The 143,392-nt window shown below is 48.0% G+C and overlaps 2 protein-coding genes across 2 annotated transcripts in view; one reads left to right on the top strand and one right to left on the bottom strand.

The window, feature by feature from the left end:
* The first annotated feature begins 39,614 nt into the window (after positions 1-39,614).
* PLCD1 (phospholipase C delta 1) lies at positions 39,615-120,232 on the top strand. Its single transcript, XM_060248038.1, has 15 exons — positions 39,615-39,804; positions 64,909-65,073; positions 80,456-80,684; positions 84,579-84,708; positions 88,252-88,483; positions 90,006-90,207; positions 92,079-92,223; positions 97,048-97,194; positions 101,398-101,526; positions 103,754-103,907; positions 106,018-106,134; positions 108,765-108,943; positions 112,299-112,431; positions 118,608-118,757; positions 119,753-120,232. Exons 1-15 carry the CDS (start codon positions 39,705-39,707, stop codon positions 119,839-119,841), a joined length of 2,301 nt encoding a protein of 766 aa, XP_060104021.1. The 5' UTR covers positions 39,615-39,704; the 3' UTR covers positions 119,842-120,232.
* An 11,925-nt stretch (positions 120,233-132,157) lies between these two features.
* The window catches only part of VILL (villin like), a 42,329-nt gene continuing 31,094 nt past the window's right edge, over positions 132,158-143,392 (bottom strand). The window contains exons 14-18 of the mRNA XM_060248073.1: positions 141,847-141,991; positions 140,744-140,932; positions 136,875-136,943; positions 134,446-134,709; positions 132,158-132,476 (exon numbers count right to left, since the gene is read on the bottom strand). Of these exons, the coding sequence (XP_060104056.1) occupies positions 132,363-132,476; positions 134,446-134,709; positions 136,875-136,943; positions 140,744-140,932; positions 141,847-141,991 (781 nt within the window). The 3' untranslated portion in view covers positions 132,158-132,362. The remainder of the gene's footprint in view (positions 132,477-134,445; positions 134,710-136,874; positions 136,944-140,743; positions 140,933-141,846; positions 141,992-143,392) is intronic.

Here is a 143,392-nt window from a genome sequence, read left to right as displayed (position 1 = left end):
TGGAAGAGTTTTAGGGTTCTTTTTCTTCTGGGCCGGTTCGGTGCTCCTTGAAAAGGCACATATTTATGCAAAACCATTTGTGCACAAATATGTGGCTATCCAGATGGCCATCTGAAGAGCCTGTGTTTGTGAGTTTCCTGCATTGCGCAGGGGGTTGGGCTAGATGACCCTTGAGGTCCCTTCCGACTCTATGATTCTAGGATTTGTTTGCAGGGCCATCGGTGTTGCTGAGCGATAGGTCATCCGGCAGTCGTTGTAGTCATCTCATGGGGGCGGGTGGGGGTGGAAATGGTTCCAGGGGTGGCCAAAGTGTGGCTCGGGAGCCACGTGTGGCTCTTTGGCACGTTTTGTGCGGCTCTCAAAGCCCCTCCCCCCCCGTCAGCCAACTTGGAGAAGGCATTTCTCTCTTTAAAGCACTTCCAAGCGAAGCCCAGCCAGCAGCTTGGAGAATGCATTTGAAGTTAAAGCTGCTTTCTTTCCACCTCCACTTTCTATTGCCCTCCCTCCCTCCCTGGCTCTCAAACATTTGATGCTCCTGTTTTGTGGCTCTCAAATATCTAATGTTTATTTCCATGTGGCTCTTATGTTGAGCAAGTTTGGCCACCCCTGGGTTCAACCAAGGGAACATTCCCCCCCCCCCCTTTTTTTGGCGGAGTCTCTTTTGGTTTATGCACTGGAAAAGCCTTTCCCAGGATGTTAAAGCAGTTTCCCTGGCAGCGTCTAGGAACTCTACGCTTTGTGGGTCAGATATGCAGAACGAATTGGTTTCTAATATTAGCACAAAGGCTGGCTGTTTGGCCCTATTTCGGTGGCGCAGAGAACTTTTAATTCTTTGGGGTTGCAGCCTGTTGCAATGGCTCTGCGAGATAGTATTGAATGCTGCTTTACTGACTTAGGAGTAGAACTGTGGTGATTGTGAAACCATGTACGTTTAGGAACCAAGGTTGTGTGGGAGGGAAAATATACCTTATAGGCTGTAGTGAGAGTGTTTGTATTTTAGAGAGCAAGAATCCATTAGCGCTATAAAGGACTAACAAAATTTGCAGCGGGGGATGAGTTTTCCTGAGTCAGTGCTCGCTTTCTACAAATTTTGTTACTCTGAAAGGGACCTCTGGACACTTGCTGTCTTCTTCCGCTACAGACTAACATTTTAACATAGCTAAAAACCCACCCACCCCCGATCCGTTTGCGTTGTGGAGCTCAGATTTTTTAAAAAGCATATTTGAAAGAGCCTGGTACGCTCTACAAGAGAAGTTGCTTGTTTGGTTTACTATCGAGTAAAAATAGTAATTTAGTGTTCAAAGTAAACAAATAACACCAGCACAGCTCCAGAAGACAGTATTGTCTGGAACAGCCGGAATTCAATAAAGATACATCTGCAGTTCCCCAGAACTTGGCCAGTTCTCAAACTGCGGAACTCCATTTACCCGTCAATATCTGACTGACAATCCATATTGTTATAAGAACATAAGAGAAGCCATAGTCTGTTGTGTCTGTTGTGGGGGAGAAGATATAGGACAAGGGGTGGCCAACGGTAGCTCTCCAGATGTTTTTTGCCTACAACTTCCCATCAGCCCCAGCCAGGATGGCCAATGGCTGCATCTGATAGGAGTTGTAGGAAAAAAACATCTGGAGAACTACCGCTGGCCACCCCTGATATAAGAGATTGTGAGCCGCTCTGAGATTAGGAGTGGAGGATGGGATATAAATCCAATATCATCATCTTCTTCAGAACTGATCTCCAGATAAGAGAGATCTGTTCTCCTGGTGAAAACTGGCCGCTTTGGAAGATGGACTCTGTGGCTTTATACCCCGTGGAAGTCCCCTCCCCTTTCCCCATACCATTCTCTCCTCAGGCTCCCCCCCCCCCAAAAAAGCTCCAGGTATTTCCCAACCTGGAGTTGGTAACCCTGTGTTAGTCTGCTGGAGCCAAAGCCACCAAGAGTTTTATATGCTCCATATGGTTGCCAACTCCAGGCTGGGAAATTCCTGTAGATGGAGCCTGGGGGAGCGGAGGCATCTGTGTGGGGTATAATGGCATAAAGCCCACCCTCCCAAAGCTGCCATTGAGGCTGGCCTTAGAGCAGGGCTTTTTTGGGCAGCAGGAACTCCTTGGCATAATGGGCCACACCCTCCTGATGTAGCCAATCCTCCAAGAGCTTACAGGGGCTCTTCGTACAGGGCCTACTGTAAGCTCTGGGAGGATTGGCTACATCAGGGGGGGGTGTCCTCATAGGCAAAGGAGGTCCTGCTAGAATTCCTTACAGGGCTCTTCGTACAGGGCCTGCTGTAAGCTCCAGAGGATTGGCTACATCAGGGGGTGTGGCCTAATATGCAAAGGAGGTCTTGCTAGAATTCCTTACAGGGCTCTTAGTACAGGGCCTGCTGTAAGCTCCAGGAGGACTGGCTACATCAGGGGTGTGTGGCCTAATATGCAAAGGAGGTCCTGCTAGAATTCCTTACAGGGCTCTTCGTACAGGGCCTACTGCAAGCTCCAGGAGGACTGGCTACATCAGGGGTGTGTGGCCTAATATGCAAAGGAGGTCCTGCTAGAATTCCTTACAGGGCTCTTCGTACAGGGCCTGCTGTAAGCTCCAGGAGGATTGGCTACATCAGGGGTGTGTGGCCTAATAGGCAAAAGCAGTTCCTGCTACAAAAAAAGCCCCTGCCTGAGAGTATGTGAGCGGCCCAAGGTCGTCCAGCGAACATCCAGACAGACTCCCATTTCCCCAGGTGGGGGTATGGAATCCCCTACCCCTAGGTCCTATTGCCCGCTGCATCTCCCAGCAGCACTGCCTGGCAACAATACTTCCACGGCAATTTGAACGTAGGTCTTCCAGATTCCATTCGGCACTCCAACCACAACATCGTACTGTCTCGTCTCCCCCAGCCGAAGTCCATCACTTTATCGGTGGAGAGTTTAGGAAGTCCTGGGTTTCTCCTGCCTCGCCAGGCCTCCAAGGTTTAGAGCTGCCGTCCTCCCTTCATTCCCGGTCTCTCAAATTACAAGGGTTCAGAACCTCGACTTCTTCTGTGCCCTTTTTATAGCCTCCAAAACTGCCGAGTCTGTCATTTGGGCACAGATCAGTTTGCCACGGCTGTTCTCTGTCATTTCATATATTTTTCACATATTTTCGTCCCCTGAAATTTGCAATGGAGGAGGGTCTTCCATTATCTCTTGCCAATTTTGACCTATTTCCCGAAAACCAAGCAAGAACCGAGCATGCTTCCAAAGGAGTGTAGGAATGTTTTGGAGAGGAAAAGGGGAGAGGAAGGAAGGAAGGAAGGAAGGAAGGAAGGAAGGAAGAAGGAAGGAAGGAAGAAGGAAGGAAGGAAGGAAGGAAGGAAGAAAGGAAGAAAGAAAGAAAGAAAGAAAGAAAGAAAGAAAGAAAGAAAGAAAGAAAGAAAAGAAGAAAGAAAGAAAGAAAGAAAGAAAGAAAGAAAGAAAGAAAGAAAGAAAGAATACCTCGGCATACCAGCTTCCAGTGGGACATAGCTTATCCCATGGAATGACAATGTATCTCCAGGCTACAAAGATCAGTTCCCCTGGAGATAGGGTTGACAGTGTTGGGTTGGGAAATATCTTGAGATTTGTAAGTGAAGCCTAGGGGAAGGTGAGGTTTGGGGATGGGAAGGACTTCGGCAGGACTGAAAGTGTGTTATTTTGCTTGCGTGGAAGCTGGATAGCCCAAGCGAGCCTGATGTCGTCAGATCTCAGAAGCTAAGCAAGGTCAACTGTGATTAGTATTTGGAACATAAGGACATAAGAGAAGCCATGTTGGATCAGGCCAGTGGCTCCTCGAGTCCAACACTCTGTGTCACATAAGAACATAAGAGAAACCATGTTGGGTCAGGCCAATGGCCCCTCCAGTCCAACACTCTGCGTCACATAAGAACATAAGAGAAGCCCTGTTGAATCAGGCCAATGGCCCATCCAGTCCAACACTCTGCGTCACATAAGAACATAAGAGAAGCCATGTTGGATCAGGCCAATGGCCCATCCAGTCCAACACTCTGTGTCACATAAGAACATAAGAGAAGCCATGTTGGATCAGGCCAATGGCCCAACCAGTCCAACGCTCATGTCACATAAGAACATAAGAGAAGCCATGTTGGATCAGGCCAATGGCCCATCCAGTCCAACGCTCCATGTCACATAAGAACATAGAGAAGCCATGTTGGATCAGGCCAATGGCCCATCCAGTCCAACACTCCGTGTCACATAAGAACATAAGAGAAGCCATGTTGGATCAGGCCAGTGGCCATCCAGTCCAACACTCTGCGTCACATAAGAAGGCGGCCAATGGCCCATCCAGTCCAACACTCTGTGTCACATAAGAACATAAGAGAAGCCATGTTAGATCAGGCCAATGGCCCCTTCAGTCCAACACTCTGTGTCACATAAGAACATAAGAGAAGCCATGTTGGATCAGGCCAATGGCCCCTTCAGTCCAACACTCTGTGTCACATAAGAACATAAGAGAAGCCATGTTGGATCAGGCCAATGGCCCATCCAGTCCAACACTCTGTGTCACATAAGAACATAAGAGAAGCCATGTTGGATCAGGCCAATGGCCCATCCAGTCCAACACTCCGTGTCACATAAGAACATAAGAGAAGCCATGTTGGATCAGGCCAGTGGCCCATCCAGTCCAACACTCTGCGTCACATAAGAACATAAGAGAAGCCATGTTGGATCAGGCCAATGGCCCCTTCAGTCCAACACTCTGTGCCACATAAGAACATAAGAGAAGCCATGTTGGATCAGGCCAATGGCCCATCCAGTCCAACACTCTGTGTCACATAAGAACATAAGAGAAGCCATGTTGGATCAGGCCAATGGCCCCTTCAGTCCAACACTCTGTGTCACATAAGAACATAAGAGAAGCCATGTTGGAATCAGGCCAATGGCCCATCCAGTCCAACACTCTGTGTCACATAAGAACATAAGAGAAGCCATGCTGGATCAGGCCAATGGCCCATCCAGTCCAACACTCTGTGTCACATAAGAACATAAGAGAAGCCATGTTAGATCAGGCCAATGGCCCCTTCAGTCCAACACTCTGTGTCACATAAGAACATAAGAGAAGCCATGTTAGATCAGGCCAGTGGCCCCTTCAGTCCAACACTCTGTGTCACATAAGAACATAAGAGAAGCCATGTTAGATCAGGCCAATGGCCCATCCAGTCCAACACTCTGCGTCACATAAGAACATAAGAGAAGCCATGTTGGATCAGGCCAATGGCCCATCCAGTCCAACACTCTGTGTCTCATAAGAACATAAGAGAAGCCCTGTTGGATCAGGCCCAATGGCCCATCCAGTCCAACACTCTGTGTCACATAAGGACATAAGAGAAGCCCTGTTGGATCAGGCCAATGGCCCATCCAGTCCAACACTCTGTGTCACATAAGAACAGAAGAGAAGCCATGTTGGATCAGGCCAATGCCCCTCCAGTCCAACACTCTGTGTCACATAAGAACATAAGAGAAGCCATGTTGGATCAGGCCAATGGCCCCTTCAGTCCAACACTCTGTGCCACATAAGAACATAAGAGAAGCCATGTTAGATCAGGCCAATGGCCCCTTCAGTCCAACACTCTGTGTCACATAAGAACATAAGAGAAGCCATGTTGGATCAGGCCAATGGCCCATCCAGTCCAACACTCTGTGTCACATAAGAACATAAGAGAAGCCATGTTGGATCAGGCCAATGGCCCATCCAGTCCAACACTCTGTGCCACATAAGAACATAAGAGAAGCCATGTTGGATCAGGCCAATGGCCCATCCAGTCCAACACTCTGTGTCACATAAGAACATAAGAGAAGCCCATGTTGGATCAGGCCAATGGCCCCTTCAGTCCAACACTCTGTGTCACATAAGAACATAAGAGAAGCCATGTTGGATCAGGCCAATGGCCCATCCAGTCCAACACTCTGTGTCACATAAGAACATAAGAGAAGCCATGCTGGATCAGGCCAATGGCCCATCCAGTCCAACACTCTGTGTCACATAAGAACATAAGAGAAGCCATGTTAGATCAGGCCAATGGCCCCTTCAGTCCAACACTCTGTGTCACATAAGAACATAAGAGAAGCCATGTTAGATCAGGCCAGTGGCCCCTTCAGTCCAACACTCTGTGTCACATAAGAACATAAGAGAAGCCATGTTAGATCAGGCCAATGGCCCATCCAGTCCAACACTCTGCGTCACATAAGAACATAAGAGAAGCCATGTTGGATCAGGCCAATGGCCCCTTCAGTCCAACACTCTGTGCCACATAAGAACATAAGAGAAGCCATGTTGGATCAGGCCAATGGCCCATCCAGTCCAACACTCTGTGTCACATAAGAACATAAGAGAAGCCATGTTGGATCAGGCCAATGGCCCCTTCAGTCCAACACTCTGTGTCACATAAGAACATAAGAGAAGCCATGTTGGATCAGGCCAATGGCCCATCCAGTCCAACACTCTGTGTCACATAAGAACATAAGAGAAGCCATGTTGGATCAGGCCAATGGCCCATCCAGTCCAACACTCTGTGTCACATAAGAACATAAGAGAAGCCATGTTAGATCAGGCCAATGGCCCCTTCAGTCCAACACTCTGTGTCACATAAGAACATAAGAGAAGCCATGTTAGATCAGGCCAGTGGCCCCTTCAGTCCAACACTCTGTGTCACATAAGAACATAAGAGAAGCCATGTTAGATCAGGCCAATGGCCCATCCAGTCCAACACTCTGTGTCACATCAGAACATAAGAGAAGCCATGTTGGATCAGGCCAATGGCCCCTTCAGTCCAACACTCTGTGTCACATAAGAACATAAGAGAAGCCATGTTGGATCAGGCCAATGGCCCATCCAGTCCAACACTCTGTGTCACATAAGAACATAAGAGAAGCCATGTTGGATCAGGCCAATGGCCCATCCAGTCCAACACTCTGTGTCACACAGTGGCCAAAAAAACCCAAGTGCCATCAGGAGGTCCACCAGTGGGGCCAGGACACTAGAAGCCCTCCCACTGTGCCCCCTCAAGCACCCAGAATACAGAGCATCACTTGCCCCAGACAGAGAGTTCCAACAATATGCTGTGGCTAATAGCCACTGATGGACCTCTGCTCCAGATGTTTATCCAGTCCCCTCTTGAAGCTGTCTATGCTTGTAGCCGCCAGCGCCTCCTGTGGCAGTGAAGAAGGACTTCCTTTTATCTGCTCAGCAATTTCATTGAATGTCCATGAGTTCTCATATTGTGAGAAAGGGAGAAAAGTACTTCTTTCTCCACCTTCTCTACTCCATGCATAATCTTGTAAACCTCTCTCATGTCACCCCTCAGTCGACGTTTCTCCAAGCTAAAGAGCCCCAAGCGTTTTAATCTTTCTTCATAGGGAAAGCGTTCCAACCCTTGAATCATTCTAATTGCCCTTTTCTGGGCTTTTTCCAATGCTATAATCTCTTTTTTGACGTGCGGTGACTAGAAGGAGACTGTCCTTGAAATACCCAGTCGGGGGGCCGAGGCAGGCTCTATTCAGCCACTTCTCTGAATATCCTCCAGGCCCCCAGTAGGGGTCAGTCACCAGAGGTCGACATGACGTCTGGGCGCAGATACACACGCACTCCACTCCACCATGAAATAAGTTCCGTTGTAACTGAGGTTGTCAGCTCTGAGTATGAAAATACCTGGAGATTTGGGTAGGGGAGAGACCTCAGCAGGATATAGTGCCATAGAGTCCCCCCTCCAAGGCTGCCGTTGGCTCCGGGAGAACCGGCGATCATTTGCCATGGTACATCTCCAGGCCCCACCTGCAGCCAGAGTCTCCTCACCCTAGGAAGACCTAAAGTGCTGAGGTCAAGCGAAGCTCCCCTCTGTGCTTCGCTCTGGACACCTCAATCCCTGTTCCCCTTTTTCCGGCTGCAATCACACTCACAAAATCATGCACTTTCAATCCGCTTTCAATGCACTTTCCAACTGGGTTTCCCTGTGCGAACTGGCAAGAGCCAGTGGGAAGGGGCACTGAAAGCGGATTGCAAGTGCATGATTTCGTGTGTATGGGATCTCAGCCATAACTTCGGGGTAAAGACCTGAAATGACATCATGGTGTTCTAGGGGTGTAGCCACACATGCTAAAGTTGAGAGCCAGTTTGGTGTAGTGGTTAAGTGTGCAGACTCTTATCTGGGAGAACCGGGTTTGATTCCCCACTCCTCCACTTGCACCTGCTGGCATGGCCTTGGGTCAGCCATAGCTCTAATAGAGAGCCAGTTTGGTGTACTGGTTAAGTGTGCGGACTCTTATCTGGGAGAACCGGGTTTGATTCCCCGCTCCTCCACTTGCAGCTGCTGGAATGGCCTTCGATCAGCCATTGCTTTTGCAAGAATTGTCCTTGAAAGGGCAGTTTCTGGGAGAGCTCTCTCAGCCCCACTCACCCCACAGGGTGTCTGTTGTGGGTTGGGGGAAGATAAAAGAAGATTATGCCTGCTCTGAGACTCTGAGATTCAGAGTATAGGGCAGGCTATAAATTCTTCTTCTTCTTCTTCTTCTTCTTCTTCTTCTTCTTCTTCTTCTTCTTCTTCTTCTTCTTCTTCTTCTTCTTCTTCTTCTTCTTCTTCTTCTTCTTCTTCTTCTTCTTCTTCTTCTTCTTCTTCTTCTTCTTCTTCTTCTTCTTCTTCTTCTTCTTCTTCTTCTTCTTCTTCTTCTTCTTCTTCGTTCTAAGCCACTTCAGAAATGATCTGAAAGTGAATTTTGCAGCAAAACCCCGTCGGAAAGCTCCTTGCAAGTGCGCGACGCGGGGCGTGTGACCGCACCCGCTGAGATTCCTGAAATATCTCTTGCAAACTTTTTCGCGCTGGCTCCAAGCCCTTGCACCGCCGAAAGTTTCGGGCCGGCGCCCAAATGACAGGCTTGTTGTGATGATGAACCGCTGGACGGAGGCCGCCAGCAAGGACGTCAGAGAGCACAGGAGGGCTTTTCTCCTCCTCCTCCTCCTCGCCTTCTTTTGCAAGCAGAGCCGAGTCACCCTCTCCCCTCCCGGCGCCGGGCGCTTTTTTTTGCAAAGCCCAGCCGCTCCACGCTGCAGAGAAAGAGCAACCCAGCAAACTGGCCTCGCCAACCCTTCTCCCGGGCCCTAGAAGAGGCGGCGGAGGAGGGAGGGACGGCCTTTCTCCCGCAGAGCCTGCTCTTCTTGGCTCGCCTGCACATCTGGCTGCACATCTGGGCCAGCCCCGGAGCGCCTTCCGCTCGCTCCCCTCGCCTGTCTCTCTCGGCCATGGAGCTCAACGGCGGGACCATAGACCACAACGGTGAGTCTGGAAGAGTTTTAGGGTTCTTTTTCTTCTGGGCCGGTTCGGTGCTCCTTGAAAAGGCACATATTTATGCAAAACCATTTGTGCACAAATATGTGGCTATCCAGATGGCCATCTGAAGAGCCTGTGTTTGTGAGTTTCCTGCATTGCGCAGGGGGTTGGGCTAGATGACCCTTGAGGTCCCTTCCGACTCTATGATTCTAGGATTTGTTTGCAGGGCCATCGGTGTTGCTGAGCGATAGGTCATCCGGCAGTCGTTGTAGTCATCTCATGGGGGCGGTGGGGGTGGAAATGGTTCCAGGGGTGGCCAAAGTGTGGCTCGGGAGCCACGTGTGGCTCTTTGGCACGTTTTGTGCGGCTCTCAAAGCCCCTCCCCCCCCGTCAGCCAACTTGGAGAAGGCATTTCTCTCTTTAAAGCACTTCCAAGCGAAGCCAGCCAGCAGCTTGGAGAATGCATTTGAAGTTAAAGCTGCTTTCTTTCCACCTCCACTTTCTATTGCCCTCCCTCCCTCCCTGGCTCTCAAACATTTGATGCTCCTGTTTTGTGGCTCTCAAATATCTAATGTTTATTTCCATGTGGCTCTTATGTTGAGCAAGTTTGGCCACCCCTGGGTTCAACCAAGGGAACATTCCCCCCCCCCTTTTTTTGGCGGAGTCTCTTTTGGTTTATGCACTGGAAAAGCCTTTCCCAGGATGTTAAAGCAGTTTCCCTGGCCGCGTCTAGGAACTCTACGCTTTGTGGGTCAGATATGCAGAACGAATTGGTTTCTAATATTAGCACAAAGGCTGGCTGTTTGGCCCTATTTCGGTGGCGGCAGAGAACTTTTAATTCTTTGGGGTTGCAGCCTGTTGCAATGGCTCTGCGAGATAGTATTGAATGCTGCTTTACTGACTTAGGAGTAGAACTGTGGTGATTGTGAAACCATGTACGTTTAGGAACCAAGTTGTGTGGGAGGGAAAATATACCTTATAGGCTGTAGTGAGAGTGTTTGTATTTTAGAGAGCAAGAATCCATTAGCGCTATAAAGACTAACAAAATTTGCAGCGGGGGATGAGTTTTCCTGAGTCAGTGCTCGCTTCTACAAATTTTGTTACTCTGAAAGGGACCTCTGGACACTTGCTGTCTTCTTCCGCTACAGACTAACATTTAACATAGCTAAACCCACCCACCCCCGATCCGTTTGCGTTGTGGAGCTCAGATTTTTTAAAAAGCATATTTGAAAGAGCCTGGTACGCTCTACAAGAGAAGTTGCTTGTTTGGTTTACTATCGAGTAAAAATAGTAATTTAGTGTTCAAAGTAACAAATAACACCAGCACAGCTCCAGAAGACAGTATTGTCTGGAACAGCCGGAATTCAATAAAGATACATCTGCAGTTCCCCAGAACTTGGCCAGTTCTCAAACTGCGGAACTCCATTTACCCGTCAATATCTGACTGACAATCCATATTGTTATAAGAACATAAGAGAAGCCATGTTGGATCAGGCCAATGGCCCATCCAGTCCAACACTCTGTGTCTCATAAGAACATAAGAGAAGCCCTGTTGGATCAGGCCAATGGCCCATCCAGTCCAACACTCTGTGTCACATAAGGACATAAGAGAAGCCCTGTTGGATCAGGCCAATGGCCCATCCAGTCCAACACTCTGTGTCACATAAGAACAGAAGAGAAGCCATGTTGGATCAGGCCAATGGCCCCTCCAGTCCAACACTCTGTGTCACATAAGAACATAAAAGAAGCCATGTTGGATCAGGCCAATGGCCCATCCAGTCCAACACTCTGTATCACACAGTGGCCAATACACACACACACACACACTGTGGCTAATAGCCACTGATGGACCTCTGCTCCATATTTTTATGGAGGGGGGAATATACCTTATATTGTTGTTGTTGTTATGTGTTCAAAGCATTTCCCCATGTGCTATTTTGTAATCTTTACAACATCCTTATTAGGTTGGCCCATTTGATTTCCCCCATATTGCCGTTTGGAGGCTGACGGAGTGGTTTTTCTAAAAAGGTCAACTAGTGAGGTCATGATTGTGGGAGGATTCGAACTAGGGTCTGTGCTGGTTTTCAGGAAGGCTCTTTATTCCTCCCTGCCAAGCTTTGGAAGCCCTGAATAAAAGTAGTTCAAAATTAACAAAGGCATGCAAAGATGTGAAACTGTTCCCTCCTCCCCCCCCCCCCAGAAAAAAGAAAATTCACCGAAAGACAAACGGAAAAATAAAACACGAGGAAAGACGCCCTTTGCCTGTGCTTGAAGAGACATTTTTCTGATTCTTGTTCCAAACGAAAATGGTTAAAGTGCCATGCATTGCATTAGCCTTCCTGATCTCCAAGGAGAGAAGACACCAAACAGGGCCTGTAAACCAGTAACACATAATCATGGGTTGTATTGACAAAGTACTAGGCTGGCTTTCAGAGTCCATGCAGTTCTTTTGGTCAGTCTGTAGTCCTGTAAAAGATATACCCAGGGCTGTCCTTCGGTACTTTCAAAACGGAACCTTGAAGCTGTAAATTGAGCCTCCTTGCCCCCTTTGGCCTTCAGCATGGGGGCTACTGCATGTGCCTGGTTCGTGTATAGCTCACTCATCACCCACTAAATGCCAGGACCTTCTTGGTGGGTGCCCCTTCCCACTGGAACCAGCTCCTTGAGGAGGTTTGTGCCCTGTGAGATATATTTTGGGTTCCCTAGAGTAGCGGTCCCCAACTTTTTTGGCACCAGCGACCACTTTTGTGGAAGACAGTTTTTCCACTGATTGGGGAGGGGGAGGGGGACAATGGTTTCTGGATGATACAACTATGCACTTTATTTTGGTGTGGAGATTAAGTGTGCGGGCTCTTATCTGGGAGAACCGGGTTTGATTCACCACTCCTCCACTTGCAGCTGCTGGAATGGCCTTGGGTCAGCCATAGCTCTTGCAGGGTGCATTCACACTATACTAACTAATGTGTTTTACATCCAGATTTTTGCTTTTCTTTCACAGTAAAAATCTGGATGTAAAACGCATTAGTTCGTGTAGTGTGAATGCACCCGCAAAGCTGTCCTTGAAAGGGCAGCTTCTGTGGAGAGTTCTCTCAGCCCCACCCACTTCACAAGGTGTCTTTTGTGGGGGAGGAAGATAAAGGAGATTTTCAGCCACTTTGAGATTCTGATTGGAGGGAAGGATATAAATCCAATGTCGTCGTCGTCTTCTTCTGGCTGAGAGAGCCAATTTGGTGCAGTGGTTAAGTGTGCGGACTCTTATCTGGGAGAACCGGGTTTGATTCCTCACTCCTTCACTTGCAGCTGCTGGAATGGCCTTGGGTCAGCCGTAGCTCTGGCAGAGGTTGTCCTTGAAAGGGCAGCTGCTGTGAGAGCCCTCTCCAGCCCCACCCACCTCACAGGTTGTCTATTGTGGGGGGGAGAAGATAGAAGACATTGTAAGCTGCTCTGAGTCTCTGATTCAGAGAGAAGAACGGGGCATAAATCTGCAGTCTTCTTCTTATTATTACATTGTAATATATAATGAAATAATTATACAACTCACTGCCCAGTTACTAACAGGCCACGGACTGGTACCAGTCCACGGCCAAGGGGGTCGACGACCACTGCCCTAGAGCATGCTGGGCTACCTCGTCTTGTGCAGCCTTTAATTAAGAGAAGGGGTAACCTGGCTGGTTGTCCAGATTTGTTCCAGAGCTGACGATTGGTTGAATTTCAGTTAGGATTCTGTTTTTATTATACTCATTTGAATCCACTGGGTTTATTATTCATTCAGGTTTAAATGCGATGTTTGCGGATGCTCCAAACTGCCCCAAGCCCTCTGTTCAGGAGAGGGTGCGCATTATAAATAGAATAGATCAGAGAAATAATCAAAGAACAAAACCAGTTGGGCCCCACCCCCAAGAAGGGGTCTCTCTCCTCATCTAAAGGCTTAACTACATCTTATACCTTTTCCAGATATATCCACAAGGCAGGGTGACAGATGTTTTACTGCCAACTCCCAGCTGAGAGAGCCATTTTGGTGCAGTGGTTAAGTGCGCGGACTCATCTACACTTTCCGCCCCCAGCAAGCTGGGTACTCATTTTATCGGCCTCAGAAGGATGGAAGGCTGAGTCAGCCTAGAGCCGGCTCCCTGAACCCAGCCTCCGCCGTGATCGAACTCAGGTTTTGAGCAGAAAGCTCGGACTGCAGTACGGCAGCTTTACCGCTCTGCGCCAAGAAGTAAATCCCATAAGGCCAGAGATTATGGTTTTTGATGGAGTTAAGCCTAAAAGCAACAGTTGGTGTACATACAGAAACATTTCTTTTTTGTTCCAAAAGAAATCCCTGCTCAAGCTGTTTTTTCAGGTTCACATTATCAAAAGCCACAAGCTCTGTTCAACCAGATGTGGTAGCAACAGGGGTGGAATTCTAGCAGGAGCTCCTTTACATATTAGGCCACACACCCCTGATGTAGCCAATCCTCCAAGAGCTTACAAAAAAGAGCCTTGTAAGCTCTTGGAGGATCGGCTACATCATGGGTGTGTGGCCTAATATGCAAAAGAGCTCCTTCTAGCAAGATGAGGGAACAAGATGAGGGAACAGTCTGTGGACAATGATGCTTCCCTTGTATTACATTCAGAGAATTCACAGTGTGATTTTAACAGTTGTTTCTCTATATCTTAAATTCCATGGGACTTATTTCTCTAAATTAAGTCTACAGTCCAATGCATTCTTAGCCATAGCTCGCTTTTGCAGGAGTTGTCCTTGAAAGGGCAGCTTGAAAGGACAGAGGTGGCGGGCCTAGCTTGCCTGGGAAATTATAAATGTTTGTATGCAAATGCTAGAAGTGTCCGAAGTAAAATTGGTGAATTGGAATGTTTAGTGTTGGGAGAAAACATAGACATTGTGGGAATTTCAGAAACTTGGTGGAATGAGGAGAATCAGTGGGACACGGTGATTCCTGGATATAAGTTATATCGGAAGGATAGGGAGGGAAGGGTTGGAGGTGGGGTGGCTCTGTATGTCAGAGAGGATATATGGTCCAGTAAGACTGAGGTCAGAGAATTAGATTCCCTTTTAGAAATGCTTTGGGTTGAAATAGAGGGCCCAAAAGGAAATTTAACTATGGGAGTTTGTTATCGCCCACCAAATCAAAAGAGAGAGGACGATTATAATATGATGGAAGGATTAAAGATAGCGGCTAAACATAAAAACTGTGTCGTAATAGGTGATTTTAACTACCCGCAGATTGATTGGGTCAATATGTGTTCTGGTCAAGAGAAAGAGATTGAGTTTCTTGATGCTCTCAATGACTGTGCTATGGAGCAGATGGTCTCAGAACCTACCAGAGGTGGGGCGATCCTGGATCTGGTCCTAAGTAATGCCCAAGACTTAGTGAGAGACGTAAAAGTGATTGCGCCGCTTGGGAACAGTGACCATAATGTTATTGATTTCACCGTTTGTATAAATAGGGAGTTGCCCAAAAAGACCGCCACAACCACATTTAACTTTAAAAGGGGTAAATTCTCTGAGATGAGGAGGCATGTGAGGAGGAAACTGAAAGGAAAGGTAAATACGGTCAAAACCCTTGGGGAAGCTTGGAGACTATTTAAAACTATAATCCTAGAAGCTCAGATAAAATACATACCACAAGTTAGGAAAGGCACAAACAGGTATAAGAAGAGGCCAGCATGGTTAACAAACAAAGTAATGGAAGCTGTAAAAGGTAAGAAGGACTCCTTTAAGCGGTGGAAAACCAGTCCAAGTGAGATTAATAAAAGGGAACACAGGCAGTGGCAAATCAAATGCAAGACTGTGATCAGGCAGGCAAAAAGGGACTATGAGGAGCATATTGCAAAAAACATAAAGACCAACAATAAAAATTTCTTCAAATATATTAGAAGTAGGAAACCAGCCAGGGAAGCAGTGGGGCCCTTGGATGACCATGGGGTAAAAGGATTACTGAAGGAGGATGGGGAAATGGCTGAGAAGCTGAATGCATTTTTTGCCTCCGTCTTCACCGTGGTAGATGAGAAGTGTTTGCCCGCCCCAGAACCACTAATATTGGAAGGGGTGTTGAAAGACCTGAGTCAGATTGAGGTGACAAAAGAGGAGGTCCTACAACTGATAGACAAATTAAAAACTAATAAGTCACCGGGTCCGGACGGCATACATCTGAGAGTTCTGAAAGAACTCAAAGTTGAACTTGTGGATCTTCTAACAAAAATCTGTAATCTTTCATTGAAATCTGCCTCTGTTCCTGAGGACTGGAAGGTAGCAAATGTCACCCCCATCTTTAAAAAGAGTTCCAGAGGAGATCCAGGAAATTACAGGCCAGTCAGTCTGACTTCAATACCGGGAAAGTTGGTAGAAACCATTATCAAGGACAGAATGAGTAGGCACATTGATGAACACAGGTTATTGAGGAAGACTCAGCATGGGTTCTGTAAGGGAAGATCTTGCCTCACTAACCTGTTTCATTTCTTTGAGGGGGTAAACAAACTTGTGGACAAAGGAGACCCGATAGATGTTGTTTACCTTGACTTCCAGAAAGCTTTTGATAAAGTTCCTCATCAAAGGCTCCTTAGAAAGCTTGAGAGTCATGGAGTAAAAGGACAGGTCCTCTTGTGGATCAAAAACTGGCTGAGTAATAGGAAGCAGAGAGTGAGTATAAATGGGCAGTCTTCGCAGTGGAGGACGGTAAGCAGTGGGGTGCCGCAGGGCTCGGTACTGGGTCCCATGCTCTTTAACTTGTTCATAAATGATTTAGAGTTGGGAGTGAGCAGTGAAGTGGCCAAATTTGCAGATGACACTAAATTGTTCAGGGTGGTGAGAACCAGAGAGGATTGTGAGGAACTCCAAAGGGATCTGTTGAGGCTGGGTGAGTGGGCGTCAACGTGGCAGATGCGGTTCAATGTGGCCAAGTGCAAAGTAATGCACATTGGGGCCAAGAATCCCAGCTACAAATACAAGTTGATGGGGTGTGAACTGGCAGAGACTGACCAAGAGAGAGATCTTGGGGTCATGGTAGATAATTCACTGAAAATGTCAAGGCAGTGTGCGTTTGCAATAAAAAAGGCCAACGCCATGCTGGGAATTATTAGGAAGGGAATTGAAAACAAATCAGCCAGTATCATAATGCCCCTGTATAAATCGATGGTGCGGTCTCATTTGGAGTACTGTGTGCAGTTCTGGTCGCCGCACCTCAAAAAGGATATTATAGCATTGGAGAAAGTTCAGAAAAGGGCAACTAGAATGATTAAAGGGCTGGAACACCTACCCTATGAAGAAAGGTTGAAACGCTTAGGGCTCTTTAGCTTGGAGAAACGTCGACTGAGGGGTGACATGATAGAGGTTTACAAGATAATGCATGGGATGGAGAAAGTAGAGAAAGAAGTACTTTTCTCCCTTTCTCACAATACGAGAACTCGTGGGCATTCGATGAAATTGCTGAGGAGACAGGTTAAAACGGATAAAAGGAAGTACTTCTTTACCCAAAGGGTGATTAACATGTGGAATTCACTGCCACAGGAGGTGGTGGCGGCCACAAGCATGGCCACCTTCAAGAGGGGGTTAGATAAAAATATGGAGCAGAGGTCCATCAGTGGCTATTAGCCACAGTGTGTATGTGTGTGTGTGTGTATATATATATATATTTGGCCGCTGTGTGACACAGAATGTTGGACTGGATGGGCCATTGGCCTGATCTAACATGGCTTCTCTTATGTTCTTATGCTGTGAGAGCCCTCTCAGCCCCATCTACCTCACAGGGTGTCTGTTGTGGGGGGAGAAGATACAGGAGATTGTAAGCCGCTCTGAGTCTCTGATTCAGAGAGAAGGGCGGGGTATAAATCTGCAGTCTTCTTCTTATGTGTGATTCTTTCATTTAAATATTTATACCCCGCTTTTATATCCAATGAAGACCAAAAGCAGCTTACGGCACATGTTCCTCTCCTTTGTTTTACCCTCACAACAACAACCCCTGTGAGGCAGGTTAGGTTGAGAACATGAACATAAGAGAAGCCATGTTGGATCCAGTCCAACACTGTGCCACACAGTGGCCAAAAAAACTCAGGCGGCATCAGGACATCCATCAGTGGGGCCAGGACACTAGAAGCCCTCCCACTGTTGCCCACCGCAAGCACCAATAATACAGAGCATTGCTGCCTCAGACATGCTCAGGGTCACTCAGTGAGCTTCCATGGTGGAGTGGGAATTCGAACCTGGGTCTCTCAGATCCTAGTCAGGCACTCTAACCACTATACTATGACGCTGGGATTCACGTTTGAGTAAACATCTCTGGGTGCACATGATTTTGTCCCTAAAATCAAGATGCTTTTCTAATGCAATGAAACCTTTCTATTTGTTCTGTCCCTAGCCTCTGATGTGCTGTTTTGCCTGCTATCTGCCACTAGGGTTGCCAAGTTTAATCCAAGAAATATCTGGGGACTTTGGGAGTGGAACCAGGACTCTTTGGGGATGGAGCTAGGAGCAAGGTTGTGACAAGCATAATTGGACTCCAGAGGGCGTTCTGGCCATCACGTTTAAAGGGACCGCACGCCTTTTACATGCCTTCCCTCCGTTGGAAACAATGAAGGATAGGGGCACCTTCTTCTGGGGCTCATAGAATTGGGCCGCCTGGTCCAATCCTTTTGAAACTTGGAGGGTGTTTTGAGGAGAGGCACCGGATGCTATGCTGAAGATTTGGTGCCTCTAACTCAAAAAACAGCTGCCCCAGATAACCCCGGATCAATTCTCCATTATACCCTGTGGGAATCAGTCTCCATAGGGAATAATGGAGTGTCCAGCAGACATTTCCCTCCCCTCCCCCGCTTTCTGATGACCCTGAAGTGGGGGGGGGGAGGGCCTCCAAAGCGGGGGATCCCCTGCCCCCACCTGGGGATTCACAACCCTATCTGCCAGAGATGAGATCCCTGCGTGGCCGATATGATCTGATTTAAGTCTCTTGGTTTGGGATCCCTCAGAGCTAGTTAGCGAGTTGTTTTCAAGCACATGATCCAGCACGCAACTCATTTCCCCCCTTAGGTGCTGCAGGCTGGGTGTGGAGGCTGCAGGAAACTGGGCTGCTTGAACAGGCTGGACTGGAAAAACTGACTCTGCTGGAAGGGATGATTTTAAAAGCTCAAGCGAGAAAACGTGGCAAGTGGGCAGAGAATGACCTGTTCGGTTACCGCAGGACCCAGGGTGAGAATAGGGTTGTTGCCAATCCCCAAGGTGGGGGCAAGGGATCCTCCGGTTTGGAGGCCTTCCCCTGCTGCAGGGTCATCAGAAAGCGGGGGGGGGGGGATGTCTGCTGGGGATTTATTATTCCCTGTGGAGACCGATTCCCATAGGGTATAATGGAGAATGATCTGCAGGTATCTGGGGTGGGGCTGTTTTTTTTAAGGTAGAGGCACCAAATTTTCAGCATAGCATCCAGTGCCTCTCCCCAAAATACCATCCAAGTTTCAAAAGGATTGGACCAGGGGGTCCAAGTCTATGAGCCTCGAAAGAAGTACTTGAAGGGCTGTCCTATAGAGGATGGGGTGGAATTGTTTTCTGCGGCCCCAGAAGGTAGGACCAGAACCAATGGGTTGAAATTAAATCAAAAGAGTTTCTGGCTCAACATTAGGAAGAACTTCCTGACCGTTAGAGCAATTCCTCAGTGGCTTTCTCGGGAGGTGGAGGGCTCTCCTTTTTTGGAGGTTTTTAAACAGAGGCTAGATGGCCATCTGACAGCAATGCTGATCCTGTGAATTTGGGGGGAGGTATTTGTGAGTTTCTAGCATTGTGCAGGGGGTTGGACTAGATGACCCTGGAGGTCCCTTCCAACTCTATGATTCTATGACTCTATGATTCTATGCCCCGTCCTTCATCGTTTCCAATGGAGGGAAGGCATTTAAATGGTGTTCGGTCCCTTTAAATGTGATGGCCAGAACTCCCTTTGGAGTTAAGTTATGCTTGTCACACTCTTGCTCCTGGCGTCACCCCCCATGTCTCCTTGCTCCACCCCCAAAGTCTCCTGGCTCCACCCCCAAAGTCCCCAGATATTTCTTGGCAACCCTAGATGAGAAACATCAGGTGAAGCTCGCAGAAATCCAGGTGATAAGAGTTTTCACATGCGCAAACCACAGGGCTTGTACATGGAGCATGCGGTGGAAAATCTGTTTTGATGGTACAAGGCGGTTAAAGGCCAGCTATATTGCCAATCTCCAGGTGGCAGCTGGAGATCTCCACCAGAGATCAATTCATGTGGTTAAAATGGCTGCTTTGGAAGGTGGACTCTGTGCATTAGAAGAAGAGTTAGTTTTATGCCCCTCTCTTCACTACCCGAAGGAGTCTTGGAACAGTTTACAATCTCCTTCCCTTCCTCCCCCAAAACAGACACCCCGTGAGGTGGGTGGAGCTGAGAGAGCTCTGACAGAAGCTGCCCTTTCAAGGACAACCTCTGCCAGAGCCATGGCTGACCCAAGGCCATTCCAGCAGGTGCATGGGGAGGAGTGGGGAATCAAACCCGGTTCTCCCAGATAAGAGTCTGCCCAGGCAGGCAGGAGTCCAAAGCCAGTCCAAGGTCAAAGTCCAGGAAGTCAAGCAGGAGCCAAGTCACCAATGCAGAATCACAAACCGGTATCAGAAGTCAATGTCCAAAAGCCAAAAGGTCAGGGTGCCAAGGAAATCAAGCAGGTCAGGATCAGGGATCAGGAAGGAGCATGGATGCAAGCCAGAGAATAGACTTATTGCTTCCACAAGGTTACCAGGTCCTGGGTGGGAGCTATATGGGAGTCTCAATCAGCCTGCTCCCTGGGTGGCAGTGACTCTGCTAGAACTCAGGGCTGAGAGATGTGAAGCATCGGCGTGCCTCATGTCTTTGCTCTGAAAGTTCTTTCCGGAGCCTGCTTCGAACTCTTGAGATGGGAGGAGAGCTGACACTGATGCCTGGAGAGTGATTGATGGGCCAGCTGCTGTTTGTTCAGCTGAGGAACTGGCTGGCAACTCTTCCAGGTCTGTTAACCCTTCCAGCTTCTCCTCATCAAGGCTCATGACAATTATACCCTATGAGAATTGATCTCCACATAGGGAATAATGAAGTGCCCAACAGACACCCCCCCCCCCGTTTCTGGCGACTCTGAAGCGAGGGATTGGCATCTCTACTCACGAGTTGCTGCCAACTTCTTCAAAGTAACACAGACACACCATCCCAAGAGGAAGCGTTTCAACTGGAGACTGAAGCCTTCGGAGGTGAAAAGTCACATGGTGGCCATGGGGGCGGGGCTTCCCCCCACCGACCATCTGACTGCGGGCGGGAAGGAGCCTGGGAAAGCGGGAAAAACCCCGCTGGGGCCTGGAGATTGGCAAGCCTATTCCACCCCCCAAAACCTCCAGGTAGCTGCCAACCTGGAGCAGGCAACTCTACCCCACCTCCTGAGGTAGCCATTTTGTGCAGCCATTTTGTGGCCAGGCCTACCGTGCTGTGTCAGAATTTACCCCCACGGACCCCGAAAGGTTGGGGACCCGGGTTTAACCACGCCGTGGTTTTTGCATTATGCCTAAACCTGCAACGCTGGCCCTTAGTTTTGAATAATGATTTTACACCGTGGAAATTCCAAAAAGTGGAAAGAAAAACAAGATTAAGAAAGCAAGGCTTTCCTCTGGGAGGGCCCCAAGAGATCGCCAGTGACCTTTTGCATGAGTTGTTGTTGTTGTTATCCAGCCCCTTGGAAAATAAAACCGAAGAGAGAGGATTGAAATTGTTCCCCGGGTGGCTACAACTTTTGCTCTTTTCCAGTGAAGACTCTGGGGGGGGGATAACGGTTGGTTAATTGTTAGTTGAGCCTGGAACACCCTTTGACATTTTCCCTCTCACTCTAAACGTAAACAAACTGGAATTGATATCGGACTGCCTTGAAAATCTCTCCTTAATTTTTTTTTAATTGGCAGGTTTCCTAAATGTAAAAGAAAAACATATACCTAGGGTTACCATATTGTGAAAAGCAAAAAAGAGGACATATTTCCTGAATGCCTACTTCAAACAAATGATGATCACTGTGACACAAGGTGCTTGCCTGCCTTCCTTCCTTCCCTTCTTCCTTCCTTCCCTCCCTCCCTCCCTCCTTCCTTTCCTCCTTCCTTCCAGTTTGGTGTAGTGGTTAAGTGTGCGGACTCTTATCTGGGAGAACCGGGTTTGATTCCCCACTCCTCCACTTGCACCTGCTAGAATGGCCTTGGGTCAGCCATAGCTCCAGCAGAGGTTGTCCTTGAAAGGGCAGCTGCTGTGAGAGTCCTCTAAGCCCCACCCACCTCACAGGGTGTCTGTTGTGGGGGAGGAAGGTAAAGGAGATTGTGAGCCGCTCTGAGACTCTTCAGAGTGGAGGGCGGGATATAAATCCAGTATCTTCATCTACCTCACAGGGTGTCTGTTGTGGGGGAGGAAGAGAAAGGAGATTGTGAGCCGCTCTGAGACTCTTCAGAGTGGAGGGCGGGATATAAATCCAGTATCTTCATCTACCTCACAGGGTGTCTGTTGTGGGGGAGGAAGAGAAAGGAGATTGTGAGCCGCTCTGAGACTCTTCAGAGTGGAGGGCGGGATATAAATCCAGTATCTTCATCTACCTCACAGGGTGTCTGTTGTGGGGGAGGAAGAGAAAGGAGATTGTGAGCCGCTCTGAGACTCTTCAGAGTGGAGGGCGGGATATAAATCCAGTATCTTCATCTACCTCACAGGGTGTCTGTTGTGGGGGAGGAAGAGAAAGGAGATTGTGAGCCGCTCTGAGACTCTTCAGAGTGGAGGGCGGGATATAAATCCAGTATCTTCATCTACCTCACAGGGTGTCTGTTGTGGAGGAGGAAGAGAAAGGAGATTGTGAGCCGCTCTGAGACTCTTCAGAGTGGAGGGCGGGATATAAATCCAGTATCTTCATCTACCTCACAGGGTGTCTGTTGTGGGGGAGGAAGAGAAAGGAGATTGTGAGCCGCTCTGAGACTCTTCAGAGTGGAGGGCGGGATATAAATCCAGTATCTTCATCTACCTCACAGGGTGTCTGTTGTGGGGGAGGAAGAGAAAGGAGATTGTGAGCCGCTCTGAGACTTCTTCAGAGTGGAGGGCGGGATATAAATCCAATATCTTCTTCTTCTTCTTCCTTCCCTCCTTCCTTCCCTCCTTTCTTCCCTCCTTCCCTCCCTCCTTCCCTCCCTCCTTCCTTCCTTCCCTCCTTCCTTCCTTCCCTCCCTCCTTCCTTCCCTCCTTCCTTCCTTCCCTCCTTCCTTCCCTCCCTCCTTCCTTCCTCCCTCCCTTCCTCAAACATCTGATGTTCATGTCTTGCAGCTCTCAAACATCTAACATTTATCCTTTACGGCTCTTACATTAAGCAAGTTCGGCCACCTCCCCCCCCCCCCCCCCCCCGCCAATGTGATTTATGCCATCACATGTTAGCAATGCCCTCCCATTCTCCATGCTGGAAAAACAAGCCAGTCATTTTGATGAAGAATTAATGACCATAAGTTTTGAGATTAGAAACCACAACATTCAAAACCCAGTGAGGGAACATTTGAGCCTCCTCAGGACATTCAGTTCCTGACCTAAGAGTAGCAATTCTCTTCCAAAGGAATTTCAGAGGGAGATTAGAATCTTTGCCAACAATGAAAAAACATCGAAGGCATTGTCTCTATTGCAGGGTGGTAATTTTCCTTACTGAGTTTGGATCAATTGATCCTGAAATTACTTTATGCAAGTGCCATTTTGTAGAAAAGGAGGTCCTGGAACTCATTAGCGGAACTCATTTACATTTGCCACACACCCCTGACATCACACTGGAAGGAGGACTAAATTATATCACCTCAGCATCTACCTTAAAATGCTTCTTGAATTAGGATTGTCATCATAAAAACTTACTCCCATCATACTTTTTAAATTACTTTCTCCTCGGTGGCCATAGTGGCATGAGGAAGATTTCCATCTGTCTGCTTTATAGGTTTTGGTTATTTCCCCCTTTTTTGTGTGTGCGGAAAAAATATTAGAAAACTTGTCGAATCTCAGAGTTCAACAAAATTCTCACAGGATGTTTGAACAGTAGAGCCCAGAAGCAGGTATTTTTTTTTTTGGGGGGGGGGGTAAGAAAGAAGGTGCACAGTAAAATTTAGATAGATCCAAGCGGGCTGCTGTGTTGGTCTGAAGCAGTTGAACAAAGCAGGAGACAAGTGGCACCTTTAAGACCAACCAATTTTTATTTAGAACGTAGGTCTACCAGCTATATATGGCTCTGCTCAGCTATGTATGGCTTTGTTCACTGTGCTGGATTCCTCATCTGACGAAGTGTGCTTAAGAGCACACGAAAGCTTACGTTCTAAATAAAAATTGGTTGGTCTTTAAGGTGCAACTTGACTCTTGCTTTGTTCAAGTAAGATTTAGAGGTTCTGGAGCTCCTCTCCTGTGAGCTCCTGCCCAAAATGAGGCCTGCACCTCAACATCTGCCTTAAAATGTTTCTTGAATTATAATTGTCATAATGAAACCTGACTCCCATCATGCTTTTAAAATTACTTTCTCCTCTGTGGCCGCAGTGGCAGCATGAAGATTTCCATCTGTCTACTTTCTATGTTTTTGTGTTTCCCCCCACAAAAACTGGGGAAATTATTATGATGCAGAAGGAAGCAATAAAGAGGGAGAAGGAAGCAGATGACAGCCAGTTGCTCGGGGGCCAGATAACAGCCCTCCTGGGGCCTGATTTGGCCCCCGGGCCACATTGTTTGACACCCCTGGTGTACACAATCATTTCTACCTTGATAGCATGTGTAAGACCATAACGGGATCATTCCAGCATCCTGGCCCATAACTGGATCAGTCCAGCATCCTGTCTCACCCAGTGACCAGCTAGTTCCTCTGGAGAGCCAGCAACAGGGCACGGAGGGCGAGGCCTTTCCCTGATAAGAACACAAGAAGAATTTTGCTGGATCAGACCAGTGAGGGTCCATCTAGTCAAGCATTCTGTCTCACACAGTGGCCAACCAGTTCCTCCAGTGGACCAACAACAGGGCAGAGAGGCTGAGGCCTTCCCCTGAGAAGAACATAAGAAGAGCCCTGCTGGATCAGATCAGTGGTTCATCCAGTCCAGCATCCTCTCTCATACAGTTCCTCTGGAGACTTTCCCCTAATGTTGCCTCTTGGCAGGGGGATCCAGAGGTTAACTGCCTCTGAATGTGGAAGTTCTCTTCCCTTCACCGTGGCTAGGAGCCCCTGATAAACTTCTCCTCCATGAATCTGTCTAATTCCCTTTTAAGGTTATGTGCCCGCAGCTATCACTACATTTCTCTGGCAGCAAATTCTTACAGGATATATATTGTTCAAATATATAAATACATTTCTCTTTTCTGTTACGATGGGTCAAAAAAGTTTTAAATGGAGAAGAATTCCACCTTCAACTTGAGTCTACTATTGGTAGGTGAATTTGGCATGGTGATATTCTGTCAGTTCTTCCAATGGCAATATGAAGATAGCTGTCCTAAGAACATAAGAAGAGCCATGTTGGATCAGGCCAGTGGCCCATCCAGTCCAACACGCTGTGTCACATAAGAACATAAGAGAAGCCATGTTGGATCAGGCCAATAGCTCATCCAGTCCAACACTCTGTGTCACATAAAAACATAAGAGAAGCCATGTTGGATCAGGCCAATGGCCCATCCAGTCCAACACTCTGTGTCACATAAGAACATAAGAGAAGCCATGTTGGATCAGGCCAATGGCCCATCCAGTCCAACACTCTGTGTCACATAAGAACGTAAGAGAAGCCATGTTGGATCAGGCCAGTGGCCCATCCAGTCCAACACTCTGAACATAAGAGAAGCCATGCTGGATCAGGCCAATGGCCCATCCAGTCCAACACTCTGTGTCCCATAAGAACATAAGAGAAGCCATGTTGGATCAGGCCAGTGGCCCATCCAGTCCAACACTCTGTATCACACAGTGGCCAAAAAACCCAGGTGCCATCAGGAGGCCCACCAGCGGAGCCATAAGAACATAAGAGAAGCCATGTTGGATCAGGCCAATGGCCCATCCAGTCCATCACTCTGTCACACAGTGGCCAAAAAAAAAACAGGCGCCATCAGGAGGTCTACCAGCAGGGCCAGGACTCTAGAAGCCCTCCCACTGTTGCTCCTCCCAAGCACAAGAATACAGAGCATCACTGCCCCAGACAGAGTCCCAACAGTAAGCTGTGACTAAGAGCCACGGATGGACCTCCTCCCCATATGTTTATCCAATCCCCTCTTGAAGCTGTCTATGCTTGCAGCCGCCACCTCCTGTGGCAATGAATATTGAATCCTGGCCTCCCTTAAAGGGCTGTTTTGAGGGGTCGCAAGATAATATTTGCCAAGTGCTTTGCCTGATCTAAAAGCACACTATAAGTACTGTTGCCAGCCCTGGGTTTAAAAATACCTGGAGATTTTTGGGGGTGGAGCCTGAGGAGGGTGCGGTTTTGGGAACGGAAGGACTTCAGTGGGGTACAATGCCATAGAGTCCACCCTCCAAAGCGGCCATTTTCTTCAGGGGAACGGATCTCTGTTGTCTGAAGAGCAACTGTGATAACGGGATATCTCCAGGCCCTACTTGAAAGTTACCGAAGTGAAACGCAGGTAAGGGTGGCAGAAACACAAAGCAACACTTCCGTGTATACATTAGTCTCAATCGTTCTTCTGAAAGCTCACACAAATCAAGTAACTCTAACACAGAAATATAATTGGCCTTATCAAAATATATTTATAATAAACGAAACATCAGCAGAAGAGTCAGATGCCTAATGATGTATGTATATTTTTTTAAAAAATCCAGAGGCAGTTTCCTTTTTCTTAAGTCATAGAAGGTGCAGCTTCAGTCTCCTGTGAAGCAAATAGAACCTCTCTGGAACTGTAAAAAACTGAAGCTGTGGATCTTAGGGAGAAGTGCCTTGTCATGATTGGAGCTTAGAGAAGCCTAAAAAGCGAAAACGGGTTCTGAATTTCCGGAGACCTCGTTTAGCTCTTATGCAGTAAAAATAGAAATTTTCTGCACATCTAAGAATCTACATTGACCAGCCGACATCCGCCTGTTCCCCTTGGCATTCTTAAGGTGGTCCGTTCTAGAAGAAGACTGCAGATTTATACCCCGCCCTTCTCTCTGAATCAGAGGCTCAGAGTGGCTTACAATCGCCTATATCTTCCTCCCCCACAACAGACACCCTGTGAGGTGGGTGGAACTGAGAGGGCTCGCACAGCAGCTGCCCTTTCAAGGACAACTCCTGTGAGAGCTATGGCTGACCCAAGACCATTCCAGCAGCTGCAAGTGGAGTGGGGAATCAAACCCAGTTCTCCCAGATAAGAGTCCGCACACTTAACCACTACACCAAACTGGCTCTCTATTTGGCTCTTCTCCTGCTGGTATTTCATTTGCTATAAATACATTTAGATAAGGCCAGTTATATTTTTGTGCTTAAAAAAGGTAAAGGTAGTCCCCTGTGCAAGCACCAGTCGTTTCCAACTCTGGGGTGACGTTGCATTCACATTTTCACGGCAGACTTTTTACGGGGTGGTTTGCCATTGCCTTCCCCAGTCATCTACATTTTCCCCCCAGCAAGCTGGGGACTCATTTTACCGACCTTGGAAGGATGGAAGGCTGAGTCAACTTCGAGACGGCAACCTGAACCCAGCTTCTGCCGAGATCGAACTCGTGTCGTGAGCAGAGCTTAGGACTGCAGTACTGCAGCTTTACCACTCTGCGCCACGGGGCTCTTTTTTTGTGCTAGAGTAACTTTATTTGTGTTAGCTTTCAGAAGCACAATTGAGACCAATTTATACACAGAAGCGTTGCTTTGTATCTCTGCTTACCTGAAGGTTTGCAACTCTAACTAGAAGTCTTAATTATTATTGTGAGGGAACGAACAAATCTGAAGATGCCAGCATTCAAATGAAACAACTGTGCAGACGCACACATTTGATTCCTGGAATCATCCGGGGAAAGCGAGGACCGTTCGAATCTCATCCTTTAAGAAACCTCAGCGGGGAAGAGAAAACAAAAGAGAATCTGCATTTTCCTTCTTATCAGCTAGTTACACTTCTTCTTTGGCGATGCCCGCAGTTATCTGAGCGGAAGAAAGTCCGAAGAGAGCTGAATTGTTCTTTCTGTCTCGGTCACGTTTGGAAGCAGTGGCGCAAAAATGAAAGCCTTTCTTTGTGCGCATGTAATTAAAACGGCCTTTTATTTCACTTCCCATCATCATCTGAGAGTGGCGGACAGATTCCAGGGCCTCTCAGTTTATGTAGTGTTGGGTGAACGATCCTTTGTTTGGTTCAATTAAAATAATGATGAACTTTAAAACAAAAATGAGGGATGTCATCCAGTGTGTATGTATTAGGGCTGCCAATCCCCAGGTGGGTTGTAAGAGAACCACAGGTTCCATGCTACCAGCCTCAGAAATTACAAAAACAGAACACATGAAAATGGTTTATAAACAATATGCTAAGCAAGCAATTAATATCACATAGTCAAATTCTTATGAAAAAAAACATATACCAAAGGACGACAATAGATGCAAGAACCCAGTAGACAGAATTCTCAGGCAATTCTAAAGGACTCAGTCCCATGTACAGGAGTCGACAGTGTGATGCGTTGGCTAAAAAAGGCAAGTGCAATTTTGGGCTGCATCAACAGAAGAATAGTGTCCAGATCACGTGATGTGATGGTATCGCTTGACTCTGCTCTGGTAAGACCTCACCTGAAGTATTGTGTTCAGTTTTGGGCACCACATTTTAAGAAGGATCTAGACAAGCTGGAACGGGTCCAGAGGAGGGCGACGAAGATGGTGAGGGGTCTGGAGACCAAGTCCTATGAGGAAAGGTTGAAGGAGATGGGGATGTTTAGCCTGGAGAGGAGATGGCTGAGAGGCGATATGATCACCATCTTCAAGTACTTGAAGGGCTGTCGTATAGAGGATGGTGCGGAATTGTTTTCTGCAGCCCCGGAAGGTAGGACCAGAACCAATGGATTGAAATTAAATCAAAAGAGTTTCCGGCTCAACATTAGGGAGAACTTCCTGACCGTTAGAGCGGTTCCTCAGTGGAACAAGCTTCCTCCTTGGGAGGTGGTGGGCTCTCCTTCCTTGGAGGTTTTTAAACAGAGGCTAGATGGCCATCTGACAGCGATGAAGATCCTGTGAATTTAGGGGGAGGTGTTTGTGAGTTCCCTGCATTGTGCAGGGGGTTGGACTAGATGACCCTGGAGGTCCCTTCCAATTCTATGATTCTATGTATTCAACATAGAAATAAAGAATGAAAGTCCTTCACAAAGTGCAGCCCTGGTTATACCCCAGTGAGGCCCGAAACCCTAGTCTCTCTAGGCTCCTCCCCCAATCTTCAGCTCAAATTTGGAAACCCCAGCCCCACAAGCTTGTTGTGTAGATAAAACTGAGGGGAGAAGAATGATGTAAGGTGTTGTGTGTCCTCATTGGAGAGGAATATGGGGTATAAATGAAGTAAATATAGCTAAGGCTAAGAAGGAGAGAAGAAAGCAGGGAAAGGGGAGAAACGTGGGGAGGGAGAATGTCAGGCAGAGAGAGAGAGAGGGAGGAAATGGTTTGTGGAAAGGGGATGGGGGAAATGAGGTGACTCCACAGAAGTCCTTGTGGTTTCCCTCCTTGCCGCTATTTAAAAGCCGAATTGTCTGATTGACCTTAAACAACATGCTCCCCCTAAATATCGTACTGAAAGGCTGTGGCTAGGAGAAATGGAAAGGGGCGTTCCATGCATGCATGCCGTTTCCAGTATGTAACAGAAGCCACCCAAGACAAATAAGAAAACACTGTATTTATTGAAAAGAATTGCATCTGACTTTCTACCAAGTGGGATACTACCAAGTCAGAATCTACATAAAAACATTATAAAAACACTTTGTACGTTCAAAAAGCACCAAAAGCCCCCCAAAGCAGAAAAAGCCGATGAAATATCAAGAGAGAGAAAAAAACAATGAAGAATAAAACCCACTATAAGTCATGACAGAGGATGGTGTGGAATTGTTTTCTGTAGCTCCGGAAGGTAGGACCAGAACCAATCGGTTGGAATTAAATCAAAAGAGTTTCCGGCTCAACATTAGGAAGAACTTCCTGACTGTTAGAGCGGTTCCTCAATGGAACAGGCTTCCACAGGAGGGGGTGAGCTCTCCTTCCTTGGAGGTTTTTAAACAGAGGCTAGATGGCCATCTGACACCAATGTGGATCCTGTGAATTTAGGAGGAGGTGTTTGTGAGTTTCCTGCATTGCGCAGGGGGCTGGACTAGATGAACCTGGAGGTCCACTCCAACTCAGGAGGTGGTGGGCTCTCCTTCTATGGAGGTTTCTAAACAGAGGCTAGATGGGCATCTGACAGCAATGAAGATCCTGTGAATTTAGGGGGAGGTGTTTGTGAGTTCCCTGCATTGTGCAGGGGGCTGGACTAGATGAACCTGGAGGTCCACTCCAACTCAGGAGGTGGTGGGCTCTCCTTCTATGGAGGTTTCTAAACAGAGGCTAGATGGGCATCTGACAGCAATGAAGATCCTGTGAATTTAGGGGGAGGTGTTTGTGAGTTCCCTGCATTGTGCAGGGGGTTGGACTAGATGACCCTGGACGTCACTTCCAACTCTGTGTTTCTGTGATTCCTGACTCTTAGAGCGGTTCCTCAGTGGAACAGGCTTCCTTGGGAGGTGGTGGGCTATCCTTCCTTGAAGGTTTCTAAACAGAGGCTAGATGGCCATCTGACAGCAATGAAGATCGTGTGAATTTAGGGGGAGGTATTTGTGAGTTTCCTGCATTGTGCAGGGGGTTGGACTAGATCACCCTGGACGTCGCTTCCAACTCTATGATTCTAGGATTCCATGACTCTAAGTCAAACCACAGAGTTGCTCAGTTTTCGGTGTTCAGATTATAAAATGTCAGCAAAAGGCAAGAACGTAATTACGAACCAGGGGAAGCAGCCAAAAAGATCGGTTGGATTTTCAAACGTTAGCAAGGATGTCTCCCATTCCCCCTCCTTTGGGGGTGGGAATCTGTCCATAAAATATAGAAATCTCCGAAGGGTGTGCTTTAAATGTGTGCAGGTGTGTGCTGACGCAAGAATGGAAAATCTACCTTGTTACCACTCAGTGTTGCCACAAGGTGGAACTTCATGTTTACGAGACAAGGCCAGGGAGCGTCAGGGAACGGCAGGACAACTGGGTTGCCCAAGTAAAGGTCAAGGTAGTCCCCCTGTGCAAGCACCAGTCGTTTCCGACTCTGGGGTGATGTCGCATCATGACGTTTTCGCGGCAAGTAGCATGACGCTAATTGGGACATTTGCTTTTCTCAAGAATGTGGCTTTCCCTGGAAATGCTGTGAAGTCTAGAATTTCGAAACAATCATGCACGGAAGAGCCAGCATACCGTTGTGGTGAAATTGTTGCATTGGGATAGGGGCCGCGATCTGGATTCCTTCCTTTTTCTTCCTCGGACATAACTCTCATTGGGTAAACTTGGGCCGGTCACGCCTTTTCAGCCTTGCCTACCTTGCAGGGCTGCTGGGATGATGAAATGGGGGGGGGGGAACCATCTAAGGTTGCCAACCTCCAGACTTTGGCGGTGTAACCAGGCTTGTCTCAGTAGCTCTGCAGAGTGATTAATTGAGTCTGGCAAACTTAATCACCCAGCAGAGCTATAGGGCCAAACTCCCTCATTGGCTGAGGCTGCTCCTCCCTCCTCCTCCCTTTGGGAAAAGGAAGTGGGGAGAGGGAAAAGCTGCTTTGCTGCTCTGGCTTATCCAGGGAGAAACACAAAATGGCGACCAAAAAAAGCGGGCAAGGGAAAATGAAGCAGAAGACAGCCAGTTGCTGGAGGGCCTGATTGGAGCCCTCTGAGGGCTTGATCTGGCCCACGGGCCGTATGTCTGACACCCTGCCATAGGGTATAAGGAGTGCCCAGCAGTGCAGGGGTGGCCAATGGTAGTTCTTCAGATTTTTTTTGCCTACAACTCCCATCAGCCCCAGCCACTGGCCACCCCTGTCATAGGGGGTCTTCTCAGTCACGGCGCTGAAACTTTGGAATTCTCTGGTTAGCTAGCTGTGGAGGTCTGCTGAGCTAGGGCCAGCTTCCCCATCTGGTCAGGGTCAGGCATCCTTTGCCCCAGGCCAAGAGTTTCATTGAGCATGTCGTAGCTGTTAGAAATAATTCCTTCCATCGTAGTTCCTAGAGAACCTGGCTAGCTTGTTAAATTTTATACCTCCTCATGGAACCATGCTGAGTCATAAACAAGAAGTGCGGGATTTGTAACCAAAGGCACAAATTATTCTTATTCTTATTAAAAAAAAAGAAGATATTGGATTTATATCCTGCCCTCTGCTCCGAATCTCGGAGTGCTTCACAATCTCCTTTATCTTCCACCCCTACACCCTGTGAGGTGGGTGGGGCTGAGAGAGCTCTCACAGCAACTCTCTCAGGACAAGGACAACTCCTGCGAGAGCTCTGGCTGACCCAAGGCCATTCCAGCAGGAGCAAGTGGAGGAGTGGGAAATCAAACCCGGTTCTCCCAGATAAGAGAGCCATGGCTGACCCAAGGCCATTCCAGCAGGAGCAAGTGGAGGAGTGGGAAATCAAACCCGGTTCTCCCAGATAAGAGAGCCATGGCTGACCCAAGGCCATTCCAGCAGGAGCAAGTGGAGGAGTGGGGAATCAAACCCGGTTCTCCCAGATAAGAGAGCCATGGCTGACCCAAGGCCATTCCAGCAGGAGCAAGTGGAGGAGTGGGGAATCAAACCCGGTTCTCCCAGATAAGAGAGCCATGGCTGACCCAAGGCCATTCCAGCAGGTGCAAGTGGAGGAGTGGGGAATCAAACCCGGTTCTCCCAGATAAGAGAGCCATGGCTGACCCAAGGCCATTCCAGCAGGAGCAAGTGGAGGAGTGGGGAATCAAACCCGGTTCTCCCAGATAAGAGAGCCATGGCTGACCCAAGGCCATTCCAGCAGGAGCAAGTGGAGGAGTGGGGAATCAAACCCGGTTCTCCCAGATAAGAGAGCCATGGCTGACCCAAGGCCATTCCAGCAGGAGCAAGTGGAGGAGTGGGGAATCAAACCCGGTTCTCCCAGATAAGAGAGGCATGGCTGACCCAAGGCCATTCCAGCAGGAGCAAGTGGAGGAGTGGGGAATCAAACCCGGTTCTCCCAGATAAGAGAGCCATGGCTGACCCAAGGCCATTCCAGCAGGTGCAAGTGGAGGAGTGGGGAATCAAACCCGGTTCTCCCAGATAAGAGTCTGCGCGCTACACCAAACTGGCTCTCTGACCAAATTGCATGAGAAGTAAGGCCTTTTCTTGACTAATGACCCTGCGGTCACTGACCCCTCAAGTCCACTGATTTATAAGAGTTTATTCACCAGGATCAAGCTCCTATGTAATGAGTAAAGAGATAAGTGCGCCCAGGGACATTGGATTCATCACCTCTCTGCATGCATGTGCCACATCATGTGATCATGAGGCAGCGTGAAATGTCACCCCAAAGCAGTGAGACATCAGGGCACACAGAATGTCACACATTCCCAACGAACACTGAGTCACAGAAAATAAGCGACCTAAACAGGTGACCTGAACTGACATAACCACTTTCCAACCGTGCCCCAGGCAGGACTCGCCACCCCAAAAGCCATTCACAAGCTTTGGTTCAACAGCCAAATGCTGCAGTTACAATGGATTCCTCTCTCCGATTTGGGGATCATTCTAGACCACCCAACAGACACCTTTCCTGGCAATGCCAAGTGTTTTTAGCAGGGCTTTTGGGGTAGCCCGAAGAGCCCCATGGCTCAGAGTGTTAAAGCTGCAGTACTGCCATCCTAAGCTCTGCTCACGACCTGAGTTCGATCCTTGGCCGAAGCTGGGTTTTCAGGTAGCCGGCTCGAGGTTGACTCAGCCTTCCATCCTTCTGAGGTCGGTAAAACGAGTATCCAGCTTGCTGAGGGGAAAGTGTAGATGACTGGGGAAGACCATGGCAAACCACCTCATAAAAGTCTACTGTGAAAGCAACATCACCCCAGAGTTGGAAACGATTGGTGCTTGCACAGGCAACCTTTCCTTTTTTTCCTTTTGGGATAGCAGGAACTTATTTGCATATTAGGCCGCCACCCCCCCCCAATGTAGTCAACCCTCCAAGAGCTTACAGTAGGCTCTTTAAGAAGAGCCCTGTAATTGGCTTCATCAAGGATTGGCTACATCAAGAGGGAGTGGCCTAATATGCAAAGGAGTTCCTGCTACAAAAAAAGCCCTGGTTTTTAGGAAACTTCTCAACGGATATTGGAGATTTGCTTGGCTAAGCAGATTTTTGAAAAAACAATGTTGCTTTGGCAGTAGCTGCCACCACAGCACCAAAATCTTCACTGTGCAACTAGAGTAAAGCTATGGCGATTGGTTTTTTTGGCGGGCTCCGCCTCCTGTGGCAGCCATTTTGTGTAGGGTTGCCAGCCTCCAGGTGGGGCCAGGAGATCTCCTGTTTTTACAATTGATCTCCAGCTGACCAAAATCAGCTCCCCTGGAGAAAATGGCTGCTTGGAAGGGTGGGTTCTCAGGCATTGTCCTGTGCTGAGGCCCCTCCCCTCCCCAAACCCCGCCCTCTCCTGGATCCACCCCCAAAGTCTCCAGGTATCCTGGCAACCCTAGGTAAGATTATAACACCCCCCCCCCTTACAGCTGCAGAGCGCGAGCAGCCGTATTATCCAATGGAAACCCTTAGGAACCGGGACAAGGAACAGATCAGCTAATGCCGTAATGGGATTTTAGGATTTATGAAGGTTATTTAAAGACTCCAGAACATCAGAGGGCCGCTTTTCGTTGTTTTCCCTGGTCTGAAAGGGTAGCACAGGTTCCGCCGTCATCTTCAGGACCTGTTGGGGCGAGGAGAGAGAGCCCTGGGAAAGCTGGCGTTATGGTGAACCTAGGAGAGAAACAAGGTCACCGTCTTTTAATATTAGTTTCGTGTGCTTCCCTTTGTGTAGAATTCGTGTACTCGTCGTCGTCGTCCCTTCATTAGAACTGCCGTCCAGATCTCCATTCCTTTTATCTTCTTTCCAACGGATATTTTCCTTTTCAATGAATTACGAGGCCATGGGGGGTGGGGGGGGAGGTACGGCGCTCTGTGCATATGGGGGTTTTGCTTCCCGTGAACTTGTGAAGCTGCCTTATAATCAGGGCTTTTTGTGTAGCAGGAACTCCTTTGCATATTAGGCCACACCTCCCTGATGTAGTCAATCCTTCAAGAGCTTACAGGGCTCTTCTTCCAGGGCCTACTGTAAGCTCTTGGAGGATTGGCTGCATCAGAGGGGGTGTGGCCTAGTATGCAAAGGAGCCCCTGCTACAAAAAAAGCCCTGCTTGCAATTAATCAGACCTTCCGTGCATCAAGGTCAGTATTGTCTACACCAGGGGTGTTGAACTCATTCGTTATGAGGGCCGGATCTGATTTAAATGAGACCTTGAGGGGCCGAGCCATGTCGGGTCGGGCCATGCGTTTACCTATTTAAGATTAAGTAGCAGAGATATAAATTTTTATAAAGAACACAGACAAACACAAGTATATATTTTAAAAAACTTAAAACATGCTTAAAATGTTAGCACTCATTGGTCTTAAGGATGCTTTTTTTGTATTTCTCCCATAGGATCCAGGGAACTGGACAAAGGAAGCTCTGGCTCTTTCCTTCCTTCCCCAGGAGACTGTGGGGGGAGGCGCCTCAGCCAATGGAGAAAACAGAGGTTTTGCTCTGTAGCTCCTGAGCAATTGAGCAAGCCTTGCAAAGCAAGCTGTTATGCAGAAGGTAGCAAGAGAGAGAGGGAGAAGGAAGCAGATGACAGCCAGTTGCTCTGGGGCCTGATAGGAGCCCTCTGGGGGCCTAATGCGGCCCCTGAACTACATGTTTGGCACCCCTGGTCTACTCAGACTAGCAGTGGCTCTCCAGAGTCTCGGCCTGAGGTCTTTCACATCACCTACTGTGGCATTTGCTCCCAGATGATATAGCAATGGTCACGGGCACAGGTGGCTTTAAAAGGGGATTAGGAAGGGTAGGTTTATCAGTGGCTACTAATTAGGGTTGCCAGCCTCCAGGTGGGGCCTAGAGAGCTCCTGCTTTGACAACTGATCTCCAGCAGGCAGAGATCAGTTCCCCTGGAGAACATGAAGCAAAAAAACATAAACAGAAGACAATTCAAAAGCAGTCTTTCCAATCACAAAGGAATGACAATAGTCATAAGAACATAATAGAAGCCATGTTGGATCAGGCCAATAGCCCCTCCAGTCCAACACTCTGTGTCACACATAAGAACATAAGAGAAGCCATGTTGGATCAGGCCAATGGCCCATCCAGTCCAACACTCTGTGTCACATAAGAACAGAAGAGAAGCCCTGTTGGATCAGGCCAATGGCACATCCAGTCCAACACTCTGTGTCACATAAGAAAATAAGAGAAGCCATGTTGGATCAGGCCAATGGCCCCTCCAGTCCAACACTCTGTGTCACACAAGAACAGAAGAGAAGCCCTGTTGAATCAGGCCAATGGCACATCCAGTCCAACACTCTGTGTCACACAGTGGCCAATATGTGTGTGTGTGTGTATACACACACACACACACACACACATATATACTGTGGCTAATAGCCACTGATGGATCTCTGCTCCATATTTTTATCCAATCCCCTCTTGAAGCTGGCTATGCTTGTAGCTGCCACCACCTCCTGTGGCAGTGAATTCCACATGTTAATCACCCTTTGGGTGAAGAAGTACTTCCTTTTATCCATTCTAACCCAACTGCTCAGCAATTTCATTGAATGCCCATGAGTTCTTGTATTGTGAGAAAGGGAGAAAAGGACTTCTTTCTCTACTTTCTCCATCCCATGCATAATCTTGTAAACCTCTATCATGTCACCCCGCAGTCGACGTTTCTCCAAGCTAAAGAGCCCCAAGCGTTTTAACCTTTCTTTATAGGGAAAGTGTTCCAAACCTTTAATCATTCTAGTTGCCCTTTTCTGGACTTTTTCCAATGCTATAATATCCTTTTTGAGGTGCAGTGACCAGAATTGTACACAGTATTCCAAGTGAGACCGCACCATCGATTTATACAGGGGCATTATACAGTCCAGTATTTAGTTCATGGAACTACAAGAAGCCCTTCCAAAGACGTCTGTTCTAGATATCAAGACGTTTCATCCGTCTTTCTTCAGTTTGGAGGTTTATTTATCACTGGATCCCAATCTTTACAATACATTACATTCACAGGAGACTAACAAGGTTCAGAACACGTACCTGTTAGATTTCCAGGTTACAGACATGTTCTGAACCTTGTTGGTCTCCTGTGAATGTATTGTAAAGATTGGGATCCAGTGATAAATAAACCTCCAAACTGAAGAAAGACGGATGAAACGTCTTGATATGTAGAACAGACATTTTTGGAAGGGCTTCTTGCAGTTCCGTGAACTGAATACTGGACTATTGACACTCCTTTGTGATTGGAAAGACTGCTTTTGAATTGTCTTCCGTTCATGTTCTTTTGCGACATGCTTTCTGTTTGAAGTTCTGTGTGCAAGTTTTGTCGGTACACCACTGACCTCTACATTACACTGTCTTGTTGTTTAAAATTCATGGTGTCTCTTAGCGGGTTTTTTTTATTTACACAGCTGTACGCTAAGATCCTATAGTTTCGCTATACCCCTGGAGAACATGACTGCTTTGAAGGGTAGACTCTAGGGCATTGTGCCATGCTGAGGCCCCTCCCCTCCCCTCTCCAAACCCCACCCTTTCCTGGATCCACCCCCAAAGTCTCCAAATATTTTCTAACACAGACCTGGAAGATCTACTGCTAACCATGGTGACTGAGGGGAGCCTCCACATTCAGTGGCAGTAAATCTTTGAATACCAGTGCCAGGAGGCAACCTCGGGGGAACGCCACGGCCCCTATGCCTTGTTCTTGGCCCTCCAAAGGAACTGCTTGGCCGCTAGGTAGGACAGGATGCTGGGTTGGAAGGACCACTGGTCTGTTATAGCACGGCTCTTCTGATATTCTGATCAGAAGGCCTTGGCCTCTGCCCCAGTGTTGGTCTTCCAGAGGAACTGGTTGCTGGACTACAGTATGCTGGACTACTGCTCTTCTGATGTTCTGATCAGAAGGCCTTGGCCTCTGTCCCAGTGTTGGTCCTCCAGAGGAACTGGTTGGCCACTGTGTAAAACAGTATGCTGGACTACTGCTCTGATCCAATGGGGCTCTTTTGATGTTCTGATCAGGAGAAGGCCTGGGCCTCTCTGCCCTGTTGTTGGCCCTGCAGAGGAATTGGCTGGCCACTGCATGAGACAGGAGGCTGGACTAGATGGACCGTTGTTCTGATCCAGCAGCTCTTTTCTTATGTTCTTAACAGGGAAGGCCTCAGCCTCTATGCCGTGTCATTGGCCCTCCAGATGAACTAGTTGGCCACTGTGTGAGAGGATGCTGGGTTGGATGGACCACTGGTCTGATCCAGCAGGGCTCTTCTGATGATTTTATGAAGGCCTCGTTGTCTATGCCATGTTGTTGGCCCTCCAGAGGAACTGGCTGGCCACTGTGTGAGAGGATGCTGAACTCGATGGACCACTGGTCTGTTCCAGCAGGGCTCTTCTGATGTTCTTATGTACTGCCCGGTCTGTTAACTGGAGATGCCAGGAACTGAACCGGGGTCCTTCTACATGCCAAGCAGAGGTTCTACCACTGAAATATGGCACATTCAGGGACTGCTCAGCCAAGCAAGGGTTAACCTGAGCCTGTGATTTCTCCTCTGTTGCTAGCTGAAACTGCTGGGCTAGCCACAGTACCAAGGACTGGTTGAAACTGGTTGTTTGGGTAGACTCAGATGGGAGTGTGTTGGTTTGAGGCAGGGGTAGCCAGACTGTGGCTCTTTCACACATATTGTGTGGCTCTTAAAGCCCCCCCCCCACCCCATCAGCCAGCTTAGAGAAGGCATAATCACTTCAAGCCAAGCCAACTGGCAGCTTGGAGAATGCATTTAAAGTTAACGTTGCTTTCTTTCCACCATTCCCTCCCTCCCTTCCTTGCAGCTCTCAAGCAAGTTCATATCTTGCAGCTCTTAAACATCTAACATTTATTCTATGTGGCTCGTACATTAAGCAAGTTCGGCCACCCCTGGTCTGAAGCAACAGAACAAAGTTGGAGTCCCATGGCACCCTTTAGTCCAACCAAGTTCAGTTCTGGGGACAGAGCCAGTTTGGTGTAGTGGTGAAGTGTGCGGACTCTTATCTGGGAGAACCGGGTTTGATTCCCCACTCCTTCACTTGCAGCTGCTGGAGTGGCCTTGGGTCAGCCATAGCTCTCCCAAGAGTTGCCCTTGAAAGGGCAGCTGCTGTGAGAGCCCTCTCCAGCCCCACCCACCTCACAAGGTGTCTTGTTGTGGGGGAGGAAGGTAAAGGAGGTTGTGAGCCGCTCTGAGACTCTTCGGAGTGGAGGGCGGGATATAAATCCAATATCTTCATCTACCTCACAGAGTGTCTGTTGTGGAGGAGGAAGGTAAAGGAGATTGTGAGCCCCTCTGAGACTCTTTGGAGTGGAGGGCAGGATATAAATCCAATATCTTCTACCTCACAGGGTGTCTCTTGGAGGGGGGGAAGGTAAAGGAGATTGTGAGCTGCTCTGAGACTCTTCGGAGTGGAGGGCGGGATATAAATCCAATATCTTCATCTACCTCACAGGGTGTCTGTTGTGTGTGGGGGGGAAGGTAAAGGAGATTGTGAGCTGTTCTAAGACTTTTCGGAGTGGAGGGCGGGATATAAATCCAATATCTTCTTCTTCTTCTTCTTGTGTGCATGCACACTTCTTCAGACGAAGCGCACACATGACGGAGCTCAGCATGGAAAGTGACCATCATTTCCCCCCTTTCCTTTTCACCGTCCCATGATCGGGGTGAGTACAGTGCCCCCCCCCCCCAGAGGAAGGGGGTCACATGCGTTCACTTTCCCGGTTCCAAATTGGACCAGCAATTAAACGCCGGGAGACAAAGGAGAGGGGGACTGTAGCGAAAGGCATTGAAAGCATCTCTTCCGTTCCCTTCCGTGACACACGAGGCAATTATAATTTTAATTGCTGGGAAACTTTGTCCCTCCCTGGCCTAGGGATTGGCCTAACGCAAACACAGTCTCATTTCCCCGCCAGTCTTTAGCGTATCCACCTGTCACCGCTGGCCAGTGTGCGAGAGCAAGCTATTGACAAACATCCCAGCGTACCTTGGAAGCCAGCCCGGCCGTCTCCTCCTCCTTCTCGTCGTCTTTTTTTTCTTCTTTGGACCCTGGGACTCTTTTCTTCCTCCCTGTGTAACCACAAGGTGTTTGTGGGACCCTGGAGTGACCTGGAGGCCTGAAGACCATCCCCGATGCCCATCCAACTCGGAGCGCCTCTCTTAGAGGGCCATGCAGTGTTTTACGAGAGTCCCCAAGCTCAGCCGATCCGAGGAGATTATCTTGTTGGAGGAGAGCCGGAAAGTAGCAGCTTTGAACGGGAAACGCCTGGGTAAGAGGAAGGCCCGATGCCAGCCGATGCCCGCTGTGGATGCTTTCCTGGCAGTCGTCCCTGGGCAGAGGCAGATGTTCTAATCTCCACCCTGACCTAAAGCAAGCCCAAAAGTTATTTTTTTAAGCCAAGGGAGGCTCTTAAGGGTTTTTCGTTCTCTCTCCTAAGCACCTGGCTGATGTAGCCGACCTGCTTGGAGCGATTGAACTAAAGGGTGCTTTGTTTTCTTTTTTGGGTAACTGAAGCTGTTTAGAGGCTGTGTTTGGCTTTTGTTTCGAAGCCCGGGAGGCTTAGAGAGCACTTGGGAAAGGAAACACACTGTGGTTTATTTCCCTAAATCTGTTTATGCAACGGATTGTGCGGTCAGGAAGCTGCAAAGTAACTTTTCATGATCTGGGAAGGGTGTGGGAGGGGGAACTCCGGGGAAATTGTCGTTTCCTGCTTTCTTGTTATCGCGGTGCACTTGTTGATCTCTTTAGAGAGATCTAAGCGGGCAGCCGTGTTGGTCTGAAGCAGTTGAACAAAGCAGGAGACAAGTGGCGCCTTTAAGACCGACCAATTTTGATTTAGAACGTAAGCTTTCGTGTGCTCTTAGGCACACTTCCTCAGACGGGGAATCCAGCTCAGTAAGCAAAGCCGTACATGTATACATACCTACATACAAAGCTATGTATGGCTTTGCTCACTGTGCCGGATTCCTCGTCTGATGAAGTGTGCTTAAGAGCACACGAAAGCTTGCGTTTTAAATATAAAATTGGTCGGTCTTAAAGGTGCCACTTGTTTCTTGCTTTGTTGTCGATCTCTTGTTCTTGCAATGGGTTATTATTCCGCCGAGTCTGCCGTGCGAAGTTAGACCTACTGGAGGCAGTGGGATTACTTCTGAGTAAATGCAGATAGACATGGGCTTCACTAGTATTGTTATTTTGCAGCAACCAGGCGGGAAGACAGGTTTGAATGTTGGATTGAGTTCCCCGCATTGTGTAATAATGTGTCACTTAGCTTTGTTTAGCCTGGAGAGGAGGCGGCTGAGAGGTGATAGGATCACCTTCTTCAAGTACTTGAAGGGCTGTTATAGAGAGGATGGGGTGGAATTGTTTTCTGTGGCCCCAGAAGGCAGGACCAGAATCAATGGGTTGGAATTAAATCAAGAGTTTCCAGCTCAACATTAGGAAGAATGTCCTGACCCCGTGGCACAGAGTGGTAAAGCTGCAGTACCGCAGTCCTAAGCTCTGTTTACAACCTGAGTTCGATCCCTGGTGGAAGCTGGGTTTTCAGGTAGCCGGCTCGAGGTTGACTCAGCCTTCCATCCTTCCGAGGTTGGTAAAATGAGTACCCAGCTGGCTGGGGGTAAAGTGTAGATGACTGGGGAAGGCAATGGCAAACCGCCCCGTAAAAAGTCTGCTGTGAAAACATTGTGAGAGCAACATCACCCCAGAGTCGGAAATGACTGGTGCTTGCACAGGGGACCGTTCCTTTCCTTTCCTTTTCCCCCCTGACTGTTAGAGCGGTTCCTCAGTGGAACAGGCTTCCTCAGGAGGTGGTGGGCTCTCCTTCCTTGGAGGTTTTTCATCAGAGGCTAGGGGGCCATCTGACAGCAATGCGGATTCTGTGAATTTAGGGGGAGGTCTTTGTGAGTCTCCTGCGTTGTGCAGGGCGAACTAGATGACTCGGGAGGTCAAATGTTTGGATATTCATGAAGTTCATTGGATGGGTTTGGAGAAGCCTTTATGCAAAGCTGAGGATGCTTGTGAATAGGGGGGCGGGGATAAGAATGGCAAAGCATGCTATGTGATAAAATACCTAACAGGTTTTTTTTACAAAACTGTTTTAAAATCACATCCGCGAGAGGGCCTCCAAACCTGGGGATCCCCTGCCCTCACCTGGGGATTGGCAACCCTACTTCAGGTGGTGGTGGAGGAAGCAAAAAAGCTCACGGCCAAAATTACTAGGAAAGATATTTACTACAGATAGAGGAGTAACGTGATATTGTACAAAAATATTCTTGTGTTCCAGAATCCAAACTGCAATCACAAAGGCTAAACAAATGAATAGCTCAATATCTTAATGCAAAATGACTCAAAGACTAAGATCACCGGGCTTATGGTATCACTCACAACATGCTTCAATGCAAATGTTTGTACACACTGGTATGCATCACACAGGAGCAAAGGCTTTGTAGTTTTAGTTTTCAAGTCCGTCTTTGGGACTTACCCAGGCCCGTAGCTACAGGGAGGCCCGGGGGGGGGGGCACGGCCCCTCCACCCAACCCCCCAACATATATGGCTCCTCCTTTCCCCGCCACTCTTGCGGCCCTCGATCTCCGCGCAGCTGCTCTTGCGGCCCCCAACTGAACTCCTCGCCACTGCTCTGGCGGCCCACAAATTTTTTTTCTCTGGGGCCCCTCCACCAGAAACCTTCCGGCTACGGGCCTGGACTTATCCCACTTCCGCACAAACAGCACCACACACATAAAACTAGCAACGAAGAGTCCCACAAAATTTGAGAGAAAAGATGTAATAGCACCGAAGTCAATCAAATAAGTCAGTCCTTCCTGACGTTCTCATTCTGACCGTGAAGGGAGAAATTTCCTCGAGGCCTCTAATCGGCATGATTTAAATATTTGGGGAAACAGCTAAAGTGGATCCTTTCTCCTTGTCATCAAGGGATGACATAGAGGGATTTCTGGAGGTCTGATTCACATCCTGAAGAGGGCCCAAGTCGGGTCTTGGGTCCTCACCGATGTAACAGTTCCCAAAGGGAATGAGAATTCTAAACAGAGGTTAAAACCCTTTGTCTAGGCTGGACTGTTTCAGACTGCTGACGGGGGGATAGTTTTCTGTGTGCAGGTGTAAGAGCCATGTTTGAGCTATGTGAGAGCCAGTTTGGTGTAGTGGTTAAGTGCGCATTCTTATGTGGGAGAACCAGGTTGGATTCCCCACTCCTCTGCTTGCAGCTCCTGGAATGGCCTTGGGTCAGCCATGGCTCTCGTAGAAGCTGTCCTTGAAAGGGCAGCTGCTGTAAGAGCTCTCTCAGGGTGTCTGTTGAGGGGGGGGGGGAGGTAAAGGAGATTGTGACCGCTCTGAGATTCAGCGTATAGGGCAGGCTATAAATCCAATATCTTCTTCATCTTCTTCATTGCTGTAATCTGGAGATTGGTTATAATTCTGGAAAATCTCCAGGCCCTTGGGGGGTGGTGAGGTTGAATTACCTCATCTCTAGCTACTCTGGTGCTATAAAGGAGATGCTATCTTCATTGTTGCTTTTCGCGTTCTTTCAATGTACTTTCCAATCACCCAGATGTATGGAAACCAGCCCTGCCAAGAATTTCTTCCTTGGAACTCCTTCCCAAGGGCAATTCTGTTTTCTGCTAGCTCACGAGAATGTCCCCAGCTGATTTCTGGTACTTTCTGTTGCAAAGATTTATTTTACGGACATCAGCAGGTCTTTATTTTACTTATTTGGGATGCTGTTCTGGAGAGGCTAAATAATTCTAGAGTTTGAGGGGGGGCACACCACCTCCTGAGTTATTAAACAACATCACTTACTGGAATAAAAAAATCGGCTTTTCTCTGCTCCCTAGCATCTTACGGCTCCATCTCTGTGGGGTTCAGGCGGATAACAGTTTTCTTGACTCTCAAAATTTTGTTGTTCAGTTGCACAGTCAAGTCTGACTCTTTGCAACCCCATGGACAAAGTCACGCCAGGTTATACCCGCTGTTAAATAGTGAGTCCGATGCAGCAGAGTTCAATACAGGTCATGCTTTATTCCAATCAATCAATCACGCCTTTATTGGCGTAACCAAAAGAGATTGTATGTCAGCCAAACAAGGGTCAAATATGTCGGTCCAATGCATAAAAGGCTAAAATAAGATTAAGAATCACAATAAAACCTACTTAGAATAATTTTTGACCATTTCAGCCAAGAATTTGGCAACAGCTCTTGTGATATTGGTTATGTTGTCATTTAGTAGGAAACGGCAATCAATCCTATTTTCTTGATTATAGGATGGTAAAGCAAGACTATCTAACAGAACCTTCCGGAGATTAGTATACAGTTGGCAGTTCAATAAGATATGCTGGATGGAATCAGGTGAGCTTGACCCACCTAGACAAATGTCTCTCGTTAAAGGGGACTTGAAATCTCCCGTAGAGAACGTTGGAGGGAAATGCATTCATCCTAGCCAGCATAAAAGCTCTCCGATGTTGCGGGTTATCTAATTCAGATAAGTATTTGGCCATTTTTCTGACCATCTGCTTTATTGCTACTACATACTAACAAGACAACATAGTGAGACAGAGACTCTGCTTATATTCATGCAATAGAAACACACACACACCGAATCCCATACCAAATCACGGCAGACAGGTTTCGCGCCAAGACCGCTCACTGGTTGCTGCTCTGAGTTCAAATCTATCAGCGTCTATAGCATTTCCCATGGTTGCCCAGATGGCCGTGAAGCTACCGTGAAGCAGAAAATTCAGTACATAACACCCCCAAACAATGTTCCCTCTAAGCTGTGGAGTCACGTGAGCAAAAATCCTCTTTTGTGAGCTACTGCATCAATTAATTTGCTCAGGGGCCATTTTTCCGGAGCTAAAACAAAAATGTGTGAGCTGGGGGGGGCGGGCTATAAAGCTATGTGCTAACTCACATAAACTCAGCTTAGAGGGAAGACTGCCCCCAAAGCCTCCTTAGCCTCTAAGATGCTATGGGATTTGAATCGAGTTCTTCTACTGCAAACCAGCATGGACACTCCCCTGAAACTATATATGAACATATGAAGCTGCCTTATACTGAATCAGAGCCTGGGTCCATCAAAGTCAGTATTGTCTACTCAGACTGGCAGCGGCTCTCCAGAGTCTCAAGCTGAGGTTTTTCACGCCTACTTGCCTGGACCCTGTTTGGAGATGCCAGGGATTGAACCTGGGACCTTCTGCTTCCCAAGCAGATGCTCTACCACTGAGCCACCGTCCCTCCCCTGCTCTCCAGGGTCTCAAGCTGAGGTTTTTCACACCTATTTGCCTGGACCCTTTTTTAGTTGGAGAGGCTGGGGATTGAACCTGGGGCCTTCTGTTTACCAAGCAGATGCTCTACCACTGAGCCACCATCCCTCCCCAAACTAGTTTTCTTAAGGGCCACATCAATTCCCTACAGGGGGTAAGAAAGCTGAAAATGGAAAAGGATCTTGGGGCAACAGATGAGAAAGGGAAAAAGCAGAACAGCAGATAGGGAGCCAATCTGTGCAAAGAATAGGACAGCCCTCCTATTCCTTGCCATTATTCAGGCAGTTGGGTTGCCAGGTCTGACTCAAGAAATATCTGGGGACTTTGGGGGTGGAGCCCGTAGACATTGGGGGGGTGGAGCCAGGAGCAAGGATGTGACAAGCATAATTGAACTCCAAAGGGAGTTTTGGCTATCACATTTAAAGGGACCGCACACCTTTTAAATGCCTTCATTGGAAATAATGAAGGACAGGGGGTGCCTTCATTGGGGGTTCATAGAATTGGTCCCCTGGTCCAGTCCTTTTGAAACCTGGGGGGTGTTTTGGGGAGAGGCACTGGATGCTATGCAAAAAATTTGGTGCCTCTACCTCAAAAAACAGCTCCCCCTTCAAGTCATAGATACCCATGAACCAATTATCTATTATACCCCAGGGGTGGCCAACGGTAGCTCTCCAGATTTTTTTTTGCCTACAACTCCCATCAGCCCCAGCCATTGGCCATGCTGGCTGGGGCTGATGGGAGTTGTAGGCAAAAAAAAATCTGGAGAGCTACCGTTGGCCACCCCTGCATGGGAACTGGTCTCCACAGGTATAATGGAGTGCCCAGCAGGCATTCCCCCCCCCCCGCCCCTGCTTTCTGATAACCCTGAAGCGAGAGGAGGGCCTCCAAACCGGGGGATCCCCTGCCCTAAACTGGGGATTAGGCAAGAAGAAGAAGAAGAAGAAGAAGAAGATATTGGATTTATATCCCGCCCTCCACTCCGAAGAGTCTCAGAGCGGCTCACAATCTCCTTTACCTTCCTCCCCCACAACAGACACCCTGTGAGGTGGGTGGGGCTGAGGGGGCTCTCACAGCAGCTGCCCTTTCAAGGACAACCTCTGCCAGAGCTATGGCTGACCCAAGGCCATGCTAGCAGGTGAAAGTGGAGGAGTGGGGAATCAAACCCAGTTCTCCCAGATAAGAGTCCGCCCACTTAACCACTATGGCTGACCCAAGACCATCCCAGCAGCTGCAAGGTGAGGAGTGGGGAATCAAACCCGGTTCTCCCAGATAAGAGTCCGCCCACTTAACCACTATGGCTGACCCAAGGCCATCCCAGCAGGTGCAAATGGAGGAGTGGGGAATCAAACCCGGTTCTCCCAGATAAGAGTCCGCGCACTTCACCACTACACCAAACTGGCTCTCCTAACCGGAAACTGCAATGTACTGATTAGTAAAAACTGAGATGAACCACTGCGTTACTTATATCTTGCAAATAATTGCTCCACAAATTTTTGCAAAATCCTATTCATATATTCACGTTTATGTGTCATAAACCAAAATTGGACAGGACCAATGAATAAAGCAGGAGTCAAGGTGCACCTTTAAGACCAACCAAGTTTTATATAGAACGTAAGCTTTCGTGTGCTCTCTAAGCACACTTCAGACAGAACTGCTCTTGAGTTCTGAGAGCTCTGAGAGAGCTCTGACAGACCTGCTCTTGACTGGCTATCTGGGGCTCTGGGGAGGGCCACTGTGTGAGACAGGATGCTGGATCGGGTGCACCACTGGTCTGATCCAGCAGGGCTCCTCTTATGGTTCTTATCGGGGAAGGCCTCAGCCTCTCTGCCCTGTTGTAGAACAAAGCAGGAGTCAAGTGGCACCTTTAAGACCAACCAAGTTTTATTTAGAACGTAAGCTTTCGTGTGCTCACTAAGCACACTTCATCAGACGAGGGGGTCCGGTATTGTGGCTGGAATACATGCGGTTTGTCGATTCAGAGGGCAAACTAACTGATCCCATGGTCACATAAAACAGCGTGGCTTGGCCATTTGGTCTGGATAGCCATAAAAAGTAATAAAATCCCCTGCCAAATGGTGTTTCTGCAAATCTAGGTGAATCACAAAAGGACATGAACAAAGCAGGAGTCAATTTGCACCTTTAAGACCAACCAAGTTTTATTTAGAGCACAGGCTTTCCTGTGCTCTCTAAGCACATTTCATCAGACGAGGGGATCAGGTATTGTGGCTAGTACAACTAGTTGGACTACAGCTAGGAAATGTGATTTACCTAGATTTGCAGAAATACCATTTGGCAGGGAAATTTTATTACCTTTTATGGCTATCCAGACCAAATGGCCAAGCCACGCTGTTTTATGTGACCATGGGATCAGTCAGTTTGCCCTCTGTATTCCAGCCACAATACCTGATCTGATGAAGTGTGCTTAGAGAGCACATGAAAGCGTACGTCCTAAATAAAACTTGGTTGGTCTTAAAGGTGCCACTTGACTCCTGCTTCGTTCAGCTGCTTCACACCAACACGTCTGCTCAGCTAGTACCAGCGAATGTGCCACTTCTTGCTTGGGTAGCCAGCAAGAAGTAGCACATTCGTTGGTACTGTCCAAGTCTATCCACAAAAGATAGACTTTGGTACCTTCGCAATAATTTTGGTACCTTTGGACTTTGGTACCTTCACAATAATTGGAATTTGATTTGTATTTTGAGCTGCGCTGTATTCGTGGAAATTTATAAGAATTTTGGTTTATGATATATAAATGTGAATATATGAATAGAATATTGCAGAAATTGGTGGAGCAATTATTTCCCAGATTTCCCATTTTAGTTTTTAGCCAACTGAGGCTGGCAACCCTAGCAGGCAGAGTATTGTAGAGTTGAATGTTCCCTTTTTTTTGGGTCACCATGTAAAATTTTCCTCCTCCTCAGTCGTTCCTGAAGAACGAGGTTAAGTTCTGAACATGCTAGCACTGGGGTGTCAAACATGTGGCCTGGGGGCCAAATCAGGCCCCCAGAGGGCTCCTATCAGGCTCCCGAGCAACTGGCTCTTGTCTGCTTCTTTCTCCCTTTCTCTTGCTTCCTTCTGCGTCCCACCTTGGTTTGCAAGGCTTGCTCAATTGCACAGGGGCTACAGAGCAAAACTTTGATTTTCTCCATTGGTTGAGGCTCGTCCCCCTCCCGGTCCCCTGAGGAGGAAGGGAAAGAGGCAGAGCTTCCTTGGCCCAGTTCCCTGGATCCCACGTAGGCTTCCCAACCCCCCCGCTCTGGCGGGAGTCCCCTGGGTTTGCAGCCTCATCTCCCGGTCTTCAAGAAGTGGGAAGCGGGGGGGGGGAGAACATACCTGTAGGCTTCATTATAGAGCTCCTGTGCCGTTTGTAAAATGTCTGCCCCTTTAAGGCTAGGCAGCGAGCAGGAAGGGCTTGGGAGAACAGCCCCGCCCTTTCTTTTGCTTTCGCTTTCACAAGAGTTCTCCGGAAGAAGATCTGGTAAGTGTGTGTGTGTGTGTGTGTGTGTGTGTGTGAGGGAAGGGGCAGGGGATTCCCTGGTTTGGAGGCCCTCCCCCCTTTTAGAAAGCGTGGGGGGGGAGGGAAATGTCTACTGGGCATTCTATTATTCCCTACGGAGAACGATTCCCATAGGGAATAATAGGGAATTCATCCGTTGGTATTGGGGGCTCTGGGGGGGCTATTTTTTGAGGTAGAGGCACCAAAGTTTTAGTATAACATCTAGTGCCTCTCCCCAAAATACCCCCCAAGTTTCAAAACGATTGGACCAGAGGGACCAATTCTATGAGCCCCAAAAGATGGTGCCCCTATACTTCATTATTTCCTATGGAAGAAAGGAATTTTAAAAGGTGTGCTGTCCCTTTAAATGTGATGGCCAGAACTCCCTTGGAGTTCAATTATGCTTGTCACATCCTTGTTCTTGGCTCCACCCCCAATGTCTCCTGGCTCCACCCCCAAAGTCTCCTGGCTCCGCCCCCAAAGTCACCAGATTTTTCTTTAATTGGACTTGGCAACCCTAATCCCACGGGAGAGATACAAAGAAAGCAGCTTTAAGTCCAATAAGTGGTAATGTTTTAAGCATCTTTTATTTTTATTTTTTTTAAATCTTTTGTTGTGTTTGTCTGTATCTATTTAAGATTAGGCAGCAGAGATATAAACTTTTTAGTTTTAGCTCGGCCTGTCAAGGTCGCATTTTGTGTGTGCGTGAAAAAGGTCTCACTAAAGTCAGATCCGGCCCTCATAACAAATGAGTTCGACATCCCTGTGGCATTTTTTCTGAGCCGTGCGTTCATCTCAGAACTGTTTTCAAATCGGCAAGGGCAGGTTTTACTTTTGATTTTAAAGATGCGGGAAACGGAAGAGCTGACCTAAGCACCCCCAGTGCATGACCCCATTCTGCTATGCAGTGGAGGTCACAGAGTCACTATGGGGCAGGATCCGTAAGGGAAGCGGAGCTCAGAGGCATCCTGCAGAGAGAGAAACCGAAAGCCCGTACCGCTCGCCTTTTTCTGACCTGTCAAACTCAGTAGCACCGAGTGTCTTGACCGTCTAAGCGTGATGGGCCGTTTTTGTGTCCCCCAAATGCAAGCCTGAAAAGTTACAACAGAGAAAAGAGATAGAAAAGATGTTGAGATGAGTAAGTAAAAAAGCCAAATATAATACAAGCTAAGGGAGGGTTTAACAGTGGCCCTAAAAACCCAGCAAAATTGGCCAGTATACCCAGAACCTGGTGCATACCAGGTTTCATGTATTTGTATTATTGTTATATTGTTTCCCCCCAAAAAGCCTAAAAATGAAGATGTACCAGCAGCCTGCAGACATAATGAACAAGGGGGAATTGTAGGGTTGCCAGCCTCCAGGTGGGGCCTGGAGATCTCCCGCTTTTACAACTGATCTCCAGCTGGCAGAGATCAGCTCCCCTGGAGAAAATGGCTGCTTGGAGGGGTGGACTCTGTGTGGCATTGTACCATGCTGAGGCCCCGCCCTTCCCCAAACCCCGCCCTCTCCCAGATCCACCCCCAAAGTCTCCAGGTGTTTCCCAACACACACCTGGCCAGCCACCCTAAACTGTGCCCAGGGCTGGTGGTGTGTGCTGTGATTGTGGACACACAAGCTCAGCTCAGCAACTGACGCTGGGCATACACTTTAGCATCCTGACTCTTGTATTTAAGGGCGCAAGCTTCTAGTCCGTAAGGCTGATGAGATGCATCTGAATATGTTGGGGCAATTCTTTGTGAAATTTTGGAACCCGAAGAGGGACTGACAGGGTGCTCTGAAAATGGAATCAGGGTAGGGTTGCCAAGTCCTTCCTCTCTGCCTTTGCACAATGATGACACCCGGAAATGACATCATTGCACAGGGCACGTTGCACTGGGAACAGTCTAGGATTCACAGTAAAAACTCTATGGTACCTGGTACACCTTCATTTTTAGGTTTTTTAGGGGAAAAAACCTCTATGGTACCATAGAGTTTTACTGCAAATCCTAGAATGTTCCCGGCGCAACATGCCCTGTGTGATGACATCACTTCTGGGTGATGATGGGGCTCTTTGGGGGCCCCCTGGTGGCCTGTTCCATGCCAGCAGGTTGGGGGCTCCCAAATCAGGAGATCCCTACCCCTGGGGGGAACTTGGCAACCCTAAATCAGGGCGTTTATTTAACTCCTTCTTAGACCCCATGACTAACATTTCGAATTTAGCCACACCTCCCAACCGCCATTTGGGGTGGCACTCCCTAACTGCATTCAGAACTTCAGAACACACTCAGCAAAACTGGGGTCCCTGCTCTACGCGCACTCTTCACCTTATTTTGCAAGCTCAGCCCTAGCTGGAGGAAGCGAGGTCCACACCCACTTTAATTGGTTTGTTTATTGTGTCGCAGGGATCATCTTTCCATCTGTGCTGGGCAAGGCAATCTCAGGTTGTAACTGGAATGACCTGGCCTCCCATCTCACCCTCTGCCTCCTCCGTGTCCAACCACTCAGTTGGGTGGCAGGGTGAAAAAGGGGGAGCGGGGTGAAAGGAATGGTGATCAGTTTTGCACCGATGCCATGATGTCACTAGTTTTGGGTAGCGCTGGGATTGGTGCAGTACCAGAAAGGTCCCTGCCCACACAATCTGTCACCTGTTGTCAGTATGGTTGCCAGGTCTGTGCGGGCGCTTTGGGGGTGGATCCAGGAGAGGGTGGGGTTTGAGGAGGGGAGGGGCCTCAGCATGGCACAATGCCCTAGAGCAGGGGTGGGGAACAGTGGCTCTCCAGATGTTTTTTGCCTACAACTCCCATCAGCCCCAACCAGCATGGCTTAGGTCGTGAGCAGAGCTTAGGACTGCAGTACTGCAGCTTACTACATGGGGCCCCATGGAACTGTATTACTGAAGAGTAAAATCGTGTTTACTTGTCTGCCCTGAATCTTTGGTCCATCAGGTTCATTGGTTACACCTAAGGATCAAGAGAAAGGAAGAAAATGTTCTCTCTTTCTACTTTTTTACTGCAGCCACAATTTTATCAGTCTCTATCACGTCCAACCGTTGTCTTTTTACCAAACTGAAAAGTCTCTGACTCTTCGGCCTTTCCTCATAGGAAAGGCGTTCCAATTTCTTCATGTTGGTTGTCTTCTTCTGTACTTATTCCTCACCGATTCTCTTCTTCTGTGCTTATTCCTCTTGTTCTGTACTTATTCCTCACCAGTTTTTATAATCCCTTGTTCTCTAAAAATCTATCAACATATTATCCACATTTAGTCCTGTTGAGAGGGGGAATCAAATTAAAGGTAAAGGTAGTCCCCGAGTCATTACCGATCCATGGGGTGATGTCACATCATGACATTTTCTTGGCAGACTTTTACGGGGCGGTTTGCCATTGCCTTCCCCAGTCATCTACACTTCCCCCCCAACAAGCTGGGTATTCATTTGACCAACCTCAGACGGATGGAAGGCTATGGGTGTTTTTACAATGGCAGTTTGCGACTCTATCACCGCATTGGAAACTCACCTTTTACATTACCTAACGTTCTCACAACTGCTTTGCATTGTTGCTGCCCAAAGCATCTACGTTTGTTTCAGTGAGATGAGTTTCGGAGCTGCTGCTGCAATGTTTTTCTCCACATTAGCTTTGATCTGGTGTTTTCTCTACAGGCGTTTCAAACTTGTATTGTAGAAGTTCTCATGCGTTTTAAAAGACTCCTCCAAAAGCCACCACAAGGTGCAGTCATTTGCATGAGAATGGACAGCACTTGAAATGTTTCCATATCATTGCTTGCCTCATCTAGTAATTTAAATGTGTACTGTTTTTGCAGCGTTGACAGGATTTCCAAGCAATCGTATGCATTTCACTAAGCACTGGTATTCCAGGCTGCCCTCTGATCAGAGACACCCCCCCCCCCCAATTGAAATGCTTAAATGTAAAAGGAAAATAATTAAAGTGGAACAGTGGCAGGCGATTTGAAGACTCTAAAACTCTGGATCAGACTGAATGTAAAAACACCCTGAGTCAACCTTGAGCCGGCTGCCTGAACCCAGTCCGTATGCAGAGCTTGGACTGCAGTACCACGGCTTAATTAGAACAATATAAATTGGATATTGTTTTTTGACAAACGAATAAGAACATAAGAACATAAGAGAAGCCTTGTTGGATCAGGCCAATGGCACATCCAGTCCAACACTCTGTGTCACACAGTGGCCAAAATATATATACACACACACAAACACACACACACACACTGTGGCTAATAGCCACTGATGGACCTCTGCTCCATATTTTTATCTAACCCCCTCTTGAAGCTGACTATGCTTGTAGCCGCCACCACCTCCTGTGGCAGTGAATTTCACATGTTAATCACCCTTTGGGTGAAGAAGTACTTCCTTTTATCCGTTTTAACCTGGCTGCTCAGCAATTTCATCGAATGCCCACGAGTTCTTGTATTGTGAGAAAGGGAGGAAAGGACTTCTTTCTTTACTTTCTCCATCCCATCTTGTAAACCTCTGTCATGTCACCCCACAGTCGACGTTTCTCCAAGCTAAAGAGCCCCAAGCGTTTTAACTTTTCTTCATAGGGAAAGTGTTCCAAACCTTTAATCATATATGCTATATTTGCTTGAGAATTCCCATCTCCATCCACTTCAGCTCAGTCTCTAAATATGAGGTTTTCATGGTGTCTTCAATGGCCATGCTGGCTTCTAGCGTGGCTCAGTTGTCCATATTGCATCACAAGACACTTCTAGCCCTCATGACTTCATTCCAGAAATTATTGCCTTTCCACGAGTCCCAAGTGATGCTTGCGCATCACTTTGGACTCGTGGAAAGGCGATAATTTCTAGCAAGAGCTGCATATTCTCTTAGCAATTTCTAGCAAGAGCTGCATAAGAGCTGTGGAAAGGCGATAATTGCTAGCAAGAGCTGCATATTCTTTCGAGAAGGCCTAAAACTAAGTTACCCAAGGCAGTGGAACACGAACACCAGGAAAAATGACTCCTGCGTATGACAGCTAAGCAAGATTCCTTTTGACTTCCTCCTTGGGAATGATGCCTTTTTGAGTCACCGTGATGAAGAGGTTGGGTGCAAGTGCTCAAAAGAATGATGTCATTCCTGTGCATCTCACAAAAAGCTGAGTAACGGATGTTGTGGATGAAAATGAATTCCATTCAGTCCTAGGAGAGAGATGCAGAACCAGTTTCTGGCGTGCTTTTTTCCAGAACTGATTTCTGAATACGATTTCCATTGCAACATCATTACAGATTATAAAAACAGATAACGTTCCCCAGAGAGCACTACGTTCAGGGACAAAAAATCTATTGTCCATCCCTGGACCAAAGGAGGCTAGGTTGCGGCTGACGCGAGCTAGGGCCTTCTCTGTGGCAGCACCAGAATTGTAAACGTATGAACTTATGAAGCTGCCTTATACTGAATCAGACCCTTGGTCCATCAAAGTCAGTATTGTCTTTTCAGACTGGCAGCGGCTCTCCAGGGTCTCAAGCTGAGGTTTTTCACACCTATTTGCCTGGACGCTTTTTTGGAGATGCCAGGAATTGAACCTGGGACCTTCTGCTTCCCAAGCAGATGCTCTACCACTGAGCCATCGTCCCTCCCCTCTGGGAATGCTCTCCCAGAGGCCATAAGGGCCCTGCGGGATCTCTCTACTTTCCACAGGGCCTGTAAGACCGAACTGTTTCGACAGGCCTTTGAGATGTAATTGGGAGAGAGCTGCCACCCTACATCATTATAGAGTACTATATGATCACCACTTATATTATATTATATCGTAGTGATACAGCACCATGAAATGAAATGTTTTTAAATAATTTTAAACTGTAGCTATTTTTTATTGGTTTTAATTTGTAAAAATGAATGTTGTTAGCTGCCCTGAGTCTGCTTGCGGAGAGGGCGGGATAGAAATTTAAAGGACTAATAATAAAGATAAACAAAGTTCATATTAACAAAGCTGGAAATTAATTTAAGAGATTTACTAGACAGGGCCAAAATGAGTCGCGGTCCACAGCGAGTGGTTGGAAGGCATGTGAAAAATCCCTTCAGAAGATTATCTTCCTCCAAGATAAGGACAGGGTTTGTACCTTCGGCTCAAATATTTAGGACATGGTCTCATTTAATTACCTATGACAAGAATTGTTCATCATGCAGCACCAGGGAATTAGTCAGTGGTGGTGCGTCTGAGAAATAATCACATGCGGTTTGTATCCCAGGGGCAGAGAGAGAGAGAGAGAGATGCCAAGACTGAGTACTTTCTCTGAATGGCACCGTGTAGAAGAAGAAATTAGATTTATATCCTGCCCTTTCCTCCGAAGAGCGGCTCACAATCTCCTTTCCCTTCCTCCCCCACAACAGACACTCTGTGAGGTAGATGAAGATATTGGATTTATTTATATCCCGCCCTCCACTCCAAAGAGTCTCAGAGCGGCTCACAATCTCCTTTATCTTCCTCCCCCACAACAGACACCCTGTGAGGTAGATGAAGATATTGGATTTATATCCCGCCCTCCACTACAAAGAGTCTCAGAGCGGCTCACAATCTCCTTTTCCTTCCTCCCCCACAACAGACACTCTGTGAGGTAGATGAAGATATTAGATTTATATCCCGCCCTCCACTACAAAGAGTCTCAGAGCGGCTCACAATCTCCTTTACCTTCCCCCCCCCCCCACAACAGACACCCTGTGAGGTAGATGAAGATATTGGATTTATATCCCGCCCTCCACTCCGAAGAGTCTCAGAGCGGCTCACAATCTCCTTTTCCTTCCTCCCCCACAACAGACACTCTGTGAGGTAGATGAAGATATTAGATTTATATCCTGCCCTCCACTCCGAAGAGTCTCAGAGCGGCTCACAATCTCCTATATCTTCTCCCCCCACAACAGACACTCTGTGAGGTAGATGAAGATATTAGATTTATATCCCGCCCTCCACTCCGAAGAGTCTCAGAGCGGCTCACAATCTCCTTTCCCTTCCTCCCCCACAACAGACACCCTGTGAGGTAGATGAAGATATTGGATTTATATCCCGCCCTCCACTCCGAAGAGTCTCAGAGCGGCTCACAATCTCCTTTCCCTTCCTCCCCCACAACAGACACTCTGTGAGGTAGATGAAGATATTAGATTTATATCCTGCCCTCCACTCCGAAGAGTCTCAGAGCGGCTCACAATCTCCTATATCTTCTCCCCCCACAACAGACACTCTGTGAGGTAGATGAAGATATTGGATTTATATCCCGCCCTCCACTCCGAAGAGTCTCAGAGCGGCTCACAATCTCCTTTACCTTCCTCCCCCACAACAGACCCTGTGAGGTGGGTGGGGCTGGAGAGGGCTCTCACAGCAGCTGCCCTTTCAAGGACAACCTCTGCCAGAGCGATGGCTGACCCAAGGCCATGCCAGCAGGTGCAAGTGGAGGAGTGGGGAATCAAACCTGGTTCTCCCAGATAAGAGTCCGCACACTTCACCACTACACCAAACTGGCTCTGTGTGAACTAGATGGCCTCTAAAGCACCTGCCAACTTTAGAATTCGAAGTTCAAACAGGGAGGGACTAAGCTAACTATACCACTGACCACCTGCTTGGACTGGAAGGATCCAAGGGCAAATTTCCTCAGAAATAAGGTGCCCAGGAAATTCAACAAAATGTACAAGAAGAGTAGGATTTTATACCCCGCTTTTCTCTACCTTAAGGAGTCTCAAAGCAGCTTACAATTGTCTTCCCTTCAGGATTCAAGGGTAAATTTCCTCAGAAATCAGGTACCAAGGGAATTCAACAAAATATATAAGAAGAGAAGGATTTTATACCCTGCTTTTCTCTACCCAAAAGAGTCTCAAAGCGGCTTTACAATCACCTTCAATTCCTCTCTCCACAACAGACACCTTTTAGGATTGCCAGGTCTGACAGAAGAAATATCTGGGGACTTTGGGGGTGGAGCCGGGAGACTCTGGGGGTGGAGCCAGGAGCAAGGTTGTGACAAACACAACTGAACTCCAAAGGGAATTCTGGCCATAACATTTAAAGGGACCGCACTCCTTTTGAATGCCTTCCCTCCATTTGGAAATAACGAAGGATAAGGGCACCTTCTTTTGGGGCTCATAGAATCAGACCCCCTGGTCCAATCTTTTTAAAACTTAGGGGATGTTTTGAGGAGAAGCACCGGGTGCTATTCTGCAAATTTGGTGCCCCTGCCTCAAAAAAACAGCTCCCCAGATACCCACAGATTAATTCTCCATTATACCCTATGGGAATCGGTCTACATAGGGTATAACGGAGTGCCCGGCAGACATTCCCCCCGTCCCACTCTCTGATGACCCTGAAGCGGGAGGAGGGCCTCCAAACCAAGGGATCCCCCGCTCCCACCTGGGGATTGGCAACCCTACCTGCATGCTCCAGCAGGAGTTGGCAGAAATCACAATGACTTCCATGCAGAGGCACACACAAACACACACACACACAAATGCAAAAATACACCCCCTCCCTCAAAAAAAAAAAGTGTGCACGCACATGAAAGCTTATACCCAGAATAAAAATGGGTTGGTCTTAAAAGTAGACTCCAACTTGGTTCCCGGGCCTACGCCCGTCCCTTTCAAAGCACTGCTAAATTTACTGGAGTATACAAAGTGAAGGAGGAAAAGGAGAAAGAACTTGGCGGTTAAAAGATCACAGTGACAAAGGTGGACTTGTTCAAAGCTAGGAAACGCCAGCGATTCCTTTCTAGAAAGTTGTTGCTCAGAAATGCAAAGAGAGTGCTCGCACAGTGCGTCTCTGTGTTTTCTTTCTTATTTCCCAAGCCTTGAAAACAAGACCTTTGGCAACACAGCATAAGGCAAGGTCAGATCTTTATACCGCTGTGCTCCCTGGTAGTTCACAAAAGGAATTTGTTCTTCTAGGACTTTTAACTAATGTTCTGTTGGGACTTCCGTCACACATGTTCTCCTGAGTGAGGATCTACTGATTTGAAATGTTGCTTTTGCTAAAAATCTGATTGTAACCTGGAATTCAGGGAATACACGGGACTAGTCTTTTTCTTTTCTAGAGCAAGGGCTACCAACCTCTAGGTGGTACCTGGAGATCTCCCACTATTTGGTGTAGTGGATAAGTACTCTTATCTGGGAGAACTGGGTTTGATTCCCCACTCCTCCACTTGCAGCTGCTGGAATGGCCTCAGGTCCGCCATGGCTCTTGCAGAGCTGTCCTTGAAAGGGGGGTTTCTGTCAGAGTTCTCTCAGCATCACCCACCTCACAGAGTGTCTGTTGTGGGGAGGAAGGTAAAGGAGATTGTGAGCCACCCTGAGATTCAGAGTGAAGGATGGGATATAAGTCCAATATCATCTCCTCCTCCTCCTCCTCCTCCTCCTCCTCCTCCTCCTCCTCCTCCTCCTCCTCCTCCTCCTCCTCCTCCTCCTCCTCCTCCTTCTTCTTCTTCTTCTTCTTCTTCTTCTTCTTCTTCTTCTTCTTCTTCTTCTTCTTCTTCTTCTTCTTCTTCTTCTTCTTCTTCTTCTTCTTCTTCTTCTTCTTCTTCTTCTTCTAACTGATCTCCAAACAATCAAGATCAGTTTCACTGGAGAAAATGGGACAGATTCCGCACTAGCCTTATGCCGCTCTCACGCTCCTCTTCTCCATGGAGCTTCCGTCAGATTTCACACTATCTGCCCCAGGGCTGCAACTCGCTTTGCCTCTTTCATGCTGCAAGATCCTCTAAAAAACATTTTCTGTTTGCCGCGTGAAAAAGGCGGCATAAGGCGAGTGGGAAATGGGTCCGGCTGCTTTGGAGGGTGGTTTCTATGGCATTATACTCTGCTGAGGTCACTCCCTTCCCCAAATGCCACCCTCCTCTGGCTCCACCCCCCCCCCCCCCCAACATCTTCAGGAAGTTCCCAACCCAGAGCTGGCAACTCAACCTGGAACCTCAGGGAGCTGCAGGTGGGATTTCAGATCAGGGAAACAGCATGGACCTTCCACAGTGTCTCAACTCAAACTCATATTGTGTTCTCCAGACGGTATGGGGGGGGGCATCTTAGGGACCCTGTTTGGGTGGAAAGACAGCACAGAAATGTTTTAAATAAATAAATATTCGAAAGTCACGTAAACGTTGGAGGATCTGAACACAGACCCCGCATGTCACAAGTAGTTCCACATCTGTTTCAAAAGCTAGATAGAGATGAATGCATTCGCACCGTAGAGACTGGCAGTGTGCTGTCATATGAACATATGAAGCTGTCTTATACTGAACCAGACCTTTTGGTCCATCAAAGTCAGTATTGTCTTCTCAGACTGGCAGCGGCTCTCCAGGGTCTCAAGCTGAGGTTTTTCACACCTATTTGCCTGGACCCTTTTTTGGAGATGCCAGGGATTGAACCTGGGACCTTCTGCTTCCCAAACAGATGCTCTACCACTGAGCCACAATCCCTCCCTTGCAGTGTTTCCAAACAAGGGTGGAATTCTAGCAGGAGCTCCTTTGCATATTAGGCCACACACCCCTGATGTAGCCAATCCTCCAAGAGCTTACAGGGCTTTTTTTTTAGATCCAAATAGGCAGCCATGTCGGTCTGAAGCAGTAGAACAGAATAGGAGTCGATTGCACCTTTAAGACCAACTTAGTTTTATTCAGAACGTCAGCTTTCGTGTGCTCTTAAGCACACTTCATCAGACGAGGAATCTGGCACAGCGAGCAAAGCCATACATAGCTGGGAGGCAGTGGCCCAGAGTACCATTTTACATTCTAAATCGCTGCCTACCAGATAATTTTGCTTCACTGTCATTGGTTCTTAAATCTGTACCATGTTGCATTCTGGGCCACTGCCTCCCAGCTATGTGTGGCTCTGCTCACTGTGCCAGATTCCTCGTCTGATGAAGTGTGCTTAAGAGCACACGAAAGCTTACATTCTGAATAAAACTAAGTTGGTCTTAAAGGTGCAATCGACTCCTATTTTGTCCCAGGGCTTTTTTTGGTAAGCTCTTGGAGGATTGGCTCCCTCAGGGGTGTGTGGCCTAATACGCAAGGGAGCTCCTGCTAGAATCCCACCCCTGTTTCCGAGGTAAAAGTTTTCCAGAGACAAAGCTTCCCATGCTAGATCTCTCTTAAGGTGTGACTTGATTTCGTTGGTGCTAATGGATTAGAATCTGGTACCGATTTTGCACACAGCTTACCCCGCGGTCACGTTCCTGTTCTCTGCGCAGCGTCCGTCGGATTTCCCACTATCTGTGCTGGAGTTACAGGTAGTGTCGCGGCTTTCGCGTAGCAAACGTAAACCGCTAAAACCCAGTTGACGTTTGCTGCGCAAAAGCCGCGGCACTTCCTGTAACTCCGGCGCAGATAGCGGAGAATCCGACGGACGCTGCGCAGAGAACAGGACCGTGACCGCGGGGTCAGCTGTGTGCGAAATCAGTCCGGGTCTTTTGCTCTGGACCATCATGGCTATGCACCTGAAACTATCTCCAAATCTTGTCTGGCAAAATGAGATAACCACCCTTCAGTGAAAAAACAGGGATGGGGAGAAAGACTAAACAACCAGAAAACACCAAATGACTCCCTTGTATAATGAAAACAATGCACTAAATCTCTCCAATGCAAAACGTTAGTAATACTTCTGAGAAAAATTCAAAATGTTGTAACACGTGCGCTGTTGCCAATAAATACAATATCCAGAATAACATAAACCAAAACTCCAAGTTCCTTTACAATTGTAAGTTCCTTGCAATTCAGTCTTGCAAGGAATTTGTAAAGACTGTAATATTCACGATTCAGTGGTACAATGATAGCTACTGGTTCAGCAGGAAGTAAGGCTCCAGAGATAAGAAATATTATAAGGAATATTTTTAAAGCTGACATATGGTTTAGAGTGCCTCAGAGTAAAGGCTTAAGTTATTCATATGTGCATCTCTTGACAAAGATATTAATCGAAACTGGAAATATAACGATCAAAATTCTGTTGAGAACCTACTTTATGCACAGTTGGAGAATATATTTACATCACCTTTGAGTCTTGTACAATACCGTTTTTGCACACAGCTTACCTCGCAGTCACAATCCTGTTCCCTCCGCAGCGTCTGTCGGATTCCCCACCATCTGCGCCGGAGTTACAGGAAGTGCCGTGGCTTTTGCGTAGCAAACATAAACTGGGTTTTAGCGGTTTGCGTTTGCTATGCAAAAGCCGCGGCACTTCCTGTCACTTCGGCACAGATGGTGGGAAATCCGACCAGACGCTGCGGAGGGAACAGGATTGTGACTGCGAGGTAAGCTGTGTGCGAAAACGGTCCAAGTCTTTACATATTTCTTGGAAGCCTGGAACTGTAAAGGAACTTGGTGGTTTGGTTTATGTTGTTCTGGATTTTGTATTTATTGGCGACAGCGTGTGTGTTGCAACATTTTGAATTTTTTCTAATATAAAAAAAAAAATGAAAATCAGCAAAGGTACTAGACAAGGCTGCCCGCTTTCGCCATTGCTGTTCATAATGACTCTTGAAATTTTACTGATGCAGATTCAAGAAGAAAAAGATCTAGAAGGATTACAAATAAAAGGCTATACATATAAGTACAGAGCATTTGCTGATGATATAATGTTTATAAATGAAAATCCCATACAAGCTACACCTTTGTTATTAACGAGAATACAAGAGTTTGGGGAGTTGGCGGGACTTTATATAAATAAAGAAAAATCAAAAATTTTGTGCAAGAATATGCAGATAAATAGACAACAAGAATTACAAAGACTAACGGGTTGTGAAGTTGCCTCTAAGGTTAAATACCTAGGGGTAGAGATAACAATGAAAAATATTGATTTGTTCAGGAACAATTATGAAAAACTATGGCGTAAAATAGAAGAAGATATGCTAAAGTGGAACAAGCTCAACTTGTCATTGTTGGGCAGAATAGCTGCAATAAAAATGAATATTTTACCAAGGATTATGTATTTGTTTCAAACCATCCCTATTGTGAAAGATGCTAAACAGTTTGATAAATGGCGAAGGAAAATTTCGGAATTTGTGTGGGCCGGGGAAGAAACCAAGAATTAAAATGAAAGTCTTGACAGATGCAAGAGAGAGAGGTGGATTCCAATTACCAGATTTGAAACTGTATCATGAAGCAATTTGTTTAGTATGGATGAAAGAATGGATAACGCTGTTAAATAAAAAACTTTTAGTGTTGGAAGGCCATGGAAAAAAATTTCGGCTGGCATGCATACTTGTATTACGGAAAAAAGAAGATGGATGGTCTTTTCTCTCACCATTATATAAGAAGTAGTCTACTAAATGTGTGGATAAAGTATAAGAAATATGGTGATGAGAGGAGACCTTTATGGATAGTGCCAGCTGAAGTGATAAAGTTAACGGCTAAAACAGTTAATGAAAAACAGCTATCATATAACCAGTTACTAAAAATACAAAGTGGAAAAATAGAACTGGAAACTGCAGAAGAACTGAGTTATAAATATGATTGGTTTCAAATGCAACAAATAAAAAGCTTGATGGAGAATGATATTAAAGCCGAAGGAATAAGGAAAGAACAAACAGAAATGGAAAGAGTTCTGCTTGGAGACAATGAGAAATTAATCTCAAAAGTATACAAATTACTTTTACAATGGTCTACAGAAGATGAAGTAGTGAAATCTCAAATGATAAAATGGGCAATTAATGTAAATAAAGAAATAAAGATGGAATCTTGGGAGTATTTGTGGAAGAACTCTATGAAACTCGCAACATGTCATAGTATTAAAGAAAACTGTTTTAAGATGATGTATAGATGGTATATGACTCCAAAAAAATTAGCAAAGATGAACAATAAGATGCCAGATAGGTGTTGGAAATGTAGGCTTCCCAAGCCTCCCGCCCTGGCGGGAGAATACTGGATTTTCAGCCTCTTTTCCCGCTTTCCATAACTCTGGAAGCGGGGGGAGGAGGGGGGAATGGCGCCAAGGAGCATTTGCGTCGTCCGGGGAGGAGGTGCTGAGCCTGGCAAGGGAATCTTGAGAAGGGAGGCTGGCTCGCCAGCGGGCGGGTGGAGGTGGCTGCCGAACGCAGGCGGGTCTTGACGGACTCCAATGCCCGATGCTTCTCCTCCTCCCTTCCCTTCCCACCCAGCCCCGTTGCAGCAGCCGTTCTTCCTTTTCGCAAGCTGCTTCCCGCGCCCAGTCAGCTGGCTGGGGGGGGGGGGGAGGAGAGAAGCCCCGCCTGCAAAGGACCATGTGCCTTTGCACCTCCGGAGGCTTGATTGCAAGGCTCCACTTTGGGATGGTGTGACTGCTGCTGTAAAGAAGCTGGCAGCAACTCGTGAGTAGAAAGGCCAGTCCCTCGCTTCAGTTGCCAGAAAGGGGGGGGGGGGGGGAGGAGGAGAGGGAAACGTCTTCATTATTCCCTATGTGGAGATCAATTCTCATAGGGTATAATGGGGAATTAATCTGGAGGTTTTGGGGGCTCTGGGGGAGCTGTTTTTTGAGGTAGAGGCACCAAATTTTCAATATAGTATCTAGTGCCTCTCCCCAAAGTACCCTCCAAGTTTCAAAATGATTGGACCAGGGGGTCCAATTCTATGAGCCCCAAAAGAAGGTGCCCCTATTCTTTGTTATTTCCTATAGAAGGAAGACATTTTAAAAAGTGTGCTGTCCCTTTAAATGTGATGGCCAGAACTCTCTTGGAGTTCAATTATGCTTGTCACACCCTTGTTCTTGGCTCCGCCCCAATGTCTCCTGGCTCCACCCCCAAAGTCCCCAGATATTTCTTGAATTGGACTTGGCAACCCTATGGAAATGTAAAAAGCATGAAGGTTCTTTCTGCCATATGTGGTGGACTTGTGAAAGGGCTAAAATGTTTTGGCAGATGATTCAGCAAGAGATCTCTAAGATTCTGGGATATGAATTCAACAAAGAGGCAGAGACTTTTCTGCTGGGATTACAAATGGAAAAATTTCCAAAAGAAGATAGAACTTCAATATGGTACTTGCTCTCAGCTGCTAGGACATTGTATGCGCAGTTATGGAAGCAAGAAAAAATACCAGAAAAATGGGACTGGATTACAAAAGTTATGTCATGGAGTGAAATGGACAAATTAACAAGAAAACTAAGAGACTATGATTTAGAACTTTTTAATGCGGAGTGGAAGAAATTTAGAAGATACGTAGAGAAAGAGTGGAAAATAAAAGGACATTGGACAATTTTTGATGATTAAGATTTTTATAGTTAAGGGTACCTTAATATTTGTTTTTTTAAAAATAACACTGGCGGGGGTCAAGTAACGGAGGGAGGGGTGGAAGGAAAGTAAGATATGGGGTAGAACGATTTTTTTTTTATTTTATTTTAAGCTCTTTATAAGTTGTAGATATAATTCTGCTACCATATGTTACTAATAAATTTGTTTATACACTAACATTTTGAATTTTTTCTCATAAGTAATACTAGTGCTTTGTGTATTATTTATGTGTTGGAGATATTTAGTACATTGTTTTCACCTCATTAAGCTTCTTGCAATTGTGCGCGCTAGCAAAGTGCTGCTGTGTTCCTGGGAGATGCGCACAGAATTAGTAGAAATCTCGAGAACGCACGCCCTGATTTCTCATGTGGATCTAGGTTTCCTCCTCTCCTTCCCTGCGTTTCTCCAGTGGCTCTTGTATCCCTCCTGCTTCCTCCTTTCAACCACTTTATTCCTCCCCCCCCCCCCCATTTCTTCTCCTGGCAGCCTTTGCTTTTCCCCACCTCTCTGATACACCCTTCCCTTCTCTACCCTACTTTTTCTTTCCCTTGCTTTATCAGTGCCTTCCCCTCCTGTTACTCTCTTCCCACCCCATCCCATCCCTAATTGATAAAAATATTTTAAAGTCTATGAAATATTTCAATTTACTTGGTCTTATAATTAGAAATGGAAATTGAAATGTATAGTATTTTATACTGGGCCCAAGCTAAGTTGTATATCTTGAATTTTTTTTTTAAATGCCAATTGTTACTTATTTTTCTTTCTTTTTCGGATGGGTCTCTGACCGTATTAGCGGTCCCGTGGCGCAGAGTGGTAAAGCAGCAGTACTGCAGTACTGTGGTCTGAAGTCTCTGCTCACGACCTGAGTTCGATTCCAGCGGAAGCTGGATTCAGGTAGCCGACCCAAGGTTGACTCAGCCTTCCATCCTTCCGAGATCGGTCAAATGATTACCCAGCTTGCTGGGGGAAAAGTGTAGATGCCTGGGGAAGGCAATGGCAAACCACCCCGTAAAAAGTCTGCCATGAAAACATTGTGAAAGCAATGTCACCCCAGAGTGGGAAACGACTGATGCTTGCACAGGGGACCTTTCCTTTACCTAAGAAGAGCCCCGTGGTGCAGAGTGCTAAAGCTGCAGTACTGCAGTCCTAAGCTTTGCTCATGACCTGAGTTTGATCCCCGGCAGAAGCTGGGTTCAGATAGCTGGCTCCAGGTTGACTCAGCTTTCCATCCTTCCGAGGTCGGTAAAATGAGCACCCAGCTTGCTGGGGGGAAAGTGTAAAAGACTGGGGAAGGCAATGGCAAACCACCCCGTAAAAAGGTCTGCCGTGAAAACGTTGTGAAAGCGACGTCACCCCAGAGTCGGAAACAGCTGGTGCTTGCACAGGGGACCTTTCCTTTCCTTTCCTGACCGTATTAAACTTGACGTCACTCTTTCCTAGGTTTACAAGATGACAACGACCTCAAGTTCCTCCTGAGGGGGAGCCACCTGCTGAAGGTCAAGTCCAACTCCTGGCGGCGAGAGCGCTTCTACAAGCTCCAGGAGGACTGCAAGACCATATGGCAGGAGTCCAAGAAGATGCTGAGGTCCCCCGAATCGCAGCTCTGTAAGTGTCCACCTGTCCCTTATGCGGCTTAAGCAGGGGTGGAATTCTAGCAGGAGCTCCTTTGCACATTAGGCCACACGCCCCTGATGTAGCCAATCCTCCGAGAGCTTACGAGGCTCTTTTTTGTGAGCTCCTGGAGGATTGGCTACATCAGGTGAGTGGGGGTGTGGCTTAGTATGCAAAGGAGCTGCTGCTAGAATTTTACCCCTGGGCTTAAGTGTTCGGTAGCAAGCCTGGGTAAGGACTTTTTTTTGTAGCAGGAACTCCTTTGCATATTAGGCCACACCTCCCTGATGTAGCCAATTCTCCAAGAGCTTACTAGGCTGTTAGTACAGGGCCTACTGTAAGCTCCAGGAGGATCGGCTACATCAGGGAGGTGTGACCTAATATGCAAAGAAGTTCCTGCTACCCATAAAGCCCTGATGGTAGGAACTGGGAGCTATTATAGAAAGGAAGTCGAAGCGCACCCTCTGTGTTCAGACGGGAGCAGGGGTGGAATTCTAGCAGGAGCTCCTTTGCATATTAGGCCACACCCTCTCGTGTAGCCTATCCTCCAAGAGCTTACAGGGCTGTTAGTACAGAGCCTACTGTAGGCTCCAGGAGGATTGGCTACATCAGGGAGGTGTGGCCTAATATGCAAAGGAGTTCCTGCTACAAAAAAAGACCTGGTCCTTAGTACTATGGCTGAAAGCAGGCAGGTGTGATTTACCAGGACGATGAAGCTGAGTCCCAGGAAGAAAGCATGCTCTTGGAGCCTTCCAGAATTTATCACAGATCTCTGGACCATGGAGATCAATTCCCCTGAAGGAAATGGAAACATAAGAGGCTGGACTGTAAGGTGTTATGCCCCATTGAGGCCCCTCCCCTCCCCAGACTCCGCCCTCCTCAGGCTCCACCTCCAAATATCTTGGAATTTCCTTGCTCAGAGTTGGCAATTGTAATCCCTCTCCAATAACCAAGCCAGTAGTGGTTAATTGTGCGGACTCTTATCTGGGAGAACCGGGTTTGATTCCCCACTCCTCCACTTGCACCTGCTGGAATGGCCTTGGGTCAGCCATAGCTCTGGCAGAGGTTGTCCTTGAAAGGGCAGCTGCTGTGAGAGCCCTCTAAGCCCCTCCCACCTCACAGGGTGTCTATTGTGGGGGAGGAAGGTAAAGGAGATTGTGAGCCCCTCTGGAGACTCTTCAGAGTGGAGGGCTGGATATAAATCTAATATCTTCATCTACCTCACAGGGTGTCTGTTGTGGGGGAGGAAGGTAAAGTAGATTGTGAGCCACTCTGAGACTCTTCGGAGTGGAGGGCGGGATATAAATCCAATATCTTCATCTACCTCACAGGGTGTCTGTTGTGGGGGAGGAAGGGAAAGGAGATTGTGAGCCGCTCTGAGACTCTTCGGAATGGAGGGCGGGATATAAATCCAATATCATCATCATCATCATCATCATCATCATCATCATCATCATCTTCTTCTTCTTCTTCTTCTTCTTCTTCTTCTTCTTCTTCTTCTTCTTCTTCTTCTTCTTCTTCTTCTTCTTCTTCTTCTTCTTCTTCTTCTTCTCCTCCTCCTCCTCCTTCTTCTTTGGAGTTCAGATTACAAACATGATGGGATTGTAGAAAAATCCCAGCAGTGACTCATTTGCATATTAGGCCACACCCCCTGATGCCAAGCCAGCCGGAACTGCATTCCTGCTCAAAAAGACCTGGTTGCCAGCCTCCAGGCGGGGCCTGGAGATCTCCCACTTTTACAACTAATCCTCAGCTGGCAGAGATCAGCTCCCCTGGAGAAAATGGCTGCTCTGAAGGGTGGACTCTGGGGCATCGCAGCCTGCTTAGGCTCCTCCCCAAACTCTACCTGCTCCCGGCTCCAACCTCAAAGTTTCCAGATCTTATCCGACACACACCTGGCAACCGTAGCGGCAGCTAGGGATTGTGACTAGGTCTTCCCTGGTTGGAAATGGCTCTCCCTGGCTACTTGGAGCTTCGTATGGGGATCTTTCTCCCTGCTGGGGAGCTGTATCTTCTTTCTGGCATTCTATATAACCCCCAGCACTTTCCCCATTTAGAGCCCAGCCCTGCACGAAAAGGCCTTGATCAGATAACAGCCTGCTAGAAAGCAAATAAAGGTGTGGGCGATGTACTGAACTCAGGGAACCTGGCCAATAAATGGAAGGGCTACAGCCAGCCCTGCCTGCCTCGACTGGGTTTGCAAGTCTTTTGCGGGACTATGCGAATACGGCTGCGTCTGTCTGTTTGCCTTTTGATGCTCTGCCAAAAAATAAGCGAATTGGGAATGAGCAAGATCTTTCAGGAGGTTTTTCTCTTTCACGATCTGATCCTGCATTCCAATGCTAAAGGGCATTTCTTAAAGTCTAAAAAAAAAAGAAGCCACTCAAGATTAAAATTAAGTGGGTAAGAATTTCAATTTGCTGTCTTTCTAGGCTTTTAAAAGATCAATTACAGTAAGTTTCTAGCCCTCATGGTGCTAGAAAAAAAGATGATTAAGGTAACTGCCTGTTAGATGAAGATGATAATGATGATGATATCGGTGAGGATATTGTGACTGGGTCTTCCCTGGTTGGAAATGTCTCTCTCCTCTGCTCTGAATCTCAGTCTCAGAGCAGTCACAATCTTCTTTGCTTTCCTCCCCCTCCCAACGAACACCCTGCGAGGTAGGTGGGGCTGAGAGAGCTCTCCCAGACGCTGCCCTTTCAAGGACAACTCCTACGAGAGCTATGATTGACCCAAGGCCATTCCAGCAGCTGCAAGTGGAGGAGTGGGGAATCAAACCCCGTACTCCTAGATAAGAGTCCGCACACTTAACCACTACACCAAACTGGGTCTCCAGAAACTCCCCTGCTTGCATGCATGGAGCAGTCCCTTCTTGATTCCAAATGTTAGGGTTGGCTGCCTCAACCTGGCCACTTTCAGAGCCTCCAGCTTTTGCCCCTACTCTAGAAAGCTTCTGAAAAGTGGCAAGCCCCACAACGGCTGGGAAAAGATGCCCCCTGACTTTAAAAAAAAGCCCCCCCCCTTTAAAATCCTAGCTACGGCCCTGATCATTTATCAAGGCCTTCTTCGTACTGAGGGCTTATCTCCCCTGGCAGATTGTTTTTCTCTGTGGGAACCTCTGAAAAAGCTCTTATCTATAGTGTGATTCATGGTTCGCCCTCCCTCCCTTTAAAAAGCCCAAGAGAGATTAATCTGGGCACTCCACAGCAAGATTTAACTATCCGCGAAACCATTCGAGGGAGTGCAATAACAGAGGTCGGAGGGAAAGTCAAGCATTCGCATACGGAAGTAGGAGTGTTGCCAAAGAAAATAATGCTTGCCGGCTATTTCAGTTTGGGGATCATTTTTTAAAAAACAAAACAAAACCCTGCTCTTTTCAAGATGTAAGACTTAGAAATAGGGCAGCTTTCAGTAGAGCTGAACAACAGAGCTGGAAAAGGTAGTTTTTGTTTCCCAGGCCCTGAAATCAAATTGATGCGGTGGAAAGTGCTATATAGTCACAGCCGACGTATGGCAAGAGATCAGGGGTGTCAAACATGCAGCCCAGGGGCCATATCAGGCCCCCAGAGGGCTCCTATCAGGTCACCGAGCAACTGGCTCTTGTCTGCTTCTTTCTCCCTCTCTCTTGCTTCCTTCTGCATCTCAACTTAAGAACATAAGAACACAAGAGAAGCCATGTTGGATCAGGCCAATGGCCCATCCAGTCCAACACTCTGTGTCACACAGTGGCCAATATATGTGTGTGTGTATACACAAACACACACATACATATACACAAATATATACACACACACATATACATACATACACACACACACAAACACACACACATATATATATATATATATACCATGGCTAATAGCCACTGATGGACCTCTGCTCCATATTTTTATCCAATCCCCTCTTGAAGCTGGCTATGCTTGTAGTCGCCACCACCTCCTGTGGCAGTGAATTCCGCATGTTAATCACCCTTTGGGTGAAGAAGTACTTCCTTTTATCCATTCTGACCCAACTGCTCAGCAATTTCATTGAATGCCCACGAGTTCTTGTATTGTGAGAAAGGGAGAAAAGTACTTCTTTCTCTACTTTCTCCATCCCATGCATAATCTTGTAAACCTCTATCATGTCACCCCGCAGTCGACGTTTCTCCAAGCTAAAGAGCCCCAAGTGTTTTAACCTTTCTTCATAGGGAAAGTGTTCCAAACCTTTAATCATTCTATTTGCCCTTTTCTGCACTTTTCCCAATGCTATAATATCCTTTTTGAGGTGCGGTGACCAGAACTGTACACAGTACTCCAAATGAGACTGCATTATCGATTTATACAGGGGCATTATGATACTAGCTGATTTGTTTTCAATTCCCTTCCTAATAATTCCCAGCATGGTGTTGGCCTTTTTTTATTGCAATCACACACTGTCTTGACATTTTCAGTGAGTTGTCTACCACGACCCCAAAATCTCTCTCTTGGTCAGTCTCTGCAAGTTCACAACCCATCAACTTGTATTTGTAGCTGGGATTCCCAATATGCATTACTTTGCACTTGGCCACATTGAACCTCACCTGCCACGCTGACGCCCACTCACCCAGCCTCAACAGATCCCTTTGCTTTGCAAGGCTTGCTCAATCGCACAGGAGCTACAGAGCAAAACCTTGATTTTCTCCATTGGTTGAGGCTTGTCTCTCTCCTTGTCCCCTGGGGAGGGAAGGAAACAACCAGAGCTTCTTTTGCTCAGTTCCCTGGATCCCATAGGAGAAATACAAAGAAAGCACCTTTCAGACCAAGTGGAGAGCCAGTTTGGTGTAGTGGTTAAGTGTGCCAACTCTTATCTGGGAGAACTGGGTTTGATTCCCCACTCCTCCACTTGCACCTGCTGGGATGGCCTTGGGTCAGCCATAGTGGTTAAGTGTGCGGACTCTTATCTGGGAGAACCGGGTTTGATTCCCCACTCCTCCACTTGCACCTGCTGGAATGGCCTTGGGTCAGCCATAGCCCTGGCAGAGGTTGTCCTTGAAAGGGCAGCTGCTGTGAGAGCCCTCTCCAGCCCCACCCACCTCACAGGGTGTCTGTTGTGGGGGAGGAAGGGAAAGGAGATTGTGAGCCCCTCTGAGACTCTTCGGAGTGGAGGGCGGGATATAAATCCAATATCTTCATCTACCTCACAGGGTGTCTGTTGTGGGGGAGGAAGGTAAAGGAGATTGTGAGCCGCTCTGAGACTCTTCGGAGTGGAGGGCGGGATATAAATCCAATATCTTCATCTACCTCCCAGGGTGTCTGTTGTGGGGGAGGAAGGTAAAGGAGATTGTGAGCCGCTCTGAGACTCTTCGGAGTGGAGGGCGGGATATAAATCCAATATCTTCATCTACCTCACAGGGTGTCTGTTGTGGGGGAGGAAGGGAAAGGAGATTGTGAGCCACTCTGAGACTCTTCAGAGTGGAGCGTGGGATATAAATCCAATATCTTCATCTACCTCACAGGGTGTCTGTTGTGGGGGAGGAAGGGAAAGGAGATTGTGAGCCACTCTGAGACTCTTCAGAGTGGAGGGTGGGATATAAATCCAATATCTTCATCTACCTCACAGGGTGTCTGTTGTGGGGGAGGAAGGGAAAGGAGATTGTGAGCCACTCTGAGACTCTTCGGAGTGGAGGGCGGGATATAAATCCAATATCATCATCATCATCATCATCATCATCATCATCATCTTCTTCTTCTTCTTCTTCTTCTTCTTCTTCTTCTTCTTCTTCTTCTTCTTCTTCTTCTTCTTCTTCTTCTTCTTCTGTTTTAGGCATGTTTTGTTTGAAGTTTAAAAAAAAAATCTTTAGCTGTGTTTGTCTGTGCCCTTTGAAAAGTTTATATCTCCGCTACCTAATCTTAAATAGGTGCACACATAGCCCAGCCCAACACATCCCGGCCCAGCCCAACAAAGTCTCATTTATGTCAGATCTGGCCCTCATAACAAATGAGTTCGACATCCCTGCACATAGGGTTTTCAAAGCAAGAGATGTTCAGAGGTGGTTCACCATTGCCTAGGCATAGAGACCCTAGAATCATAGACTCATAGAATCATAGAGTTGTGAGGGACCTCCAGGGTCATCTAGTCCAACCCCCTGCACAATGCAGGAAACTCAGAAATACCTCCCCCTAAATTCACAGAATCCTTATTGCTGTCAGATGGCCATCTGTTGAAAAACCTCCAAAGAAGGAGAGTTCACCACCTCCTGAGGAAGCCTGTTCCACTGAGGAACCACTCTAGCGGTCAGGAATCATAGAGTTGGAAGGGACCTCTAGGGTCATCTAGTCCAACCCCCTGCACAATGCAGGAAACTCAGAAACACCTCGCCCTAAATTCACAGGATCTTCATCGCTGTCAGATGGCCATCTAGCCTCTGTTTCAAAACCTCCAAGGAAGGAGAGCACACCATCTCCCGAGGAAGCCTGTTCCACTGAGGAACCGCTCTAAACTCAGAAACACCTCCCCCTAAATTCACAGGATCTTCATTGCTGTCAGATGGCCATCCAGCCTCTGTTTCAAAACCTCCAAGGAAGGAGAGCCCACCACCTCCCGAGGAAGCCTGTTCCACTGAGGAACTGCTCTAACGGTCAGGAAGTGCTTCCTAACCCTGGACTGCCTTAGCGGTCTCCCATCCAAATCCAAGCTTCAAAGATCTGATGAGATCAGGCTACCAAGGTCAGGGCGCAATGCAATTAGCTTTTAGAAAACGGTCAAATGCAAGGTTATAAATTAGTTGAACCAATGTGGGTCCTAGCATGGCCAGTTTTCAAGCTGGTGCCTAGGTTTTCTTATCTTTGCGTGTTTCAAATGTCGTCTTCTTTGACCACATGATTATGTCTCTGGAACCAAGGTTCATAGCATTATAAGGAAGTCAGTTCCAACATTTACACAGGCAAATTGGTTGGCAATCCTACCTGCGCCATTCTGCCTTGATGGACTTTGTGCTGTTGTAATCCTGAAATTCCTTGTCTTGGAAAGGAAATCCAGACACAATAGCACAACATCTGACACCGTGATATCGATTGAGCCCAGGGGAAGTCTGGAGACGATGGCTTTAGCCCCTTGTCTAAGAGAACCCCCAAAGTGGCTGGCAACTCCCTGAACAAACAAACCAGCCATGGCCGCCCAGGGGAGAAGGAAGTGGCTTGTGGGTTTTCGCTTCCCCTTGCAATCTGGTTTCCTCGGAGCCATTGTGGGTCTGTGGTTTAGATTGCGCCTTTGGCATTCTTATCTGCTTTTCACAGCATGAGAGGCCCATTAGGCTGTGATTTTGTGGTGCTCGACAGGACGCAGCCTTGAAGAACCTAATTTTATGGAAACGTGGTGGCCGGCTGTGTACACTTAGTAGATTTGTGTTGACGCAGGTTGTTGGAAGTGGGCTGGAATTAGGGTTGCCGATCCCTAGGTGGGGACAGGGGATCTCCTAGTTTGGAGGCCCTCCCCCCGCTTCAGGGTCATTAGAAAGCGGGGGGGGGGGAGGGAAATGTCTGCTGGACACTCCATTATTCCCTATGGAGACTGATTCCCTTAGGGTATAATGCTGTAGGTTTCTGGGGCTCTTGGGGAGCTGTTTTTTGAGTTAGAGGCACTGAATTTTCAGCATAGTATCCAGTGCCTTCCACCAAAATACCCTCCATGTTTTAAAAGGATTGGACCAAGGGGTCCAATTCTATGAGCCCCCAAAGAAGGAGAGCCAGTTTGGTGTAGTGGTTAAGTGTGCGGACTCTTATCTGGGAGCACCGGGTTTGATTCCCCACTCCTCCACTTGCACCTGCTAGCATGGCCTTGGGTCAGCCATAGTTCTCACAGGAATTGTCCTTGAAAGGGCAGCTGCTGTGAGAACCCTCTCCAGCCCCACCCACCTCACAGGGTGCCTGTTGTGGGGGAGGAAGATAAAGGAGTTTGTGAGCCGCTCTGAGACTCCTCGGAGTTGAGGGCGGGATATAAATCCAATATCGTCATCTATCTCACAAGGTGTCTGTTGTGTGGGGGGGAGGAAGGTAAAGGAGATTGAGAGCCCCTCTGAGACTCTTCAGAGTGGAGGGCGGAATGTAAACCCAATATCTTCATCTACCTCACAGGGTGTCTGTTGTGTGGGGGGGGGGGGGGGGGGGGAGGAAGGGAAAGGAGATTGTGAGCTGCTCTGAGACTCTTCGGAGTGGAGTGTGGGATATAAATCCAATATCTTCATCTACCTCACAGAGTGTCTGTTGTGTGGGGGGGGAGGAAGGTAAAGGAGATTATGAGCTGCTCTGAGACTCTTCGGAGTGGAGGGTGGGATATAAATCCAATATCATCATCTTCTTCTTCTTCTTGCCCATATCCATTATTTCCAAAGGAGGGAAGGCATTTAAGAGGTGTGCAGTCCCTTTGAATGTGATGGCCAGAACTCCCTGTGGCGTTCAATAGCTAGAATGAGAGTTGCCATGTCTGACTTGGGAAATTCCCGGAGATTTGGAGGTGGAGCCCCAAAAGGCAGAGTTTGTGGAGGCGAGGGGCATCCGTGGGGTATAATGCCATAAAGTCCACCCTCCAAATCAGCCATTTTTTTTAAGGGGAGCCAATTTGTGTAGACAGGATGCTAACTCCAGACTGGAAATTCCTGGAGTCTGGGAAGGGTGGAAGTTGGAGCTCAAGTTCCAGGGTTGCCAGCCTCCAGGTGGGGCCTGGAGATAACCTGCTTTTACCAACTGTTCTCCTGCTGGCAGAGATCAGCTCCCCTGGAGAAAATGGCTGCTTGGAAGGGTGGACTCTAGGGCATTGTACCCTGGTGAGGCCCCTCCCCTCCCCAAACCCCGCACTCTCCTGGATCCACCCCCAAAGTTCCAGGTATTTCCCAAGACAGACCTGGCAACTCTAAGCTCAACAGATATGATGCCATAGAATCCACTCTCGAAAGCTTCCATTTTCTGCCACTTTCTCTATAATCTGGAAATCTGTTATAATTCTGAGAGAACTCCAGGCTCCACCTGGGGATTTAGCAAACCAAAGTGAAACGCGGCTAGGGTTGGCAGAGATACAAAGCAACGCTTCCGTGTATAAATGTGTCTCAGTGGTGCTGCTGGAAGCTCACGCAAATAAAGTGACTCTAGCACCAGAATATAACTGGCCTTATCAAAATATATTTATAGCAAATGAAACAAATGCAGGAAAAGAGCCAAACGCCTAATGATGTACTGTATATATAAAACAAAGCAGTAGACGCACGCACCTTTAAGACCAACTAAGTTTTATTTAGAATGTAAGCTTTCGTATGAGCATACGAAAGCTTACATTCTAAATAAAACTTATTTGGTCTTAAAGGTGCGCCCGTCTACTGCTTTGTTCCGTTGCTTCAGACCAACACGGCTGCCTACTGGTATATATATATATATTTTAAAAAGGCCGCAGAGGCAATTGCCTTTTTCTTAAGTCAATTTCCAAGAAGGTGCAGGTCTGTGAAGCAAATAGAAGAAAGGACCTGCTTAAGAACGCCGAGGGGATCGGGTGAACATCAGCTGGTCAGCGTAGATTCTTAGACGTGCAGAAAATTTCCGTTTTTACCGCATAAGAGCTAAATGAGGTATTCGGGAATTCAGAACCCGTTTTCGCCTTCCAGGCTTTCTCTAAGCTCCCATCGTGACAAGGAACTTCTCACTAAGAGTCATAGCTTCAGGTGACACAGAAAACTATCTGGAAGTGGAACCTATCTGGAACTAGGGTTGCCAATCCCCAGTTGGGGGCAGGGGATCCTCCGGTTTGGAGGCCCTCCCCCCTCTTCAGGGTCATCAGAAAATGGAGGGGGGGGGAGAAAAATCCCCCCCCCCCACGCCAGTTTGGTGTAGTGGTTAAGTGTGCAGACTCTTATCTGGGAGAACCGGGTTTGATTCCCCACTCCTCCACTTGCACCTGCTGGAATGGCCTTGGGTCAGCCATAGTTATCACAGAGGTTGTCCTTGAAAGGGCAGCTGCTGTGAGAGCCCTCTCCAGCCTCACCCACCTCACAGGGTGTCTGTTGTGGGGGAGGAAGGTAAAGGAGATTGTGAGCCGCTCTGAGACTCTTCGGAGTGGAGGGCGGGATATAAATCCAATATCTTCTTCTTCTTCTTGCTTGGCACTCCATTATTTCCTATGGAGACCAATTCCCATAGGGGATAATGGAGAATTGATCCATGGGTATCTGGGGTGGCTATTGTTTGAGTTAGAGACACCAGATTTTCAGCATAGCATCCTGTGCCTCTCCCCAAAATACCTCCCAAGTTTTAAAAAGATTGGACCAGGGGGTCCAATTCTATGAGCTCCAAACGAAGGTGCCCCTATCCTTCATTATTTCCAGTGGAGGGAAGGCATTTAAAAGGTGTGTGGTCCCTTTAAATGTAATGGCCAGAACTCCTTTTGGAGTTCAATTACGCTTGTCACACCTTTGCTCCTTGCTCCACCCCCAAAGTCCCCAGATATTTCTTGAATTGGACTTGGCAACCCTATCTGGAACCTAACTGCAGTAAAAATAGAAATTTCCTACACGTCTAAGAATCCTACATTTCCTACACGTCTAAGAATCTACATGGATCAGCTGATGTTTGCCCGTTCCCCTTAGCGTTCTTAAAGTGGTCCTTCGTTCTATTTGCTTCACAGGAGACTGAACCTGCAGCTTCTAGGAAATTGACTTAAGAAAAAGGAAATGGCCTCTTTAAATATATATATATATATATATATATATATATATACATAATACATATGTATATATACATATATATATATATGGCTGTTCTCCTGCTGACGTTTCGTTTGCTATAAATATATTTTGATAAGGCCAGTTATATTTTTGTGTTAGAGTAACTTTATTTGTGTTAACTTCCAGAAGCACAATTGAGACTAATTCATTTTATTTCCATTTCATTTATTAGCTTCTATGACCAAAGGTCTTAAGTTCAATCAGGATGTAACGATCGTTAAAACGCATATGAATTGGTATCCAACTAACCATATTCACAGAATTCAAATGTTACAGTCCAGATATTCAAATCTAAAAGTGAATAAAATGTTAAAACAGGAATTTCTAATAAAACCTATCGTACAGTTAAGTAAACCGAAAATTGTCATATTAACCACAGATATGCCAGATTCCATTACCATCAGATCAATCCAGATTTCTGTCGTTTTGCAGAAAAGGTTATCGTTAAAAATTTTGTAACTATAATATAGTGGGTTCGATGCATGAAGGAGTAACCAGTTGAGTGATAACAATAGACATGATATAGGATAGGGCTACATTTTAAGACTGGCAATGCCGGCCCAATTTATATACATCTCTGGATTCCCACACTAGCACCTCATTGGTTCATTCAAACGGGTGGGGGCTTGTGATTGGTCTAGGGCTGCAGAGATTTGGATCCTGCAGCCCTTTGTTCCCAAGTCCCCGAGCTCAGCCCGTACGGCTCCAATGAGCCCGGCAGGCACACCCAAAGTCTTCATTTGAGTCCACATACATAACAGTATTTAACTGAGTGTAGTTTTAAATAGACCGCGGGTATATGTTTTATTTTATTGTTTTAACTGTGTAAGATGTTTTCAATTCAATAATTTTATGTTAGATTTTATGTGCTGTGAGCCGCCCTGAGCCACTTCGGTGGGAAGGGCGGGATATAAATCGAAATAAACTAGAAACTTGAACTTGAAACAGTAACAAAATAGGTGGTTTCAGGATTAGTATCTGCCAGCAACTAAGCAACCACCCAAAGTTCAGTTGGTAGTTGGTGTTTAATGAGAACAGGAGTTATCCAAATTGATCTAGGAATCGACCACTGATGACAATGTAATAGAAGATGGCCAAGTGTTTCTACAGTTCCAGACCCGCAGTCACATAAGCGATCTGAGTACGGCTCTCTAGAAAAATGACCTGTCAACTCAGCAGTGGGAACTAATTGAGACTAATTTATACACGGAAGTGTTGCTTTGTATCTCTTCCACCTGAAGGTTGGCAGCTTGGGCTGCCAACTTCCAGGTTACTCCAAGTCTTCCGCTACTACAGCTGATCTCCAGGCAGCAGCAATGAGTTCACCTGGAGAAAATGGTCCCTTTGGAAGGTGAACTCTATGGCACTATACCCCCACTGAAGTCCCTCCCCTCTCCAAGCCTTGCCCTACTCAGGCTCCACCCCCGAAAGCTCCAGGTATTTCCCAACACGGATCCGGCCACCTTATGGGGAACCCAACAGAACTGGCAACCCTAGTGGGCAGGAGCGGAATTCTATCTTTGCATATTAGGCCACACACCCCTGATGTAGCCAATCCTCCAAGAGCTTACAAGGCTCTTTTTTGTAAGCTCTTGGAGGATTGGCTACATTCGGGGGGGACGTGGCCTAATATGCAAAGGAGCTCCTGATAGAATTCCTCCCGTGCTAGCGGGTACATTGGCTTGTCTCTCACATTCTTGCTTCATGTGAAAAGCCGCCAAAAGAAAACAGCTCCTTAACGGCTGGGAAAACAACCCTCTCTCAGGGTCTTTAAAATCTGGGAGCCATTCTCTGTTTTGTTTTTTAAAGAAAAGCTAAGCTCCTGCATTATATTCCAAGCAAGCTGCTTCTGCCGTGGTGGCAAGTGATAAACGCTTTTGCATGGAGGCCAGTCTTGGATTTTGCCCAAGGACATTTTGGAAAACTGATGAGTTGGGGAATCCCCTCTGATGTGGGAGCTGAGTTTTACGGATGAATGCAGAACAGGCTCTGAGCGGAATGTCTAACGGACCAGATGAGGCTCTTTGATCTGTCAGGCGCAGAAAATGCTGTCCTGCCATCTTGGGAGCTTTCTTTTGTCGTCTCCTTGGAACCCGTGGGCCAATTTTGTCAGCATTTGCAACGAGGAGGAAAATGTTACAGGGAGGAAAAGAAAGTCTGGGAAAGCCAGATGTCTCTGTGACAGCCTCCAGGTGGATTTAGGGACGCCAGCCTCCAGGTGGGACCTGGAGATCCCCTGGAATTGCAGCTCATCTCTAAACTACAGAGATCAGTTCTCCTGGAGAAAATGGCCGCTTTGGAAGGTGGACTCTAGAGCAGCGATGCGGAACTGATTTGTTATGAGGGACAGATCTGACATAAATGAGACCTTGTCAGGCCAGACCATGTCAGGCTGGGCCATGTGTGTACCTGTTTAAGCTTAGGTAGCAGAGATATAAACTTTATAAAGGCCACAGACAAACACAAAGGTTCTTTTTTTAAAATGTAAATCATACTTAAAACATTAGCACTCATTGGTCTTAAAGGTGCTTTCTTTGTGTCTCTCCCATGGGATCCAGGGAACTGGGCAAAGGAAGCGCTGGCTCTTTCCTTCCTTCCCCAGGGGACCAGGAGGGGGAGGAGCCTCAGCCAATAGAAGGGCTTGGCTCAGTAGTTCTGGCGAAGCAAGTTTTTCCCTCTCCCCTCCTTCCTCCCCAAGGGAGGAGCCTCAGCCAATGGAGGAAATAGAGGTCGCTCCTGAGCAATTGAGCAGGCCTTGCAAAACAAGCCGTGATGCAGAAGGAAGCAAGAGAGAGGGAGAAGGAAGCAGATGACAGGCAGTTGCTCAGGGGCCTGATAGGAGCCCTCTAGGGGCCTGATTCGGCCCCTGGGTCAAACGTTTGACACCTCTGCTCTAGAGCATTGTACTCCACTCTGATCCCCAGGCTCCATTCCCAAATCTCCAGGAGTCTCTCTACCTAGATCTGCCAATCATATTCCCCCACCGGTGGCCAGGAGGGACCCGGCAAGCCTAAACGGTTCTCATGAGCTGTAAGGCAGGCGGGTACCACTGAACGAATTCGAATTGCTTACTCAAGTGCCATTAGAACCTAAGAACATCCCCACTGCATCAGAACAATGGGGGATAGCCAGGGTTGCCAATCCCCAGGTGGGGAGGGGAAACCAGGCAATTGCTGCTGCGATTACCAGCCTCAAAAAGAAATATCAACCAAAGTGAGACTCTGTGAGTTATAGTATATAGTACAGTTATATGGCGTTTTTACCCTATAAGACTGTTTTGGACGAGCTGGAAAAAGCTAGAGCGAAACAAGGATATCAGTACGACCTCGTAGCTGTGCTGAACCGCTGGCTGCTTTTTTTGTGAAGAGCTTATTGGACTTTTGTCTACTTTCCTTGAAGATTTCTGCACAAAGTCGATTTATTATGGGTTTTCACCAGGACTATCCCGAAGGAAAATCAGCACGGGAGTGCTATAAAAGACTGGGACTGGCGTCCGGTGAACACGTCTTTTTCATGACTTGTAGACTGAATGCCTGTGAGGTTTATTTATCAGTATAAATATTTTGATACGGTATTTTCTAATTTGTTTTCTTTGGTTAATATTTCTTTTCGAGGCTGGTGATCGCAGCAGCGATTGCTGGGTTTCCCTTACCTGTTATGCTGTGATTCTCTATTCTGGGTTGCACAATCCACAGGTGGGGGACAGGGGATCTTCCAGTTTGGAGGCCATCCTCCAACTTCAAAGTTATCAGAAAAAGAGGAGCAGGGAGGGAAATGCCTTCTGAGCGCTCCATTATACCCTATGGAGGTTGATTTTCATTGGGTATAATGGAGAATTGATCTGTGGGTATCTGGAGCTCTGGGGGGGGGGCTGTTTTTTGAGGTAGAGGCACCAAATTTTCAGCATAGCATCTGGTTAAAAAAAAAAGAAAAAGGTAAAGGTAGTCCCCTGTGCAAGCACCAGTCGTTTCTGACTCTGGGGTGACATTGCTTTCACAATGTTTTCATGGCAGACCTTTTCACGGGGTGGTTTGCCATTGCCTTCCCCAGTCATCTACGCTTTCCCCCCACCATTTTGCCTTTTGAACATTTAGTCACTAGATATCCCATTCAACAAAGCTCTCCCACTGTCCTGTGTCCTAACCCTATTTCTTCTTGTCACTGGCTGTTTTCTTGGCTATGCCACTGAGACCTTCCAGATATTTGTCCACCCCCTTTTAAATCACAAAAACTCACAAATGCTCAGTTCCTTCACTTAGTAGAGACGTTAATTTAGCAAATTTCCTTGGCATGTGGTACTCATCTTTTCTAGAAACTTTGGAGAAGAGATGCAGGTTTATAAACAAGTAACAGATCAAATTCTGACCATAATTTTCCATCCTCCTTTCACGGAGTTAATGGGGAACCATCAAAATTTATCCTCACAAAAAGTCCAGAGAGGTAAATCTGACCATGACTGTAAGGCGACCAGTGGCCCAAGAACACCACAAGAGTTTCAGAGGGCATTTGCCAGACACCTGTAAAGAAGCTGTGGGAAGAGACCACAACGATGAGGAAAATGTTGTTTTTGTGATTTCTACTGCAGAGCAGAGATAAGGACGGTGCCTAACGGACTGCTGATAGTCTGTGTCTTGTTTGTTTCTGCAGTCTCCATAGAGGATATCCAGGATGTGAGGGCAGGCCATAAGACTGAAGGGATGGAAAAATACGCCAAGGACGTTCCCGAACATCGCTGCTTTTCCATCATCTTCAAAGACCAGAGGAAGAATCTGGACCTCATAGCTAGCTCTGAGATGGATGCGAACCACTGGGTGTCTGGCCTGGGGAAGATCATCGCAAAGACCAACTCCATGAGCCAGAGACAGAAGCTACAACAGTATCCTTTTGTTTCATTCCAAAAACATATGCTGTTCAGTCAGTGTGCTTTCTCTTGCGTATCTTCTCATCGTCAGTAGTTCCTTGATTTGTTAGGGTTGCCAACTTCCAAGTGAGTAGCAGAAATTAACCCTAAGGTTCTGTGATAACCAGCCTCCAAATGAATAAGCCAACTTTCAAGTGAAGCATGGAGACCTCCTAGAATTACAAACGTTCTCCAGACTATAGAGATTAGTTCCCCTGGGGAAAATCAAGATGGGTGTTAGTCTGTTTGAAGCCGTAGAAAAGAGCAAGAATCCAGTTGCACCTTAAAGACTAACAAAACCTGTGGCAGGAGAGTTTTCCTGAATCACTGCTCAGTTCTTCAGATACCAAGATGGGTAGCCATGTTAAGTCTTTCTTTAGCAGTAGAAAAGAGCCAGAGTCCAATAGCACCTTAAAGACTAACAAAATTTGTGGCAGAGGATAAGCTTTTGTGTGTCACTGTTCACTTCTTCAGGTACTCTGCCACAAAATTTTGTTAGTCTTTAAGGTGCTATTGGACTCTGGCTCTTTTCTACTCTAGGAGAAAATGGCTGTTTTGGAGAAGGGACTTCATGGAGTTATATATCGCTGAGGTCCTTCTCCTCCCCAAAACCTGTCTTCTAATCTATGGGATCCACACCCAGATCACCAGCAACCTACCAACCTGGAGTTGGCAGCCTTATATCTAACAATATACTTTCCCAAGTCCTCAATGAATTGACCTGAGTAGGATTCCAAGCAGACAGGCACCCGATTTTTCTCTCTGAATTAGGGTTGGTGTTAGAGGAGTGCAGAAGCCACCTCAGATGTTTTTGCTAGTCCTGTCAAAAACCTCTTAGCCTTCTTCAAAATTAGTCAGGTATTTTGCTGGAGAAAATATACTCCCCATCTTGTGCTTGGGATGAAACCCAGTCACAGCCTAGACAAATATGGACTCCTATCTGTTCCCTGAGAGACATGTTTTCTCCTGTCAAAACTCTTTTACTTCAGAGGAACGCCAAATGCCTGTGAAATTTTGCTGTAGACCTCCTTCAAAATTAGTCATATGTTTTGCCTGAGGCAAAATTTTTTCCTAGTCCTGAGGCAAAATTTCTTGGATAGTCATTTTCTTTATTTGATAGACAGCCTGCCCCATCCCATGGTTTTGGAGCGGGTAACAATATGTACTTAAAACAAATAAATAACCTGGCAGGTGGAAAGAGTGGAGTGTGTGTGAAGTAACTGATTTAGAAACAGGAGAGAAAGTTACAGTTGCCAACAGGCCTGGAGGAAAAAATTCCTGTTCCTTTCATAGAAGCTTTATGGAATGCTATTTTTTATCAGGTGGTATTACTTATCTCCACCCCATGAACAGCTTCACCTTCCCATTTCCACAAATGAAGCTTCTTTTTTAAGGACCAGGACATTTTCCCCTTCCAGTTTGTCGGTTACCCTAGGACAGGTACAACAGCTGCATTCAGTATACTGGTGCCATCTTCAGGTAGATTGGGCTTCCCAAACTCCGGAATGAAGGCATTCTGTGTTTGCTTAGGGTTAAATGGAAAAAAAGGAACACTGTGCTGCTTTCTTTAAAAACTCTGGAGACTAAATGCCAATAAGTGGTTTGCTGTTGTTTCAGTTAAAACTTGGCCTTTCAGAGTTAACATTTCTTTGTTCAGCTTCATGGCTTGGGGTTAAAAGCCTGCTCCTGACACTGAGAAAGCCATCTGTTTTTAAGCTTGGTGGTGACTTGAGATTGAGCATTCGGACTGTGTTCAGAGAATGACAAAAAAAAGCTTTCTCTGAAGTTATAATGACATAGTGACTTTGTTAAATTAGAGCCCAGCAGAGTTATTGTGGTGTAGTGGTTAAGAGCGGCAGACTTTAACCTAGAGGCCTGGTTTGATTCCCCAGTCCTTCCCATAAAGCCAGCTAGGTGATTTTGGATCAGTCACAGTTCTCTCTGAGCTCTCTCAGCCCCACCTGCCTCACAGGGTGTCTGTTGTGCCTCAGACAAAATATATGACTAATTTTGAAGGAGGTCTACAGCAAAATTTCACACACATCTGGTGTTCCTCTGAGGTAAAAGAGGAAGGGAAGGAGATTGTAAGCTGCTCTGAGACTCCTTTGGGTAGTGAAGAGTGGGATATAAAAACCAGATCTCCTCCTCCAGAATTTTCAGTGTACAAGCTTCCAAGAGTCAAAACTCTCTTTGTCTGATATCTGACAAAAGGGATCTTTGGCTCTCAGAAGGTTATACCCAGAAAAATCTTGCTGCTATCTAAGGTGTGACTGGACAACTGTAGTGATCTTGGTATGTTTTGCTCTCCTTGGGGAGGGCATGACAATTGAAACCACTTGGAAAATGGCATCAAGTAAGGCTCAGACAACTGTTAAGAGGGTAATCATTATACTGGATTTTTATATCCTGCCCTGTACTCTTAATCTCAGAGTGGTCACAATCTCCTCTATCTCCCCCCCGCCCCCACAACAGACACCCTGTGAGGTAGGTGGGACTGAGAGAGCTCTTAGAGAAGCTGCCCTTTCAAGGACAACTCCTACGAGAACTATTGCTGACCCAAGGCCATTCCAGCAGCTACAAGTGGAGGAGTGGGGAATCAAACCCGGTTCTCCCAGATAAGAGACCGCGCACTTAACCACTACACCAAACTGGCTCATGTGACTTGATTTCCCCCCTCCCCTGTGAATTTGGCATTATGGACATTCATGGAATGTCAGACTTTGCTACATTTAACGCACACAATGTCACATGGATAGAATCACAGAATTGGAAGGTGATCCCAAGGTCATCTAGTCCAACCTCCAAGATGTGGCCTTGATCTCACTGAAGGGTGTCAGGCTGAGGTGGAGACTGAGGTGAACAAATCTTGCATTTCCTCCAAAACCTATTCTGAAATTAGGTGCCAGTTTCACATACTCACACACACTCACTGTGAAGCAGTGTAGTGTAGTGGTTAGACCGTCAGACAAGGATCTCAGAGAACCATATTTGAATCCCTCACAGTACCATAGAAACTTTCTGGGCGACCTTGGAGCAGTCGTTGTATAAAGGTAGTCCCCTGTGCAAGCACCAGTCATTTGCGACTCTGGGGTGACGTTGCGTTCACAACGTTTTTACAGCAGACTTTTTACAGGATGGTTTGCCCTTGCCTTCCCCAGTCATCTACACTTTCCCCCCAGCTAGCCGGGTACTCATTTGACTGACCCTGGAAGGATGAAGGGCTGAGTCAACCTGGAGCCGGCTACCTGAACCAGCTTCCGCGGGGATCGAACTCAGGTCATGAGCAGAGAATTCAGACTGCAGTACTGCAGCTTTACCACTCTGCGCCACGGGGCATACTCATATACTTGCAGCCTAACCTATCTCCTTGGGTTGTTGAGAGGGTAAAATGGAGGAGAGGAGAACTGGGTAATTGAGTGCCCATTGGGGAGAAAGGCAGGGTATACGTTGGATAGACAGAAAGATAGATATATGATAAAAAATCTCCCAAAAAATCTAGATCGGGGTGGACAAACTTGCATAACGTAAGAGCCACATGTTAGATGTTTGAGAACCGCAAGATATGAACATCAGATGTTTGAGAGCCAAAAGACACAAAGGAAGGAGGGAAAGAGGGAAGGAAGCAAACAGATGGGGGGAGGGAGGGAGAAGTGGAAAGAAAGCAACTTTAACTTCACATGCATTCTCCAAGCCAAACAAGAGGGCAGTGGGGGTTTTAAGAACCACAAAATATGTGTGAAAGAGCCACATGTGGCTCCCAAGGCCACCCCTATTCTAGATGCTTAAAATCTCCAAGAAACCTCTATCTAGATGCTTAGAATGAAAAGGCAGGCATATTGTGGTGTACGCTCCTTATAATCGATTCAACAGCTGGATTCATGCGTGTTTGCGGAAAGCGGACAAGAACAAAGATAACAAGATGACCTTTAAGGAGCTCAAGAACTTCCTGAAAGAAGTCAACATCCAAGTGGATGACAGCTATGCCCGGCAGATCTTTGAGGTAAGGAGAATTTTTTTTTTTTATGGACGTTGTATCTTCCTGCATTACAGAACAAAATTAACTATTAATTCATTGGAATGGTAGAATCTAGACACTGCAGAATAATTCACTGGGCAAATGGAAAACTCAGTCCGAATGATGACGCAAGGAACTATTAGGAGGTTGTGTTATACTTTGTAATTATATTATGCATTACGATGTTAGTGTACATATAATAATGGTAATGAGTAGTATTATAATTATTATGGAGTCCTTTTTCATAGAATCATAGAGTTGGAAGGGACCTCGAGGGTCTAGTCCAACCCCCTGAACAATGCAGGAAACTCACAAACACCTCCCCCTAAATTCACAGGATCTGCATTGCTGTCAGATGGCCATCTAGCCTCTTTTTAGAAACCTCCATAGAAGGAGAGCTCACCACCTCCTGAGTTGGAGTAGACCTCCAGGGTCATCTAGTCCAGCCCCCTGCGCAATGCAGGAAACTCACAAACACCTCCTCCTAAATTCACAGGATCTTCATTGCTGTCAGATGGCCATCTAGCCTCTGTTTAGAAACCTCCATAGAAGGAGAGCCCACCACCTTCTGAGTTGGAGTGGACCTCCAGGGTCATCTAGTCCAGCCCCCTGCGCAATGCAGGAAACTCACAAACACCTCCTCCTAAATTCACAGGATCTTCATTGCTGTCAGATGGCCATCTAGCCTCTGTTTAGAAACCTCCATAGAAGGAGAGCCCACCACCTTCTGAGTTGGAGTGGACCTCCAGGGTCATCTAGTCCAGCCCCCTGCGCAATACAGGAAACTCACAAACACCTCCCCCGAAATTCACAGGATCCACATTGGTGTCAGATGGCCATCTAGCCTCTGTTTAGCAACCTCCATAGAAGGAAAACCTACCACCTCCTGAGGAACTAACATTATAGAACATTACTAACAATATAGAATGTACTACTGTATGATCAACATATGTGATGTTTACAGGTGTTTTTGTTTATAAAGAAGAATACATACACTTGCTAAATTTGGGAGCCAGTCAAATTTTCTAGGAAACAACTGGGAAGGAGAGAGAGACGGAGGCTACATTATGCCCATGAGAGGATAGACCAGCAGTGGCCAAACTTGCTTAACATAAGAGCCACATAGAATAAATGAACGTCAGATATTTGAGGGAGGGAAGGAAGGAAAATAGATGGGGAGGAGAAGGTGGAAATAAAGCAACTTTAACTTTAAATGTATTCTCCAAGCCACTGGCTGGTTTGGCTTGGAGAAGTGATTTAAATGAGAAAAATGCCTTCTCCAAGTCAGCTGACAGGGAAGAGGGGGCATTGAGAGCCACACAATATGTGTGGAAAAGCCACATGTGGCTCCCAAGACAAAGTCTGGCCACCCCTGGGATAGATCTTCTGTTTACTAGCATGCTTTGAGCCAGTTTGGCGTAGTAGTTAAGAGCAGCAGACTTTTATCTGGAGCCCTGGGTCAGGTTCCCCCACTCCTCCACATGCAGCTGCTAGGTGACCTTGGGTCTGTCCCAGTTCTCTCAGAGCTGTTCTCACAAGAGCAGCTCTCTCAGAGCTCTCTCAGCCCCGCCGACATCACAGGGTGTCAGTTGTGGGGAGGGGAAGGGGAGGAGACTGTAAGCCACTCTGATCTTCGGAGTGAACGGCAAAGTATAAACCCAATTCTTCTTCTCCTCCCAATTTCCCTTCCCTGCTTGCTTATTTGACAGTGGCCAAGGCTTACCTTGTACCCATGGTTGCCAACTTTGGGTTGGGAAATTCCTGGAAATCTGCGGGCAGATCCTTGGGTTGGTGAGATTTAAGGAAACCAGCAGGTTATAATGCCATGCACTCTCAAAATCAGTCATTTTCTCCAGAGGAACTGATCTCTGTAGTATGGAGATCAGGTGTAATTCCAGCACATCTCCAGGCCCCACCTGGAGGATGGCAACCATATTTGTAGTCTCTGCTTTTGGAGTCCTCCTTCCAGTTGGTGTCTGCTGATTCCACTGCACACCTGGATTTTAGGAAGAAAAAAATCAATAATTAATAATAATAGTAATAATAATGATGATGGTGGTGGTGGTGGTGATGATGATGCTTTGAGTGCAGCTCTTGAACCTTTCTGAGGGTTCCCCTTCCTCCTACCCACCTTGTCCATTGAATAGTAGGTGCAGCTGCATAACAATCCCTGAAGAAGAAGAATTGCAGATTTATACCCCTCCCTTCACCCTGAATCTCAGAGTCTCAGAGCTGTTTGCTGTCTTCTCCCCCGACAACAGACACCCTGTGAGGCGGGTGGGGCTGAGACGGCTCTCACAGCAGCTGCCCTTTCAAGGACAGCCTCTGCCAGGGCTATGGCTGACCCAAGGCCATTCCAGCAGGTGCAAGTGGAGGAGTGGGGAATCAAACCCGGTTCTCCCAGATAAGAGTCCGCTCATTTCACCACTATGGCTGACCCAAGGCCATTCCAGCAGGTGCAAGTGGAGGAGTGGGGAATCAAACCCAGTTCTCCCAGATCAAAGTCCGCTCACTTAACCACTATGGCTGACCCAAGGCCATTCCAGCAGCTGCAAGTGGAGGAGTGGGGAATCAAACCCAGTTCTCCCAGATCAGAGTCCGCTCACTTAACCACTATGGCTGACCCAAGGCCATTCCAGCAGCTGCAAGTGGAGGAGGGGGAATCAAACCCGGTTCTCCCAGATAAGAGTCTGCGCACTTAACCACTACACCACACTGGCTCTCTGGATGAGCTCCACCACCTATTTTTCTGCAAAACAAAGAATAATAATAGCAATAGTAGTAGTAGTAGTTGTTGCTGTTGTATAGGCAGAGTAGGCCCAGTCAAATATTTAAGCCAATTGGTGTAGTGGTTAAGTGTGCGGACTCTTATCTGGGAGAACCGGGTTTGATTCCCCACTCCTCCACTTGTACCTGCTAGCATGGCCTTGGGTCAGCCATAGCCCTGGCAGAGGCTGTCCTTGAAAGGGCAGCTGCTGTGAGAGCCCTCTCCAGCCCCACCCACCTCACAGGGTGTCTGCTGTGGGTGAGGAAGGGAAAGGAGATTGTGAGCCGCTCTGAGACTCTTAGGAGTGGAGGGCGGGATATAAATCCAATATCTTCATCTACCTCACAGGGTGTCTGTTGTGGGGGAGGAAGGGAAAGGAGATTGTGAGCCGCTCTGAGACTCTTAGGAGTGGAGGGCGGGATATAAATCCAATATCTTCATCTACCTCACAGGGTGTCTGTTGTGGGGGAGGAAGGGAAAGGAGATTGTGAGCCGCTCTGAGACTCTTCGGAGTGGAGGGCGGGATATAAATCCAATATCTTCTTCATCTTCTTCTTAAGCAATTTTCATAATAATCAATAATAAAGATTTGGAAAAATGGCAATGGGCTTATTCGGAAAGAACTTCCCGTCGAGTTCTTCTTTTTGGGGGATCCATATTGACCGTCTCCGGTGCTTCTTATGTTTTGCATTGTCCAGCCCTGGCTCAGGTTGCGGCTTGTAAAGAAGGAAGGGTTTCACCTCTGCTCTCTGTGTCCGCAGCAGTGTGACACATCCCAAACGGACACCCTGGAGGACGACGAGATCGAGGTCTTCTATAAGCTCCTCACCGAGCGAGAGGAGATCGGCGAGATCTTCTCGCAATATTGCGACGCTGAGCAGGTCATGTCGCTGGACAACCTGGTGAGGTTCCTCCGAGAAGAACAGCGGGAGGAGGACGCCGGACCCGAGATGGCTCGCTCTCTGATCGAGAGATACGAACCCAATGGAACTAGTAGGTCCCCTTAACCATGGGACGGAGCGGTTTCCCTGCTTGCAATATCGACTGGTGTTCCCTCTAAGCTGAGTTGGTGTGAGCTAGCTCACAGGGTTTTTTTAGCCTCCAGCTCACACGTTTTTGTCTCCGCTTTGGAAGGATGGCCCCGGTGCAAACTCATTTATGCGATAGCCCAGGGATGGCCAACGGTAGCTCTCCAGATGTTTTTTTTTGCCTACAACTCCCATCAGCCCCAGCCAGCATGGCCAATGGCTGGGGCTGATGGGAGTTGTAGGCAAAAAACATCTGGAGAGCTACCTTTGGCCACCCCTGCAATAGCCGAATCTCTCACTCACAATACCAGTAAGCTCACAAAGTAGAGTTTTTGCTCAGGAGACGCTGCCGCTTAGAGGGAACATTGAGATCGACATACTGCCTTTCGGCAGAAAACTTTTCTAGGGGCTCAGATTTAAAAAAAAAAAAATGTAAACTCAGCAGTGAATATCTGGTTGGATGTAATGTGGCACCAGTGATGTTGGATCTAATGTGCCAACAGAAAAGGATTTCCTTATCTCCATCCCACCGACAGTGCTGAAATTCTACTCTTGGGGGTCAAGGGATCCTCAAGAACAGTGTAGGGGGGCAAAGTAGGGGAATAGTCTACATTGGGAGGTGGGAATCGTGGAAATTAACCCTCCCTCCACCAGTGGATGTCCTGTCGTGCTGGTGGAACACTGGTGGAATGCTGCCCTTAGATCCAGTGAATGTCTACGGGCTGAGAAGACAAAGCTAGGAATTAACATCTGGAATAAGGGTTCCCCAGTCTTTCTAAACCTGCAGGCACCTCTGCTAATAAACATGGTGGGCCCAGGTACAAAATGGCTGCCGTGGGAGGTGGAGCGTCTTATACAATGCCTGCAACAGCTAACCTTGGGTTGTACAGTGAAGAGCAATGCGCCCATTTCAGAACCTTTGCAGAATAGTCAGACTTCCATGGGTCTCCAAAAAGAGGCAAGATACTGTTATGGTGGGCTCACCAGGGAAGAAGTCTTGTAGCTTAGGGGCCACAGCAGCAAAGGCCCTGCTCATAACTGGCAACAGAGTTCCATTTGAAAATGATTGTACCTGAAGCCAAGCTTCAATGGCTAGTTCCTGACACCAAAACAAGAACAGGAATGGGCATGGCCCCTAATTATACAGTAAATAGATACTATTATTGGGAATTTGAGATATTCTGCCCTTAATATAGATATTCAGGACAGGTTATGAAACATTTACTATAATAGAAATAGGAGACTCCCTCATGGGTTACATGCCCCAGTTTCAGTGCTGTTGAGAAACAGTTTTTTTCCCACAGTATGGTGTTCTGAGCAGTGGAAGGAACTAGAGACTTACTTAAAAAACAAACAAACTGGGAATTCACAGAACCTGTTACACTTATTGTGATAACTGTGTCTAAACTGTGCCTTTTGCTTCAAGATCACCGTTTCATTACATAATCCCTGTACTGTTTTCTCACTGTTTTTGTGTGGGCGTGCAGTCAAAACGGAACAAGCCATGACTAAAGATGGCTTCCTGATGTATCTGCTGTCCGATGACGGAAACGTCTTCGAGAAGGCCCACCGCCAAGTGTACCAGGACATGACCAAACCTCTCAGTCACTATTTTGTGTCATCTTCACACAACACCTACCTCATGGAAGATCAGCTGAAAGGGCCCAGCAGCACGGAAGCCTACATCAGGTATGAGGTACCACCTCGGTTCCTCACAAAGGCAAAACAATAACTGTACTACCCCCTTTCTTGTATCATTGCTGCACCCCCAGCAGAAGAGGTCTAACTGGGACAATGATGCTCTATATTCATGGTGTTTGGGGGGCAACAGTGTGTGTGTGTGTGTGGGGGAGCTTCTGGAGTTCTAGTCCTACTGGTGGACTTCCTGATGGCACTTGGGTTTTGGCCCCTGTGTGACACAGAGTTGTTTGGCCTGGATTGGCCATTTAATTGATCCAACATGGCTTCTCTTATGTTCTTTATGCTTTGCGTACTGGGTACTTGGGGAGCATTGGGAGGGCTTCTGGAGTTCTGGCCCTTTTGGTGAACCTCCTGATGGCACCTGGGTTTTGGCCACTGTGTGACACAGAGTGTTGAACTGGATGAGCCATTGGCCTGATCCAACATGGCTTCTCTTATGTTCTTATGTGACAGAGTGTTAGACTGGATGGGCCATTGGCCTGATCCAACATGGCTTCTCTTATGTTCTTATGTGACACAGAGTGTTGGACTGGATGGGCCATTGGCCTGATCCAACATGGCTTCTCTTATGTTCTTATGTGACACAGAGTGTTGGACTGGATGGACCACTGGCCTGATCCAACATGGCTTCTCTTATGTTCTTATGTGACACAGAGTGTTGGACTGGATGGGCCATTGGCCTGATCCAACATGGCTTCTCTTTTGTTCTTATGTGACACAGAGTGTTGGACTGGAGGGGCCATTGGCCTGATCCAACACGGCTTCTCTTATGTTCTTATGTGACACAGAGTGTTGGACTGGATGGGCCATTGGCCTGATCCAACACGGCTTCTCTTATGTTCTTATGTGACACAGAGTGTTGGACTGGATGGGCCATTGGCCTGATCCAACATGGCTTCTCTTATGTTCTTATGTGACACAGAGTGTTGGACTGGATGAGCCATTGGCCTGATCCAACATGGCTTCTCTTATGTTCTTTATGCTCTGTGTACTGGATACTTGGGGAGCATTGGGAAGGCTTCTGGAGTTGTGGCCCTTTTGGTGGACCTCCTGAGGCCACCTGGATTTTGGCCACTGTGTGACACAGAGTTGTTTGGCCTGGATTGGCCATTTAATTGATCCAACAAGGCTTCTCTTATGTTCTTTATGCTCTGCGTACTGCGTACTTGGGGAGCATTGGGAGGGCTTCTGGAGTTCTGGCCCTTTTGGTGAACCTCCTGATGGCACCTGGGTTTTGGCCACTGTGTGACACAGAGTGTTGAACTGGATGAGCCATTGGCCTGATCCAACATGGCTTCTCTTATGTTCTTTATGCTCTGTGTACTGGATACTTGGGGAGCATAGGGAAGGCTTCTGGAGTTGTGGCCCTTTTGGTGGACCTCCTGAGGACATCTGGATTTTGGCCACTGTGTGACACAGAGTTGTTTGGCCTGGATTGGCCATTTAATTGATCCAACATGGCTTCTCTTATGTTCTTTATGCTCTGTGTACTGGGTGCTTGGGGAGCATTGGGAGGGCTTCTGGAGTTCTGGCCCTTTTGGTGGACCTCCTGAGGGCATCTGGGTTCTGGCCACTGTGGGAACTGTTGGTTCCTAACCAGTTTAGTATCCAGTCCGGCCCCTAAAGTCTAAGGCAAAGAAAGATGGCAAAATTGGCAAGGTTTGTCGAGCTCTCGGCAGGTCACAATACTTGGCCAAGGGCCGGTGTTGAACTTGGAAGGTTTTGTCAAGAGCCCTGACAGGAAAAACAACTCCTGAGGAAACTCGGTTTTGTCTGCTCTGCAGTTTCCCAAGCATCTTCCTTTTCCAGCCATTTTTGGAATTCTTGATTTCAGACTCCTTTCCTTCCTTTCTTTTCAGAGCCCTGACAAAAGGCTGCCGCTGCGTTGAACTCGACTGCTGGGACGGCCCGAATTCTGAGCCGGTCATTTACCACGGCTATACCCTCACGTCCAAGATCCTTTTCTGTGACGTCATCAAAGCCATCAAGAACTACGCTTTCAAGGTAAGGAACCCCCTTCCCCAATTCTCCCGGCCTTAGAACTATGTCTGCTTTCCCCCCTCATGGAATAGTTTAAAAAGGAGACCTGCCAAATTGTTTGTTCTGTTGCTTTTTTGTTCTTGCCCCTGAATATCCTTTGAGAAGAAGACTGCAGATTTATACCCCACTCTTCTCTCCGAATCCGAGACTTAGAGCAGCTTACAAGCTCTTATATCTTCTCCCCCCACAACAGACACCCTGTGAGGTGGGTGGGGCTGAGAGAGCTCTTACAGCAGTTGCCCTTTCAAGGACAACTCCTGCGAGAGCTATGGCTAACCCAAGGCCATTCCAGCAGGTGCAAGCGGAGAAGTGGGGAGTCAAACTCGGTTAACAGTCAAACAGTCGGTTATCTGTCAAACAGTCGGTTAACAGTCAAACTCGGTTCTCCCAGATAACAGTCCCAGATAACTTAACCACTACACAAAACCGGCTCTTGGCTTTCTGAAATCTGGGGACTTCCCACTATCTGTGGTACACTGGCTCTGATCCGCAGTTCGCACCTGTCCTCTCTAGACCAAAATTAGAAGACGTACAATAAGAAACGTCACTAGCATGTATGCAATTCAGCCCAAGGCCAGACTCAAGATAGCCTCGCAAACATTCTTTTGCCATATGTAATCTATTATTGATTTTTAAACTCCTTTCTGGGTCTTACATCTTATATTGTTTTTCTGTATTGCATTTACTATTGTATCATGAGCCTTTATGTGCAGACCTTGTTTGATCATCGAAGAAGGTCTATTTGGGCCGAAATGCTTCAGGTCGCAAAAGTTCCCTTATGTATACAAAGTATTTCTACCCCGTAATGAGGCTACAATTGGGCCTCTAAATCAGGAGTGTCAAACTCTCTTGTTATGAGGGCCGGATCTGACATAAATGAGACCTTGTTGAGCCAAGCCATGTTGGACCGGGCCGTGTGTGTTCCTATTTAAGATTAGGTAGCAGAGACACAGACAACTAAAGATTTTTTTTTTTTTTAAAATTAAGCTAAAACCTGCTTAAAACATTAGCGCTCGTTGGTCTGAAAGGTGTTTTCTTTGTATTTCTCCCATAGGATCCAGGGAACTGGGCAAAGGAAGCGCTGGCTCTTTCCTTCCTTCCCCAGGGGACCAGGAGCGGGGAGGAGCCTCAGCCAATAGAGAAAATCAAGGTTTTGCTCTGTAGCTCCTGTGCGATTGAGCAAGCCTTGCAAAGCAAGCTGAGATGCAGAAGGAAGCAAGAGAGAGGGAGAAGGAAGCAGACGACAGCCAGTTGCCCTGATAGGAGTCCTCCAGGGGCCTGATTTGGCCCCCGGGCCGCATGTTTGACATCCCTGATCTAGATGTTTTTAACCATTTGATAATGAATACTTGTAGTTTTGAGAATATGTAGGTTTCATATAAGTTTTGCAAAACCTGAGCAAGGATCAAGATGGATCGCCGTGCCGGTCTGTAGCAATAAAAAAGTGCAAGAATCTAGTAGCTCCTTAAAAGAGTAACAATTTGTGACTATTTGTGAGCTTTCGCTGAGGATCTGCAGAAGTGAGCAGTGACCCCCTGCCGCAAATGTTGTTCGTCTTTTAAGGTGCTCCAAGACTCTGGCTCTTTTCTACTGGGCGAGGCTGTTAGTGATAGGACGTTTTGGAGGTTATTAATCCACAGGGTTGTCGTAGGTTAGACGTGACTTGACATCACTTCCCACACACACACACGGCCGTGTTGGTCTGCAGTAGGAAGAGCTGGATTGGGGGCCAGATGCACCTCCAGAGAGCCAACAAGATTCTGTATCTGACAGAGGGAGCTTTGACATACACACAGAGGAACCACAGTCTGTCCACCAGATGCTCTTCAGAAGAGGATGGTCTCCACTCACCATCTAGGCTATGGCCACCTGGCACTGTTTAGATCAGGGGTGTCAAACATGCAATCCAGGGGCCGAATCAGGCCCCCGGAGGGCTCCTATCAGGCCCCTGAGCAACTGGCTGTCATCTGCTTCCTTCTCCCTCTCTCTTGTTTCCTTCTGCATCTCAGCTTGCTTTGCCAGGCTTGCTCAATCACACCGGAGCTACAGAGCAAACCCTCTATTTTCTCCAACGGCTGAGGCTTCTCCCTTGGGGAGGAAGGAGAGCTTGCTTTGCCAGGTTCTCTCAATCACACAGGAAAGCTACTGAGCCAAGCCTCTCTTCCTTCTATTGGCTGAGGCTCCTCCCCCTCCTGGTCATCCCCTTGGGAAGGAAGGAAGGAACCAGAGCTTCCTTTGCCGAGTACCTTGGATCTAATGGGAGAAATACAAAGAAAGCACCTTTGAAACCAATGAGTGCTAATGTTTTAAGCATGTTTTATTTTAAGGTTTTTTTTAAACAAACCTTAATTGTCTTTGTCTGTGTCTTTTATAACGTTTATATTTCTGCTGCCAAATCTTAAATAGGTACACGCATGGCCCGGCCCGACAACGTCTCATTTACGTCAGATTCAGCCCTCATAACAAATGGGTTTGACCCCCTGGTTTCGATCAGGGATGCCAAACATGTGGCCTGGGGGCCGAATTAAGCCCCCAAGCAGCTGGCTCTTGTCTGCTTCCTTCTCCCTCTCTCTTGCTTCCTTCTGCATCCCAGCTTGTTTTACAAGGCTTGCTCAATCGCATAGGAACTACAGAACAAAACCTCGATTTTCTCCATTGGTTGAGGCTCCTCCCCCTCCTGGTCCCCTGGGGAAGGCAGGAAAGAGCCAGAGCTTCCTTTGCTCAGTTCCCTGGATCCCCGGACAGAAATACAAAAAAAGCACCTTTACGACCCACAAGTGCTAATGTTCTTAGCCTGAGCCTGCCCCAGCGCGGAGGGCGGGATAGAAATCCAATAAACATAAACATTTAAGCATGTTTTAATTTTTTTTAAGAAGAATCTTTAGTCGTGTTTGTCTGTATCCTTTAAAAAGTTTAAATCTCTGCTTTGTTGTTGTTCTTCAGTCGCACAGTCGAGTCCGACTCTTTGCGAACCCGTGGATCTCTGCTATCTAATCTTAAATAGGTACACACATGGCCCGACATAGTCCAGTCTGGCCCAACAAGGTCTCATTTATGTCAGATCCAGCCCTCATAACAAATGAGTTGGACACCCCTGGTTTAGATGGAGGCATGATGTGTTTCCTAGGGCCACTGAAATGATTAAAGGGTTGGAACACTTTCCCTATGAAGAAAGGTTGAAATGTTTGGGGCTCTTTAGCTTGGAGAAACGTCGACTGCGGGGTGACATGACAGAGGTTTACAAGATTATACATGGGATGGAGAAAGCAGAGAAAGAAGTCCTTTTCACCCTTTCTCACAATACAAGAACTCGTGGGCATTCGATGAAATTGCTGAGCAGTCGGGTTAGAATGGATAACAGGATGTACTTCTTCACCAAAAGGGTGATTAACATGTGGAATTCACTGCCACAGGAGGTGGTGGCGGCTGCAAGCACAGCCAGCTTCAAGAGGGGGGTAGATAAAAATATGGAGCAGAGGTCCATCAGTGGCTATTAGCCACAGTGTGTGTGTATATGTATATGTGTGTGTGTGTGTATATATATATATCTTGGCCACTGTGTGACACAGAGTGTTGGACTGGATAGGCCATTGGCCTGATCCAACATGGCCTCTCTTATGTTCTTATGTAACACAGAGTGTTGGACTGGATGGGCCATTGGCCTGATCCAACATGGCCTCTCTTATGTTCTTCTGTGACACGGAGTGTTGGACTGGATGGGCCATTGGCCTGATTCAACATGGCTTCTCTTATGTTCTTCCGTGACACGGAGTGTTGGACTGGATGGGCCATTGGCCTGATCCAACGTGGCTTCTCTTATGTTCTTATGTAACACAGAGTGTTGGACTGGATGGGCCATTGGCCTGATCCAACATGGCCTCTCTTATGTTCTTATGTAACACAGAGTGTTAGACTGGATGGGCCATTGGCCTGATCCAACATGGCTTCTCTTATGTTCTTATGTAACACAGAGTGTTAGACTGGATGGGCCATTGGCCTGATTCAACATGGCTTCTCTTATGTTCTTCTGTGACACGGAGTGTTGGACTGGATGGGCCATTGGCCTGATCCAACATGACTTCTCTTATGTTCTTATGTGACACAGAGTGTTGGACTAGATGGGCCATTGGCCTGATCCAACATGGCTTCTCTTATGTTCTTATGTGACACAGAGTGTTGGACTGGAGGAGCCACTGGCCTGATCCAACAGGGCTTCTCTTCTGTTCTTATGTGACACAGAGTGTTGGACTGGAAGGGCCATTGGCCTGATCCAACAGGGCTTCTCTTATGTTCTTATGTGACACAGAGTGTTGGACTGGATGGGCCATTGGCCTGATCCAACAGGGCTTCTCTTATGTTCTTATGTGACACAGAGTGTTGGACTGGAAGGGCCATTGGCCTGATCCAACAGGGCTTCTCTTATGTTCTTATGTGACACAGAGTGTTGGACTGGAAGGGCCATTGGCCTGATCCAACAGGGCTTCTCTTATGTTCTTATGTGACACAGAGTGTTGGACTGGATGGGCCATTGGCCTGATCCAACAGGGCTTCTCTTATGTTCTTATGTGACACAGAGTGTTGGACTGGAAGGGCCATTGGCCTGATCCAACATGGCTTCTGTTATGTTCTTATGTGACACAGAGTGTTGGACTGGATGGGCCATTGGGCTGATCCAACATGGCTTCTCTTATGTTCTTCTGTGACACAGAGTGTTGGACTGGATGGGCCACTGGCCTGATCCAACAGGGCTTCTCTTATCTTCTTATGTTCTTGTTCCCTTCTCTGCAGACCTCCCCGTATCCCGTCATCCTCTCCCTGGAGAACCACTGCAGTCTCGAACAACAGAAGATGATGGCCCACCATATGGAGACCATCCTGCAAGACATGCTGCTCCTGGCCCCTGTGGATTCCAACAAGGGCTTACCTTCACCAGAGGTGAGTTTAGCAAGATCCAAGGACGGCTGTCATCCAGATAGACCCAGGTGGGCAGCCGTGTTGGTCTGAAGCAGTAGAACAAAGTAGGAGTCCAGTGGCACCTTTAAGACCAACAAAGTTTTATTCAGAACGTAAGAAGAAGATGAAGAAGAAGATACTGGATTTATATCCCGCCCTCCACTCCGAAGAGTCTCAGAGCGGCTCACAATCTCCTTTCCCTTCCTCCCCCACAACAGACATCCTGTGAGGTAGATGAAGATATTGGATTTATATCCCGCCCTCCACTCCGAAGAGTCTCAGAGCGGCTCACAATCTCCTTTACCTTCCTCCCCCACAACAGACACCCTGTGAGGTAGATGAAGATATTGGATTTATATCCCACCCTCCACTCTGAAGAGTCTTAGAGCGGCTCACAATCTCCTTTACCTTCCCTCCCCCCCCGCCCACAACAGACACCCTGTGAGGTAGAAGAAGATATTGGATTTATATCCAACCCTCCACTCCGAAGAGTCTCAGAGCGGCTCACAATCTCCTTTCCCTTCCTCTCCCACAACAGACACCCTGTGAGGTGGATGGGGCTGGAGAGGGCTCTCACAGCAGCTGCCCTTTCACGGACAACCTCTGCCAGAGTTATGGCTGACCCAAGGCCATTCCAGCAGCTGTAAGTGGAGGAGTGGGGAATCAAACCCGGTTCTCCCAGATAAGAGTCCGCACACTTCACCACTACACCATACTGGCTCTCCAGCTTTTGGGTGTGCATGCACACTTCTTCAGATGAGAAATCGGGTACAGTGAACAGAACTACATAGGAACATAAGATAAGCCATGTTGGATCAGGCCAATGGCCCATCCAGTCCAACACTCTGCGTCACATAAGAACATAAGAGAAGCCATGTTGGATCAGGCCAGTGGCCCATCCAGTCCAACACTCTGTGTCACATAAGAACACAAGAGAAGCCATGTTGGATCAGGCCAATGGCCTATCCAGTCCAACACTCTGTGTCACACAGTGACCAAAAAAGCCCAGGTGCCATCAGGAGGTCCACCAGTGGGGCCAGGACACTAGAAGCCCTCCCACTGTGCCCCCCCCAAGCACCAAGAATACAGAGCATCACTGCCCCAGACAGAAAGTTTCAACAATACCCTGTGGCTGATAGCTACTGATGAACCATATGCTTATCCAATCCCCTCTTGAAGCTGTCTATGCTTGTAGCTGGTATACACATAGCTGGTAGGCAGTGGTTTAGAATACAAAATGGTTACAAATTTAAAATCCAATTATAGTAAAATTAACAAATTGAGCAAACCTTTGATCTGGGTAGCATGAGTGTGAGAAACCCATAAAATGGTAACATGTCAAAATGTGAGAACGTCTGCTAATCACTCTATAATAATAATAATAATGATGATGATTTTATTTATATCCCACCCTCCCCGCTGAGGCAGGCTCAGGGCGGCTCACAGACATGGAAAGTGCCACGATTACAGCAATACATTATACAGTAAAATACATTAAATTAATTTATTAATTAATTAAAACCATTTCAATCAAGGTTCTATTGTTTATGCCTGGGCCAAAATGAGGGCATTTCTTTCTCAGAAGTTTTCCCCGTCCAGCAAATTTACCTTTTAACATTTCGCATATATATAGTTTGCCATTAGAAGAAAAATGCATTAAAATATTACATTAAAAAAGATGGGTTTAGTATATGTAACGTCTATTTAGTTTATGTAAACTTCTAGGTTTGCTGACCTCCAGGTTGGGGGCTGGCGATCGCCTGGAATTACAGCTCATCTCTAAAGACCAGTTCCCTGGGAGAAAATGGGGGCTTTGGAAGGTGGACCCTGTGGCGGAACCGACCCGATTCCGCCTTCAGCCCTGGTCCCATCAACTCCCTTTTGAGTTGCCAACTCCTGAAGGGAGCTTATCTTCTTCCCGCCCACTAGGACATGCTGCCACCACCTGTTCAATTTAGGGGTTCCTGACTGAGAGGAACGGGACTCCCAATCCCCCTTGCCAGTTCTGAGGCCTGGCCTCAAGGTCCTCTGCCAACTCAGCTCCTGGTTATGACAGAGGTCAAAGTCCTTCTTTGGGAGACCCCTGGAGGATTGGCACCCTTGCCAACTGCATGCATTCCCCCTTCCCTGGACTCCCCTCTAGCAGTAGCGTGGTCTAAAGCGGTTGGGGAAACTATGTGGCACAGAGGGACTACCTTTTAAAAAGACAAAACATTTATTTAAAATTTACAACTATATACAGGCATTTTAAAATAGCGAACAGAAGAAATAAATCAAACTAGGGGAAAACGCTCCTTCTTCCCCTAATATAATACTTGCCCTGGCCATACCATCCAGCACAGACAGACTCACCAACCCAACTGACTGAACTCAAAGCCCAACTCAAACCCAAGGCTTCCCACCAGAAATCACTAATATAAAACCCAGTTCCCGCCCAGGAACTGGTTTTCCCTTCTGCAGCCTTCTGGGAGACCAGCCTGAAAGACTTCCTGCCTCCTCAGAATTGCTCCTTCCAGACCGGAGGGGAGAGGAGAAGAGGAAGAGACTAGGCCAAAGCCTGCCTTCAGTTTGATGGCCTCTTCCTGCCAACGCCCAGATAACCATAGACTAAAATGGCGTTTCTCCACAGACCCTATAACATCACATCTCTGCTCTTCCCTCTCAACAACTTGCCCTCCCCTGGGTCCACCCCCAAATTGCCAGGAATTCCTCAACCTGGAGTTGGCAGCCCTATTGCTATCTTGGCAAGAGAGGGGGGCGGAGCTGACTCTGCCAACAGTATGCTGAATTTCGCCACCCTGCAACATGCAATGATGTTTTCCCGATGTCGTGATTTTGTGCTCTTCTCTGCCCCCTACTGGTGGCCTTCCTCATGCTAGCTCCACCCGTAGAAACCATGGAGATGACACAGATGTGTTCCTCTGCGTGATTCGCTATTCAGGTTGTCATGGACTCTGACTATTAATTAAACCAAGCAGGCCTGACAATTTCTGCAAACAAACGTTTGTTTCTTTCTGCATCAGCAAGGCTCTTATCGCTGTTCCATCCTTGAGAAGGATAATTATGATTAAATGGCTTCATGCCCAGAACGGAACCTAAGAACAAACTGAGCGCAGCTATTTCCATGGGAAAGAGCTGGATTCGAGTACAGGGGCACCTTTGAGACCAACAAATTATGGGGGGTATGGCCAGTCGAGAGGGGTATTTTAATTCTGGGCTGTTGGTGATGTGACAGCTATTAGCCAATAGGTGCTCATCACAGCTTTAGTACAGTTAGCTTAGAGGATAGAAATAGTCCATAACAGGGGTGGCCAAGGGTAGCGCTCCAGATTTTTTTTTGCCTACAACTCCCATCAGCCCTAGCCATTGGCCATGCTGGCTGGGGCTGATGGGAGTTGAAGGCAAAAAAAACATTTGGAGAGCTACCATTGGCCACCCCTGGTCTATAAAGCTGCAGACTCTCCCCCACTCCCCCCCAAATCATCAAATGTTTGGGGAAAAGTACATGCATTTTCATGTCTCCACCCCTATCGAAGCAAATACAGTCTCTATGTTAAGACAGATGAACACCTATTGGCTAACAACTGGAATATCACTCCTTCCCAGGCCTTGAATTCAGCAGGAGCTCACAGGAGCACAGCTCCTGAACCTTTCTGAGAGTTCCCCCTCCTCCTCCCCACCTACCTTGTCCATTGAATAGTAGGTGCAGCTGCATAACAATCCCTGGATTAGGAGAGCGGGCAGCCAGCCAGCCACCAGGGACTTTGCCACACCCCCAGTAGTCCTCATTAACTCCTGGAGAAGCCCACGCCACCCTTTCTCTGCTTATGTGATTTTGGGCAGCAGGTGGCTTGCTGGCCTTTTGACTGTGGGGGGAGGGGGCAGCCAAGGAGAGCCCCTGGCGAGCGAGGCCTGCTTGGGCAGGCTGGATCTATCCAGCCCAAGCAGGCCTCGCTCACCCGGGGCTCTCCTTTCTCGCATCAGGTTGCTTTTGGCTGGTGGGGGGCTGGCATATGCTTATGATTTATGCTAATAAGCTCTGTCACCTATTTTTTTTACAAAACAACCCCTGCTCCTTCCACAATCCGAAAGCTATTGCACCTAATTCACGTCCTCTTTTTCTTCCTCACCTGCACCACTGTGGCACATTGTTCAACTGACATCCTTTCCCTCTGTCTCTTCCAGCAACTGAAGGGGAAGATTCTTGTGAAAGGGAAAAAGCTGAGTGCCGAGGCTGAAGACGTCTCCGACGAGGACGAAGCAGCTGAAATGGAAGACGAAGCCGTGAAGATCGAGGTAGAAAGCAAAAAGACGGTGAGTCTTATGAGCCGTTCTCCAAACCACATTTGTTTCAGTTCCAAACAAATAGAACACATGAAGCTACCTTCTTCCTTCTAGAGCCAGTTTGGCGTAGTGCAGGGGTGGACAATGGTAGCTCTCCAGATGTTTTTTCCCTACAACTCCCATCAGTCACAGCCAGCATGGCCAATGGCTGGGGCTGATGGGAGTTGTAGGCAAAAAAACATCTGGAGAGCTACCATTGGCCACCCTTGGTGTAGTGGTTAAAGTGCGTGGATTCTGATCTGGGAGAATCGGGCTTGATTCCCCACTCCTCCATTTGCACCTGCTGGGTGACCTTGAGTCAGTCACAGTTCTCTCAGGGGTGTTCTCTCAAGAGCAGTTCTCTCAGAGCTCTCTCAATCCCACTACCTCACAGGGTGTCTGTTGTGGGGAGAGGAAGGGAAGGAGATTGTAAGCCGCTTTGAGACTCTGAGTGAAGGGTGGGGTATAAATCCAATCTCCTCTCCTTCTTCTGAATCAAACCTTTGCAACTCTCTGTCTGGGGCAACTGATGCTCTGTATTTTGGTGCTTGGGAGGGGCAACAGCGGGAGGACTTCTAGTGTCCTGGCCCCACTGGTGAACCTCCTGATGGACTTCATGATGGCACCCTGAACCTCTCTTGCTTTGAAAACCCTATGGCAGGGATGGCCAATGGTAGCTCTCCAGATGTTTTTTTTTGCCTACAACTCCCATCAGCCCCAGCCAGCATGGCCAATGGCTGGGGCTGATGGGAGTTGTAGGCAGAAAACATCTGGAGAGCTACCATTGGCCACCCCTGCCCTATGGGGCTCCCGTAAGTTGGCTGTGCCCTGACAGGGCTTTCTACCACCACCAAAGATCCCATACTGTTTCATAATATATCTCTGGCCCTGTCCCATTCCGTTGTTGCAAGCCTGTCCTTTCCATTGTGAGTCTCTCTCAGGGTTCCTTGGAACAGAACTGGAAAACCACTGCCCCAGTTTATGACAGGGAGTCTTGAACGACACATTGCACTGCTGCGGTTGTCCCTTGAGATGATCAGAAGCATGGAGGGAGGTGCTTTGAAAATGGTTCTGGGGAAAACAGATTCAGGTGGGTCACCGTGTTGGACTGAAGCAGCAGAACCAAGTTTGAGTCCAGGAGCACTTTTAAGACCAGCAAAATTTAATGCTGGGTATAAAGCTTGCATACGCGTGCACTCTTCTTCAGATGCATTGAAGAAGAAGATGAAGATATTGGATTTATATCCCACCCTCTACTCTGAATTTCAGAGTCTCAGAGCAGCTCACAATCTCCTTCCCCCCACCCCCCGCCACAACAGACACCCTGTGAGATAGAAGAAGATATTGGATTTATATCCTGCCCTCCATTCCAAAGAGCCTCAGAGGGGCTCATAATCTCCTTTACCTTCCTCTCCCCCACAACAGACACCCTGTGAGGTAGAAGAAGGTACTGGATTTATATCCCGCTCTCCACTCCAAAGAGTCTCAGAGGGGCTCACAATCTCCTTTACCTTCCTCCCCACCACAACAGACACCCTGTGAGGTAGATGAAGATATTGGATTTATATCCCGCCCTCCACTCCAAAGAGTCTCAGAGAGGCTCACAATCTCCGTTCCCTTCCTCCCCCACAACAGACACCCTGTGAGGTAGAAAAAGATACTGGATTTATATCCCACCCTATACTCTGAATCTCAGAGTCTCAGAGCAGCTCACAATCTCCTTTCCCTTCCCACCCCCCCACAACAGATGCCCTGTGAAGTAGAAGAAGATATTGGATTTATATCCCACCCTTTACTCTGAATCTCAGAGTCTCAGGGCGGTCACAATCTCCTTTACCTTTCTCGCCCCCCCCCCCCAACAGGCACCCTGTGAGGTAGGTGGGACTGAGAGAATTCTTACAGCAGCTGCCCTTTCAAGGACAACTCCTGTGAAACCTATGGCTGACCCAAAGCCATTCCAGCAAGTGCAAGTGGAGGAGTGGGGAATTAAACCTGGATCTCCCAGATAAGAGTCTGCGCACTTAGCCAGTACACCAAGCAGAAGAAGCATGCATGCACATGAAAATTTATACCCAGAATTGAACTTTGTTTGTCTTAAAGGTGCCACTGGACTCAGACGTTGTTCTTCTGGAGAAAACTGAAAGGTGTCCTTGAAAGGTGACCAGCTGAAAAGATAATTTGCAAAAAATATCATGGCTCTTTCTCACTCTCTCTTCAGAGCGATAAACTGAAGCTTGCCAAAGAGCTGTCCGACACGGTCGTCTACTGCAGAAGCGTCCACTTCGAAGGGTTCGACGACTCCAATCCGCGGCCCTCCAACGAGATGTCGTCCTTCAGTGAAAGCAAAGCCTTGAAGCTGGCTCAGGAGTCTGGTAGGTACCGCAACGTGGTCCCCACTTCTCCAAGTAGTGAGATGTTCCAGAGCAGGCGTGGTCAAACTTGTTTAACATAAGAGCCACATAGAATAAATGTCAGATGTTTGAGAGCTGCAAGACATGAACATCAGATGTTTGAGAGCTGGGAGAGAGGGAGGGAGGAAGGAAGGAAGCAAGCTACTTGGATCGATAGTTCTGCTGTGCGATTGAGAGAGCCTGCAAAGCAACTTTCCCTCTCCCCTTCCGAGAAAATAGAGGCTTTGCTCTGTAGCTCCTGTGCGATTGAGCAAGCCTTGCAAAGCAAGCTGTGATGCAGAAGGAAGCAAGATATAGGGAGAAGGAAGCAAATGACAGCCAGTTACTTGGGGGCCTGATAGGAGCCCTCCGGGAGCCTAATTCAGCTCCCAGGGCACATGTTTGACACCCCTGCTCTAGAATAATTCAGCTTGGCATTACGAAGTTTTGCATAGTTTGCAGAAAGCAAACATACAATTTGGCTAAGAGCTGGAGATGGGCATCCTGCACCCTTGGGTGCTTCACCTTCAGCCAACTTACACCCCTCTCTCAGTCATTTCTAAACTCCTACAGACTGCTTTTTGTCTACATATATTACCACCACCACCCCCCACCCCCCGTTCCCTGAGATGGGTCTGGGAATGTCACTTGGAGAAGACAGTCATCTTCAGCTCAGCTCTGGAACACTAAAGAAATCACAATTAGGGCATGAAAGTGAGGCCATGCAACCAGTGTTTAGAGGTGTACTGCCTTCCGAACATGGAGGCTTTTGAAAATGATCGTGACTCACAGCAGTGGATAAATGAATTTGTCTACTTCTTTTGAAAACAGTATTAAAATTAGTTGGGCTGTTCTCCATTCTTGTTTCTGTCGCTTGTGTGTCACTGTTGCTTTGGGGGCGGGGGGGGGGGGGTTGGTCCCTTTTCCACATGTGTTTTGCTCCCTCTAGTGGTCTATTCAATATTACATCACTGTATGTCCACAATATCTCCCTGCATTTTAAATCTGCAGGAGGTATGGCAGACATACCGAGATGAAGTATCAAACTGACCAGGAGAGCAAAGCGGAGTGCAGAAAAGGAAAAAAACAGTAAAGGTAGTCCCCTGTGCAAGCACCAGTCATTTCTGACTCTGGGGTGACGTTGCATCACGACGTTTTCACAGCAGACTTTCTTTTACGGGGTGGTTTGCCCTTGCCTTCCCCAGTCATCTACACTTTCCCCCTAGCAAGCTGGGGACTCATTTGACTGACCTTACACCTAGCCGGGATGGAACTTGACGTAACTGGCCTGCCATCTGTTTATATAAAATGATATGTTATTGGTTTTAAGCTGCATTGTTTTTATGAATTGAAATGTATTGGTTTTAATGTTTAAATGTGAAGTATTTAATTGTTTATATTTAAATTGTTAAATTGTTATTGTTGGAAGCCGCCCTGAGCCACTCCTGGGAAGGGCGGGATACAAATCCCGAATAAATAAAATAAAAATAAATAAACCTCAGAAGGATGGAAGGCTGAGTCAACCTCGAGCTGGCTACCTGAATCCAGCTTCCGCTGGGATCAAACTCAGGTCATGAGCAGAGAGCTCAGACTGCAGTACTGCAGCTTTACCACTCTGTGCCACGGGGCACCTGTGCAGAAAAGGACCCCCCCCCCCCCCCAAAGCAATAGGGACACACAAGCGATGAAAATGAGAATGCAGAAGAACCCCTTGTGGCAGTGAATTGCATAGGCTAGGTTTGTTGGGAAAATATATGGAATTCTGGCAGAGCTCCTTTGCATATTAAGCCACACCCCCTGATGTAGCCAATCCTCCTGGAGCTTACAGTAGGCCTTGTACTAAGAGCCCTGTAAGCTCTTGGAGGATTGGCTAAATCAGGGGTGTGTGGCCTAATAGGCAAAGGAGCTCCTGCTAGAATATATATATTGTCTGTCCTGAGCCTGATCAATTCCCAGATTCTAGGGAGATAAGAGAAGAAGGAAAAAATGTTTCTCTCTCTCCCTCTCTGTCTCTCTCTCACACACACACACGCCCACACCCCAAAGTGAAAGGAGAACCGTGTGTCCTTCTGTCTCTCTGTCTTCCTCCTAGGAACCAGCTTCATCCGTCACAACATCAAGCAACTAAGCCGGATCTACCCAGCAGGGTGGAGGACGGATTCCTCGAACTACAATCCAGTTGACATGTGGAATGTGGGTTGCCAGATAGGTAAGCAGAGAAGTCCCTTGTTAAAAAGCAGTGGAGGACGCAATGCAGCACTTTCAAGTCCCATAGAGGTTGATAAGAGCAGGACTTTTTTTGGAAGCAGGCACTCCTTTGCATATTAGGCCACACCCCTGATGTAGCCAATCCTCCTGGAGCTGACAGTAGGCCCTGAATGAAGAGCCCTGGAACCTCTTGGAGGATTGGCTACATAAGGGGTGTGTGGCCTATTATGCAAGGGAATTCCTGCTACAAAAAAATCCCTGGATAAGAGAGATGGGAGCACGTTGAAAACTCTCCAGTTGAAATCCATCGGTTTTAAAGTGCTTAATACTGCCTGGTTTGGGCCCAGTATGTTTTTTTAAATATATTTTTGCATGTGTGCATGTATGTGTTTGTTCCCCCATGCATGGAAGTCACAGTGACTTCTGACAACTCCCACCACATAAGAACATAAGAGAGGCCGTGTTGGATCAGGCCAATGGCCCATCCAGTCCAACACTCTGTGTCACATAAAAACATAAGAGAGGCCGTGTTGGATCAGGCCAATGGCCCATCCAGTCCAACACTCTGTGTCCCATAAAAACATAAGAGAGGCCATGTTGGATCAGGCCAATGGCCCATCCAGTCCAACACTCTGTGTCCCATAAGAACTTAAGAGAGGCCATGTTGGATCAGGCCAATGGCCCATCCAGTCCAACACTCTGTGTCACATAAAAACATAAGAGAGGCCGTCTTGGATCATGCCAATGGCCCATCCAGTCCAACACTCTGTGTCACATAAAAACATAAGAGAGGCCGTGTTGGATCAGGCCAATGGCCCATCCAGTCCAACACTCTGTGTCACATAAAAACATAAGAGAGGCTGTGTTGGATCAGGCCAGTGGCCCATCCAGTCCAACACTCTGTGTCACATAAAAACATAAGAGAGACCGTGTTGGATCAGGCCAGTGGCCCATCCAGTCCAACACTCTGTGTCCCATAAAAACATAAGAGAGGCCGTGTTGGATCAGGCCAATGGCCCATCCAGTCCAACACTCTGTGTCCCATAAGAACTTAAGAGAGGCCATGTTGGATCAGGCCAATGGCCCATCCAGTCCAACACTCTGTGTCACATAAAAACATAAGAGAGGCCGTGTTGGATCAGGCCAATGGCCCATCCAGTCCAACACTCTGTGTCACATAAAAACATAAGAGAGGCCGTGTTGGATCAGGCCAATGGCCCATCCAGTCCAACACTCTGTGTCACATAAAAACATAAGAGGAGCCATCTTGGATCAGGCCAATGGCCCATCCAGTCCAACACTCTGGGTCACATAAGAACATAAGAGAGGCCATGTTGGATCAGGCCAGTCGCCCATCCAGTCCAATACTCTGGGTCATATAAGAACATAAGAGAGGCCATGTTGGATCAGGCCAATGGCCCATCCAGTCCAACACTCTGTGTCACATAAGAACTTAAGAGAGGCCATGTGAAATCAGGCCAATGGCCCATCCAGTCCAACACTCTGGGTCACATAAGAACATAAGAGAAGCCATGTTGGATCAGGCCAATGGCCCATCCAGTCCAACACTCTGGGTCACACAGTCGCCAAAAAAATCCCAGGTGCCATCAGGAGGTCCACCAGTGGGGCCAGGACACTAGAAGACCTCCCACTGTGCCTTCCCCACAAGCACCCAGAATACAGAGCATCATTTGCCTCAGTCAGAGAGTTCCAACAATATGCTGTGGCTAATAACCACCGATGGACCTCTTCTCCATATGCTTATCCAATCCCCTCTGTGGCATGGAGGGCATTCAGGGAAGTGGCTTGATACAGCCTGCCTCTGCCTCTGCCTCTCGACTCTGGTATTCCTTGGAGGTCTCCCATCCGAATACTTGCCAGGGTCAGCCGTGCTCAGCTTCCCAGATCTGATAAGATGGGACTTGCCTGGGCTATCCAAGTGGGCCCAGTATGTTTTGTTGATGATAACGACTAAGGCTACAGGGACATGTTACGAGAATCATTCGAATGCGTTTGCTTCCCACCAAAGTGTGGACAAGGCTAACAGAGAGAATGGCTGGTCCACAGCCAGCGATTGAACTTCACGGCAGAACGGGGATTTGAACTCAGAGCTAGTCTGGCCAATTAACTAGTACACTGGACCGGCAGTGCCTTTGTCTCTAGGCAAAAAGAGTTTCATTTCCCTTAGCATGTAGTTCTGCTGCGGCCCAAGCATTCAAGGTATTTGTCTATTCCAGTGGTTGCCAAACTTGCTTAACATAAGAGCCACATGGAATAAATGTCAGGTGTTTGAGAGCCGCAAGACATGAATGCCAGACGTTTGAGAGCTGCAAGGAAGGAAGGAAGGAAGGAAATAGATGGGGAGTGAAGAGAGGTGGAAAGAAAGCAGCTTGGAGAAGTGATTTAAAGAGAAAAATGCTTTCTCCAAGTCGGCCGATGGGACGGTGGGGCTTCAAGAGTCACACAATATGCTTGAAAAGCCACATGTGGCTCTCGAGCCACAGTTTGGCCACCCCTGGTCTATACACTAACTTTTAACACCTTTCCCGGGATCTGTTACACACAAAATTATTTTTCTCAAATTGTTAAGGTATTTAGTAACAAAACGTTTCTTCCCCCACCCCCTTCTAGTTGCCTTGAATTTTCAGACCAAGGGTACCGAGATGGATGTATACCAGGGCCGATTTCAAGAAAACGGCTTCTGTGGGTATGTCCTCAAACCGGACTTTCTTCAGGACCAGAACTCTAAATTCAATCCCAAATCCATCACCGGAGGGCCGTGGCGGACGCGGAAAAAACTCCGAGTTAAGGTAAGAGCCGAAGTCGGAAGTCATGAAGAGGGAGGGCCTGGCTTGCAGAGGACTGTGGGACAAAAAAACCCCACCGCTCTAGTTTATCAACCTCACCTTTACACTTGGCCCTTGCACGTACAGCCCTTCTAGATCAGGCCAGTGTTCCCTCTAAGCTGAGTTGGCGTGAGCTAGCTCACAGATCTTTAGCCTCCAGCTCACACCTTTTTGTCTTAGCTCAGGGCGGATGGCCCCTGAGCATGCTGATTTCTGCAGTCGCTCACAACCGTCATGCCAGGAGCTCCCAAAGTCGAATTTTTGCTCACAAGACTCTGCAGCTTAGAGGGAACATTGCACGATGCCCAGGGATTTGCCACAGGAGGTTGTTTTGCTTCTGCGAGAAGAATGCAGAAGGAGCGTTAACCGCCCACGTGGTTTTCTCCCTGCAAGTTGTCCGGTCGGTCAAGTGCCTGGAAGTCAAAGAACCACAGGCTGACTGCAATCTCTAAGACTAGCCAGTGCGTGCACTTTGTGATGACTCAACACACCACAAGTTGTGGCTTAGTGCCTCCAAGGGGAAGGGACCCTCTAGTGGCCCATTTGGAGACTTTTAGGTCACATTGGCAATTCAAATGCTCTGGTTTGAGGACAAACGCGATTGCAAAATTGGGCTTAAGCCGTAGAGTTCTGCCCCAAAACCAAGATGTTGTTTCTGGGTGACATCATCACGTTGGGCAATGACGTCGTTTCCGGGTGACATAATCACGTTGGGCAATGACGTCGTTTCCGGGTGACATCATCACATTGGGCAATGACGTCGTTTCCGGGTGACATCATATTGGGCAATGACGTCGTTTCCGGGTGACATAATAATGTTGGGCAATGACGTCGTTTCCGGGTGACATCATCACATTGGGCAATGACGTCATTTCCAGGTGACATCATCACATCGGGCAATGACGTCGTTTCCGGGTGACATCATCACGTTGGGCAATGACGTCGTTTCCGGGTGACATCATCACGTTGGGCAGGGCTTTTTTTGTAGCCGGAACTCCTTTGTGCTGCTGGAACCTTCTTTGACAATGTAGGCCCAGAGAGCAGCCACTGCCAAATCCGCCTTTTTCCATCGGAGGTGGGTGAAGCAGTGGGTTCCCTTCCTTGAGCGCGGTGACTTGGCAACCGTGATCCATGCGATGATCACCTTGAGATTGAACTACTGTAATGCCCTCTACGTGGGGCTGCCCGTCTCGAACCCGGAAACTGTAGCTAGTGCAGAACGCGGCAGCCAGGCTATTATTAGGGCTTCCCAAGTGGGAGCACGTACAGCCGGGGCTGCGGGAACTGCACCGGCTACCAATAGTATACCTCAGGGGTGGCCAATGGTAGCTCTCCAGATGTTTTTTTGCCTACAACTCCCATCAGCCCCAGCCATTGGCCATGCTGGCTGGGGCTGATGGGAGTTGTAGGCAAAAAAATCTGGAGAGCTACCATTGGCCAACCCTGGTGCTGGTTATTACCTTTAAAGCTCTGTATGGCCAAAGACCTGCTTACCTTGGGGACCATCTCTCCCCACACGTTCCCCACAGCGTACTTAGATCTGGGACGAAAAATCTATTAGCGATCCCCGGGCCGAGGGAAGCTAAACTACAGTCCACCAGAGAGCGGGGCCTTCTCGATTGCTGCCCCCTATCGGTGGAATCAACTGCAGGAAGAAGCTAGGGCCTTGCAAGACCTCGCTCTGTTCCGCAAGGCCTGTAAGACCACTCTATTCCGGCAGACCCTTAATCTGACATCGAAGGAATAATACGGGGAGACTGAGCTATGTCGAATATAGACTGAACGCCATCTGAAGCGAAAAAACATCAGATACAATTAGCACCAGACTATTCTTAATTGTTCTTAACCAGGGCTCTTTTTCTAGCAGGAGCTCCTCTGCATATTATTGGCTACATCAGGGAGGTGTGGCCTCAGGGTGGAATTCTAGCAGGAGCTCCTTTGCATATTAGGCCACACCCCACTGCTGTAGACAATCCTCCTGGAGCTTACAGTAGGCCCTGTACGAAGAGCCCTGTAAGGAATTCTAGGACCTCCTTTGCATATTAGGCCACACACCCCTGATGTAGCCAATCCTCCTGGAGCTTACAGTAGGCCCTGTACGAAGAGCCCTGTAAGGAATTCTAGGACCTCCTTTGCATATTAGGCCACACCCCACTGCTGTAGCCAATCCTCCTGGAGCTTACAGTAGGCCCTGTATTAAGAGCCCTCTTAGCTCTTGGAGAATCGGCTACATCAGGGGGAGTGGCCTAATATGCAGAGGAGCTTCTGCTAGAAAAAGAGCCCTGCTCTTAACCATTTTAACCATTTAACTTGTTTTATTGTTTAATTGTTAAATTGTTCTTGTTTTGCTGGTTGTGAGCCCCCCTGAGCCTGCTTTGGCGGGGAGGGCAGGATATAAATCCAATAAACCTGAAACCTTTGCCTATTAGGCCACATGCCCCTGATGTAGCCGATCCTCCGGGAGCTGTACTAGGCCCTGGACTAAGGGCCCTGGAAGCTCCAGGAGTATCGGCTGCATCGGGTGGCGTGGCCTAACATGCAAATGAGCTGCTGCTACAAAATGAGCTGGGAATGTCACTGTTTAGGGGCAAGGTTTCCTCCACCGGCCAGCTGGTCTGTGGTGGGGAGAACCCCCTGAAACTGGGGGATCCCTGCTGGGACCTGGGATCTGGCAACCTTGGATACCTTTGACTCTCGAGAACTTATACTCTGAAAACCTTGTTGGCCTTTGCGACGCCACTGAATTCAAATCTAGCTCTTCTCTAACGGACCAACACGGCAGCTCCCCCCAAGCTGGCCCTCTGAATAACGGCTTCCCCCTTTTCTTGGTGTCAAGCATCGATATTTCTCAATAATCAGTCTTTTGCTACTGAATCAACAGTTGCTTTATTGTAGAAACTCCACAGCTTTGCCAAGGACAGGATCCTTGGAAGTAATGACGTATACAGATTCGAATAGTTACTTTATAGGAAAGCTTCAAAGGATAACATACAGATGCAATTTGAGGCACGGGTTCAAAGGCTACTACATAGTATCTCTTTTATGGCTAAGGAATGCAAGCTAATAAAAACATCTCCCTTTCTCACACTTTCTCTGAGAGCAGATAAGACCTGGCTGTGTGAATCCGGGGGAGAGGCACATTACACCGTTACTAGCAAGGCTAACCTAAACATCCCTGGGCCAGATGGATTTATTATGCACCCTTTGGTTGTAAAGGAGGGGGCGGGGAGCAGGCTAGAGTGATGTTCTGCCCTATGTCTTGTGGGCTATCATGGCACACAGAAATATGCCTGCTTGACACTTGGCACGTCTCGTACAGGTCATCTCCGGCCAGCAGCTGCCCAAGGTGAACAAAGGCAAAAACTCGATCGTCGACCCGAGGGTGATTGTCGAAATCTTTGGCGTCCAGCGGGACAATGACAAGAAACAGACCCGAGTGATTGACAACAACGGTAAGAGGAGGATGCCCAGTGATGCCTCAAGGGGGTGGGCTGGATCTGGGGCTCTGACTCGCTCTCTCGAGGGCCCTGCCGCTACTCGTGGGGCTGTAATACCATAAGAGAGGTGCCCGGCTCTCGAGGCCCCGGCCTCGACTCCAGACTGGGCCACCCCCTCTCCCTCTGCTGAGATGGAGGATGCAGAGGTGCCCCGAGACGAGGGCTCACCTGGCTGGGCCCATGCCATCCAAGGAGGGGGTGGGAGAGGAATCCCTACACGCACCCGCCCAGGACGCAGCCGCGTCAGATAAAGGCTTGATGGGGGCTGGATGGGGGAAGGGCGGCTCTTTAAAGCCAGACCAACAGGTACGCCAGGGTGGAAGAGCTCGAGGCTGCAGGGGCGAGACGTTCCGACTGCGAGCGAGAGAGAATTGCGGCGAGAGCAAGGGACATAAGAACATAAGAGAAGCCATGTTGGATCAGGCCAGTGGCCCATCCAGTCCAACACTCTGTGTCACACAGTGGCCAATATATGTGTGTGTGTGTATACACACACACACACACACACACTGTGGCTAATAGCCACTGATGAACCTCTGCTCCATATTTTTATCCAATCCCCTCTTGAAGCTGGCTATGCTTGTAGTCGCCACCACCTCCTGTGACAGTGAATTCCACGAGTTAATCACCCTTTGGGAGAAGAAGGACTTCCTTTTATCTGTTCTAAAACGACTGCTTAGCAATTTAAGAACATAAGAGAAGCCATGTTGGATCAGGCCAATGGCCCATCCAGTCCAACACCCTGTGTCACACAGTGGCCAAAAAACCCAAGTGCCATCAAGAGATCCACCAGTGGGGCTAGAAGCCTTTCCAATGTGCCCCCTTCCCCAAGCACAAGAATACAGAGCATCACTGCCCCATACAGAGAGCTCCAACAATAAGCTGTGGCTAATAGCCACTGATGGACCTCTGTTCCATATGCTTATCCAATCCCCTCTTGAAGCTGGCTATGCTTGTAGCCGCCACCACCTCCTGTGGCAGTGAATTTCACGTGTGAATCACCTTTTGGGTGAAGAAGGACTTCCTTTTATCCGTTCTAACCCGACTGCTCAGCATTTTGGGTTTGTAGAATCTTTCGGGCTCAAGTGCCGTGTTCTACTGGAGAAAGTTTTCCTTCCAGACGTTTCGTTCTCAGCTGCGGAGAACATCCTCAGTGGCGTTGCAGCTGGAGCAGGCGCTCAGACCTTCTTGGCTGCTGTGCATTGAGTGGGGCCAGGGCTGCTGGAGAGCTGCTATTTCTAGGCTGGAGGGGGTGTGATGAAAGAGCAATTGGTTTGTGGATGTGCCCATTGTTTGGTGGGGCTTCCTGGAAGGGTAGTGATAAGGAAACTGGCTGTTGAATGTGACCATTGTTCCGTAACCCTCCCAGCAATTAACACAGAACAATGGTCACATTCAACAGCCAGTTTCCTTATCACTACCCTTCCAGGAAGCCCCACCAAATAATGGGCACATCCACAAACCAATTGCCCTTTCATCACACCCCCTCCAGCCTAGAAATAGCAGCTCTCCAGCAGCCCTGGCCCCACTCAATGCACAGCAGCCAAGAAGGTCTGAGCGCCTGCTCCGGCTGCAACGCCACTGAGGATGTTCTCCGCAGCTGAGAACGAAACGTCTGGAAGGAAAACTTTCTCCAGTAGAACACGGCACTTGAGCCCGAAAGATTCTACAAACCCTAATGATGTTACCAGCCGTGAAAACCTGAAATGTTTGCTCAGCAGTTTCATTGCATGTCCACGATTTCTTGTATTGTGAGAAAGGGAGAAAAGGACTTCTTTCTCTGCTTTCTCCATCCCAGGCATAATCTTGTCAAACCTCTATCATGTCACCCCACAGTCGACGTTTCTCCAAGCTAAAGAGCCCCAAGCGTTTTAACCTTTCTCCATAGGGAAAGTGTTCCAAACTTTGAATCATTCTAGTTGTCCTTTTCTGGACTTCTCCCAATTTTATAATATCCTTTCTGAGGTGCGGTGACCAGAATTGCACACAGTACTCCAAATGAGACTGCACCATCGATTTATACAGGGGCATTATACGGGGACAATGGCATTAACCCTCCCCCTGGTCCAGGTCTGAGGTGTACCCTGGTTGGCTAAAAGGTGTCCTGGAGCCCACCTCCGACTGCACCCTCTGACTGGAAGATCCTGAGAAGAGGTCACCGAGAGATGCTAGCAATGTAAACCAAAGATTCCTGTGACCAGTGTTCCCTCTAAGCTGAGTTGGTATGGGCTATCTCACCATTTTTTAGCCTCCGGCTCACACGATTTTGTTTTCGCTAAGGAAAAATGGCCCCAGGGCAATTCCATTGACACAGGAGCTCACAGCTTACATGCCAGTAGCTCACGAAATAGAATTTTTACTCACAAGACTCCGCAGCTTAGAGAGAACTTTGCCTGTGACCCAAATTACTATGAAAATATACATACACTTATAGAGCCCCGTGGCGCAGAGTGGTAAAGCTGCAGTACTGCAGTCGGAGCCCTCTGCTCACGACCTGAGTTCGATCCCAGCGGAAGCTGGGTTCAGGTAGCCGGCTCCATCTTTCCGAGGTCGGTCAAAGGAGTCCCCAGCTTGCTGGGGGGAAAGCGGAGATGACTGGGGAAGGCAATGGCAAACCACCCCGTAAAAAGTCTGCCGTGAAAATGTTGTGAAAGCAGCGTCACTCCAGAGTTGAAAACGACTGGTGCTTGCACAGGGGACTACCTTTTACCTTAGAAGAGCCCCGTGGCGCAGAGCGTTAAAGCTGCAGTACTGCAGTCCTAAGCTCTGTTCACGACTTGAGTTCGATCCCTGGTGGAAGCTGGGCTTTCAGGTAGCCGGCTCAAGGTTGACTCAGCCTTCCGAGGTCAGTCAAATGAGTCCCCAGCTTGCTGGGGGGAAAGTGTAAAAGACTGGGGAAGGCAATGGCAAACCACCCCATAAAAAGTCTGCCGTGAAAACGTCGTGATGCAACGTCACCCCAGAGTCAGAAATGACTGGTGCTTGCACAGGGGATGACCTTGACCGTTTTCTCCTTTTCTGCACTCTGCTTTGCAATGGCAAACCACCCTGTAAAAGAAAGCCTGCCGTGGAAACGTGAAAGCAACGTCACTCCAGAGTCGGAAAGGACTGGTGCTTGCACAGGGGACGACCTTGACCTTTATTCCAAACAGAACAGGAAAAAAATGTTACAAAATTCAAGCACAGAGGCTGAGTTCACAGTAATCGAGTGCAATCCAAGTAAAAAAAGAGTGCAGTCGTGGTTCCAGTTTCATCAGTCCTATGATGATATTTATTTATTTATCAGATATATATCCCGCCCTCCCCCGACAGGCTCACGGCGGCTAACAACAGTTTAAAAACATTAGCCGTTTACAAACATATTAAAATGAAGTACATAAAAACATTTCCATACATATTAAAAATCCAAGATGGCCGGCTTCTGATTTCCATTCTATTAGTTCAGAGAGATTGTCGGTGTTGAAGGCAATAGCCACCTCCCCCTAACCATTAAAGGCGAGTTTGAATAGTTCAGTCTTACAGGCCCTGCGGAACTGTGGCTGGTCCCGCGGGGCCCTGATGTTTTCGGGGAGGGCATTCCACAAAGTGGGGGCTATTACCAAGAACGCTCTGGTTCTGGTGCTGGTCAATCGAGTTTCTTTCGGTCCAGGGATCTTAAGGAGATTTTGAGACCCTGAACGTAGTGCTCTCTGGGGTGCATATGGGGAAAGGCTCTCCCAAAGGTAGACAGGTCCCAGGCCATATATAGGGCTTTAAAGGTTATAACCAGCACCTTGAAGCGAATCCGGAATGTCACAGGCAACCAATGTAAGGCTTTCAGCACAGGTTGAATGTGCTCCCGTACAGGTAGCGCCGTTAACAACCTGGCCGCTGCGTTTAGCACTAGTTGCAGCCTCCGGAGTTGAGTCAAGGGCAGCCCCATGTAGAGGGCATTACAGTAGTCTATTCTCGAGGTGACCGTTGCATGGATCGCTGTTGCCAAGTCATCGCACTCTAGGTATGGAACCAATTTGTGACAGGACAGCCAGTATTCCACTTCCTGCCTCAGGGATTTCCTCAGGCAAGGGATTATCAGACAGTGTCACGATGTAAATGAAGACACAATCTTAATACATAAGCTTACAAAGGGCAAAACCTCTCCACACTTCCTTTTCCCACTGACTAGTGCTCAAGGCCCTCTGAGAACTAGGAAAAGGAAGTGTGGAGATGTTTAGTCTTCTGACCTCCCCCTGCCTTCATCTCTGTCATGCCGGGGTGTCGACGGAGCGAGACTCAGTCCCAGGCAGGTTGTGAGCCGAAAAGTAGAGGGAAAGCAAGTCCCAAAACGCAGGGTCTCAAGCCAGCCCAAGGTCAGCGCCAATCAGAACAGAAGCCAGGAAAGAACAATGTCCAAAACACTAACCGGAAGCCGAGTTGTTCAAACCAGAAGAAGAAGATATTGGATTTATATCCCGCCCTCCACTCCAAAGAGTCTCGGGCTCACAATCTCCTTTACCTTCCTCCCCCACAACAGACACCCTGTGAGGTAGATGAAGATATTGGATTTATATCCCGCCCTCCACTCTGAAGAGTCTCAGAGCAGCTCACAACCTCCTTTCCCTTCCTCCCCCGCAACAGATACCCTGTGAGGTAGATGAAGATATTGGATTTATATCCCACCCTCCACTCCAAAGAGTCTCAGAGCGGCTCACAATCTCCTTTACCTTCCTCCCCCACAACAGACACCCTGTGAGGTGGGTAGGGCTGAGAGAGCTCTCACAGCAGCTGCCCTTTCAAGGACAACCTCTGCCAGAGCTATGGCTGATCTAAGGCCATGCTAGCAGGTGCAAGTGGAGGAGTGGGGAATCAAACCCGGTTCTCCCAGATAAGAGCCTGCACACTTAACCACTACACCAAACTGGCTCTCCAGGGGTCCACAAGCCAAGGATCAGGTTTCACAGCAAGACGGGGTGAGGGCAGCCCCGAAGTTCCCCACGCTCTCATGAAGGAATATGGAAAATTTTCAAAAGCAAGATAGAACAATAATTTGGTACATGCTTTCAGCTGCACGGACATTATATGCGCAAATGTGGAAACAAGACAAAATACCGGAAGTATGGGAATGGACTCTGAAGGTCATGCATTGGAGTGAAATGGACAAACTTACAAGAATCGTAAAAGAACAAGATTTAGAGAAATTTAAAAACGACTGGGGAAAGTTTCAAAAACACATTGAAAAACAATGGCACGTTAAAGGCCTTTTGGTGATCTTTGACAATGGTTAATTTTTAAAGAAACGATATATGGATTACAGTTTAAAAAAATATGATGATTGGATTATAACTTTTTCTTTTTTCCCCCCAATGATTAAGAAGAAATACCATGAAGATGGATTATAATTATACCTTTGGGGTTTTTTGGAGAAAGATTCTTTAATAGATAAGAGTTTATTACCTTATACCAAATTAGATTAAATAGTAATACGGGGACCTTTGCTAAGGGGGCATGCACTGCTGGAGGTCACAAAAGGGAGGGGTGGAGAAGATGTTATATGACAAATGTACTAATGACAAATGATGACACGTTATTACAATATATTACATTACAATAAATTGTTTTAAAACTTAAAAAAAAAAAAAGAAGGAATCTGCCCAGAGCAGGGAGCTTAATAGCTTTCTGCGGCTGTTTCCAATTCGCAAGTGACCAGGCTCCGGTTAGAAGTCAGGACTCAGAGAGCGCTTCGCCTTCGCCCTCATCTCTCTGCGTCCCAATCCTGGTGTAGTTTCTCTCTCGGCCGAGTCATTCGTGGGGGTGAACATATGAACATATGAAGCTGCCTTATACTGAATCAGACCCTGGGTCCATCAAAGTCAGTATTGTCTCCTCAGACTGGCAGCGGCTCTCCAGGGTCTCAAGCGGAGGTTTTTCACACCTATTTGCCTGGACCCTTTTTTGGAGATGCCGGGGATTGAACCTGGGGTGTCAGGGGGGGCTCTCTGCAGGGAGCGAGTGCAGCCGCAGCCGACTCAGTTTCTTCTGAGGGACCGGCTGCTGTGCTGTCAGATGGCTGAGCTGTTTGTTCTGTTGGCTCCGCGGCCGGCAGCGCCCCTTCGGCATCGGCATCGCCCATGACAATCTCGTCCTTCCTCCAGGGTTTAACCCAAACTGGAACGAAACTTTCGAATTCGACGTCGACGTCCCCGAGCTCGCTCTGGTTCGTTTCATGGTGGAAGATTTCGACACGTCGACGAAAAACGATTTCATCGGTCAGTTCACGGCGCCTTTCGGGAGTCTGAAGCAAGGTAAGACTTGGCTGCCCGTTCCAGGCAGAAGCCCCCTTTAGAAAGTAACTGCGGGGGGGAGAGGGGGGACCAGTTTCTATAACGACAAGCAGGCATCTCCTCAAAGCATCTTGTGCGGTAGAATCCAGTTTCTCCCATTTCGAATAGCTGAGACAAACCCAGTGGCAAAGGTGCAGCTCTTCCATTTTTCTGAATTAAAATTTCTCCAAACGGTAACTTTTGGCTTACTCGAAAGTAAGAATTGCCTTGCCTGTCCTTGATCTCATCAGACTTTGGAAGGCAAGCGGGGTTGGCTCTGGTTAGCAGGGGTCGTTTTGTAGAAAAATAGGTGGGGGAGCTCATTAGCATAATTCATAGCGTTTGCCGCGCCCTCACCAGCTAATAGCAACTTGATGCAAGAAAAAAGAGCCCCGGGCGAGCGAAGCCTGCTTGGGCTCTCTAGAGATCCAGCCAGCCCAAGCAGGCCTCGCTCACCCGGGGCTCTTTGGCCGCCCCCGGCAGTCAAAAGGCCAGCAAGCCACCTGCCACCCAAAATCACATAAGAAGTGGAGAAAGGGTGGTGTGGTCTTCTCCAGAGGTTAATGAGGACTGCTGGGGGTGTGGCAAAGCCCCTGGTGGCTGGCTGGCTGCCCGCTCTCCTAATCCAGGGATTGTTATGCAGCTGCACCTCCTATCCAATGGACCAGGTAGGTGGGGAGGAAGAGGGGGAACCCTCAGAAAGGTTTAGGAGCTGTGCTCATGTGAGTTCCTGCTGAATCTGAGGCCTGCTGGTTAGTATTTGGAAGGGAGAACATATCAGAGGGGCTGGGGGGATCCAGGGCAGTTACACCTTCCTCCCCTTTACTTCTCTCTCTCTCAGGCAGTTGGGATCAAAACTGATCCAGCCAGCCCGCCAGGGGGATCAGGTTCTAATTGGGCTCATGCCCATTCCAGGGGCAGAGCTTGACACAAAGTGTGCCTCAACCTGGCCCTTCACGCTTTCTCTCTTTCTCAAGGCTACCGGCACATTCATCTCCTGACGAAGAACGGAGACCCGTACCCGTCCGCCACCCTCTTTGTGCACATCGGCATTCTGGACGCTTAACAGAAGCGCAGCCGTCTTCTCCAACCGCTCAAGGGATCTGTCTTCACTTTCCAAACGAACTTGGGAGGGGGGGGGGAGTCTCACGCTGGAAGGGAAGGCTCTGAATTCCACCTTGCTTTCCACTCCCTGCAAGATCCGTGAAACACCAGGATGTGACCGATCCCCTCCCTTGAACCTGCAAACCTGACTTGCTGCGTTGAGACCTAACGAGCTCTGCAGAAAAAGAACTTCTTTAGAGTAGCAAATTTCATGACATGGGAGGCACCGTTTAAAAATATTCCTCCCCCCTCGATCCTGGCTGCTGTTTCTGGGCAGATGAGAAAAGAGGGTTACCGCATCCAATTGATTGCAATAAACTCAGTTCGGTGGCTGGTACTTTTAGCCCTGCAAGACTAAAAGATGCATTTGCTGGCTTGTTGTCCAAGCCCTTACCTAGACTGTAATCCTGGGATCAGGAATCTCCTGCATCGCGTCTGAAGAACGTTCTCCCCGATCTCATCTGCCAGTTTCTCCATCTCTCTCTTCATTGCGTAGCTGATGATACAGCTTTGGGCTGTAGAACTAGGCTCTAGTACCTTCTCATCTTAGTTTTCAGGGTTTTTAAAAAGCACCCAAGTTTCTAGTCCTTGCGAGGGACAAGAGAAGCTGGATAGTGTGTGCCTAATGACCTGTAACCTCTCAGGAGCCAGGATGTAGCCGAGTGACGCTGTTCATTATTTTCAGTAATCCTGAACTTGTGTATTCTGCAATAATGCAAGCTAATTCTGCACTGAGAAAATTCTGCAACCCTCTGTTTTTACATCATCAGCGCGACGTCGCCGTAGACACTTACGAGCCTTGATTTTTGTTACTGCTAAAACATGGGTTGGATTTGACTTTTTAAAAGCTTTGTTCTCGCCGTTTCTCAAATCGGCATTGGCATCTTCGCCAAGCTGCAGTTTGCGGAGACGAGATTGCGGCGTCTGTGGGTCCACCGCCTTGTGAACTGGACACGTTTTTTTTTGTAACTAACTGTAAATCTGTCTGAATCCTTTTGGTTGTCGTTGTTCAGTCGCAGGGTCCAATCCGACTCTTTGCGACCCCATGGACAAAGTCATGCCAGGCCCTCCTGTCTTTTACCATGCTCCGAAGTCTGCTCAAATTTATGTCTCTTCTAATATTATTTGTAGGTGGAAGAAGTGAAGGGGCAGGGGACCTTTGTACATACTCTTGTTTCCTTAGTGGCCTTGAACTATTTCCATTCCATGATATATACACAGATTTGGAGGCCTTTTCCCCCAGTCGCTGTCCATAAAGATTTAGCCTAACTGTAGAGATTTTTTTAACCCCCCCCCCCTCCAAGTTGTAAGATTGATGTAATATTTGCATTTTTGAAACAACACAATTCAAAGTTCCTCTCAGTTAATTCCTCAGTACCACCCTTTGGAATTGCATTGCAATCTTCGGGAAGATTTTCCATGAAATATTAAGGACTAGAAATTTAAAAGAGAAATGGTAAAATCACACCACAGACTGCTATCGCATTGTATAAAATTATACTTGATGGATTTCTACCGCTTGTCCTCTTTACGGATGAAGCATACGACAAGTACAGGCCCCTGAACATAGAATCATAGAGTTGGAAGGGACCTCCAGGGTCATCTAGTCCAGCCCCCTGCACAATGCAGGAAACTCACAAATAGAAAAGGAAAGGTCCCCTATGCAAGCAGCAGTCATTTCCGGCTCCAGGGTGACGTTGCTTTCACAACGTTTTCACGGCAGACTTTTTCACGGGGTGGTTTGCCATTGCCTTCTCCAGTCTTTTACACTTCCCCCCCAGCAAGCTGGGGACTCATTTTACTGACCTGGGATGGATGGAAGGCTGAGTCAACCTCGAGCCGGCTACCTGAAAACCCAGCTACAGCTTTAACACTCTGTGCCGTGGGGCAAACACCTCCCCCTAAATTCACAGGATCTTCATTGCAGTCAGATGGCCGTCTAGCCTCTGTTGAAAAACCTCCAAGGAAGGAGAGCCCACCACCTCCCGAGGAAGCCTATTCCACTTAGGAATCATTCTAACGGTCAGGAATCATAGAATCATAGAGTTGGAAGGGACCTCCAGGGTCATCTAATCCAGCCCCCTGCACAATGCAGGAAACTCACAAACACCTCCCCCTAAATTCACAGGATCTTCATTGTTGTCAGATGGCCATCCAGCCTCTGTTTCAAAACCTCCAAGGAAGGAGTGTGTCCGAGTGGAATCCTGCCCACTAGGGCCAGAATATCCAGGCAGCTGTGGTTCAGGGGTAGAAATAGGTTTCTTTGCATGACCAAGGGCTATACCAGGGGTGGCCAAACCACAGCTCGGGAACCGCATGTCCCTCTTTCACACGTATTGTGTGGCTCTTGAAGCCCCTACTGTCCCATCAATCTGCTTGGAGAAGGCATGTGTAGAGAGTTGGTAAATCACTTCTACAAACCAAGCCAGCCATTAGCATGGAGAATGTATTTAAAGTTGCTTTCTTTCCACCCCTCCTGCCTCCACCCATCTATTTGCCTGCCTCCCTGCTTTGCAGCTCTCGAAATATCTGACATTCATGTCTTATGGCTCTCAAACATCTGATGTTTATTCTGTGTGGCTCTCTGTGTGGAGAGCCAGATTGGTGTAGTGGTTAAGTGTGCGCACTCTTATCTGGGAGAACCAGGTTTGATTCCCCACTCCTTCACTTGCACCTGCTGGAATGGCCTTGGGTCAGCCATAGCTCTGGCAGAGGTTGTCCTTGAAAGGGCAGCTGCTGGGAGAGCCCTCTCCAGCCCCACCACCTCACAGGGTGTCTGTTGTGGGGGAGGAAGGGAAAGGAGATTGTGAGCCGCTCTTAGACTCTTCGGAGTGGAGGGCGGGATATAAATCCAATATCTTCATCTACCTCACAGGGTGTCTGTTGTGGGGGAGGAAGGTAAAGGAGATTGTGAGCCGCGCTGAGACTCTTTGGAGTGGAGGGCGGGATATAAATCCAATATCTTCATCTACCTCACAGGGTGTCTGTTGTGGGGGGGGGGAAGGGAAAGGAGATTGTGAGCCGCTCTGAGACTCTTCGGAGTGGAGGGCGGGATATAAATCCAATATCTTCTTCTTCTTACGTTAAGCAGGTTTGGCCACCCCTGGGCTATACCAACCAGAGTGCCTGAATTTACCACCTCTAGCAATGCCTGCAGTACTCCGATCTTATAAAGCTGTTTGTAAAACCTCCTGTGGGCATCGTTCCGTAACGAAAAAGTTGATGTATTTGAATCCAAAGTGCTTTGTACCTCCTCTGTTTGTCTTTGTCAAAAATGAAAAACGCTGCCTTCTCTGTCGAGGTAATATGATGAAAGTTGGCAGGGGATTGTCGTTTCTGAAGCAGAAGAGGGCGTGTCAGAGATCCGAGGCCACGTTTTTTTCCAGCTCTCAAGCTGCTCAGTAGTTTAACAGGCCGATCAGCAACTGGGTTGAGGCTCCCCCAAGACCGTTGAACAGCTCAAGGGCCTTGAAGAACAGCAAAACACAGGAGAGGAGACCACAGTGCAGCCTCTGCGAGGGCTCTAAACGGGAGTCTTGCGCTTCCCGTTTCCAGCTTCAGGAAGCGCTGGAAACAGGGAAATCCAGCCTCTGGCTCAGAGCCTGGAAAAGCATGCAGAGCCACCGCTATGACCCTCAGACCAAATTCTCCCCCCACCCCCACCCCCACTCTTTCAAAGCCTTCCTTCTCTTCTCCATAGGGTTGCCAAGACCAATTTAAGAAATATCTGGGGACTTTGGGGGTGGAGCCAGGAGACATTAGGGGTGGAGCCAAGCTCAAGGCTGTGGCAAGCATAATTGAACTCCAAAGGGAGTTCTGGCCATCACATTTAAAGGGACGGAAAACCTTTTCAATGCCTTCCTTCCATAGGAAATAATGAAGGATAGGGGCACCTTCTTTTGGGGCTCATAGAATTGGACCCCCTGGTCCAATCGTTTTGAAACTTGGTGGATATTTTGGGGAGAGGCACAGGACACTGTACTGAAAATCTGGTGCCTCTACCTCAAACAACAGCCCCCCAGATACCCGCGGATCAATTCATTATTTTCTATGGGAATAAATCTCCCTAGGGAATAATAGAGTTCCCAGCAGACATTTCCCTCCCCTCCCCCAGCTTTCTGACGACCCTGAAGCGGGGGGAGGGCCTCCAAACCGGGGGATCCCCTGCCCCTACCTGGGGATTGGCAACCCTTCTTCTCCACCATTTCCAGCTGTGAACTTGGCACTGTTCGGATGGCTCTTCCCCAGTAGCGCTGTGAGGGAGCAGGTTCTTCTGTCCCACTCACTGTAGGCCAGCTTGGGGTCAGGCCTTGCTTAAGCGTCCCAGCCTTATTCTGTTTGTGTGTCAGTGACAATCTTGGTGTAGCTGAAACCTAAAAATTGCGATAGGTCTGTAGGAGGGGGGATCAAATTTATATTTATACTGTATTGTTCTTTTATTTTAAAAAAGGGCCAAAAAAAGCCATAGAAGTAGAGAAATAGTGCAATAGGAATAATATATATATTTTTGTCATGATTCAGATTAAAAAGACCAAAAAAAATCATCTATTTGCTGTGTCGTCGTCTTTCATTCCTCATTCGGGCGTGCCTGTTCACTGGCTGGGTGGTTTGCGGTCGACAAGGAAAAGGAACTTAAGATGGTTTCACCAGGTGCTGAAGTTCCAGTGCAAAACTACACAAACGGTGCTTTTTTTGTAGCAGGAACTCTTTTGCATATTAGGCCGCACCCCTCTGATGAAGCCAATCCTCCAAGAGCTTCCAGGGCTCCTCCTACAGGGTCTACTGGAAGCTCCTGGAGGATTGGCTACATCAGGGGTGTGGGGGCTAATATGAACATATGAAGCTGCCTTATACTGAATCAGACCCTCGGTCCATCAAAGTCAGTGTTGTCTGCTCAGACTGGCAGCGGCTCTCCAGGGTCTCGAGCTGAGGTTTTTCACACCTATTTGCCTGGACCCTTTTTAGTTGGAGATGCCGGGGATCGAACCTGGGATCTTCTGTTTACCAAGCAGATGCTCTACCACTGAGCCACCAATATGCAAAGGAGTCCCTGCTAGAAAAAAAGCCATGCATGCAATGCATCTGCGAAATCCCTGAAAGCTGAACCAGAGGTGGCAAAGTAAAGCTGGATCGCTACATGATCTTTCATCTGGAACAGTAAGTCCTTACACTCACTGCCTTCCAAAGAGCAATGTACGTAGTTCTCCTGTCTGCATTTATTTTCGCAACAGTCTTGTAAAGTCGGTTAAGCTGAGCAAGAGACACTGGCCTGATTTGGGAGGCTTTGAACTCGGGGCTTTCTGGTTCTAGCCTAACCACTACGCTTCATTGACTTTGAGCTGCAAGGTCTGTCTTCCACTGACTGAACTCTGCCTACATTGCAAAAGAAGGATGGGGCGGGGGGGGGGGGAACAAACTTTGGCATCCTTTTCTTAACCTTCCTTCTTCTGTCATTGTACCATTTTGCATTCTAAACCGCTGCCCACCAGATAATCTTACTTGGCTGTCATTGGTTCTTAACTCTGTACCATGTTGCATTCTGGGCCACTGCCTCCCAGCTATGTATGGCTCTGCTCAGCTATGTACGGCTTTGCTCCCCGTGCCGGATTCCTCGTCTGACGAAGTGTGCTTAAGAGCACACGAAAGCTGACGTTCTAAATAAAAATGGGTTGGTCTTAAAGGTGCCACTTGACTCCCGCTTTCTTCCTTCTTAACGCAGTCTTCCTTCGCCCAGCACAAACTCACCTGCCTTGCTCAGCAAAGTCTGACGACTTCCTCTGATGGAAGAGACTATTCAGCCCCACTGAGTGAGCATCTGCTTCGCATGCAGAAGGTCCCAGGTTCAATCCCCAGCATCTCCGGTTAGAGCAGGGGTGTCAAACTCATTTGTTATGAGGGCCAGGTCTGACATAAATGAGACCTTGTTGGGCTGGGCCATGTTGGACCAGGCCGTGTGTGTTTCTATTTAAGATTAGTTAGCAGAGATAGAAACCTTATAAAGAATATAAAACTTAAAACATGCTTAAAACATTAGCACTTGTTGGTCTTAAAGGTGCTTTCTTTGTATCTCTCCCATGTGATTCAGGGAACTAGGCAAAGGAAGCTGTGGCTCTTTCCTTCCTTCATCAAGGGATCAGGAGGGGGAGGAGCGTCAGTCAATAGAAGAAAGAGAGGCTTGGCTCATTAGCCCTGCTGTGTGATTGAGAGAGCCTGGCAAAGCAAGCTCTCCCTCCCCCCCCTTCCTCCCCAAGAGAGGAGCCCCAGCCAATGGAGAAAATAGAGGCTTTGCTCTGCAGCTCCTGTGCGATTGAGCAAGCCTGGCAAAGCAAGCTTTCTCTCCCCCCCTTCCTCCCCAAGAGAGGAGCCCCAGCCAATGGAGAAAATAGAGGCTTTGTTCTGTAGCTCCTGTGCGATTGAGCAAGCCTGGCAAAGCAAGCTTTCTCTCCCCCCCTTTCTCCCCAAGAGAGGAGCCCCAGCCAATGGAGAAAATAGAGGCTTTGCTCTGTAGCTCCTGTGCGATTGAGGAAGCCTGGCAAAGCAAGCTGTGATGCAGAAGGAAGCAAAAAAGAGGGAGAAGGAAGCAGATGACAGCCAGTTGCTCGGGGGCCTGATAGGAGCATTCTGGGGGCCTGATTGGGCCCCTGACTGCATGTTTGACACCCCTGAGTTAGAGGGACCAGGCAGTGGGTGATGGGAAAGACCTGTGCCTGAGATCCTGGAGAGCCACTGCTGGTCTGAGTAGACAGTACTGACCATAACAGACCAATGGTCTGATTCAGTAAAAGGCAGCTTCGTGTACGTTCATGTCCTCATGTGAGTGGAATGGTGGGATGCCAGCCATCCTTTTTGAAGACACGCCATCGTATTTTGAACACCATCAAAGGACGCTTTCTTCTGTTCCTCAAATCAGCTTCGTCTGTCAAGAGATTATACAATTCTCTACAGGTCCCATTTGTTGAAATCATATATATTTTATTAATATTATACATTTGCTGTTGTTGTTCAGTCACACAGTCAAGTCTTGACTCTTTGCGACCCCATGGACAAAGACACGCCAGCTCTCCTGCCTTCCCCTATCCTCCAAAGTCTGCTCAAATTCGTGTTAGTTACATCAGTAACGCTGTCCAGCCCTCTCATCTTTTGCCGCCCCCTTCTTTTGCCTTCTGTCTTTCCCAGCATCAGGGTCTTCTCCAGGGAGTGCTCCCTTCTCATTTGATGAGCAAAGTATTTGAGCTTCAGCTTCAGCATCTGTCCTTCCCGGGAACAGTCTGGGTTGATTTCCCTTAGGGCTGACTGAATGAATGGATCTTTTTGCAGTCCAAGGGACTCTCAAGAGTCTTCTCCAGCACCACAGCTCAAAAGCATCTCTTCTTTTGCACACAGCCTTCCTTATGCTCCAACTCTCACAGCCATACATTACTACTGGGAATACCATCTATAAATCTATTATACATACTGGGATACTAAAATTGGGGGGGGGGGGGGGCGGTTTAAAAAAAGAAAAGTTCGAAGAACTCTGCAAGGAAGAATGGGAAGGGTAATCCATGAGGGAAATGGGGCAGGAAGTGGCGGGCCAAGATGCTTCCTCGGGGAGAAAGTTTACGGGAACCCTCCAATTTCACTCGCGTTTTCTGGAATGAAGGTCAGAGGCCACCACTGCTGACTTTGATTGGATTAGTTGAAATCATGGGATGGACATGAAATGAATAGGGCCCGGTGGGCACCGAGCTTGGTGAAATGAGCTCACGAGACATCGTGGCCTCTCTGGTCCTTGGAAGTTATTTCAGAGTCCGTATTCAGGAACTTTGTGTGTGGTGTGTGGGTGTGTGTGGGGGGGCGCACTTGGCAACTTTGGACCATTACAAAATTCAGGGTCCACTGAAAGGCTGAACACGGTAATGCTACAAACCAATTTTGGGTCACCAAAATTGTGTCAAGGATAGGATTGTCAATCCCCAAGTGGGGGGCAGGGGATCCTCCGGTTTGGAGGCCCTCCCCCCACTTCAGGGTTTTCAGAAAGCAGGGGGAGGGGAGGGAGATGTCTGCCGGGCACTCCATGATTCCCTATGGTGACCAATTCCCATAGGGTATAATGGAGAATTGATCCGCGGGTATCTGAGGCTTGGTGGAGGGGGGGGGCTGTTTTTTGAGACAGAGGCCTAAATTTGTAGCACAGCATCCAATGTTTCTCCTCAAAACACCCTCCAAGTTTCAAAAAGATTGGACGATGGAGTCCAATTCTATAAGCCCGAAAAGAAAGTGCCCCTATCCTTCATTATTGCCAATGGAGGGAAGGCATTTCAAAGGCATGTGGTCCCTTTAAATGTGATGGCCAGAGCTCCCTTTAGAGTACAATCAAGCTTGTTACAACCTTGCTCCTGAGTCCACCCCTAATGTCTCCTGGCTCCACCCTCAAAGTCTTCTGGCTCCAACCCAATGTCTCCTGGCTCCACCCTCAGTCTTCTGGCTCCACCCCCAATGTCTCCTAGCTCCACCCTCAACGTCTTCTGGCTTCACTCCCAAAGTGTCCTGGCTCCACCCCCAATGTCTCCTGACTCCACCCTCAAAGTCTCCTGGCTCCACCCTCAAAGTCTTCTGGCTCCACTCCCAAAGTCTCTTGACTCCACCTTCAAAGTCTTCCGGCTCCACCCCCAATGACTCCTGGCTCCACTCCCAAAGTCTCCTGGCTCCACCCTCAGTCTTCTAGCTCCACCCCCAAAGCCCCCACCCAGATATTTCTTGAATTGGGCCTGGCAACTTTAGTCAAGGAGTACCTGAATCCTGGACGCCACACACTTGATTATGCCCCTCTCTTTTCTTGAGGCATCCTCATCAGATCTTCTGTTTTTGGGATCTTCTTGCCCAGAAGCTTCCTTTCCTTGGTCGTTGTCCAGCAGACGTTTTCAGAAGACGACCCATGAATTACCCCTCTAACACCCCCTTCCTAACAGGCCAACCAATTCGAGCCACCATCCAGAGATGGAATTCCTCCAAGAGAATTACTTCCTACTTAAGGTTTGCAGCCTCCGGGGGGGAGCATAGGGTTCCCAACCCCCAGGTGGAGGCTGGAGATCTCCTGGGCTTACAACTGATCTCCAGGCAACGGAGATGAGTTCCCCTGGAGAAAACGGCTGCTTTGGAAGGTGGACTGTATGGCGTTGTCCCCCACTGATCTCCCAACCTTCCCTATCCTCCCCAGGCTCTACCCTCCACCCCCAAATCTCCAGGAATGTCTCAATATGGAGAAGGCAACCCTATCCTTTTTCGTCGTTGCCAACTGATGGGCTTTTAAGGCTCATCTAGCCGGGTCATGTGACCTCTCGGTCATTCAGCTGGCTACCTTCCCAAGTCACATGACCCGCCAGAAGACTCAGGTATCCACATGCCTGCATGGAAGGGAAGAGACCAAGGCCCCAGGTCTGCCCAACAGAGACAAATCTACTTCTAGCGCACACGTGCACTGGTTTCTTCCCTTCCGGGATCAGGAAAAGGAGCAACACCCTTGCAAAAAAACCAACAACACAGAGAGGAGTTTTTCTCTGACCACTTGGGGGGGGGCAAATCCACATGTTTTTTGAGGGGTCCTTATGGGCCATTCTATCTTATGGTCCCACAGAATACAAGGGACTCCATACCCAATTTGCGCCCCCATCAGCGCCCAGCACCCCCCTCTGCCCTCCCTAGATCCAGCCATGGGGGGGGGGGCAAGAAAGGGAGACCGAGAAGGACCCACACCACCCCCTGGAGGATAAAGGTATAACAGCACCCCGTCGGTCTTGTTGGCAATAAATTGGAATGAGCTTTGGAGTCAAAACTCAGGGCAGAATCCAGGTTTTGCACGGAGAAGACCCCCCAGTTCAAGCCCCGGAATCTGCAGTTCAAGGCTGCCGGTTGTAACGGACGGGATAGATCGCAATTCTGTTCGGTGAGACGCCAAGTCTTTTCACCCAGAAATGCCAAGACAGACTCTCTGTCTCTCTCTTTCTCCCCTTCAGGCTTCCTATTGCACCTGGTTTGAATGACAATGCATAACGATGACAGGGCCCCACCACACATTATGCATCACCCATCACTTTCTACTTATTATTAACAAGCCCGGGCTTGAAAGGGAGTCGGGGTGGCGGGGGGGGGGCTTATCATCTCTTGCCCTTTACACAGCAACCCGCTAAACGCCTTGCAATTAAGATTGAGTGCAATTAATTCCTTCCCCCAAACCTGGCAGTAAGTGCCCTCCTGTTTTCTAAATCTTGGCACTCCATCATAAGAAAAAACAAATAGAATTGCTTTGCTGGATCAAAGCCACAAGTATCCAACCCCCCCGGGGGGGGGGGTCATGCCAAACCAAAGCTCCGGGTGCTCACGGGGTAGGGGTGAAGTAGGGGAGATGAAACGGTGACTGTCATTCACTGCAGCACCAGCCTTTGATATCTCAACGTGTTTTAGAAGGAGCAGGTGGTGAGTAGGGTTGTCAGCTTCCAGGTGAGACCTGGAGATATCTCGCTATTACAATAGATCTCCAGGTGACAAAGAGAAAAATGGCTGTTTTGGAGGGTGGCGCATTGTACTCTGTTGAGGCCCCTCCCTTCCTCAAACCCTGCCCTCCCTAGGCTCCGCTCCCCAAAATCTCCAGGGCTTTCCCAACCTGGAGCTGGCCATCCTACCCAGGGGATGAAGGGGTTCCGGGAGGAGAGGAACCTGACAATCCCAGGATGAAGGGGTTCCGGGAGGAGAGGAACCTGACAATACCAGGATGAAGGGGTTCCGGGAGGAGAGGAACCTGACAATCCCAGGATGAAGGGGTTCTGGGAGGAGAGGAACCTGACAATTCCAGGATGAAGGGGTTCTGGGAGGAGAGGAACCTGACAATTCCAGGGTGAAGGGGTTCCGGGAGGAGAGGAACCTGACAATCCCAGGATGAAGGGGTTCCGGGAGGAGAGGAACCTGACAATCCCAGGATGAAGGGGTTCCGGAAGGAGAGGAACCTGACAATTCCAGGGTGAAGGGGTTCCGGGAGGAGAGGAACCTGACAATCCCAGGATGAAGGGGTTCCGGGAGGAGAGGAACCTGACAATCCCAGGATGAAGGGGTTCCGGGAGGAGAGGAACCTGACAGTCCCAGGATGAAGGGGTTCCGGGAGGAGAGGAACCTTAGCAAGGCCACAGAGTCCATCCTCCATAGCTGCCATTTTCTCCAGTGGAGCTGATCTCTGTTGCCTGGAGGGATGTCAACCTTCAGGTGGGACCTGGCTCTCTTCCAATCAGGGGTCATTTTGTAGGAAAAGAGGTGCTGGAGCTCATTAGCACAACTCATTTGCGTATGCCGCACACCTCTGACATCACCGGAAGGTGTACTAAATTAGATCAGCTCAGCATCTGCTTTAAAATAAGGTGTGGAATTCTAGCGGGAGCTCCTTTGCATATTAAGCCACGTCCCCTGATGCAGCCAATCCTCCAAGAGCTTACAAGGTTCTTTTTTTGTAAGCTCTTGGAGGATTGGCTATATCAGGGGTGCGTGGCCTAATATGCAAAGCAGCTCCTGCTAGAATTCCACCCCTGTTAAAAATGCTTCTCGAGTTACAATCATCATAAAACCTTACTCCTGTCATACTTTTTAAATGAATTTCTCCTAGGTCAGGGGTGGCCAACGGTAGCTCTCCAGATTTTTTTGCCAACAACTCCCATCAGCCCCAGTCATTGGCCATGCTGGCTGGGGCTGATGGGAGTTGTAGGCAAAAAAAATCTGGAGAGCTACCGTTAGCCACCCCTGTTTTAGGTGACCACAGTGGCGTGAGGAAGATTTTCACCTGTCTGCTTTATAGGTTTTGGTTCTTTTTGATGAGCAAAATCCTCACAGGGGGTTTGAGCAATGGAATCCAGAAGCAAGGTTTTTTGGGGGGTAAGAAAGAGCACAATAAAATTTAAAGGTTCCAGAGCTCCGCTCCTGTGAGCTGCTGCCCGAAATGAGGTCTGCTCCCAATATTACATCTGATCTTCAGTTGACAGAGATCAGTTCCCCTGGAGAAAATGGCCACTCTGGGAGGTGAACTCTACGGCATGATACCCCAATGAAGTCCCTTCCCCCCAAAACCCCTCCCTCCTCAGTCTTCGCCCTCAACATCTCCAGGTATTTCCCAACCCAAAGCTGGAAATCCTATCCTTCGACACAGCCAGCCTTCAAATCCTCATGCTGGGTTTCCAAGACCCCCAAAATGTAAAGAAATCTCCCTTAATTTCCCTGGCACGGATATAAATAATGTGAAACTGGGAGGAAATCAAGTTGCTGTTTTTTCAGTAGGGGTGGGGAAAGGAATGGAATTTTGTCACATCTGTCAACCGCACTGATCCGGGAGTATTATTTTCCAAGTCGTTCCCATGCTGGGAGTCGGGGGGAGAACACGGTCGCCTTTCAAACCAGCAGCGATTCCGTCCACCCCCGTCGGGTTCCACCCGAAACGAGTTCCAAGCAGTCGAGGTGCTCTTTGGCTCAAAAGAGTCCGTGTTGCTTCTTTTCGTTCTGTTGCTTCCACTTGGGCATCTGGTAGAACTCGTCCTTGGTCTTCCCAAAGATGTCGCAGAAATCGGCATCGGACAGGTAGTACTGCGGAAAGAGATGCGGGGGGAGTTAGAAAGGTGGAGGGGGTGAAAGGCAAGGACAGCCACTATTAGAGATGTTCACAAGCTTTGGGGAATCTCAGAATTGCAACTTCGGGTGGGGGGGACAGTTCTAGAATCAGTATATACGTTCAACACTGGACATACACAGACTCAGTTTCCATTGCAAGTGTGCTGTTCTGTTATTATGAAAGAAGGTGGCAAAAACACATCAAAAGAATATCAAAAATTCCTTCTCTGCAATCCACAGCAAGAGGATATTAAGACAGGTGAGAAGCAGAGGTGGCTGGCCATGGCCTTCCTCTGCAGAGCCTTCCTTGGTGGTCTCCCTGCCAAGACTTATGGGGACCCAAGCAAGGGGCTTTCAAGGCAAATGAGAAGCAGAGCTGGTTTGCCATGGCATTCCTCTGCACAGCCTTCCTTGGTGGTCTCCCATCCAACATTTATTGTGGCCCCAGCAAGGAGTTTTCAAAGCAAGGGAGAAGCAGAGATGGTTTGCCATGGGCTTCCTCTGCACAGCCTTCCTTGGTGGTCTCCCATCCAACATTTATCGTGGCCCCAGCAAGGAGTTTTCAAAGCAAGGGAGAAGCAGAGGTCGTTTGCCATAGGCTTCCTCTTTAGAGACTTCCTTGGTGGTCTCTCTTCCAAGACCTATGGTGACCCCAGCAAGGGGCTTTCAAGGCAAGTGAGTAGCAGAGGTGGTTGGCCACGGCCTTCCTCTGCAGAGCCTTCCCTGTTGATCTTCAATCCAGACATGCTGGGCATACAATCATGTAATCTCAAATCAACCATGAGAGGGAGCAAAACATGCATGGAAAAGAAAACAACAGCTCGAAACAAGAGAGAAACAAAAATGAAAATGCGGGAGAGCCCAAAATCTACCTGTCGCAGTTATCTCTTCTAAAATACCTCTCTAATCTAAAATAAGCATTCAAGAAGAAGAAGAAGAAGAACACTGCAGATTTATACCCCACCCTTCTCTCTGAATCAGACTCAGAGCGGCTTACAATCTCCCATGTCTTCTCCCCCCACAACAGACACCCTGTGAGGTAGTTGTGGCCGAGAGAGCTCTGACAGAAGCTGCCCTTTCAAGGACAACTCCTGAAAGAGCTATGGCTGACCCAAGAGCGGTCACAATCTCTTTTACCATTCCCCCACACATCATTTTATTCATGGTTAATCTGGTGGCAGATGATACTGGTGGCATTTTATTTATTTAAAACATTTATTAGGCATCTTCCTTCTTTATAGGGCAAAAAGCAGCTTACAATGTAAATAAGACACAACAGATCACATTAAATGCAAAAACTCTCAAAATTTAAAATAACAATTTAGGACTGCTAGTCCTGCGGGTGTCTGTGAGGTGGGTGGGGCTGAGAGAGCTCTTACAGCAGCTGCCCTTTCAAGGACAACTCCTACGAAAGCTATGGCTGACCCAAGGCCATTCCAGCAGGTGCAGGAGGAGGAGTGGGGAATCAAACCCGGTTCTCCCAGATAAGAGTCCGCTCATTTAACCACTATGGCTGACCCAAGGCCATTCCAGCAGGTGCAAGTGGAGGAGTGGGGAATCAAACCCGGTTCTCCCAGATAAGAGTCTGTGCACTTAACCACTATGGCTGACCCAAGGCCATTCCAGCAGCTGCAAGTGGAAGAGTGGGGAATCCAACCCAGTTCTCCCAGATAAGAGTCCGCCCACTTAACCACCATGGCTGACCCAAGGCCATTCCAGCAGCTGCAAGTGGAGGAGTGGGGGATCAAACCCGGTTCTCCCGGATAAGAGTCCGCCCACTTAACCACCATGGCTGATCCAAGGCCATTCCAGCAGGTGCAAGTGGAGGAGCGGGGAATCAAACCCAGTTCTCCCAGATAAGAATCCACGAACTTAACCACGACACCAAAAAAAGCCCAGCCGACTGCCATTGCCACAAGCAAGTGTGCAGAAGAATGCCCTTTACCTCTTTCTTGGCGGGGTCCACGCCTTCCGGCAGGTCATCCATCATCTTGTTGGTCAACATCTCTCGAGGATAGGCGCCGTTCCCCAGAGTCTCTAGCGAAGGGGTGCCGTTGTTGTTGCAATTGACGCCGCCGCTGCTGTTGCTGTTGGCGAGGGGTTGCTGCGCTTGTGGGCTCTGCCCAGCCCCCGAACTGGCTGAATCAGGGTGTTTGGGTGTCGGCTTGTTGTTGGCTTTTTGGCTATTCAAGTTGGCATTTTTAAGGTCCTGGTGGATTAAAAGGAAAGCTTTTGAAATGCGTGGAAATTTCAGATGTTGAGGGGGGAAAAATCGCACACAGGAAACTCCTGGTCAAGTTCAGAGGTCCACAAATTTTCCGCTGGCTGTTGCCTGGCAACCAGCAAATGTTGGCTGTCTCACTTCCTGCTCCACAGGGGAAAGATGCCTAGTAAGGAGGTTTCGTGTGTGTGTGTGTGTGTGTGTGTGTATGTGTGTGTGGGAGGGGTGGGGAGAACAATGGACTGGGTTGCACAAAGTGGAGTGAGTGCGGGGAGGGGAGGCATTTGTAAATTTCCTGCATTGTGAAGGGTTGGACTAGATGACCCTGGGGGTCCCTTCCAACTCTTTGATTCTACGATTCTATAACCCCCCACCAGCCCAAACCATAATACCAATTACAGTCTGCAATTTCACAAATCCCAGCTGGTGTTGGTCATGCACACCTAGCCTACCTCACAGGGTCATTGTGAGGATGAAATGGAGAAGGGGAGAATGTCATAAGCTACTTTGAGTGAAAGAAAAGGAAAGGTCCCCTGTGCAAGCGCCAGTCGTTTCCGATTCTGGGGTGACGTTGCATTCACAACGTTTTCACGGCAGACTTTTAATGGGGTGGTTTTGCCATTGCCTTCCCCAGTCTTTTACACTTCCCCCCACAGCAAGCTGGGTACTCATTTGACTGACCTCGGAAGGATGGAAGGCTGAGTCAACCTGGAGCCGGATACCTGAACCCAGCTTTCTCTGGGGATCGAACTCAGGTCGTGAGCAGAGCTTAGGACTGCAGTACTGCAGCTTTACCACTCTGTGCCATGGGCTCTTAAGGTAAAAGTAGTCCCCTGTGCAAGCACCAGTCGTTTCTGACTCTGGGGTGACGTTTTCAAGGCAGACTTTTTACGGGGTGGTTTGCCATTGCCTTCCCCAGTCATCTACGCTTTCCCCCCAGCAAGCTGGGGACTCATTTGACCGACCTCGGAAGGATGGAAGGCTGAGTCAACCTTGGGCCGGCTACCTGAACCCAGCTTCCACCGGAATCGAACTCAGGTCGTGAGCAGAGAGTTCAGACCACAGTACTGCTGTACTGCTGCTTTTGTGAAAACTGAAAAGGAGGGTACAAATGAAGCGCTGTTGCTTTTTTAAACTGTCCCGCTGACAGCAAATGATACCGGTGACATTTTTTTTTATTTAAAACATTTATAAGGCAGCTTTCCTCTTTATAGCACTCAAGGCAGCTTACAACATAGATAAAACTCATAAAACAGATTACATTAAATACAACCCCCTCCCGCCCACAAGAAAACATTAAAATCACAATTTAGGACTGATAGTAAATTAATCAAATGCAGCCCTAAACAGAACTGTCTTCAGCTGCCTCCTAAAGATCAAAAGCGAGGGGGACAGGCACACCACTTGGAGGAAGTTGTTCCACATTCATGGGGCTACCACTGAAAAGGCCCTTTCTTGTGTGCCCACTAAAGGAGCTTCTTTGATTGATGGGACTGTGATCTTAATTCCTAGGCAGAAACATATGGGAGAGGATAGTCCTTTGTATACCCCGGTCCCGAGTTATATATGGCTTTAAAGGCATTCCCTTGTTATTGGAATTAAAATTTAACAACTGTTTTTACAGACCATTGGCCACAGGGACCTTTATCCAAACCCAGTGCTGCAGTTTTAGATAGTCATGCGCGTGTGTATGTCAAAAAATGTAATGCAAGACTCTCCCAAGCTTGCTGAAACTGGGGGCACTGGGAACACTTGGTGGGGGGGGGGGCAGAATTTTTAAAAATGGCACCATCCATAATGAGAGAAAACTGAAAAATGTAAGGAAGAAGAAGATGATATTGGATTTATATTCTGCCCTCCACTCCGAATCTCAGAGTCTCAGAGCGGACCCCAATCTCCTTTATCTTCCTCCCCTGCAACAGACACCCTGTGAGCTGGGAGGGGCTGAGAGGGCTCTCACAGCAGCTGCCCTTTCAAGGACAACCTCTGCCAGAGCTATAGCTGACCCAAGGCCATTCCAGCAGGTGCAAGTGGAGGAGCGGGGAATCAAACCCGGTTCTCTCAGATAAGAGTCCGCACACTGCACCACTACACCAAGCTGGCTCTCTGAGCACACCGGATGGCATGATTTCCACGCACAGCGGGCCACTCACCACAGTGATCTCAGAAATAGCCGACACGTCTCCTAAACTGCTCTTCAGCTCCTCGTAGGACTTGCCATCCTGAGAGGAAAGGAAGCGACGATCAGATATGTGAGGGAAAATCCACCATCTTGAAAATCTCACGCGGAAATGGCTTCCCTCCTCCAGCATCCTCACCCCACCCCGCCACGGTGATGGTAGAGAGATGACTGACAGTGTCCTTGTAGACAAGAGGCGAGCAGGGGTGGTTTGCTGTTGCTTGCCTCTGCGTAGCAACCCTGGACTCCCTAGCTCAGGAGTGGCCAAACACAAGAGCTACACAGAATAAACATCAGATGTTTGAGAGCTGCAAGAATGGAAGGAAGGAATGGCCCATCCAGTCCAACACTCTGTGTCGCACAGGGGCCAAAAGCCAGATGCCAGCAGGAGGTCCACCATGAGGGCCAGACCTCCAGAAGCCTTCCCACTGCTGGCTGCCAAGCACCAAGAAGAGAGGGGACATAAGAGAAGCCGTGTTGGATCATGCCAATGGCCCACCCAGTTCCACATTGTGTCGCATAGTGGCCAAAGCCCAGGGGCCATCCAGAAGCCCTCCCGCTCTTGCCCCCAAGCACCAAGAAGATAGAGAACATAAGCACATAAGAGAAGCCATTTTGGATCAGGCCAATGGCCCATTCAGTCCAACACTCTGTGTCACATAAGAACATAAGAGAAGCCATCTTGGATCAGGCCAATGGCCCATCCAGTCCAACACTCTATGTCACATAAGAACATAAGAGAAGCCATGTTGGATCAGGCCAATGGCCCCTCCAGTCCAACACTCTGTGTCACATAAGAACATAAGAGAAGCCATCTTGGATCAGGCCAATGGCCCATCCAGTCCAACACTCTGTGTCACATAAGAACATAAGAGAAGCCATGTTGGATCAGGCCAATGGCCCATCCAGTCCAACACTCTCTGTCACAGAAGAACATAAGAGAAGCCCTGTTGGATCAGCCCAGTGGCCCATCGTCCAACACTCTGTGTCACAGAAGAACATAAGAGAAGCCCTGTTGGATCAGGCCAGTGGCCCATCCAGTCCAACACTCTGTGTCACAGAAGAACATAAGAGAAGCCATGTTGGATCAGGCCAATGGCCCATCCAGTCCAACACTCTGTGTCACATAAGAACATAAGAGAAGCCATCTTGGATCAGGCCAATGGCCCATCCAGTCCAACACTCTGTGTCACATAAGAGAAGCCCTTTTGGATCAGGCCAGTGGCCCATCCAGTCCAACACTCTGTGTCACATAAGAACATAAGAGAAGCCCTGTTGGATCAGGCCAGTGGCCCATCCAGTCCAACACTCTGTGTCACAGAAGAACATAAGAGAAGCCCTGTTGGATCAGGCCAGTGGCCCATCCAGTCCAACACTCTGTGTCACATAAGAACATAAGAGAAGCCATGTTGGAACAGGCCAGTGGCCCATCCAGTCCAACACTCTGTGTCACATAAGAACATAAGAGAAGCCATGCTGGATCAGGCCAATGGCCCATCCAGCCCAGCACTCTGTGTCACATAAGAACATAAGAGAAGCCATGTTGGATCAGGCCAGTGGCCCATCCAGCCCAGCACTCTGTGTCACATAAGAACATAAGAGAAGCCATGGTGGATCAGGCCAAAGGCCCATCCAGTCCAACACTCTGTGTCACATAAGAACATAAGAGAAGCCATGTTGGATCAGGCCAGTGGCCCATCCAGTCCAACACTCTGTGTCACATAAGAACATAAGAGAAGCCATGTTGGATCAGGCCAAAGGCCCATCCAGTCCAACACTCTGTGTCACATAAGAACATAAGAGAAGAAGAAGAAGAAGATATTGGATTTCTATCCCGCCCTCCACTCCGAAGAGTCTCAGAGCGGCTCACAATCTCCTTTACCTTCCTCCCCCACAACAGACACCCTGTGAGGTGGGTGGGGCTGGAGAGGGCTCTCACAGCAGCTGCCCTTTCAAGGACAACCTCTGCCAGAGCTATGGCGGACCCAAGGCCATGCTAGCAGGTGCAAGTGGAGGAGTGGGGAATCAAACCCGGTTCGCCCAGATAAGAGTCCGCACACTTAACCATTACACCAAACTGGCTCTCCATGTTGGATCAGGCCAATGGCCCATCCAGTCCAACACTCTGTGTCACATAAGAACATAAGAGAAGCCCTGTTGGATCAGGCCAATGGCCCATCCAGTCCAACACTCTGTGTCACACAGTGGCCAAAAACCAGGTGAAATCAGGAGGTCCAGAACTCCAGAAGTCCTCCCACTGTTGCCCCTCAAGCACCAAGAAGACGGAGCATCGCTGCCTCAGACAGTGTTCCATCGATATACCTTGTGGCTAAGAGCCACTGATAGACCCCTGCTCCATATTGTTGAGTCCCCTCTTGAAGCTGTCTGTGCTTGCAGCCACCCCTTCTTAAGGCAGAGAATTTCAGCAAATGGCAACCGCCTCTGTTCGTTTCTGGCCTTGAAAACTCTACAGGATTGCCATAAGTTGGCTGTCTGACTCTCTCTGTCTGTCTCTCTCTCATTAGCAATAGAATGTCCTAGGAGAGTAAAATGTTCTTCCAGTGGTTTTCGAGTGATGTGAATTTTGATCCCGGACTTATGCCCCCTCATTCTCAAAATCACCGTGTAGTTCTAACACCTGACAAACAGGTGAAGTTTGCAAATTATGGGATGGGATGCAAGCAATACTCAGGGCTTTTTTCTTTGCATATTAGGCCGCACCCCCCTGATGTAGCCAATCCTCCTGCAGCTGACAGTAGGCCCTGTACAAAGAGCCCTGAAAGCTCTAGGATGATTGGCTACATCAGGGAGGTGTGGCCTCAGGGGTGGAATTCTAGCAGGAGCTCCTTTGCATATTAGGCCACACACCCCTGATGTAGACAATCCTCCTGGAGCTTACAGTAGGCCCTGTACTAAGAGCCCTGTAAACTCTTGGAGGATTGGCTACATCAAGGGGGTGTGGCCTAATATGCAAAGGAGTTCCTGCCAGAAAAAAAAGCCCTGGCAATACTCCCTCTAAGCTGTGGAGTCTTTTGAACTACTGGCATTTGCTCTGGGACCATTTGCCCTGAGCTAAGATAAAAAAACTACATGGCCAGAGACTAAAAAACTGTGAGATAGCTCACACTAACTCAACTTAGAAGAAGAGGAAGATATTGGATTTATATCCCGCCCTCCACTCCGAAGAGTCTCAGAGGGGCTCACAATCTCCTTTACCTTCCTCCCCCACAACAGACACCCTGTGAGGTAGATGAAGATATTGGATTTATATCCCGCCCTCCACTCTGAAGAGTCTCAGAGTGGCTCACAATCTCCTTTACCTTCCTCCCCCACAACAGACACCCTGTGAGGTAGATGAAGATATTGGATTTATATCCCGCTCTCCACTCCGAAGAGTCTCAGAGCGGCTCACAATCTCCTTTACCTTCCTCACCCACAACAGACACCCTGTGAGGTAGAAGAAGATATTGGATTTATATCCTGCCCTCCACTCCGAAGAGTCTCAGAGCGGCTCACAATCTCCTTTACCTCCCCCCCCACAACAGACACCCTGTGAGGTGGGTGGGGCTGAGAGGGCTCTCACAGCAGCTGCCCTTTCAAGGACAACTCCTGCGAGAGCTATGGCTGACCCAAGGCCATTCCAGCAGGTGCAAGTGGAGGAGTGGGGAATCGAACCCGGTTCTCCCAGATAAGAGTCCGCACACTTAACCGCTACACCAAAGTGGTTCTCTTAGAGAGAACCCTTTGACTAGAGACGGCAGGGGACTAATGCATTAAAAGCAGGAGCTTCACCGCTGAATCGAGGCCGCCCTCCAAGTAGAGACAAGCATCGCAGTAACTCACGCTGCACTTGTACGGATCCCAGGCAGCGAACCAGCCTGTGAAGTTGAGCGGCTCATGGCCTTGTTTGACCATGATGACGGGAGTCGCTACATCTCTTCCTGCCGGGTGGGTCTTCAGGTACTCCTTGGCCGAAGAAACAGACTCCTTCTTTTCATAGTCGTTGGCAGCCTTGCCGATCCAAAGGAAAAGCTAAAAGGAAACGGGGGGATTGGGGAGAAAGGAGATACCGTGATGGTTTACTGGGAGCAAGGGAAGGCAATAAAAAATGGACCAGCTTCACCACAAGGTGGCAGTGTCCCTTTTTTGCTGCCCATCATGGAAACGACTTCAGAACTCTGATGTCCAGAGAGATTTGGGACGGGTGAATTCAGATGCAGGCGTGGGGAGGCAGAGGAAAAGAAGGAGGCACTTTAATCCTTTCCCTGCATGCAACAGTCCTGATCCACATCACTGCCTCAGCCACATTCCCCTTTTTTAAGAAAGGATTTCTTCTTGCTCTCATTCTCACATTTAATTTCATACAACCATTGGAGGGGATTCTATAGGGTTGCCGGGTCCGATTCAAGAAATATCTGGGGACTTTGGGGGTGGAGCCAGGAGACTTTGGGGGTGGAGCCAGGAGCAAGGTTGTGACAAGCATCATTGAACTCCAAAGGGAGTTCTGGCCAGCACATTTAAAGGGACCACACATCTTTTAAATCCTTCCATTAGAAATAATGAAGGATAGGCGCACCTTCTTTGGGGGAAATCACAGAATTGGACCCTCAGGTCCAATCCTTTCAAAACCATCATGCCCCCCCACCCCTCGGCTCAGCCTATGGAAAAATTGTCTTCCACAAAACCAAACCTGGTGCCAAAAAGATTGGGGACCACTACTCCTAAAGATGGCTGCTCTGCTTCAGAAGCCAAGATGGAGGAAAACAGCTGTGTGAAAGCAGGAACAATTCCCTCCAACCGGGGAGTGGGAACAGTTGCTGTTTCACAGTCCCTGTTTCTCTTTAGCAATCTGGTTAAACCTGGGGTGGTATAAAAGAAAGGACACTCCGTGCCTAACCAAAGAGGGGGCCCAGAGAACTCCTTGGCAAAGGGCCTGCTCTGCTTACCTCTTCCCAGGTGTCTAACAGCATGACATCATCTTCGTCCAAGTCATCCTGGCAGAAATCCACAATCTCTGTCATTATGAACCTCCCTGTCTGATTGGAGCACTCAAACAAGCGAGGCTGGTAATGGGTGGCCGGGTCCTGGAACCTGGATAGGAAGAAAGGGGGGAGAATTATATTCTGCAGTCTATACTGCATCTAAGAGCCCCGTGGCACAGAGCGGTAAAGCTGCAGTACTGCAGTCGGAGCCCTCTGCTCACGACCTGAGTTCGATCCCAGCGGAAGCTGGTTCAGGTAGCCGTCTCCAGGTCGACTCAGACTTCCATCCTTCCGAGGTCGGTCAAATGAGACCCCAGCTTGCTGGGGGAAAAGCGTAGAGGACTGGGGAAGGCAATGGCAAACCACCCCATAAAAAGTCTGCCGTGGAAACGTCGTGAAAGCAACGTCACCCCAGAGTCGAAAATGACCGGTGCTTGCACAGGGGACTACCTTTACCTTGGGAAGAACCCCATGGTGCAGAGTGGTAAAGCTGCAGTACTGCAGTCCTAAGCTCTGCTCACGACCTGAGTTCGATCCCCTGCAGAAGCTGGGTTTTCAGGTAGCCAGCCTGAGGTTGACTTAGCCTTCCATCCTTCTGAGGTCGGTAAAATGATTACCCAGCTTGCTGGGGGGAAAGCATAGATGACTGGGGAAGGCGATGGCAAACCACCCCGTAAAAAATCTGCCGTGAAAACGTTGTGAAAGCGACATCACCCCAGAGTTGGAAACTACTGGTGCTTGCACAGGGGACTACCTTTACCTTTACCTTTTTTATACTGAATCTAGCCACAAGGGGTCAGACTTCCAAAGGGTACTGGGAAAACGAAAGAGATACGAACGTTTTTGTTTTTTTTTTGTCTCTTAATTTTCACGCATGGCTGAGAAAAGCGTTCTCTGTTCCACCTATTTTTCCCCTCTGGAAAATTTCTCACTTTTCTGTCTTTCTTATTATTTTGAACCATTATATACAGCAGATGCCAATTTTAATGCCAGGTGTCAATTTTAATGGCAACGTTTGGATCAAAATTTGTCATTCCCCTTTTGGGAAAAAAGAAGCACAGAGAAATTATACAAGAAAACCGAACTCTCCAAACCGATCGATACTGTCACAAAAATTGGGTAACGTCGCTGCAGAAAACGAGAAAGGAAAATAAGCTGCTTTGGTTTTGCAATTGCCTGCAATTCTAGATAATATGTTTACAGCAGATTTTTTTAAAGAAAGAGTCTGGTTTGTGCTTCTTCAAGATCAAACAAGACAAGATGTTCAAAGGTTTCCAGAGCATTTTTTTTAAACCACAAAACAGAATCATATACCGTTTTCGCACACAGCTTACCTCGCAGTCACAATCCTCTTCCCTCCGCAGCGTCTGCTCGGATTTCCCACCATCTGCGCCGGAGTTACAGGAAGTGCCGCGGCTTTTGCGTAGCAAACGTAAACTGGGTTTTAGCGGTTTACGTTTGCTACACAAAAGCTGCGGCACTTCCTGTAACTTCGGCGCAGATGGTGGGA

This window comes from Heteronotia binoei, chromosome 10 (assembly GCF_032191835.1).
Source record: "Heteronotia binoei isolate CCM8104 ecotype False Entrance Well chromosome 10, APGP_CSIRO_Hbin_v1, whole genome shotgun sequence".
NCBI classification, from domain to species: domain Eukaryota; kingdom Metazoa; phylum Chordata; class Lepidosauria; order Squamata; family Gekkonidae; genus Heteronotia; species Heteronotia binoei.
Note: the sequence above shows the minus strand (reverse complement) of the source record. Positions and strands in the feature narration are given on the sequence as shown.

Coding starts and splice junctions, on each gene's coding strand:
- PLCD1 (XM_060248038.1), top strand. CDS start 39,705: ATGCAGTGTTTTACGAGAGTCCCCAAGCTCAGCCGATCCGAGGAGATT. Junction 39,805..64,908: donor TTTGAACGGGAAACGCCTGG/GTAAGAGGAAGG, acceptor ACTCTTTCCTAG/GTTTACAAGATGACAACGAC. Junction 106,135..108,764: donor GAATGTGGGTTGCCAGATAG/GTAAGCAGAGAA, acceptor ACCCCCTTCTAG/TTGCCTTGAATTTTCAGACC.